The following is a 116,883-nucleotide window of genomic DNA, read 5'->3' on the forward strand; positions in this document are numbered from 1 at the left end:
CCCTGCATGGAGCCTGCTTCTCCCTCTGCCTGAGTTTCTGCCCCTCTCTGTGTCTCTCATGAATAAAAAAAATCTTAAAAAAAAAAAGATTTTATGTATTTATTTGACAGAACACAAGCAGAGAGAGAGGGAGAAGCAGGCTCTAAGCTGAGCGGGGAACCTGATGCGAAGCTCAATCTCAGGACCCTGGGATCATGACCAAAGCTGGAGCCAGATGCTTAACTGACTGAGCTACCCGGGCACCCCTCACAAAACATTTTTTACATGATATGAATGTTGCTATTATGTTTCTTCACTTAATTTATCAATGAGTTCACTAAGTTTTTAATGTTTAATGTTTATTGAGCCTGTTATGGTGTCATTCTAATTTGCTTAGCTATTTTCTTGAGTGTGTAGTTCTGGAGTTGGTAGTTATAAATTATGTTATACATTTTATTTTTTTATTTAAAAAATTCAAGATTTTATTTCATTTTCTTTCTTTCTTTCTTTCTTTCTTCTTTCTTTCTTTCTTTCTTTCTTTCTTTTTTTTTTTAAAGATTTTATTTATTTGTTCACGAGAGACACAGAAAGAGAGAGAGGCAGAGACACAGGCAGAGGGAGAAGCAGGCTCCATGCAGGGAGCTTGATGTGGGACTCGATCCCGGGACTCCAGGATCACACCCTGGGTGGAAGGCAGGCTCTAAATCGCTGAGCCACCCAGGGATCCCCCTTCATTTATTTTTCTTAAAGATTTTATTTATTCATTCATGAGAGAGACAGAGAGGCAGAGACACAGGCAGGAGGAGAAGCAGGCTCTCCATGCAGGGAGCTCGATGTGGGACTCCATCCCGGGACTCCAGGATCACTCCCTGAGCCAAAGATTTTATTTTTATAAAATAAAAGATATTTTATAAATAAAATCCCTAAAGATTTTATTTTTAAGCAATCTTTATGCCCAAAATGGGGCTCAAACTCAAAACCCTGAGATCAAGAGTTGCATTCTCTACCAACTGAGCCAGCTGGGTGCCCTACGAATTTTACATATACCTATTTGGAGGTGGGGACAGATACCAAATTATGTTATGTTTCCTTAGAACATTAATTCAGTCACTTAAATAACTGTACACCTTCTAAATTGCAGGCTGCTGTAGGCATTGAGGGTATGACCATGACAAAGCAGGTCCCTGCCTGCAACAAATTGAAAAGTAATCTATGTAGAGTTAAACTGTGTAAAGTACTATAAATACAACAGGGAAGGGGCTCCTGGCTAGCTCCATTGGAAGAGTGTGAGACTCTTGATCTCATTGTGAGTTTGAGTCCCACAATAGGTGTAGAGATTACTTAAAAAAAAAAAAACAAAAAAAAAAAACTTTTTTTTTTGTTTTTTTTTTTTAGCAAAGTGATAGAAGTTTATTAAATAGAGATACAGAGAAAGCTCTCAGAAGTGAGAGGGGTCCCGACAAGGTTGCCCCCAAAAAATAAACTTTAAAAAAATAGATAAAACAGGCGAAGGGGCCTATGAAAGTGAGGAATGATGAAAATTTAGTTTTCTCCCTGAAGTCGAATTTCTGAATTAAAGCATGAATTGGGGCACCTGGATGGCTCAGTTGGTAGAGCACGTGACTCTTGATCTTGGGTCATGGGTTCAAGCCTCATGTTGGGCATGGAGCCTACTTAATTAAAAAACAAAACATGGACTGGCCCTCACATATCAGACTGTTCTTCAGAATGATGGAGCCAGTTAACAGTGATCTAGAAGTTTTCCTCCACCAACATTGGATACAACTTATCATTTACTAATTTGAAAGTTGTGCAGAGTTGTGTGAAAATGGACATTTCTTTAAGGACTAGGATATAATTTTCTCTGTATATTCTTATGTGTGGAGAATGTATTCTTCACCCTTAATCATTTATCAAAGAGGATCTGGTGTCAACTTTGTTTTATCCATTCTTTGTAATATTTTGGAAAGGATTTTATCACTTGCTCATGTATGTTTTTCTATATTTGGGTTTTTAAAAATATTTTCAGAAAGATTTATTTTCTACTCCAATATGTATTAGTTCAAGAAATATTTGTGGACTGCTTGTTTTATATAAGGACTAATCAGATAAAAATCCTAAAGGCACATACTGTGTCTGATAGGGGCTAGAGAGCAGGCACTTAAGTGATGTGACACAGTGGAGAAGATGAGAGCCATAAAAACAACTCAAGTAACGGACGCTGACATGCTGATGGTCACAGGAAAGAGTGATTATTTCCCCATCACTGTTTTGTTGAGGGAGCAGAGAATTGGGGAAGAATTTATGGAGGCAGTACTATTTGAAAAAAAGACCTTGGAATGTTCCTATTTTGTCTCTGGTGGTACCTTAGTTTTTCAGGATTCAGAGAGGTATTTTTTGTTTTCCTGAATGGAAAAAATGTGCTGTTGATTGTTGTTTTCCAGTTTAAAATAATTTTTAAAATATGCTTAAAATTAACTTATTTAGAATTTGCTACAGTGTTGTAATTTGTCTCTGTGGTGATAACTAAATAGCCCAGCAGTATTTACTGAAAAATAGTGATCCTTTCTCGTTATGTAGTTTGGGTTTATTTATATGCAGAGTTCTTAAAATTGAGCTCTTCTGAAATTTGTCTTTAGTAGGTATTGAAAAGTTACTATATGTCTGCTCTCAAGAGCCTTTATTAAAAGGGTATCATGCCATTTATTTATCCAGATGAATTTCACCAGCATGTTGTCAAGCTCTATAAAGTGTTCTTCAGGGATTTTTTCCTCTCATTTAAAGAATTGTGGTTGTATAATTTTATTTAAAAACACTTGTGGAGGGCAGCCCCTGTGGCGCAGCAGTTTAGCGCTGACTGCAGCCTGGGGTGTGATCCTGGAGACCCGGGATCGAGTCCCACATCGGGCTCCCTGCATGGAGCCTGCTTCTCCCTCTGCCTGTGTCTCTGCCTCTCTGTCTCTCATGAATGAATGAATGAATGAATAAATAAATAAATAAATAAATAAATAAATAAATAAAATCTTTTAAAAAAATAAAAATAAAAACACTTGTGGAGAAATTAATACCCTCTTTAAAAATATTTTTTTAAAAAGATTTTTAAAAATATTCACAAGAGACACACAGAGAGAGGCAGAAACATAGGCAGAGGGAGGAGAGGCAGGCTTCATGCCAGGCTCCCAATGTGGGACTTGATCCCAGAAGTCCGGGATCACACCCTGAGCTGAAGGCAGATGCTGAACCACTGAGGCATCCCAATATCCTCTTATTAAATTTTTATTATCGGAAAATAAATGATCTGATTTTGTGGAACTTTTTAATTTTTTTTTTTTAAGTAGGCTCTATGCCAACAGGGAGCCCAATGCAGGGCTTGAACCCATGACCCTGAGATCAAGACCTGAGCTGAAATTAAGAGCTGGATGCCTAACCAACTGAGCCACCCAGGTGCACCTGATTTTGTGGATTTTTCTATGGTATCTTTGACATAGGGATGTAGTTGACTTTTTAAAATTTATAACTTATCCTATAGTTTTTCTAAACTACTCTATAATTTTCCAATTGATGTTTCTGAATTTTTAGATATTTTTCTTGTTTTCCTTTTTTCAGATATTAACATCTGCAAATATATGCCAACCTTGCTTAATTTTCCTTTAAGTAGGGAAAATTTTTTATTGAAGTATAGTTGACTTATTTTTTTAAGGTTTTATTTATTTATTTGACAGAGAGAAAGAGTACAAGCTAGCAGAGGGGTGGAAGGAGAGGGAGAAACAGACTCCCACTAAGCAGGGAGCCCGATGCAGGGCTTGATCCCAGGACAGTGGGATCATGACCCAAGCCGAAGGCAGATGTCCAACTGACCAAGCCACACAGGCACCTTGACTTACTAGTTTCAAGTGTACAACATAGTGATTCGACAGTTATATACATTATGAAATGCTCACCACCATACAAGTAATGGTAATTCTCATCATGCAAAGTTATTACAATATTATTGACTATATTTCCTATGATGTATTTTGCATCCCTGTGACTTACTTATTTTATAACTGGAAGTTTGTACCTCTTGATCCCCTCCACCTATTTTGCCTATCCTCCTACCCCCCCTCCTGTCGAGGGACCACCTTCTCTGGATTTATGAATCTTTCTGTTTTTTTTATTTGTTTTTATATTCCATACGTAAGTGAAATCATGTTATTTGTCTTTCTCTGTTTGAGGTATTTCACTTAGTATAATACCCTCTAGGTCCATCCATGTTGTCACCAATGGCAACAGTTCTCTCTTTTATTAAAGTTTTTATTTTTTTGAGAGAGAGTATGAGAAGGGGATAGGGGCAGGAGGAGAGGGAGGAGGTGACTCTTCACTAAGCAGGGAGCCTGTTGTGAGGCTTGATCCCAGGACTCCTGGATCACAACCTGAGCCGAAGGCAGACACTTAACCAACTGAGCCACCCAGGTGCCCAGTTCATTCTTCTTTATAGCTGAGTGATATTCCTGTGTGTGTGTGTCTATGTGTGTGTGTGATCTTCTTTATCCATTCATCTATTAATAGGATACTTGAGTTGCTTCCATATCTTAGCTGTTGTAAATAGTGCTGCAATAAACATAGGGGTGCATTATCTTTTCAAATTAGTATTGTTTTCTTTGGGTAAATACCCACAAGTAGAATTACTGGTCATGTAGTATTTCTATTTTTAATTTTTTGAGGAACCTCCATATCTTGCACAGGAGCTGTACCAGTTTACCATCTCATCAATAGTGCATGAGAATTCCTTTTTTCTCCACATCTTCTTCGATACTTGTTATTTCTTGTGTTTTTTATTCTAGCCATTCTGACAAGTGTGAAGTGATAGCTCATTGTGGTTTTGATTCGCATTTCCCTGATGATGAGTGATGGTGAGCATCTTTTCATGTGGCTGTTGCCATCTGGATGTCTTCTTTGAAAAATATCTATTTAAGGTCCACTGCCCATTTTTTAATTGGACTTTTTTTTTTTTCAGTGTTGAGTTGCAGGAGCTTTTTATGTATTTTAGATATTAACCCCTTATCACATATCATTTGCAAATTTCTTCTATTTGGTCAGTTGCGTTTTCATTTTGTTAATGACATTCTTTGCTATGCAAAAGTTTTTTTAGTTTGATGTAGCTCCAATAGTTTATTTACCCCCGAATAACTTTAGTCAGCATTTTGAAATTTGTTAAGAGTGGTGTGAAGGTATTTACTGTCTTCATTTCTGTTTTTAAGGGAATAGGAAGCATTTTTTAGAGTAATTCTTAATTTTAAAATACATTAATTATCAAGTCAGTGAAATAACCTTGGAAAGGGAAAGGAAAAAGAAATGCTCTTTAGGCCTGGGTGGCTCAGGTGGTTAAGTGTCTGCCTTCAGCTCAGGTCGTGATCCCTGGGTCCTGGGATGGAGTGTTGTATCGGGCTTCTTACTCCCTGGGAAGTCTGCTTCTCTCTCTCTCTCCCTCTGCCCCTCTCCACCGCTCATTTTTTTCTCTCTTTCAAATAAATGAATAAAAATCTTAACAAACAAAAATTCTCCTCAATCTCCTGTCCCCCCTTTTATAGTTTAATAAGTAATTATTAGTGAATTCTGTACTTTCTCAGCCTTATTGAAATATCGGCACTATTTTTCCTGTGGATGATTTGAGCATTTCTCTGCTGTGTGAGCCCTGGATTCTTTTTATAGCCTTGTCTTACTGGTATTTGTTGTATTTTCTATAACCTGCTATTTATGTTAGGCTTGCTAAGATTTTTAAATTAATATTATTGAGATATTATGCAATCTATATTTGTAAGCAAAAATGAGCTGTGATTTTTTGCTTATCTCTGTGAGCTTGGCTGCTTGAGCATTAGGACAACATATGCCTTGGGGTACCTGGATGGCTCAGTTGGTTGAACATCTGACTCTTGGTTTCAGCTCAGGTCGTGATCTCAGAGTCCTGGGTGTAAGCCCCATGTCAGACTCTGCACTTGGCAGGGAGTCTCCTTAAGGATTCTCTCCCCTCTTCCCTTGCCCCTCCTCCCTCAAATAAATAAAAAAAATCTTAAAAAAAAATAGCAATATATGCCTCATAAACCATGTTGAGGAATTCACTATATTTTACATACATTGAAATTCTTAGTGTTTTTTATCCCAGATTAGGACTTGCGTTGGTCAAGGTCAAGTAGTTTTTTGAGGTAGTTTAAAAATATTTCTTTGTTATTGGTCTGTATATATTATAACTTTGTTGTGCCAGTTTTAGTACTATTTATTTCTGAAATAGTTATCCGTTCAATTTATTTTTTATTATTATTATTTTTTTTACTAAGGGAGAGAATGAGAGCCTCATTCTCTCAAGCAATGGCTCTTAGAGCTTCTACCAGGCCCGTACAAGTCATGTTCACTCATACTCTATGTTGGCCAAAGCAAGACATGTGACCAAAGATGACACTAGAGAGGGAAGTGCACTCACCCTGCCCGGAGGCACCACTGTCACTTGACAATGGGCATGGCTGTGTGTATGATCCCTTCACAGAAAGGGAACAGGGAATAATCAACTGTAATGATATTACTCAAGTTACCCTCTCCAGGTGTCCTCTCCAAATTACCATCTAAAACCAGAAGCCAGGGGATCCCTAGATGGCTCAGCGGTTTAGCCCTAACCCTAACCCTAACCCTGCCTTCGGGCTAGGGTGTGATTCTGGAATCCGGGGAGCAAGTCCCAGTGTCGGGCTCCCTGCATGGAGCCTGCTTCTCCTCCTGCCTATGTCTGCCTCTCTATGTCTCTCATGAATAAATAAATAAATAAAATCTTTAAAAAATAAAACCAGAAGCCAATCCCAAATACAGAGCAAAATCGTAAACGTCACTTTAGACCAAGGTCAGTTGTCTCCACTCTTGTTTAATTTCCCTGTGACAATAGTGTGATGGGGAGGGAGGGAGGCAAAACGTGGGTGGCATTGGACAGGTGGTCCTGAGTCCAGTGGAAATGAATGGGTGTGAAGGAGGGGGGTAGGACTCTGAAGAAACCTTAGAAGGGGCCAGGGGGCTACATCGGCAGAAGGGCCGCTCCTGAGTCCAACCTTGCATTATGCTAGATCTACATCTTAAACCGTCCCAGAGCTGCAGTCCCTGAGGGCAGGATTAGGGCCTGCCCTGGGGTAGGTGGGGCTGAGCAGGGTTGGGGGCGGGGCTGATCCGTATACTCGAGGCCCGGCCCCGCCAGGGCGAGAGGGACGCGATCGGGATCCCCGCGCGGGCCCCGGGCAGCATCCCGGGGTGGCCGGCGCTGGGCGGGCCGGGACCTGTGTCCGCAGCGCGGGCGAAGCCTCCTCCGTTCCCCTGTGTTAGACTCAGTAAGGAGACTTCCCTCGCGGATGAGTGCTCCGCTCGGCACCCGGCACCCGGCACCCGGCACCCGGCACCCGGCACCCGGCACTGAGTAAACGCTCAGCGGGCGCGGCTATGACACGGGCCGTGTGGAAACGGTTAAGGCCCAGCGGCGAATGGAAAACAACCCCCTAAGCCCGCCATCCAGACATACCCACCCGCGGCACAGCCGCAGCACCCAGACCCCACCTTCTCCGTGGATGTCTTTCAATAAAAAATGAGACCGTACTTTACAGCTCACTTTGCACCATCTTTCAAGCACAAGTTCCAACATCAGTTAAGTATTCATAAAACGTATCCTTTAAAAAGACTGCAGGGAAACCCCTTTTATGGACAAGGTGTATCGACCCATCTGTGTTTGTCGCGCATCTATCTGTATTGTCACTTTTAATTTTTTGCTGTTTTCAACGGGGACCTAGGCATCTTGTGCACGTCCCTGGTACTCCTCCGCGAAGTGCTGTGGATCCCGGTGCGGTCCTCAGGGCCTTGCCGCATCTTCAAGCCCCGCCCCGCCGCCCTCCCGTCCCCGCCCGGGACCGTCGCTCTCCCTCCCTCCGGGGAGCGGGACGGGCATCCGCCAGGGGGCGGGCGGGAGCCGCGGGCGGGGCTCGACTACGCATGTGCGCACCGCTGGAACACGTGCGGGGGGCGGTGAGGGCGGGAGGGGAAAGGTAGGAGGTGAGAGGTGAAGGGGCGGAGAGCTGCGCGGGCGCCGGGCAGCCGGGAGAGAAGGGCGGGCACCACGCACCGGACCGCGGGCCGGGAGCGCGCACGCCGCGCCCCGCCCCCGCCGCCGCCGCCGCCGCCGCCGCCGCCGCCGCCGCCCGGGAGCTGCTTGCTGCCGCCACAGGTACCGCCGCGCGTGTCCCTACAGCGCCTTCCGCCAGCCTGGGCTCGGGCCTCCGGCCGCGCGGCCCCGGGAGTCGGGGCTGGGGGCCGCCGCGGCTACGGGCTACGGGCGCGCGGGCGTGGGCGCTGTCCAGCAGCCGTGCGGGCCAGGAGACCGCAGCCGCGAGAGGGGGCCGGGCCGCCGCGTCCCCACCCCCCCCCCCCCCCCCCCCCACCCGGGCCGCGCCCCCGCCCGCGCGCCCGCGTCCCCACCCAGCTCCTGGCCCCGGGGGAGGGGGTCGCGCCGTGCCCGGGAAGCCGGCGCTTCTAGAACCTGCTGTGGGGCTGTCTGGGTTTCCACGGTGCGGGGGAGAGCATGCTGTCCACTCCTGCCTCCCTGGGGCCGTGTCTGGTTTTGAGGCAACACGTAGCTGCTTTGCTGGGTTTTGCTTGGCTTCTAGTTTTGTGTTTTGCCCAAGCCCAAACTTTGCTCGCTCACGTTGCCTGTGTTTACTGTGTTGCCTCGTGTTTATTGTCTCAGTGTATCATACGGGATTATAACGTCACGGTGGCATCAGTTGCAGGGAGCTTGGACCATTAGAAGCGCAGAAAGTTGCACAGGTGGAAACGCTGTCGGCGGAGGGGGCGGAGGGTCCCCGCGGGGGCCCTGGCAGGACCTGCCCCTCTGTTGGGCTCCTTGCTTTCCCACCTTCTGTGGCTCCGTGATGATAGTCTTTCCAGGGATTTTTGTAACAGTTCTCGTGAAGAAGACCTAGGAAAGGTTTTCTTAGTGATGCTAGTGTAGTGTTTCGCTTTGGAAGCCTGACTATACCGTGTCTTACTGGTGTGCTGCAGTCTCAGGATATCCTGCTAAAGATCGGAGCTAGGGTCAGGAACGTCTGGTTTGTGTTCCCGACTGCTGCCTAACTGACCAGCTGTTTCTTTACCCTTTTTAATCTTTTTTTAAATGGTGCCATTTAAAAAAAATTTTTTTTTGGAGCATAGTTACGTTACATTATTTTCAGGTGTACAGCTGTGATTCAACTTCTCAGTATATTATGCTTATCATAAGAGTGCTTACCATCTGACGTGTATCTGTTCTTTTTTCAAGTAGGCTCCACTCCCAGCTTGGAGCCCAACCGGAGGCTTGAACTCATGACCCTGAGATCAAGGCCTGAGCTGGTATCAAGAGTCAGCCACTCAACTGACTGAGCCACCCAGGCCCCTGTGACCTGTACCTTTTTAAGTGCATGTTAATATAGTTTTGGCTTTAGGTGTTTTACACATTTGCAGCATTCCCACTAGGCATATGATGTAAAACAAACAAAATATATGTAAATGTATCTTCATATTCATTTTTTTGGTCATAGATTGAAAGAATTCTCATCTATTTTGAACTAATCTGGTGGTTGAGAGCTCTCTTTTCCTATTGTGCAAAAACAGTGCCTCTCCTGAGGTCTCCATGTGCTTTGTAATCTTTGATTTGCCCCCTTCTCCATCCCCATCATACAGTTTACTGTTGTGAGGTAGGTAAAAAATCTACTCCTAGTTTATGATTAGAAGATGAAAGCAGAAAGATGATGAATAGCCCGAGGGCATGTGTGAGCAAGTAAACTGTCCAGTTGCAAAAAGCAAACCATGCCTGTGGGGTCAGTACTCATGCATTTATTAACATTTGGTGGCAGTCTTTAGGAATGCTTACTCCCTTGTTACTTAGTCATGCTTATGAATCTGTCCTGAGGACCCTGGAATCACACTTAGGTTTATGTGCTGTATGTTTACCCTCACCGTTGGTAGCCATTTACTGTGGCCAAGGTTAGTTATATTGGCTCTGACAGGTACTTTGTTTCTTTTTTGTTTGTTTGTTTTTGTTTTTTTGTTTTTTTTTTTTAAGATTTTTATTTATTCATGAGAGGCAGAGAGAGAGAGAGAGAGAGAGAGAGAGAGAGAGGCAGAGACACAGGCAGAGGGAGAAGCAGGCTCCATGCAGGGAGCCCGATGTCAGACTCAATCCCGGGTCTCCAGGATCACACCCTGGGCCGAAGGCAGGCGCTAAACCGCTGAGCCACCCAGGGATCCCCTGGTACTTTGTATATGGCTTATGTCGTCACTTCCATTTGAACAGATGAGATGACTGCCCCTTATACAGAAGTTGGGTTTCCTGAGTAACCCAGTTTATAAGTGGTGGATCAGGCCTTCAAACCAGATCTGCCAAACTACTGCCAGAGCTGCTTCTACTGTAACTTGCTTCCTTCCTGAATTGGCTGATGAAACAAAGTCCAGATGACTTTTTTTTTTACCCCCTGCTGCCTGAAGTAGTAATTGTGAGTAAAATATTTATTGAACACCTGTGCTGTGTAGGTACTGTGCTAGGTACTCTAATAATAGCTTATCTCATTTAATCATCATAGTAACCAGGTGAAATGATACTGTTATCACCCCTCTTTAATGATGAGTTTTATAGATGTTATCTGACTTGCCCTGGGTCACCTGCTGAGTTAGAGGTAGAGCCTAGGTACAAACCCAGGTTTGCTTGACAACAGTCCATGTTTTTATGCTCTTCTTGCACCTGCTGGCCTCACAGTCCTCCACTGCCCATTGGCAGGAAAGAGGTAGCAGAAGGTGATGGGGTGAAGGGAAGAAGCCAGCATCACAAGATCCAAGTCAGAGGTGTGGACCTCAGCAGGAAGGAGACAGCAATTTGGTTGCTGCATTTGATAGCTTCCACTTGAGTGGCTGGCGATGCTGCCCTGTCTGAGAATGCTTGCAGGGTTGCTGGGCCATACGTAAGCTTTTCAGGGGAGTCGAAGGAGTCCAAGGATGGGGGGGTGCATGCATCAAGGATGCTTGGAGGTCTCGGGGCAAAAAAATCAAAACTGATCTTTATGTTTATTTTAGCTTTATGTAATTTTTATTAGGTTATTTTATAATGTATGCTATTTATTATAGTAGTATATTTAACATATTCAAATATACATATATTGGGATATATACATAAATTCTTATTGGGGGTTCAAATCAAATAACATTTTGAAACTACTGATTTATTTGATATTTATTTAGCATTTGTATCAGATAGGTAAATTGTGCTAAGTTGGAAGTTTAGTGAAGTTCAGTGTAATTCCACATAATCAGGGAGAATGGGATTTCATATCAATAACCAATTAAAGGGGCACCTGGGTGGCTCAGTGGTTGAGCCTCTGCCTTTGGCCCAGGTCCTGATCCTGGGGTGCTGGGATTGAGTCCCACATTGAGCCTGCTTCTCCCTCTATGTCTCTTCCTCTCTCTGTGTCTCTCATGAATAAATAAAATCTTTAAAAAACAAACAAAAATAACCAATTATAAGTTACTTTAAAATTGCAGTCATAAAAAAAATAAATAAATAAAAAAATAAAATAAAATTGCAGTCATGATTTTATGAAAGAGGATCTGGTATTTTTATGGTCTTTATGTCTCATATGTAGCAGCAATCTTAAGTTTGAAGCTATAGTGACTGATATAGCCCTTTAGAAATTAAAGTTTTGTTGAACCGCTTATATTTTGAACCTGTTAATTTCAGAAGTAAGAGAAACTAAAATAGTTAATGTAAATGTGGCAGTTGTAATAGTAGTATTTGTGCTGTTCGCCAACTTTAGAGTATTTGCAAATCTTAGATGATATTTAGATATAGTTAGATATATTGAAATTCCAAATATGTTGATTCTTTACCACTTCTTACAAACTAGGTTTGGCTTTCTTCAGGTCACTCCACTGCAGTGGTTGGTACATTATATCAAAACAAGCAATTCCAGAATTCTACCTAATGTAAAAAACATCTTTAAATTATCTTCCAGCTTATTTCACAATTGAATAGATTAGTGTTTGTTCAGGAGTTGAGGTTAAAATAACAGAAAGGGATTTGAGCAAGAAATATATTCCCTTAGCTAGATAGGTGAGACCTTATTCATACTTTCTCAGTATGAATGAAAGTATGAAAGTTCTCAGACTTTAGTGTGAATCAGCATCACCTGGAGGGCTCATTTTAATCCCACTTCACTAGAGTCTCTCACTCTGTAGGTTAGAGATAGGCCTTGGAATTTGAATTTCGGACAAGTTATCAGGTGCTGCTGCTGCTGGTCTATGGATCTATACTTTGAGAGCCATGGCTCTGTACAAGTGCACCTAAAACCAAAGCATGATGCCAGGGCTTACGTATTTCACGCTGATTCCCATCAGCGTCAGTCAGTTGTATAGTATAGTTTTGCCAAGTACATAACTGGCTCTTGTTTTTAGACAGTTCTTATTTTTAGATGATGTCATAAATGAGATTTCATTCACAATTATATTGCTATATATTTTTTACTGTAACACTATATAAATTTCTTGAAAAGCTAGAAGTATTTTTTTTTTTAATAATGATTTTTGAGGAACAACAAATAGGCAGGTGTGCATGTGCAGTTTTTGTCTGTAATCCCAGTGGTGACCACTAGTAGGCTTCATTGTTGCTCATTCTCTTGTTCTCAAGCATTCTCTCTTTATAATGGGATGGTACTGTTTTGTGTCTATTTTCTGTTGTGTGTGAACAGAGACACTATTCTACAACATTTTTTTTTAAATTTAAATCTCTTTTTTTTTAATATTTCCCAATAACTTGATCCTTTGAACAGCTTGTTGTGTTTGGCTGTGAGTTGTACCTTTCAGAAGACTATACTATTACTCAGCAAGTCTTCAGTTGTGGTTCTCTTCAACAGTCTTCCATATACCCTTGCTTTCATGATCTTCCCCAAGCTGGCCTGCCCAGCCCTTCTTCCATACCAGCTCTTGTTGATGCCACCTCATCTCCATGAAGGTCCCTTCTTTCTAGTCTGAGCCCTGGTTGGGTTTGGACATGCATTCTAATTTGTCCTCCCTGCCACAGTGACTACTGGAAACATCAAGACCTGCCTTTAGCAAACAACATGGAATGTTGCATATCATATTCTTGTCAGAGAAGAAGGGTAATCTTGAATTCTTCACTTCCCAAATGCCAATCCTAAGTTCCATCTGTGAGAAAGCACATTCATCAGACTGTGCTGGAAGGTCTTTTAATGCACACATTGCAAGCCATATTTTGTCTTTGGGTGAAGTCAGATCATTAGGAAGCAACATAATTCTGGCCCCTTTTCCAGCTTTTTGATAAACTGACTTTGTATGGCCCCATCAGCTTGCATTGAGATCTATGTGAGAAGTCCCCAAGAAAGTCTGTGAGGCCAATTAGAAATTTCTTCACGTTCAGTGCCTGGAGTGAAGAAAGTGAAGTTCCCTATTTCCTTTTTTTTGCCCAGTTTTACATCAGATTGTTTTTTGTTGCTGTTGAGTTTTAAGAGTTCTCTATGTATGCTGGATAGTAGTCTCTTTATCAGATACCTGATTTGTAAATAATTTTCTGTGTGCTGCCTTTTTATTCTGTTGATTGTATCTTTTGATGCACACAATTTAAAACTGACTGTGCCTCTTCTAAGCCACTGGTTTGATTTTGTCTAACGTATAACATGAACTATGTCAATAATGTTTCCCTCTTTGTGTTGACTGTTAGGGAGCTCAGAGTCAGGTTTGTATTCAGAATTCTATGACTTGTGCTTTCTGTGTTAAGATTACTAATATTCTGTTTAATGGCTAGTTATTTTGCTTTTTCAGATTATACCATAAAATATATAACACATTTCATCCCTGTTCTGAATGTTACTGTGATTATATTGTAGCCAAATATTTGTTCCCTCCTATTTCCTTTTTTTCTGATACACTTGAATCTCTCCTCCCCCTGTCTTCCCCCATCCCTTCCTGTGTACTCATTCTTTGTTATTGTTGTTTAATTTTTCTGCTGTGGTAAATATACATAAAACGTACCATCTTAATCATTTTAAGTGTACAGTTGAGTGGTATTAAATACATTCATAATGTGCAGCTGTCATTCCCATTCTTCTCTATTTCTCTTTTCATCTTGCAACACTGAAACTCCTTACCCATTAAACACTAACTCCCTATCCCCTCCTTCCCTTAGCCCCTGGCAACCACCATTCTACTTCCTGTCTCTATGTTTTTGTCTACACTAAGTACCTCATGTGAGTGGAATCATACAGTATTCGTCTTTTTGTGACTGGCGTGTTTCATTTAGCATGATGTCCTCATGGTTAATCTGTATCATAGCATGATTTAGCATTTACTTCCATTTTAAAGCTGAACAATAGTCCGTGGAATTTATGTATTGCATTATGTTTATTCATTTATCCATTGGTGGACATTTGGGTTGTTTCTACCTTTTGGCTATTGTGAATAATGCTGCTATGGACATAGGTGTATGAATATTTGTTCAAGTTCCTGTTTTGGATACATACATAAGTGCAATTGATTATATAGTAATTCTATGATTAATTTTTTGAAGCACCACCATACTGCTTTCCACAGTGGCTGTACCATTTTACATTCTCACTGGCAATGCACAAGGGTTCCAATTTCTCCACTACCTTGCCAATACTTGTTATTTTCTGTTTTGTTTTTATTTTGTTTTTGGATGGTAACCATCCTAGTGGGTGTGGGGTGGTATCTCATTGTAGTTTTGATTTGCATTTCCCTAATGGTCAGTGATATTGAGCATCTTTTCATGTGCTTATTAGCCATTGGTATATCTTTGGAGAAATGTTTATTCAAGTTTTTTGCCCAGTTTTACATCAGATTGTTTTTTGTTGTTGTTGAGTTTTAGGAGTTCTCTATGTATGCTGGATAGTAGTCTCTTTATCAGATACCTGATTTGTAAATATTTTCTGTGTGCTGCCTTTTTATTCTGTTGATTATATCTTTTGATGCACACAATTTAAAATTTTTTATGAAACCAGTTTGTTTTTTTCTTTTTTTAAAAATATTAATTCATTCATTCATGAAATACACAGTGAGAGAGAGAGAGAGGCAGAGACACAGGCAGAGGGAGAAGCAGGCTCCATACAGGGAGCCTGATTTGGGACTTGATCCTGGGTCTCCAGGATCACACCCTAGGCTGTAGGCGGCGCTAAACCACTGAGCCACCGGGATTGCCCTGCCCTATTTTTTTTTTTTTTTTTTAAGTAATTTCTGCACCCAGTGTAGGGCTTGAACTCATGACCCTGCTCATGATCAAGACTCACATGCTATTCCTACTGAGCCAGGCAAGCGCCCCCTGCCCTGTGTTTTCTTTTCTTTCTTTCTTCTTTTTTTTTTATAGAATTTTTTTAAAAAATATTTTTAATTTATTTATTCATAGAGACAGAGAGAGAGAGGAGCAGAGACACAGGCAGAGGAAGAAGCAGGCTCCACGCAGGGAGCCCGATGTGGGTGGGACTCGATCCCGGGTCTCCAGGATCACACCCCGGGCCGAAGGCAGTGCTAAACTGCTGCGCCACCAGGGCTGGTCTTTCTTTCTTTCTTTTTTTTTTTTTTTTTAAACATTTGGGATCTCATGAACCCACTCTTTTTTTTTTTTAAATTTTTATTTATTTATGATAGTTACACAGAAAGAGAGAGAGAGAGAGGCAGAGACACAGGCAGAGGGAGAAGCAGGCTCCATGCACCGGGAGCCCGACGTGGGATTCGATCCTGGGTCTCCAGGATCATGCCCTGAGCCAAAGGCAGGCGCTAAACCGCCTCGCCACCCAGGGATCCCTTCTTTCTTTCTTTTTTTTTTTTTTTAAGATTTTATTTATTTGAAAGAAAAAGCATGAGAGAGATCACAAGCAGCGGGGAGGGGCAGAGGGAAAAAGCAGGCTCCCCACTGAGCAGGGAGCCTGATGTGGGACTTGATCCCAGGGTCCCCGGACCCCAGCCAAAGGCAGATGCCTAACCAACTAAGCCACCCAGGCTCCCCCTGTTTTCTTTTAAGAATTTTATAGTTTTTGGTCTTAAGTTTAGGTCTTTGAACATTTTCTTAACCATTAAAATTTTTTTAAAGATTTTATTTATTTATTCATGAGAGACAGTGAGAGAGAGAGAGAGAGAGACAGGCAGAAGGAGAAGCAGGCTCCATGCAGGGAGCCCCAAGTGGGACTCGATCCTGGCTCTCCAGGATCAGGCCCTGGGCTGAAGGCGGTGCTAAACCGCTGAGCCACCTAGGCTGCCCCTTTTTTAAAAAAAATTTTAAATAATCTCTATACCCAGTGTGGGGCTCAAACTCACAACAGAACCCTCAGATTAAGAATCACATGCTCTTCCAGCTGAGCCAGCCAAGTACCCCAGATCTTTGAACCTTACATATTCAATCTTGCTAAATTTTGTAAGAGGATAAATTCTTAAAAGGTTTTGTAAGAATTCATTCTGAAGGACTTTGTTTATTAATGTTCATTATGGTAAAATTCAGATATATACAAAAGCAGAAAGCATGAGCCTTTGTGTGCCTGTCACTTAGTTATATCTGTCATTTACTCAACTCAGGGCATTCTTGCTTCATCTGTATTCTCTCTTCCTTTTTTTATGTTTTTATTTTATTTATTTATTCATGAGAGACACACAGAGAGAGAGAGAGAGAGAGGCAGAGACATAGGCAGAGGGAGAAGTAGGCTCCATGCAGGGAGCCTGACATGGTACTCGATCCGGGGTCTCCAGGGTTATGCCCTGGGCTGAAGGCGGTGCTAAACCTCTGAGCCACCCAGGCTGCCCTTTTTTTTCTTTCTAAGTTATTTGAGGGTTTATGTGTGTGTGTGTGTGTGTGTGTGTTAAAACATACATAACAAATTTACCATTTTAACAATTAAAAAAAATATATGGAATGCTTCACAAATTTGTGTGTCATCCTTGCACAGGGGCCAAGGATGTATTGTTCATATATTACTATATGTGCTCCTTAAGTGAGCACCATTTTAACCATTTTTAGGTGTACCATTCATTGGCATCAGATGTATTCACAATGTTGTACAACCAGCACCACTGTCTATTTCTAGAACTTTTTCATTATTCCAAACAGAAACTCTACTCATTAAACAAGTTTTGATTCTCCCCTCACCCTAGGCCCTAGCAACCACTATTTTTCTTTCTGTCTCTGCTTTTGCCCATTCTAGGTCCCTCACATGAGTGGAATCATGTTGTATTTGTCCTTTTGTATGTCACTTATTTCACTTAACATAGTGTTTTCAGTGGTCATGTTGAAGCATGTATCAGAATTCATTCCTTTTTCAGGCCAAATAATATTCTATTGTAAGTCTATTTACATTTTATTTATCTTTTCATCTGTCACTGAACATTTTGGGTGTTTCTACCTCTTGCCTATTATGACTAAGGCTGTTATAAACATGAACGTATGGATATCTGTTCAAATCCCTACTTTCAGTTCTATGGATATGTACCCAGGGGAGGAATTGCTGGACCATTTGGTAATTCTGTGTTTCACTTTTTGAGGAGCTGCCAAACTGTTTCCCACAGCAGCTGCCCCATTTCATAGTCTACATAGTCTATGTACAAGAGTTCCCAGTTGCTCCACATCCTTACCAACACTCATTTCCTATTTCGCATTTTTTAAATTATTTTTTAGGGATCCCTGGGTGGCGCAGCCATTTGGTGCCTGCCTTTGGCCCAGGACGCGAATCCTGGAGACCCGGGATCGATTCCCACGTCGGGCTCCCGGTGCATGGAGCCTGCTTCTCCCTCTGCCTATGTCTCTGCCTCTCTCTCTCTCTCTCTCTCTCTCTCTCTGTGTGTGACTATCATAAATAAATTAAAAAAAATTAAAAAAATAAATTATTTTTTAATAAGAGCCATCATAGATGTGAAGTGGTATCTTCTTATGGCTTTAATTTTCATTTCCCTAATGATTAGTGATGTTGGGCATTTTTTCATCTGCCTATTGGCCATCTGTATATCTAGAGAAATGCCTGTTCAAATCCTTTGCCCAGTTTTGAATAGGGTTGTTTGTTTTTTTGTTGCCAACTTATAAAAGTTCTTTATACATTCTGGATATTCATTGCTTATTAGATGTGATTTGCAAATACTTTTTCCCATTCTCTGGGTTGTCTTTTCACTCAGTTGATGGTTTCCTTTGTTTTGCACAAAAAAATATTAATTTTTGAGGTCAGTTTTTTTTTTTGACCTATGCTTTTGATGTCATATCCAAGAAATCCTGCCAAATCCAATGTCATAAAACTTTTACTCTACTTTCTTTCAAGAGTTTTATAGTTTTTGCTCTTTGATTAGGTCTTTGATGCATTTCACATTTTTGTATGTGATGTAAGGGTCCAACTTAACTCTTGCATAGTGGCTGTTCAGTTTTCCCAGCACCGTTTGTTGACAAGATTGTGTCAAGGAGAAGAGCTACAGGTGAACTTCACCTTTTGGCTCTCTTTGCAGTTCTTTCCCTCATAACCTGAGCTGAAATAGAGAGTTGGATGCTTAACTGATGAGCCACCCAGGTGCCCCTGTTTCTAGCTTTAAAACAAATTCTTAAAAAAAAAAAAAAAAAAAAATTCTTTGCCCATATTCTTAGCAGGGGTCAGTTCAGTCTCTTTGTTAGTCATTCCTAACCAGGTCAAGAGGGAATAAGAATGTAGGTAGCTGGCATTCTGGAAGAAAATATTTAATATATTTGTTGATGTTCAATTGTAAAGAGGGTTGGCATCATGTACGTGATTATCTGTGATGGTCATTACAACCAGTTAATATAATTTTGTCTTCCCTTCAATCTGGGTTTTGCTGTGTCATCTGAAAGGTTATTCTAAATGTGGCAGTAATCATTCTCTTGAATATATGTGTTTTCAGGCTTCACATTCTCTGGAATCAGCTTTCAATCATGAACTGAAACTTCTTTCTCTTTTCAGTACTTTTTTTTTAAGATTTTATTTATTGATTCATGAGAGACACAGACTGAGAGAGAGGGGCAGAGATATAGGCAGAGGGAGAAGCAGGCTCCTTAAGAAAGCTGGATGTGGGACTCAATCTCGGGATCATGACCTGAGCCGCAGGCAGGCGCCCAACCACTGAGCCACCCAGGCATCCCTCTATTCAGTACTTTTAACTTGTTCTGCTGAGCATACTTCTGGCTTATTTGGCTAATTTTGATGCTCACAGAAGCAGAATTTCCTGTTATAATATTGGTCCATTTTACAAAACAACTTTCAGAAAAATCTTCTTTCCTCCAAGGATGAACTATTTGCACTAGTGGACTAGTTTAGTACAGTGAACAGACCAGCAGTTACTTTCCACTTGGCACCAAAGGAGGTGCTGGGTGCTCTAGGGAATACAAAGGTGATTCAAGTGACCTTTTCCTCAAAGAAACCACAATCAATCAGAGGAGGCCGAAAGAGTCTGAATGAACACAGGCATGATTGAAATACACAGTTACAGAAGCTCAGAGAAGAAGGCTATTGCTTCCACAGGGAAGCGTTCATTATTTTTAATTTTGGCTTTTCAGTGCAGTAATAGATTCACATGGCATAGAATTAAAAGGGAACAACAGAGTATACACAGGAAAGTTTCCTTCCATCTTGTCCCTGGCTACCGCATCCTCTCCCCAGAGGCAGCCAGTGTTACCAGTTCTCAAGTATCTGTTCACAGGTGTTCTTTGCATAATACAAACACACAAGAGAGCTCTTTTCTTTTACGTGAAAGTAGCACACTATATCCTTTGCTTTTTTCTCTGTTTGTGATAGTTCATTATCCATACATAAGCGCTTTCTCATTGTCTTTCACAACTGGATAATATTCCATTGTCAGGATGTACCTTTATTTAGAAAAAGCACTACTGATGGAAATATAAGGTGTTGTAAATTTTGCTAGTGCAGAAACACTCAGTAACCTTCTATATGCATCATTTGATGCATAGGCAAGTACATCTGTCTGGTCACTTACCAGAGGCAGGACTGCTGGGTTGGTGAGTATGTACTTTTGTAATACAAAAGATAAACCTCCAAATAGGCTTTGTCCATGTATGCTCCTTAACTGTATGTGGCAGTGACTGTATATCCACAGCCTCACCAATACTGTGATAGTATACAGTTTGAACTCTGACAGGTAAAAAAAAAGTATTTCTTTGTGTGTATTTTTCTTCCAAAACTTAGTTTGCCCTGTAGAAAAATTAAAAGAGTAATAGAGTGAACACTTATATTCTTTTAATTTGTAGCTCTCCTGTTGCTATAAGGTTGAAGAAGCATTTCCATTTTCTTTGCCCATTTTTCTATGAGGCTTTGGTGTTTTTAACATTGATTTGTAAAAATTGTTTATATATGAAGAAACGTAGCACTTTGTTGGTGATATAAATTGCAGTTGTATTTTTTCAGATTGTTATTTCTCTTTATTTAGGATGTCATTGGAAAAAAAAAAAGATTCTTTATTGGGTCATGTTCTGGATTCTTTATCATACCTAGACAGATCTTCCCTAGTAGAAGAATATGAAAAAATTATCCTGTGGTTTCTTAAAGTGCTTTTAAATTTTAATTATTCACCTTTATATTCATCCATTTGGGATTTATTTTGGTAAGAAGTGTAGGTCCAAATTAATTTTTCCCAAATGGCCACACATTTGCTGGGACACCTTGTAATGAGCAATTCATCTTTCCTCCCACTTGTTCAAATGTTCTTTACTAAATGTGATATATTTTGCCACGTATCATATACATTTGGGTCTATTTCTGGACTTTCTGTTCTATACATTTTTCTGTGTATTTATGTTTGGGTATACGTTGTTTCTCTCTGGCTTTAGATCATGTTTTGATATTTGGTAAAGTTAATTATCATTCATTACCTTTAATTTTAGAACTTTCCTGGCTATGTTTGTTTTTCTTTTTTTTTTTTTAATATTTTATTTATGTATTTATTCATAGAGACAGAGAGAGAGAGAGAGGCAGAGACACAGGCAGAGGGAGAAGCAGGCTCCACACAGGGAGCCCGACATGGGACTCGATCCTGGGTCTCCAGGATCACACCCTGGGCTGCAGGCAGCGCCAAACCGCTGCGCCACCAGGGCTGCCCTGTTTGTTTTTCTATATGAACCTTAAGATAAATTTACCTGTTTAAAAAAAATCCTGTTTTATTGATGCTGCATTCCATTTTTAGATTAATGTAGGAAGAGTGATATTTAGGTGATGAGTCTTCCCCACTAAGATTGTATGCTCTCCTCTTTGCTTGAGCCTTCTTTCATCCCAATGAAATCTCTTTGAGAGATTTCTTGGCATTTCTTGTTAAGTTTATTCTCAGGTCTTTTGTTTTATTTTTAGTGTTGAAGCATTTTATCTTCCACCTATTGATGATGTATGTGAAGGCATGGATTTCTATATATTAGTTTTCACTACCATATCTGATTGTAAAACAGTAAAGGTTTTTAGTTGATTCTCTAGGTATATAATATTGTCATCTACAAATAATGGTCATTTACTTTTTCTTTTCCAGTTGCATACCTCTGTTGTCTTTCTGTCACCTAATTGTGATCACTAATACGTCCATGACAGTAGTAAATGGTGATGGTGAAATGCGTAGGCTTGTTTTGCCTTTTACTTTGATGGGAATTATTCTTTTTTTCTTTTTTTTTTTTTTAATTTATTTATGATAGTCACACAGAGAGAGAGAAAGAGGCAGAGACACAGGCAGAGGGAGAAACAGGCTCCATGCACCGGGAGCCCGACGTGGGATTCGATCCCGGGTCTCCAGGATCGCGCCCTGGGCCAAAGGCAGGCACCAAACCGCTGTGCCACCCAGGGATCCCTGATGGGAATTATTCTAATGTGTTCTCAATTGGCTTGATTTTGGCTTTGGGGTTGAGAAGGATATATGAAGTCTGTATCTATCTATATGTAGGTGTATATACTGTAAACGGCAGGATTTCCTTCTTATGGCTGAATAGTATTCCACTGTATATATACACCGCATCATCTTTATCCATTTATCTGTTCAAAGACAATTGTTTTTGTATCTTGGCTATTGTGAATAATGCTCATGAACATGGGGATGCACATAACTCTTCAATATAATGATTTTGTTTCCTTTGGATATATACCCAGAAGTAGGATTGCTAGATTATAAGATAGTTTGGTTTTTAAGTTTTTGAGGAACTTTAATACTGTTTTCCATAATGACCATACCAATTTACATTTCTACCAACAGTGTACAAGGATTCTCTTTTCTCCACATCTTTCCTGACACGTGTTATCTGTTGTCTTTTTATCTTTTTATTTTATTTTAAAGTGGGCTCTATGTCCAGTGTATGAGCCCAGCATGGGGCTCACAACCTTGGGATCATGACCTGAGCTGAAACCAAGGACACTTCACCAACTGAGCCACCCAGGTGCCCCCGTGTTGTCTTTTTATTTATTTATTTATTTATTTATTTATTTATTTATTTATTTATTTATTTATTTATTTATTTATTTTTGTCTTTTTAAATAAAAGCCATCCCAGCAGGTGTGAGGTAGTTTTGATCTCATTTCCCTGATGATTAGGGATATTGAGCACCTTTTCATGTACCTTTTGACTATTTTTATGTTTTCTTTGTAGCTATTAAATTATTGTAGCTGTAGTTATTTTTAGTAGTTTTGTCTCTTAACCTTTATACTAGAGTTAAGTAATTAACACACCATATTACAGTATTAGAGTATTCTGAATTTGACTGTATACTTGGGCTTTACCCAGTGTATATTTTCACAGTACTAATTATTGTCCTTTCATGTCAGCTTGAAGAACTCCTTTCAGCATTTCTTATAAAGCAGGTCTAGTGGTGATGAACTCAAAGCTTTTGTTTATCCACAAAAGTCTTTATCTCTCCTTCATTTCTGAAGGACAACTTTGCTGGGTAATGTATTCTTGGTTGGCAGTGTTTTTCTTGCAACACTTTGTGCGGTTTTTGTTTTAAGTATTTATTTGAATCACTCAGTAGTCATCATGACGAGTGTACTCCTTAATCCACATCACCTGTATCATCCATTCCCCCAACCTCTCCCCTCTAGTAACCATCAGTTTGTCCTCTATAGTTAAGAGTCTGTTTCTTGGTTTGTCTCTCTCTTTTTTACTCCTTTGCTCCTTTTAAATTCCACCTTTGAGTGACATCTTATGGTATTTGTCTTTCTCAGACTTATTTCACTTAGCATTATACTCTCTAGCTCCATCCATGTTATTGCAAATGGCAATTCTTTTTTTATGACTGAATAGTTTCACATTGCATGTATATACCACATCATCTTTATCCATTCATCTTTCAGTAGACACTTGGGCTGCTTTCACATCTTGGCAATTATAAATAATGTTGCTATAAAAATAGAGGTATATGTATTCCTTTGAATTAATGTTTTTGTAATTTTTGGGTAAATACTCCATAGAGTGATTGCTGGATCATCGAGTAGTTCGATTTTAAAATTTTTGAGGAACCGCCATACTGTTTTCCACAGTGGCTGCACCAGTTTGCATTCCCACAAACAGTACACAAGGCTTCCTTTTTCTCCACATACTCACCAACACCTGTTTTTTTGTGTGTGTGTTTTAGTTTAGCTATTCCGACAGGTGTGAGGTGGTATCTCATTGTATTTTTGATTTGCATTTCCCTGAGAGTGAGTGATGTTGAGTATCATTTCATGTGTCTGTTGGCCATCTTCTTCTTTGGAGAAATGTCTGTTCATGTCTCTTGCCCATTTTTAAATTGGATTGTTTTTTGGGTGTTGGGTTTTATAAGTTCCTTTTTGTTTGTTTTAAAGATTTTAGCCCGAGTCCCATATTGGGCTCCCTGCATGGAGCCTGCTTCTCCCTCTGCCTTTGTCTCTACTTCTCTCTCTGTGTGTCTCATGAATAAGTAAATAAAATAAAATCTTTAAAAAAAAAAAAAAGGCAGGTTCCCCATAGGGGGGGAGCCTGAGGTGGGACTCAGTCTTAGGACCCCAGGATCATGATCTGAGCCAAAGGCAGATGCTCAACCACTGAGACACCAGGCATCTCATCGTTTTATAAGTAAATATATTTTGGATACTAACCCTAACCCTTTAAAGGATATGTTATTTGCAAATATCTTTTCCCATTCTTTAGGTTGCTGTTTATTTTATTGATTGTTTCCTTTACTTGTAGAAGCTTTTTATTTTGATGTCTTCTCAGTAGTTTATAGTTTTGCTTTTGTTTCCCTTGCCTCAGGGGATCTATCTAGAAAGAGATCGCTATAGCTGATATCAGAGAAGTTATTATTGCCTGTGCTCTTTTCTAGGATTTTTTTTTTTTTTAAAGATTTTATTTATTTATTCATGATAGTCACACAGAGAGAGAGAGAGAGAGAGGCAGAGACACAGGCAGAGGGAGAAGCAGGCTCCATGCAGGGAGCCCGACGTGGGATTCGATCCCGGGTCTCCAGGATCGTGCCCTGGGCCAAAGGCAGGCGCCAAACCGCTGCGCCACCCAGGGATCCCTTTTCTAGGATTTTTATGGTTTTAGGTCTCACATGTAGGCCTTTAATTAATTTTTAATATATTTTTCTGTATGGTATAAGAAAGTGGTCCAGTTTCATTCTTTTGCATGTAGCTGTCCAGTTTCACACCAATTTGTTGAAGAGACTGTTCTTTTCCCCCATTGGATATCCTTTCCTGCTTTATCAACAATTAAGTGACCATATAATTGTGGTTTTATTTCTGAATTTTTCTATTCTGTTCCATTGATCTATGTGTTTGTTTTTGTGCCAGTACCATACAAATTTTGATTACTACAGCTTTGTGATATATCTGAAATCTGGAATTGTGATGTCTCCAGATTTGCTTTTCATTTTTAAGATTGCTTTGGCTATTTGGGGTCTTTTGTATTTCCATATGAATTTTTTTTTAGATTTTATTTATTTATTCATGGGAGACACACAAAGAGAGTCAGAGACACAGGCAGAGGGAGGAGCAGGGAGCCCCATGTGGGACTCGATTCCGGGGCCCCGAGGTCATGCCCCGGGCCGAAGGCAGACACTCAACCACTGAGCCACCCAAGCATCCCTCCATACGAATTTTAGGATTGTTTGTTAATAGCTCTGTGAAAAATGCTGTTGGTATTTTGATAGGATTACATTAAATGTGTAGATTGCTTTGGGTAGTTTAGACACTTTAACAATATTTTTTCCAATCCATGAGCATAGAATGTTTTTTCATTTCTTTGTGTCATCTTCAATTTCCTTGGTGTTTTACAGTTCTTAGAGTACAGGTCTTTCACCATTTTGATTAGGTTTATTCCTAGGTATCGTACTATTTTCGGTGCAATTATAAATGGGATTGTTTTCTTAATTTCTCTTTCTGCTGCTTTATTATTACTGGTGTATAGAAGTGCAACAGATTTCTGTAAATTGAATTTGTATCCTGCAACTTTACTGAATTCATTTATTAGTTTTAGCAGTTTTGGGTTGTGGTCATTTGGGTTTTCTCTATATAGTATCATGTTATCTAGAAATAGTGAAAGTTTGACTTCTTTGATGATTTGGATGCTTTTTATTATTTTTTGTTGTCTGTTATGACTACGACTTAATACTGTTGAATAAAAGTGGTGAGAGTGGACATCCTTGTGTTGTTCTGACAGGGAAAAGGCTCTTTTCATGTTTATTATTATTATTATTATTATTATTTTTTTTTTTTTTTGTGGTTACCATTAAGTTTGTGTATATTTTCTGAATTTAACAGTTTATATTAAGTTGATGGTCATTTAAGTTTGAACCCATTCTTTACACCTCCCCATGTTTTAGGTATATAATGTCATATTTTACATCCTTTTATTTTGTGTTCCTTAACTTTTTTTTTTTTTTTACAGAAATATTTCTTTTTATTGGTTTTGTAGTTCCTACCTTCATGCTGTTGTTTTTGGTCTTTTCTTTCTATTCAAAGAGTCCTCTTTAATATTTCTTGCAGGGCTAGTTTAGTGGTCATGAACTCCTTTAGTTTTTGTTTGTATAGGAAACTCTTTATTTCTCCTTCTCTTCTAAATGATAACCTTCCTGGACAGATTGTTATTGGCTGCAGGTTTTTCCCATTCAGCACTTTTTTTAAGGCTTTTTAATTAATTGATTTATTTATGATAGACACACAGAGAGAGGCAGAGACATTGGCAGAGGGAGAAGCAGGTTCCCCATGGGGAGCCTGATGCGGGACTCGATCCCAGGATCATGACCTGAGCCAAAGGCAGATGCTCAACCACTGAGCCACCCAGGTGCTCCACATTCAGCACTTTGAGTGAATCTTGCCACTCCTTTCTGGCTTGGAAAATTTCTTTTTTTTGTTTTTTGTTTTTTTGTTTTTTTGTTTTGTTTTCTTTTTGTTTTTTGTTTTTTGTTTTTTTTTTTGGCTTGGAAAATTTCTTTTTTTTTTTTTGTTTGGCTTAGAAAATTTCTGATGAAAAATCCACTGATAGGCTTATGGTGTTTCTTCTGTATGTAACTGTCTTCTTTTGTCTTGCTGCTTTTAATAATTTTTCTTTACCACTGTATTTTGCCATTTCATTATTTGTTTATTTATTAAAGATTTTATTTATTCATGATAGACACAGAGAGAGAGAGGCAGAGACATAGGCAGAGGGAGAACCAGGCTCCATGCAGGAAGGCCAATGTGGGACTTGATCCCGGGACTTGGGGGTCACGCCCTGAGCCAAAGGCAGATGCTCAACCACTGAGCCACCCAGGCATCCCTATTTTGCCATTTTAATTACAATATGTGTTGATGTGAATCTGCTTTTGTTGATTTTGTTGAGGGGTTCTCTGTTTCTCTTGGATCTGGATGTTTGTTTTCTTTCCAGATTAGTGACATTTTCAGCTATTATTTCTTCATATAAATTCTCTGCCCCCTTTTCTCTCCTTTTTCTGGGACTCCTGTAATACAGATGTTATTGATGGAGTCACTGAGTTTCCTAAGTCTGTTCTTATTTTGCGTAATTCTTTTTTCTCTGTTTTGTTAAGCTTGATTACTTTCCATTATTCTGTCTTCTAAGTCATTACTTTGTTTCCCTGCTTCTTGCAGCCTGCTGTTCATTCCATCAGGTGTGTTTCTCATTGTGTTTATTGAGCCCTTTATCTCTGCTATGTTATTCCCTAGCACTGTGTTAATGGTTTTACTGATGCCCTCTGCTCTTAAGTCCAGTGATCTTATGATCATTGCTTTAGGTTTTGTTTTGTTTTGTTTTGTTTTTTAAGTAAGTTTTACACCCAGTATGGGGCTTGAACTAATGGCACTGAGATCAAGCATGGTGTGCTCTACCAACTGACCCAGCTAGGTGCCCCATGATAATTGCTTTATTTATTTATTTTTTGATAATTGCTTTAAATTCTGCATCAGGCATGTTACTTATATCTGTTTCACTCAGGTCTCTGATCGTGATCTTGTCTTCTTTTTTCATCTAAGACAAATTCCTCTGTTTTCTCATTTTGTCTAAGTCTTTGTGCCTGTTTCTCTGTGTTGGGAAGTCAGGAACATCTCCTGTTTTTGAGGGTAATGGCTTTATGAAGAAGAGATCATGTAGTCCCCTGATTCCAGGGCATGGTACTTTTGGGACTGTCTCCAGTGTGAGCTGTATGTGCTTTACTCTTGTATTCTGGCCACTTAATCCTTCAGGACAGTTGTCTGCTTAGGCTTTCTTTGCCTGTTGTGGGGTAGTGTTTGGTCCCTGGCCTGAGTGTGGCATGTTTTGACTTGGTGTGCTCTGGCCTGCTTGTGAAATGAGACCTGTTGCTGCTGCCACTGGAACTGAGGCCTCACAAAACTCTTTGGTTGGAGTGTACCTAGGTGGCTTAGTTGCTTGAGTCTTCCTTTGCCTCAGGTCATGATCCCAGCGTCCTGGGATCGAGCCCTGCATTGGGCTCCCTACTCAATGGGGAGCCTACTTCTTCCTCTTCTCCCCCTTCCTGTGTGTGTTCATATGTTAACCTGCTCTGTCAAATAAGTAAATAAAATATTAAAAAACAAAAAGCTTCTGGATTGGGAGACACGGTATGGGCAGGAGTTTGGGCCAGTCTTCCAGGGGAGGGTGCCTTCCTCTCCCCAGATTGGGACTGAGGCAAGTGTGGCTGGGAAGGGCAGTTCCACTTGAGTGCAGGGAGGTGAGTGGTAGGAGGGAGCTTGATGTAAGCAAATTAGGTAGGGAATGTAGCCACTGCACTGGTTCCAGGCAGTGGCTTTGTGTTTACACTGAGGGATGGAGGAGGGAAATGGCACTGTCCAGTTACTTTGTTGGTGTAGGGGGGAGGGCGAATGGGAGGGAAGGAGTGTCTCTCTGTGAACACTGCCTCTTGGGGACATGTTCCCAGATAAGCAACTAACCTCCCCACTCTGTGTCCTAGACCCTCTTCAGATTACTGTCTCTACACTGTATGCCTGCAGGCTATTTGCCCTGCCTTTTCTCTGAGAGCAGCTGCAGTGTCCTCTCAGCTCTCCCACAGCCAAGCATGCTTCAAGCCCCAGTGGTTGGAAGAACTCATGAGATTCGAAATTTGGGTCCTTTTGCTTTCCAAGGCAATTGCTCTGGGGATTTGTTTTCCCTATGCACTCCTCCGTGTGCTACTCTGTCTCTTGCCCTTCTCAGCTGTGGCTCTCTCCCTACTGCAGTAGCCTCCCTACTGCAGTAGCCAATGTAGTATCCATTTCTCTCCCAAACTGCATCTCTGCATTTCCTACCTTCTTTGATGTGGCCTCTTCTCTATCTTTAGTTTTGGAGTTTCTCCTGTCAGTCTTCAGATCAATTTCTGGGGTATGGAGGATAGTTTGATAGTTATCTAGTTGTATTTGTGAGACAAGGCCAGCCTATGGCCCTCCCTACTCCACCGTCATCTTCCTCAATCAGTCTCTTATAGCGCTTTGTTTTTGTTTTTTAAGATTTTATTTATTTATTCATGAGAGACACAGAGAGAGACAGAGACACAGGCAGAGGGAGGAGCAGGCCCCATGCAGGGAGCGCGATGTGGGACTCGATCCAAGGTCTCCAGGATCGCGCCCTGGGCTGAAGGTGGCACTAAACTGCTGAGCCACTCAGGCTGCCCTCTTACATCGGTTTGGTTTTTTTGTTTTTTTGTTTGTTTGTTTATAAAACATTTTTAAAAATTTATTTATTCAGAGAAAGAGACTGAGAGGCAGAGACACAGGCAGAGGGAGAAGTGGGCTCCATGCAGGGAGCCTGACGTGGGACTCGATCCTGAGTCTCCAGGATCAGCCCCCGGGCTGCAGGCAGTGCTAAACCGCTGTGCCACCGGGGGTGCCCTCTTACATCACTTTGAATACATCATCTCACTCTCTTGAACTGTAGTTTTTTGGTTTTTTTTTTTAAGATTTATTTATTTATTTATTTATTTATTTATTTATTTATTTATTTATTTATGATAGACATGGAGAGAGAGAGAGAGGCAGAGACACAGGCAGAGGAAGAAGCAGGCTCCATGCCAGGGGCCCGACGTGGGAATCCATCCCAGGACTCCAGGATAGCGCCCTGGGCCAAAGGCAGGCGCTAAACTGATGAGCCACCCAGGGATCCCCTGAACTGCAGTGTTTGTGCTGAGAAATCCACTGATAACCTATGGGGGTTCCCTTATATGTGAAGAATTTTTGTTTTCTTGCTGCTTTAAAAATTCTCTCTTTGATTTTATTTATTTATTTATTTATTTATTTAATTTATTTATTTATTTATGATTTATTTATTTATTTTATGATAGACATAGAGAGAGAGGCAGAGACACAGGAGGAGGGAGAAGCAGGCTCCATGCCGGGAGCCCGACATGGGACTCGATCCTGGGACTCCAGGATCGCGCCCTGGGCCAAAGGCAGGCGCTAAACCGCTGAGCCACCCAGGGATCCCCTCTCTCTTTGATTTTAGATGGCGTTATTATAGTGTGTCTTGGAGAAGACCTTTTTGGGGTCTTATGAGCTTTATGAATATGGATCTTAAATCTCTCTCCAGACTTGGAAAGGCCTCACCCATTATTTCCTTAAATAAGCTTTCTGTCCTTTTTCCTTCTCTTTTCCTTCTGGGATTCCAGCAATGCTTAAATAGTTTCTCTTGATGGTATTTTATAATTCACATGGGCTTTCTTCAATCTTTTTTGTTATTTTCTCTTTGTTCTTTGGATAATTTCAAGTGACCTATGACTTCACAGATTCTTTCATCTGCTTTAATCATGTCTGCTGTTGGTGCCCTCTACTGCATTTTTCATTTCACTCATTACATTCTTCACTTCCAAGATTTCTGTTTGGATCTTTTTTATAATTTCTATCTTTCTGCTAAACTTCTCATTTTTTGTATTGTTTACTGATTTCATTGAATTGTCTTTCTGTTTCCCTGGCTGAATTCTTTAGTAAGTAGATTGCAGGTCTCCATTTCTTTGAGGTCAGTTACTGGAAAATTACTGTGTTCCTTTGGTGATGTCTTGTTTTCTTGATTTCATGTTCCTGGATGTCTTATGTTGCTGTGTTTGCTTGAAGAAGTAGTCACCTTCTCTAGCCTTGATGGACTGGCCTTGGGAGAAAAATACCTTCTCTGTCAGCTTGCTGGGGATCCTGAGGCTTTCCCAGTGAATGACAATTGTATTATCAGATATTCCAAATGCTTTTTATCTTTTTGTTTTTTCAAGTGGACTCCACACCCAGCAACTCACACTTTGAGATCAAAAAAATAAAACAGATGAACATAGGGGAAGGGAAGGAAAAGTAAAATAAGTTGAGAACAGAGAGGGAGGCAAACCAGGAGAGTATTAATCTAGGAAACAAACTGAGGATTGTTGGAGGAGAGGTTGGTGGGGGGATGGGGTAACCGGGTGATGGACATTAAGGAGGGCACTGATATAATGAGCACTGGGTGTTATATGCAATTGATGAATCATTGAATTCTACCCCTGAGTCTAATAATAGACTATACATTAACTAAATTGAATTAAATTAAAAAAATTTTTAAGAGTCAGATGCTTAACTGGCTGAGCCATCCAGGCACCCCTCTAAGTGCTATTTATTTATTTGACAGAGAGAGAGAGCAAGAGAGAATAAGCAAGGGGAACGGCAGATGGAGAGGTAGAAGCAGGTTCCGCAATGAGCAGGGATACAGACTCTTGGCTTGATCCCAGGACCCTGTGATTATAACCTGAGCTGAAGGCAGATACTTAACCGCTTAACCTACTGAGTCACCCAGACACCCCCTCCAAATGCTTTTTAAATGGTTATTGTGTTTTAGAAGCAACCTATACAAAATGTACAGATTTTTAAAAACAATTTAAGAAGTAAACATAAATGTTGACAATATATAAAGAGATAAGCATCACAGTAACTAAAATCAGAAATACATTCTGGTACTATTTAAATATAAATCCGCATGTACAACTTTTACAACGGAAAAGCAATCACTATTGTGACTGGTAATGGAGAACTTTGGGGTAATGCTCTTAATTCTTGATGTGAGTGATGTTTAGGTTAAATGGTTGTGTTTAATTTCATGGAACTGTATGCTTATAAAATTTGTATACTTTTCTGCAATATTTTATGCTAAATTTAAAGATTTTATTTAAAATAAAAAAGGCAGTACTCATAAAAAATGTAAAAGTACAGAAAGTTGACTTAAAATATCTCTTCACATATCTCATAACCACATGAAGATGAACAACCAGTATTAACATTTCCTTCCATTCTCCTGATGTGCATTTTTTGCCTATAACCCTTATTTCATTATTTCAGACTGTAAAAATAACACATATTCTGTGTGGAAAACTTGTTAAACTTGTAAAAAGTATATGCATTGTATACTTCTCTCAATGGAAGGATGATATGATTACAGAAAGGTGCTAATGGGTAGGATAGCCATTAAGTTTCTTTAATGGCAAAAAAATCCAGGAATTTAGGAAAATATTTACATCAAGAAATGAAAAGGTTCTGATTCTGGTCAAGATGTGGTAAGCACATTCTACCCTTTGTCTCTGACTGAATACAAATAAAATCCCTGGACTGACTGCATGGATCAGCTGAGTACCCTGAAAGATAAATGATAGCAGATGGACATTCGAGCATGGACTCAAAGGTAGCAAAATACTGGGAACTGGGCACTGGGTGTAGACAGAAGAAGGTTCAAGAGAACCCTTCTCTTTCTAGTCTTGGGAGTAGGAAAGGGTATTCCTATGGGTTAGGGAGTAGAGATGGAGGAAGAGAAGCTCTTGTTTTTTGATTGCTTCCCCATGCTTCTCTCCTTTCTCCTGCCCTGGCCCACATGAAATTCTGTAGCAGTGGAGGCAGTAGTGACATTGGCAGCCAGATGGGAGAGGAATCCTTTTATTTGGAGAGATTATGGTCCCAAGAGCATGGAGAGATTCACTTAATTTTTTTTTTTTTTCTCTCTCCTCTCACCACTTTACCCTAGAGGCAGTCACTGCTGTGGGAGGTGCTCAACAGAGAAACTAAGCTTTCCTTTCTAGCCAGAAGACTGGGAAAGGAGCCCCTGAGCACTGGAAGGTGTCAGGAAGATTGCAGAGAGGAAGTAACTCAACAAAGGAAACCCAGAGTATTATGTATGAACTCCTAGGATCTCCTCTGAAATAGCATGCATGTATCTGACCCTAAACAGCATACCAAGAGCCTTTAAGACTCAACTGTGGAGTAGACTACTGCCCAAGTCCTCTGCTGCCACTGCATGATGTGCCTGGGACAGATCAAAATAGTACTACAAGAGCTGTGAAAACTACACTTACATTGGATCACAGCCTACAAAAGATGGATAGGAACTTGTGGAATTGGACCTAATCAAGTTAATAATTGTTAAAATGAACAAAAATCCAACATTTTCCATTTCACCTAAACCAAGATTCAGATAAACATAGCATAATATCCAGAAATTGAAAATTGCTCCACATATGAAGAATGAGGAAAATCTTACTGTGTCCTAAGGGGAAAGGACAGTCAACAGATGGTAACTATGACACTATATAGGTATTAGGATTATCAAAAACTTTAAGGTAGAAAGTATAGTTAAAATATAATAAATGGGATCCCTGGGTGGCGCAGCGGTTTGGCGCCTGCCTTTGCCCCAGGGCGTGATCCTGGAGACCCGGGATCGAATCCCACGTCGGGCTCTCAGTGCATGGAGCCTGCTTCTCCCTCTGCCTATGTCTCTGCCTCTCTCTCTCTGTGACTATCATAAATAAATAAAAATGTTTAAAAAAATATATATATATATAATTAAAACCTCTTTTTAAGAAGTAAGAGTGAACACTCTTGAAACAAATGGAAAATTAGATATTTAAGGTTGGAAAATTTACAACTTAAGCTAAATTAAAAATTTATCAAATGGCCTCAGTAACAGAGTGGAGGTAACTGAAGAGTCTGTTAACTTGAAGACAGAGCAGTGAGAATGAACCAATCCAACCTAGCAGGAATTAAACTGAAGAAGAGTACACAGAGCTGTAGGGAGTTATGGAACAATAACACAGAGCTTAGCTTTCATATTACCGAAATCCCAAAAAGAGAGGTGATGGAGTGGTACAGAAAACTGTTGGAGGATATTATGGAAAGGAAGAAATTTGCAGATGACATATCCATTTAGAAATCCCAAGGAATCCACCAAAAAAAAAAACTTTAGATAAAACAGTTTTAAATGGGAGGAATCACAGTACCTATTTCAGGGCTTATTTTATAGCTGTAGTAATCAAGACTGTAGTATTGGTGGGGAGAGATAGACATGGAAATCACAGGAACAGAATAGGAAACCCAGAAATAGATCCATGCAAGTAGAGCCAACTGCTTTTTGACTGAATGTTTGTAACTCCCCAAAATTCACATGTTAAAATCTTAAGCCCAGTGGGCTGCTACTAGAAAGTGGGGAACTTTGGGAGGTGATTAGACCATGGGGATGGAACCCTCATGAATGGGATCCATGCCCTCATAAAAGGGACCCCAGAGAGCTCTGATTCTCCTTTTTGCCATGTGAGGACACAGTGAGAATATGGCCATCTGTGAACCAGGAAGTGGACACTCCCCAGAAATGTAATAGCTAGGGTCATTGATCTTTGATTTCCCAGCTTCCAGAACTGTGAAAGATAAATGTTATGTTGTTTAAGTCACCCAGTGCATGGTATTTTTGTTACAGAAGCTCAAATAGACTAAGATGTGCCAAAGCAATTCAGTGGAGGAAGGGTGGTCTTTCAACAGTTGGTGCTGGAACGATTCGATATCCATAGAGGGGGTGGAAAAAGAACAAACCTAGGCCTATGCTTCACACTTTTTTTTTTTTTCTATGCTTCACATCTCATACAAAAAGTAACTCAAATGGTCATAGATTCAGATGTAAAAGTATAAAAAGTGTTAGGAGGAAAACATCAGAAAATTTTCAGAAGTACAGCTTGGTGAAAGGAATTTTATAGATGATAAGTAAAGCAAGATCCATAAAAGAAAAAAATGGGTAAATTAGACTTCATCGAAATTAGAAACTTTGACTCTGTCAAAGTGTTTGTGGAAAGAATTAAAAAGAGTGGGAGTGGGAAAAGCTACAGAGTTGGAGAAAATATTTCTAAACAACATATCAGGGACGCCTGGGTGGCTCAGTGGTTTAGCGCCGCCTTCGGCCAGAGGCCTAATCCTGGAGACCTGGGATCGAGTCCCACATCGGGCTCCCTGCATGGAGCCTGCTTCTCTCTCTGCCTGTGTCTCTGCCTCTCTCTCTCTCTCTCTCTCTGTCTTTCATGAATAAATTCTAAAAATCTTTTTAAGAAAGATATCATACAGAGACTCCTATCAAAAGAATATAAGGAAGTCTCAGCAATTCCTGAATACCCCATGGATCAAAGAAGAAGGCACAAGAGAAACGAGAAAACAAAAATCACAACATATGGCAACTTATGGGATGCAGCTAAAGTATTTGGAGAGAGATTTATAGCTGTAAATGCTTGTATGAAGAAAGAAGGAAGATACCAAGTCAGTAACCTCAGCGATTAACTGCTTTCAGAAACTAGAACAGGAAGAACACAATAAACCCAAGGCAAACAGAAGGAAGAAAAGAATAAAGACTAGAGTAGAAACAAACCAAAAATTGATTCTTTTAAAAGATCAACAAAATTGGCAAGCCTTTAGCCAGAATGACCAAGAAAATAAGATTCAGATTACTGGAATTATTTTTTTTAAGACTTTATTTATTCTTGAGAGATACAGAGAGGCAGAGACACAGGCAGAGGGACTCGATCCCAGGACTCCAGGATCACAACCTGAGCCAGAGGCAGACACTCAACCACTGAGCCACCTAGGTGCTCCAGATTGCTAGCATTATTGATGAAAGTAGGGAAATTACCTAAACAGAAATGATTGTAAAGAAATGCTATGAACAGTAAATATGATACTGGTAAATTAGCTTAGATGAAACAGACAGGTCATACAAACTAAGAAACATACAAACTAAGAAAACTTACTAGAGAAGATCTAGAGGGGTGCCTCCCCCCTCCCTTGATCTTTTTGTCTAAAATAAATAAGATTAGAAATTTTTCCGGGATCCCTGGGTGGCGCAGCGGTTTAGCGCCTGCCTTTGGCCCAGGGCGCGATCCTGGAGACCCGGGATCGAATCCCACGTCGGGTTCCCGGTACATGGAGCTTGCTTCTCCCTCTGCCTATGTCTCTGCCTCTCTCTCTCTCTCACTGTGTGCCTATCATAAATTTAAAAAAAAAAAATTAAAAAAAAATTAGAAATTTTTCCCTCTTTTTTTAGGGAGGGAGAGAGAAGAGGGGTCTTGAACAAAGAGCAGCAGAGGGAAAGGAAGAGAGAGAATCCCCAGCAGGCTCCACGCCCAGCACAGAGCCTGATGCAGGGCTTGATTTCACAACCCTGAGATCATGACCTGGGTTGAAAACAAGAGTAGGACACTTAACTGACTGAGCTACCCAGGTGCCCCAAGAAGAAATAGAAAATCTGAATAGCAGGAAACAGGGAAAGAAATTGAGTTGATTTTAAAATTTCCCACTTGAAAAGTAAAACTAATTAAAAATAAAAACTCTTAGGATGCCTGGATGCATCAGTCAGTTAAGCATCTGACTCTTGATTTCGGCTCAGGTCATGATCCTGGGGTTGTGAGATCAAGCCCCACATTGGGCTCTGCACTGAGCATGGAACCTGCGTCAGATTCTCTCTCTCCCTCTCCCTTTGTGTGCCCCCTCCCCCCAAAAAACTCTCCAAAATACAAACAAACAAACCTTTAACTAGGAATAGAAGGGATCTCTCTTAGCTTGGTAAAGGCATCTATGAAAAACTTCCGTGTAATACCATATTTAATGGTGAAAGACTGAATGTTCTCTTCCTAAACTCAGGAATAAGTTGAGGATTCATTCTAACCACTGCAGTTCAACATTGTACTGGAAGTTCTAGCCAAGACAGTTTTATAAGAAAAACAAAAAGAAGTATCCAGATTAGAAAAGAAGCAGTTAAACTAACTCTACTTGCAAATGACATGATCTCATGTATGTAACATGTTAAGGCATACACAGACAGGTGGCAGACATGCACATGTTCAGTATCAACTAGTCATTAGGGAAATACAGTTTAAGACCCTGTTAATTATCAGTACACACCTGTTAGCACAGCCAAAATAAAAAATAGTGGAAATACCAAATGATGGCAGATGAGAAGAAACAGAACATCATATGCTGCTGATGGCAATATAAAATGGTACAGGCACTCTAGAAAATATTTTGGCAGTTTCTTAGAAAACGTCAACATACCATACTACTTAGCAGTTTCACTTCTAGGCATTTATTCCAAAGAAATGGGATAGTCAGTAAACTTTGTGGTTAAAAACAAGCATGAGGGCAGCCCAGGTGGCTCAGCAGTTTAGCGCCGTCTTTGGCCCAGGGCATGATCCTGAAGACCCGGGATCAAGTCCCACGTCAGGCTCCCTGCATGGAGCCTGCTTCTCCCTATGCCTGTGTCTCTGCCTCTCTTGTCACTCTGTGTCTCTCATGAATAAATAAATAAAATCTTAAAAAAAAAAAAACAAAAAAAAACAAGCATGATAGGTCCATTGCGGCTGAACCTTGGGGTAGATGGTGAGTATTTTCAACAAATGATCCTGGAAAGCTGTGGGACAGAGCCTGTAGTCTATATAGTTTTTTTTACCTCTTTTTTCCTGTTCCCGCCCCACCTCTGTTGTGTCTTTGGCACATTTATTTTTCTTGATTGATTCTTAATATGTGTGAGGTGGTTGAAGAGAATTTTATTTTATTTTTATAAGATTTTATTTATTTATGAGAGAGACAGAGAGAGAAGCAGAGACATAGGCAAGGGAAGAGAAGCAGGCTCCATAGTATTCCAGAACTCCAGGTTCCCGCCGTGAGCTGAAGGCGGATGCTCAACCACTGAGCCGCCCAGGCATCCGGTTGAAGAGGATTTTAAATGTTGAATGTTTGGTGAATATAGGCACAAAAAGATAATCTCTTTTTTTTGAAGTCTTTTTTTTTCTTTTTTTTAAGTCTTATGATAATATGTTGTATATATTTGGATTTTTCTGAAGTTTTGTATGTATTTTATGTATTTTCTCATCTGAGGCTGATTCAGAACTGTGGGCACCTCAAGCAAGCTGATGACAAAGTAGGATGAGCCGCCTCCTTAGTCTCTCCTCACAGACACATTCCATTCCTAGTGCCCTTTATTTTCTGAGCCAGAGTGTCTGGTTTGATCTGGGCTTGTCCTCTATAGAATTCCTCAGGCTGTTCTGACTGGTTCTAGGAGTTTTTTTCTTTATGTGGGCAGGTCAATAATTTAGGTGTCTAGTAACAATCTTCTTTGCTTTTTTTTTTTTTTTTTAAGAATTATTTATTTATTTATGATAGACATAGAGAGAGAGAGAGGCAGTGTGTGTCACAGGCAGAGGGAGAAGCAGGATCCATGCCGGGAGCCCAATGTGGGACTCTATCCCGGGACTTCAGGATCGTGCCCTGGGCCAAAGGCAGGTGCTAAACTGCTGAGCCACCCAGGGATCCCCTCTTCTTTGCTTTTGCTTATAATGGGGTCTCCCACAAAGGCAGGTGGCAGGATTATCTACATTTTTATGTAATGTCCACTTAGGCCTCCCAGGCCTTCATCCTTTTCACATGTTGTGTCTTTTTATTTTTTTTTTTTAAATATTTTTCTTACTTATTCATGAGAGACAGAGAGAGAGGCAGAGACACAGGCAGAGGAAGAAGCAGGCTCCATGCAGGGAGCCTGACGTGGGACTCAATCCTGGGTCTCCAGGATCACACCCTGGGCTGAAGGTGGCGCTAAAACCACTGAGCCACCTGGGCTGCCCTGTTGTGTCTCTTTAAATTCAGGAAGCAGAGCTGTAGATTTTGATCTGAAGAAACCTATAAGTATGGGGCAATGTAAGAAAAACAGGTTTTTGGATTAAGTTGTGTAAATTTTGCTTTGGAGTAGCTTCGCAGTAAAATGTGTACAGTAGAGATGAATAATGTCTCCTTTTGGACGGTTCAGGTGGGTTGATTGTGTAATAAACTAGAATTTGGGATTTTTTTTTGCTTTGTTTTCCAGGTGCTGTTAATATTAATTAGTATAACTGATAATATTAAGATCAGAGGAAGCTGAAATTAAGATCATGTCAGAAAAAGTTGTGCTTGCTGCAAACCGCAAGTTAGTTCTTTTCTCCTCTCCTTAGTTCCACTTATAAGAGCTGGACTACAAAGGTGGGGCTCCTCCCCCTCCTGTATTGCCAGTGTGTGTGCAGAGGAGGTAGAGAAGGAGATTGGGATTACAAAATCAATTTTCTGGAGGGCTTAGTTTTGCAACACTTAAGGGAAATGTTGTGAGACTTGTCAGAGGACTGAGCTTGGAAGAGGCACAGTTGGTTTATGGCCTCAGTCTTCAGGGATCCTTGTGATAGTGTCTCTCTCCCTGCAGGTGTACATCTCATTAGTGTTTGTTTCCCTACCCACACCCCTGGGGCAGGATGGAGAGCCAGGGCACAGGAGCAGAAACATTGCCTCCCAGAGTCCTTGTGTACTTTGGGTGGAGCACTATTGCGGGTTGCCCGCTGTGGGTGCTCTACTAGAGACCTCTTTAACCTGCCATGCTCTGGGCAAGCCTTATGAATGGTTGAGCTGCCACAAACTCCTATGCTGGCTGGACCTGCCACCTGCTGGCTCCTCTGTCAGTAGCCTGTTGAGTTGACCCCCAGAGGGTTCTTTGTGTTTCCTTAGTAGGCTGCTGGATCAGAAAATTGCATATGCACTGAATGCTTGTGTTTCCAGGAAGGTGGTAGAAGGAGTGGTAGCCATACATACATCTGTGAATTGGCTGTGCTGTGACTCCTTTTGCTTCTTTCTGGTCTTGATGCTGCTGAAGAGTTTCTTCTTTGGCCTAGGTTTCCATCAGTGAGCCTGATCAAGCCAAGACAAAAGTCCCGGCACGTTCCCTGTAACACAGACCAAAGAAAACAGCAACATGGAGCAGGAAAAGTGGGTTTATATATGGGTAATATTGGCAAGTTCAGTGAGGAAGGGAATTCTAGATTCCAGGGCCTTCTGCTAGAGTTTTCTATTCTGATTTTATTGGTTTAAGGTTTTCTACTTGGAAGCAACAGAAGTTACTTTTGGCTGACACCAGCGGAAAGAGGATTTATTGGAAGGATATGGGATGGCTCACAGGCTGAAGGAAAAGCTGCCGAGCCTTGTCTTCAGAAAGGGCTGGCGTCAGAGGAGCCATGATCTTGGGAGCAGGAACCTCTTGGAGTTGAATAAGCTCCACTACATCCACTTCCTGCTTCTTTCTCTTAGAAGTCCAAGTCCAGGGACAGAGGCCCAACTGGCCTGGTGTACGTCAGGGAGGAGCATCTGGGCTGACAGCCTGTCCAGGCCCAATCCTAGGGAAAGAGGAGGCTCCTCTGCACCATGAAGGACACAGGTGCTGAGCAGGCTGCAGCATGGTTGCGTCCCTGGAACAGCTACCTCTTCAGGAACAATAGCTTCCACCTGATGCTGCTGCCATGCTGAAATTTGTTTTCTGTCAGAGGCCGGGGCTTTTTGGCTGTTTGTATGTTAGAGGCTGACTCCACTGAACATTCTTTACCAATGAAACACTGTGCAAGACTGTGTTTTTTGAAGCATCAGCCCTGTGTAAAGTCTTTCCCCAAGGATCTCTGTCCATCTGGCCTGTGCCCAGAGAAAGATGGGGAGGAGGCCCAGAAAGCCCCTCTATCAAGGAGCAGCTGACAGGGATGTCTGTCACTCAGGTGTGCTTTCTTGTGCCACCTGTGGGAACAGTGCCCACTTGAGGGAGTGGTCTTTGAAAAATGCCTGCATGGGGGTGCCTGGTGGCTTCATCAGGTGTCTCTCTTCAGCTCAGGTTGCGATCCTGGGGTACAGGGATTGAGCCCTGCATCTGGCTCCCCGCTTGGTGAGGAGTCTGCTTTTCTCTCTCCATCCCTCCCCACGCCCATGCTCTCTCTCTTTCATGTGCATGCTTGCTCTCTCTCTCAAATCTTAAAAAGAAAAAAAGAAAAAAAAATGTCTGTATGGAAGAGGGTTAAGAGTGTGTTATCAGTGCTGGAGGGGCAGTTTTTGGCCTTTTTGGTTAGACTGAAAAACTGCCCACAGAAACTAAGAGCTGACCAGAGAGGGGTGTGTGTGTGTGTGTGTGTGTGTGTGTGTGTGTGTGTGTGTTGGGGGGGGGTGTGATGGCTCCAGATCTTGCCTGTAGGCATCCTGAATCACATCACCAGCCACACATCACAGCTGCCTTCCCCAGCAGCCCCAGGGTGCAGAACCAGCACTCATTGAATTTTTTCCCTGCAGATGGTGTCCACTGTCGGTGCTGTCCAGCGCACACCAGGCTGATCCATGGTCACTTTCCGGGATGGCAGCAAGGTGACTTCAACTGAGGATGACCCTGACTGAAAGGCTTCGTGAGAAGATATCTCAGGCCTTCTACAACCATGGGCTGCTCTGCGCATCCTACCCCATCCCTATCATCCTCTTCACGGGGCTCTGCATCTTAGCCTGCTGGTATGGTTCTTCTGAGTTGCCCTGGATTTGGTGGGCCACTGTGTTGGGACAGTAGGCTTCCTAATCCTGACTACTCTGTAACTCTCAGACTGTGTATACTTCTTACACAGTGGAACTGGAGGCTCACTGGAGCTGCTGAGCCAAGGCTGCCCCCAACTTAGAGAGTCAGCAGATTTGTCCACGTCACTAGGAATCTATTTCAGAATAATGTTTAGATGCTTCTAAGAAACTGCAAGATAATTGAAAGGCATGATTTTTAAATATTCCTTCTCAAAAGTTGACAGTTTCATTTTGGTACCTGGATGACAGCACTTAAGTGTTGTAAAACAAAATCCATTGGAACAATTCTTTGGACACCCTCATGCAGGCTCACCCAAGTTCTCTGCTCTCTGGTCATTTCCTTGTGTTCACCAGGAGCCTCTTTCTGACTTCTTGCTGATTCTTGGGGCCTGTGGTTGTGCCTGCTGTAGCTGCCTTCGGGTCATGTCTGTCTGTCTGTTAGAGGACTTCATGAGGCTATGGCCGACGATGACATTGTAAAAGGGCAGGCTTGGTGTAAGAGGCTATCTGACGGCCGTTTTTGGCTCCAAAACACTAACAGCCATGAAAAGAGCCCACTGTGTTATCCTTGCCTCTGGAAAGCATTCTGGTTTCCACATTCTTTGTACATCTGAAGTTTGTTAGATGTATTCAGTGCTGGAAGGAGGTGGTTCAGGACTGAGCTCACTGTTGAGTTGTTAACACTTCCAAGTTCTTCTCTAATTAGGACTAAGAAAGATGAGTATCTCGAGAATTTCCTGCTGAGTGCTTCAGGCATATAATTAATCTCATCAGTCCTCATAATAATCTTGGGAAACAGTCCAGTTATATTTCCATTTAACTGAAGGAGAATGGAGGATTGGAGCCTTGTGTGATCTACATAGTAAGCAGGGACACTGGACTTTCAGTCTAGGCCTAGGGATTCTGGTGCCTGCCCTCATGGCACTCTGTCACCCTGACCGTCCTTGCTTTGGCTCAGTGTATTTGTACTGATGTTTAAATTTTGCTAAATTGTGTTGTAAAAGATAAGACATGGCTACATCCTATAGGAGATATATTAGTAGAACCCAGCTCTTGCATTTGTTTTTTTCTCTAAGTTAATTATCTTTCAAAATCTCTCAAGATCATACTTTTTAAAAGTCATCTCTGTCCTTCAAAATCACACTTTTCTAGGCCTGATATATGTAATAAGTCAGTGGTTCTCAAACCTGAGCTAGCAACAGAATCACCTGGAGACACCGCACAACACGGACTGCTGGGCCTACCCCCAGAGTTTCTCATTCATTAGGTCTGGGATAGGCCCAAGAATTTGTATATCAAACAGAGTCTCCAGGCCTGGGATCACGTGCCCAGAACCACTAGACTGTCTTTCTTGAAAATATCCCTGAAACTCTACTGTGTCTCAGCTAAAAGTGTTTTCTCTTTTATTCTGATTTATAGAGCAGCAGCTCATGGAGATGCTCGTGTTTATTATCACTGGTATGGCCTTCTGTTGAGGGTGGGGGGACTGAACTTCCCCTCCACTACATTCTCAGTTCCTCAGTGGCCTCTTTGTACCCACCTCAGCACATGGGAAGGTGGTAAGAAATACTTGATGGATGAGTACCTTGAAATAAACTTGTATGCTGTGTGGACAGTTTGAATTGGAGAGGTGGTAGTTGTGATTCTCCTTCCACAAAGATAACTCTAGTTACAGGAAAAGGAAAGGATGTTTCCTGTTTGCTATTCATCTTCTGGGGAGTGGGTGTCGCCAGCTGAGACCAGGCAGCTTCCTGAACCTCGGATATGGGATACATGTAGCAGCTGCTTGGGTGCAGTTGGGCTTTACCTTTGAACGAATAATTTGCTGTTACACAAGTGTTTCAGAACAGATGGTCCTTGGATTAATGACCATCCAATGGCCTCTGGTGAGGGCCTCTGGTATGAAAACCTTAGGAGATGGCTAAGGTCTCAAGTTTGGAGGATCCCTTCTTGACTCAGGGTGAATTAGAATGGGCTGGAAGGGAAGAAGAGACAGATGTGATGATAACCATATTTAACCTCCAGCACAGTCCAGATGCAGCCAAGCCTGCCTTATATCGCACAGGTGCTCCTGGCTGAACATCAGTCCCAGGAAAGGGGTGGACGAGGCTCAGGGTAGGACTGGGCCATTGGGAAGGCACGGAAAACAGGTCTTCACTGACCCCTGGCTTCCTGGGTCCTCAGGTGCTTCCTCCTCACACATACTGTTCTGTTTGATGCCTGACATCCTTGGAGGGGGTGGTTATGTCCTAGTTTTTTTAAAGATGATGAAACTAGCATGGAGAGCTGGTAAGTGGTAAGTGGTGTTTCAACCAACAGGTCCTTGAGGAAAGCCCTGTACTTTCTCCACTTCAGCAAAGTGATGGGAACTTTTTGAAGAATACCACATAGTGCCAATAGCTTTAATTGCAAGGAGTTTGCTCCCTGAACAGGAAACCTAAGAGAGATGGTCTCAGCTGATTTGGGCCAGGAGCAGGGCCCAGCAGGCTGTGCCTAGACAGAGAGCATAGAGGCTTTTTGAGGCAGTCGCTTTGTGTAATGGAAATTGAGAGAGCACAAAGTTGAGTTTCATAGCACTTTAATAAAGGTGACAATAATCTATGCCAGGCACCGTGCCAGACCAGTGGTGTACATATCATCCTTCTCAGAAGCGGGTCTGGGCCCGAAACAGGCGGTTGCAGGGCCATTGGATATTGTGCCCAGCAGCTGTGACCTGGCCTTGGTGCAAAAGGAGACAATGTCAGGGAGGCTTCTCAGGGCGGCGGGAGGTGGTGGGTGGTGGCGGGGGAAGCTCTGAGCCAAACCCTGCAGGAAGAATAAGTGCCATCTTCCTCTCCCCCTGTCCTGTATATGGCTATGGCCATCAGCTCACTCAGCAGAGGGGCAGGGAGGGCAGTGTCCCGGGGAGCCCCACTGAGAACCTGCTGCCTCTTCTGGTCCCGCCCTCTTTGATGGCACTACAGTCTTCTCATGTCTTTGTAGTCACAAGGTTTTTCTTTGAAGAGGAAAACCAGTCTTATGTACTCTCATCGTTAGTGCTGTGTGCTTACTTTCTCAAACCAGCATCTTGTCGTGTCATCTCAAAGGAGTTTTTTAACAACTTTTCTTAAAATCTGATTGGCTTAGGGAAAATTATCCAAGGCCAGATCAATGAAGCCTGTCAGCCTCTTAAAATGACAAAGTTTATATCAGAGAATCCACAGATTCTGGGCCTTTTTGTCTAAGAGACCAGATATTGGGGACCTAGGGCACAAGCCTTCCTCTCCTCTTTAACCTGAGAAGGTTCTCTGTCCAGAGCAGGGTCTTCCCCACTTTTGTTCAGACCTCAGGTTGCCTACAGAAAACCAAGTGTGGGTCACAGACAGCTTTTAGTAGTTTTGTTAGATATCCACATTCTACTTAGTTGCTTACATCTTACTGTTCCTGGAATGAGGTACTTGTGCAGCTTGAACCCAAAGGATTCCTGCACTCCATATCCCTGTCCAGACCTAGCAGCCACCTGAGCCATAGACCTGTTTGTCAGCTCTGTTTGTCAGTGAATGCTCTTTCCTCGGGAGAGCTGATGAAACTTGTAGCACACAGGCACTGTGGCAAGAGGTGTCTTCACATTTCCCAGAGGTTAGGCCACCTGAGGTGCACCCCAGCAGCAGCCCAGTGAGGCGGAGGGCACTGCTGCTCCCAGGCGGAGTTGTATGGTGGGTGTACCGTGGGATGAAGAAAGACTGCTTGGGTGCCAGGCTACTGGCCTGCCTGTGTGCAGGTCAGACCTTAGCCTGAAGGTCTTTGGGTCCCTTCTTGATTCTACAACCTGTTGCTCATGGCCAAAGACGATGATTTTAACTTGGAGAGCAAGTTAAATCACAACGAGGGCATTCTAAACCTCATGAAGGATGGTAATTATGCAGCCTGTGTGGGTATTCCAGAGAAGGCTTGGCTCCTTTCCTCTTCCATTTTCTCTGGAGGGACAGTACCTTCAGGCTAAGGCTGCACATCTCTGGTGCAGTGACTTCTGCCTGTTAGCCTCTCCCCGAGTCTGCCCACATCTTGAAATTCCCCAGATCACCATGGCTTCTTGGGGGGTTGTGCACACAGGGGCTTGTGTTAAAGGCTTCTTTTTTCTATGCCTGTGTGGCAGCTCTAAACACATTTATATTCTCTTCGTGGACAATAAAGAAATCTAAGTAATTGAAGCCCTGTCTGCAACTGTGTTCTGAAGAGGTAGGCTAGATAGCTGAGAATGAGTCCCAAAGCACTACTGAGCTCTGCCCTGAAGCCTACACCTCAGAGCCCAAGGGACCAGCTCCTACAGCTGCTCCAGGATGCTGGCCTGTCCAGTATACCAAAGCCGAGCCCCCCCAGCAAAAGTTACTCCTGGCTTCACAAACAAGCTCTGGAAAAGCTCTGAAATGCCTGTGGGAGATCAAAGACTCCTTTACCACCCAAGATTTCCTCAAACACAAAAGAAAGCAGGAGATTTCAGAAATACCACCTTCTAGTGTTTGACTACCCTATCCCTAGTCTTGTACTATTTTCCCCTGAGAAGAGAAGAGAGAAAACCTCTCCCACCCTGATGTCTCCAGAAAGGTGCCTCAGGCGATATCTCCTAGTGTCATTTCTGTGGCTGCTGTTTCCATCTTGTCTTCAGCATCTCCTGAACCCCTGTCCCTGATGACTGGGAGTGAAAAGGGACAAGACTAGAGCCAGGAGCATTCCCGTAATTGTGGGACCCAAGCAACAGGACAGTGCAGGGCTGCTTGGTCAAGAAGGGGAAAGGACCATTAAAGGTCCTAAATATACTTGCATGTCAGTGGGTGAAAGTCCCCAGCCAAAACCCACTAGATGTGCTATGGTGCTGCCAGTCTGGGCTACTGGATGGCCAATGCCTCACCCTGCCCTAGGACACAACAGAGTGTGCACATCTGACCCCAGCTCCCTCCTCCTTGTTTTTACATTCAGGTGCCTACCAGAGGGCAGCAGCATATCCCTATGTGTATAGGGAGGGCAAAGCCAGGTCCTGGGATGTGAGGGGGCAGAGGAGCTGGTGGTGGTCAAGAACCTGTCCCAGGGAGGAGGGGCCATGGGTGAAACTACAGCCTGTACCCTCAACACACATTCCATTGTAATGGACTTCAAAACACAAGTTTAAAGATAAATGTATTAAGAATTTCCATACTGCTACTGAAGAACATTAAACCCCAAGCACTGGGACTCAGCATGGGGTCCTGTGTGGCAATATGGATTGCATACCCATGAAGGCAGCCTTGTGTGGACCATCTGGTAGATAAATAATCTTGAACATCTTCCACGTGCCTAGTATTGGGGATGCAGAAACTAAAATGGCATGTCCCCTACCTACATTTTTCATCTGATCATGCAGATGAGTACAGGTCTCTGGATCAGCCTGCTGCCATAGCACAGAGGAGAGGTACCTACCTGCTTAAGGACAGAGGAGTAAAGAGGCAGTATCGCCTTGAAGGAGAAGCAGGAATTTGGTTGGCATTTGGAGGGCAGGGGGAGCGTTTTGTTTTGTACTCCCCTAAGACAAGGATTTGAGTACATGTAGCTTGTGTGTGAGATGAAATGAGCACTGGCAGAAGGTGGAACAGTGAGCTGGGAAAGGAGTATCAGGCAGCAAGTTCCCACCGCAGGCAGCTGTGTAATCTCACTGGGGAGTGGTGAGAAACGATGTAGGACGTCCATCTCAGAGCTCCCCACCTGCATGTGGGGGAGTTGGACAGTCTGTGCTGGGGATCAGCAGACTCTTTCCCTTAAGCACCAGATAGTAAGGACACATACGGTCTCTGTCATGTATTTTTCTTTGTGTTTGTTTGTTTTTTAAAGATTTTATTTATTCATGAGAGACAGAAATGCAAAGACATAGGCGGAGGAAAAAGCAGGCTCCCTCTGCGGAGCCCGATGCAGGGCTTGATCCCAGGACCGCAGAACACTACCTGAGCTAAAGGGAGATGCTCAACCACTGAGCCACCCAGGCATTCCTTTTTTTGTTGTTTTAAGATTTTATTTATCCATCTGAGAGAGAGAGAGAAAGCACGAGCAGGAGGGAGGAGCAGAGGGAGAGGGAGAAGCAGGCTCCCTGCTGAGCAGGTAGCTGATGTGGGTTTCCATCCCAGAACCCTGGGATCATGACCTGAGCCAAAGGCAGATACTTACCTGGCTGAGCCACCCAGGCACCCACATTTATTTGTTTCAAATAACCTTTTAAGGGGCAGCCCGGGTGGTTCAGCGGTTTAACGCCGCCTTCAGCCCAGGGCCTGATCCTGGAGACTTGGGATCGAGTCCCACGTCGGGCTCCCTGCATGAAGCCTGCTTCTCCTTCTGCCTGTGATTCTGCCTCTCTCTCTCTCTGTGTCTCTCATGAATAAATAAATAAAATATTTTAAAAAAACAATCAATCAAAAAAACAAATAGCCTTTTAAATATGTAAAAACCATTCTTAGCTCCCAGACCACACAGAAATGGGCCATAGGCTGTAGTTTGCCAACCCTGATCTATACAACAGCATCAACCACTGGTTGAGGGCTGCCTCCAGCTAGTATCAGTTCCCACAACCTAGGGAGAGAGGCCTCCAACAGCAATAGAACAATTTCAGGGAGAGAGATGCAAGTGCTAGCAGTTGGAAATTGAGCCAGCATGCCCAGAAGAACAGAGGAAGTAAGGGGAGGGCACCAGCAGCCTCTCTGGGGATGAGTTGGATGGCCACATTTGGGGAGCAGGCTGGACAGGTGTGGTAGCAGAAAGTGTGTGGGCTGGGTGGTGGTGGGGATTTGGGATTTCAGTTCTATACTTGATTAAGAGATAAGTGATACCAGAGGTAGAAGTAGTCTTGCTGGGCTAGTGCATTGCTCCAGGTGAGAGTTGATGATTGCTTAGTTTAAGCAGAAGGCCTGGAGGAGGTGAGACGTGGCAGTGTCTGGCTATATTTTGAAGGTAGAACCCTCAGGATTATCTGAGGACCAGATGTGGAGTATGAGAAAAAAAGGAGTCAAGATCAAAGTGCTTGGCCTGAGCAGCTGGATGGGTGGAGCTGAGACAGGAAAGGCAGGGGAGGTTTAGAGCCCTGGTTAATTTCCTTTACCCCTGTAAGATCAGGGTAAGCCAAGATATAATCTGGCCTTAGAAATGGGTTTTGCGGAAGCAACATGGGGGTAGTGGTAGAAATCCCCAGTTTCTTTACAAGTCTCTAGTCTGTTTTTTCTTTTTTTTTAAAGATTTTTTTTTTTTATTCATGAGAGACAGAGAGAGAGAGAGAGAGAGAGAGAGAGGCAGAGACACAGGCAGAGGGAGAAGCAGGCTCCATACAGGGAGCCTGACGTGGGATTGGATCCTGGGACTCCAGGATCACACCCTAGGCCGAAGGCAGCGCTAAACCGCTAAGCCACCTAGGCTGCTCCTCTAGTCTGTTTTCTAACCTTGGAAAAGTGAGTGTTTTTACTTCTCAAAGTTGCCTGACACTTTTCTTCCAAGCTTTCCTTTTGGCTAGAATTTGGTAGCCATGGATGGTGTTTATGACCTCGCATTTTGTAATTTTGTAGAGTCTTTTTTTTTGGTGTTTTTCTTTGCCTATGTTAAGAAGAATATATGGTTGTTTAAATTTTTTTTAACAAAACAAATGCAATACTAGGTATTAGAGTGTGATGTTAAGAGCACAGACTCTGGTGCCAGACTGCCTGTGTTGACATACTGGTTTTGTCACTTCCTAGTGAGCTATAGTTTTTGTGTGTTTCATTGGGTTGTGGTAGGGCTTTTAAATGTGCAAATAGATGGAAGGCATTGGGATTGGTGCCTGGCCCATAGGTACTCAGTGAGAGAAACCATTACTGGTACAGGGACAGAAACGGGTTCACTGTCAGTGATAAGAACCAGGTTGGGATGAGTATGGGGCACTTGGGTAGCTCACAGGAGGAGGGCTCCCAAACCACACTTTGGGGAAAGGGACAGACTTCTGGGGGCAAGTGGTACTACAACTGAGGCTTCAAAGATGAGTTATCTAGGAAAAGCATGGGCAAGCATGTTCCAGTAGGAGCAGAGCCTCAGCAGCAAAAGAGCAATTGTGTGGCTCCAGGGCAAGGTTGGAGAAGGACTAGGAACCTTTTGAAGGATTTCAAGGCCTGTGGACATTTTCCCAAGAGCCTTTATCCTAAGAAAGTTGGATGCTCTGAAGTATCCTGTCCTTTCTTTTCCTGCTGCAGTGTTTAGATTCCTGGAATTCACAGATTTTTTTTTTAAGATTTTATTTATTTATTCATGAGAGACACACAGAGAGAGAGAGAGAGGCAGAGACACAGGCAGAGGGAGAAGCAGACTCCATGCAGGAAGCCCGACGTGGGACTTGATCCTGGGTCTCCAGGATCACGCCCTGGGCTGATGGTGGCGCTAAACTGCTGAGCCACCCGGGCTGCCCTTCACAGATGTTTTAAATCACCGTTTGAGAAACCAGCTGCCTTTAGTTCAGTCAGTGTTTGAGCAGCTCTAGTGTGGAAAGTGAATGTGGATGTAAAAATACTGCCTGCTTTCCCATCAGCATTAGCTCTGGGTCCTAAGGCTGTGCTGCACACCAAGAGCCCAGGGCTCAGCCCATGTGTTGTACAAAGCTTTCCATAGCACAACCTTAGCTAAGTCTGGAGTCAGCCCTTGACACCTGCCTTCAAACAGTTGAACCTTAGCTTTTGAAAGCAGCAAGAGAAGAGCAACTGTTCATATAGAAGGGACTGTCAGTTTGAGTGACAGCTTATTTCTTCTCCTCAGAAACCATGGAGCCCAGAAGGCTATGGGATAACATTTAAAGTTTTGAATGAAAAAAAACTCAACCAAGATTCCTGTATTCTACAAAATGATTCTTTGGTAATGAAGGAGAAATTGAGATCTTTCCAGATAAAAGCTGAGGGGATTTGTTCAGCCTTCAGGCCGAAATAAAGGGATACTAGACAGTACTTTGAAACCATCATTAAAAATAACACTAGTAAAAGTAACCAGACTTGTATACTTTGGTTTGTAACATCTTTGTCTTTTGTGAGTTAAAAGCAAGTGCATTGAACAATAATTTTTAAATATTTGGTGATGGGCATTCAGTGTACAAATTGTAATCCTTAGGACATCTAGGTGGCTCAGCAGTTGAGCATCTGCCTTCAGCTCAGGGCGTGTCCCACATCGGGCTCCCTACAAGGAGCCTGCTTCTCCCTCTGTCTTTCTGTGTCTCTCGTAAGTAAATAAATAAATCTTAAAAAAAATAAATTGTAATCTGTAGCAATAACAGTACAAAAGAGGAGAGACAGAGTTCTATAGAGACAGTGTTTAGATAGTATTGAAACTGGGATGCCTGGGTGGGTCAGTGGTTCAGCGCCTGCCTTTGGTCCAGGGCATGATCCTGGAGTCCCAGGATCGAGTCCCACGTCGGCCTCCCTGCATGGAGCCTGCTTCTCCCTCTGCCTGTGTCTCTGTCTCTCTCTCTCTCGAATAAATAAATAAAAAATCTTAAATATTTTTTAAATATTTTAAAAAATGCTTTAATACAGCAAGAATGCATGACAGTTATAAACACACACACACACACACACACACACACACCCCTAACAATAGAGCCCCAAAATATATGAAGCAAAAATGAGCAGAATTGAAATGTGAAATTGAGAAATCCATAGTTATAGTTGGGTATTTGAATACTGCACTTTCAGTATTGGCTACGAAAACCAAAAAGATGATAAGAAGATGGACTTGAACAAACTGTCTACTAGCTAGACCTAACAGACATGTAGAGAACACCCAGCAATGGCAAGATTGACATTCTTCTTCTTTTTTTTTTTTTTTTTTTTTAGTTTTTATTTATTCATATGAGAGAGAGAGAGAGGCACAGACACAGGCAGAGGGAGAAGCAGGCTCCATGCAGGGAGCCCGACGTGGGACTCGATCCCTGGTCTCCAGGATCACACCCTGGGCTGAAGGTGGCGCTAAACCACTGAGCCACCCGGGCTGCCCGAGATTGACATTCTTCCTAAGTGTTTATAGAACATTCTCCAGGATAGAGACCATGTGTTAGGCCACAAGCAAGTCTTAATAAATGAAAGAAGACCAAAATCATATAAAATGTCTTTCTCAATCACAGTAGGATGAAACAAAAAATACTAGGAGAAAAACTGGAAAATCCACAGATAAATGGAAGTTAAATAATACGTTCTAAAACAACCAGTGAGCCAAGAAACCAGAAGGGAAATTAGGAAATACCTTGAATTGAGGACAGAAACAGAAACACAATACACCAAGTCTGACGGGGTGCTGTGAATGTAGTACTACTAGGAGGAAAATGTGTAGCTGTGAAGAAGACTCAGTACTCATATCTAGGGGGAAAAATGGTCGAAAGAGTTGAAGAGGGGCTTCACAAAAGGGAATACATCCAGGGGGATCCCTGGGTGGCTCAGCGGTTTGGCGCCTGCCTTTGGCCCAGGGCGCGATCCTGGAGTCCCGGAATCGAGTGCCGTGTCAGGCTCCCGGCATGGAGCCTGCTTCTCCCTCCTGAATTTCTGCCTCTCTTTCTCTCTATGCCTATCATAAATAAATAAATAAATCTTTAAAAAAAAAAAAGAGACAGAATACATCCAAATGGCCAACAAGTATGCAAAAGAATTTTCAACATTGTTGAACATTGAAACCATAGAGAGACATCACTGCCTCCTCCTCCTCTACATAGTTACGATTAATTGGCCTGACAGTATCTAGAGGTGGGATCTGGAGCAGTTAAAACTCCTGTCATGCTACTGGTGGGAACATACATTTGTACACGTACTTTGGAAAATTGGTAGTATTTACGAAGCTGAACATGTACACCCTACAGTTCAGAAATTGTCTTCTAGGAACACACCCAACAGAAATGAGTGGTTATGGCCACCAAAGCCACATGTAAAAATGACCATAATATCTTTATTCTTAATAAGTGAAACTGGAAACAGCCAGACATTCCTTGACAGCAGAATGGAAAAATGCACTAAAGTATAATTCAGTGGAACAGCACATATCTGTGGGAGTGATCTGCTGCACCCACTGGTATGGATGGTTCTAGCAGATAAAATTTAAGTGAAAAAAGCCAGTTATAAGAGAGTACACAAATGGAATGGGTGGTTTCACGTATAAGCCATTAAAAAAAGCAAAACTAATTTATGGTGATAGAAGATGGATTTTTTTTTTCAAAGATTTTATTTATTCATGAGAGACACAGAGAGAGAGGCAGAGACATAGGCAAAGGGAGAAGCAGGTTCCATGCAGGAGCCTGATATGGGACTTGATCCCAGGACTCCAGGATCATGCCCTGAGTCAAAAGCAGATGCTTAACCGCTGAGCCACCCAGGTGTCCCAAGATTGATCGATTGATTGATTGTAGATTCCACATCCAGTGTGGAGCCCAATGCAGGGCTTGAATTCAGAACTCTGAGATCAAGACCTGAGCTGAGATCAAGAAATCAGATACTTGACTGACCCTAGAAGTTCTGATAGTAGTTTGGGGGATGCTCACAAAGGCCTTTCGAGATTCTGGAAAATGTTCTATAGCTTGATATAGGTAGTAATTACACAGGTGTATGCATATGGAAAATTCATTAGTTAAGATTTGTGCATTGTATTATATAAAAGTTAATTCTCAAAAACAAGTTTTGTTAAAAAGTAAGACATGAAACAAAATGCATATTGGTTTGCCAGCTTTTTGATATAAAGCCAATATTTTTCCCCTGTAAATGGTGGGTCTGAGTGTAAACCATACCATACCCTCAGCATGTTACACACGATTTTTGTGGTCTCTTTAAATCGGAGCTGTTGCCCTGCAATATGCATCAGGATCCTTGGGATTTTTATAGATTTTTTCCCCTGTTTTTTATAGTCTTGCTTACATCTAATTTGAGAAGTTTTATTTTCCGTTGTTTTTTTGTTTTTTGTTTTTGTTTTTGTTTTGCATCTTGTCTTTGTTACATCTCAAAAATACTCAACCAGTCTGTTTTATGAATTGGACTTCCTTGTAAGCTTTCTGTGACTAAAAATGAGCTTGAAAAATTCTGATCTAGGTGGCTTCTGAGTGTCTTTCTAGCTCTGCAGTTTTCAGATTCCAGTATTTCGCACACATACAGTCCCAGCAGGGAGAACGCAGTGCACCTGCGGTGGCTCCTGTATCACTCATCTCGGCGCAGATGGTGCTCCCGCCCATATCCTAACCCTTCTCTCCTTCTTGTTCATCCCAGCTGCCCACTGCTGAAACTGCCCCTGCCAGGGACAGGACCGGTGGAGTTCACCACTCCCGTGAAGGACTACTCGCCCCCGCCTGTGGCCCCTGACCACAAACCAGGGGAGCCCAGTGAGCGGCCAGAGTGGGTAGGTGCTCAGTGTGTGGCTGGGGAGAGCCCCAAGGGTTGGGTGGAGATGGGCCCAGGCAGGGGTTCTGGGAGTGAGAGTGAAGGTGGCCAGCTTCTGATTGGTGAATACACATACATAACCGGTTTTACAAAGGCACCACAGATACCTAGTCACACAGCTAATGAGTAACCCTTTTTGAAGGGAAACACCAAATGACACAGAAGTGCAACTGTCCTACAACAACTGGGTGGGATCTCTGGTTGTCAGAGCTGTGGCCACATGGGTCTGGATGCCTACCTGGGCTGCTCACACAACCATGCCCAGGGCCAAGCAGTGCTCTGGCAAACAAGCCATCTTTTTGCCCCAGTGGGTCATGAGAACCATGAAGCATCCCTAGAGAATGTTCTGTCATTGGAGTCTTGACACTGTCTAATGTTTGCAGTGTGCACCCAATTTTTTCAGATTGATTAGGTCCGATTTTCTCCTCAGAGTGCAGTTAGGTAAAAAGTGTTGAGGTTTTGGGTTTTTTTAAATTCCTTTTCCAGTTAAGGAGGTGGGGCCCAGAGTGATGAAGGGCCTCTGTTTTTTAGCACACATGGGGTCATTGCTGCATCAGAGCCCCAGGTCCCTGCTGCTTCTGTACCATACTGTTCTCAGTTAACTGTCTCTGAGCTGAGCCCTGATGTCCACCAAGGAATAACCATTGCTCCAATCCAGAGTCTCAGGTATCACTCACTGTGATGCTGGACTCATTATTTGGAAATCTTAAAAGCTCAATTAGTCCATCTCTAAAGCTTTTACCTGCCAGGTAGTGGGTAAAGTGTCCTTCCTTCACACACTGTGCTTTGGTCCTGTGGATTTGTGCTGGGGCTGAGTCCATTGTTGAGAAGGAAAACCAAAGCTCAGAGAACAGAGCTCTTCCTCTCTTGCCTTCTCTCTGACAGCCTTTTTGTTTTCTTTGTGGTAATGTAACGGTCAGGTCCTTGTTATAAACTTAGCCCAACTGGTGCTCAACAGAGAGAGACCTAGCTGGGAAGCTGGGTGAGTGTTAAGCTGTACATTAATTGGCTTACTAGGACCCTGTCCATGAAGGTCAGAGGGAGCACAATCTGTTGCTGGCAGAAACCAGCTCTGTGACTTCATGTCCCAGCTTGACCATTGGCTCAGCATGGGACCTTCTTGGTTCACACTTTTTATCTTCATTAACTTCCTGATGCAGTTATACCACATAGTGAAACTGATGGCTCCTGGTCACAGCAGGGTAGTCTGTGTTTGTGGATGTTTCATGACTCCAGGAGTTCATTGGGCCTGATAGTACAGGAGAGATGTCTAGTGATACAGCTATGGGGTGGGGCAAGTGGGGGGAGACTTGTTTGTAAGCTCTTTAAACTTCCATAGTGCCCTTCTTTGGTCTGGGATGATGATAGTGAGCAGGGGTACAAATAACTTCAGGGCTCTGCGGTCAGAGGATTGTGTTTTCTCTCTTCCTCATTGGAGCCCCCACCCCTTCAAGGCCTCAGTGCGGCCACCTGTTATCCAGTCGGTGTTCCATTATCTTACCTCCACTGACAGTCCATGATAAAAATTCAGGCCAGCAAAACAGGAGTGGTAAGAACTGCTTTAGTTATAAGGAACAGAAAACTCCACCCAAACCAGAGTAAGCCAGAAGGGAACTTTGGAAGTCCCAGAACTCAGGCATAGTATGGCTGGGGTCTCAGAAGGAGCCCACCTCTCCGCTCTGTCAGCTCCCCTCTTGATCCTACCTAACAGTAGCTTCAGCAGCTTCAGTGCTTTATTCTTGCAGTATTCAATCTGGTGCAGGATGAGAGGGTGCCACGTTGATGCTATGTGAGGTGACTTGCCTGTCTCCATCCCAAATCCTGTGGCAAAGGTGGGTACTTTGTTGACTGGCTTCATCAGTTAGTTGTCTCCATCATGAGGCTGAGAATGAGAAAGGACCATTTCCAAAGGAAAATCAGGAGGCTCAGGCACTGGGTAGCACAACACAAGTACCTGCTGCCCACCCCGGAACCAGAACATCCTTCATTCCCTCATTCCTTCCTGTATTCATCAAATGTTTATTGCATGTGTGTCGTGTGCCTAGCAGGATGATAGGACACCTAGAACCCCCACAGCTTCCAGGGAGATCTCTGTCTAGTTAGAGAAGACAAAGATGTCTGTTTGTTTGTTTTTAAATATTGTATTTATTTATTCATGAAAGACACAGAGAAGCAGAGACATAGAGGGAGAAGCAGGCTTCCCTCAGGGAGCCCGACGTGGGACTTGATCCCTGGGCTGAAGGCACACTCTGCCCAACTGCTGAGCCACCCAGGTGCCCCCTATTTTTATTTTTTTAAGATTTTATTTATTCAAGACAGACATGCAGAGAGAGGCAGAGACATAGGCAGAGAGAGAAGTAGGCTTCCTGTGGGGAGCCGATCCAGGACTCAATCCCAGGACCTCAGAATCACGACCTGAGCCAAAGGCAGTCGCTCAACCACTGAGCCATCCAGGGACCCCAAAGATGTCAGTTTAAAATAAATATGATAGGGCAGCCCGGGTGGCTCAGTGGTTTAGCGCTGCCTTCAGCCCAGGGTGTGATCCTGGAGACCCGGGATTGAGTCCCATGTCCAGGCTCCCTGCATGGAGCCTGCTTCTCCCTCTGCCTTTCTCTCTCTGTCTCTGATGAATAAATAAATAAAACCTTTAAAAAAAAAAAAAAAAAGGGGCTTTCTAATGGGTACATAGAGAAATCTCATTGTGGTCTTCATTTGCCTTCCTTGGTTTATTATGTCAAGTGCTTATTGTATTTGCATGTCTTCCTTTAGGTTTTTGCCCATTTTGAATGAAGTTGTGTGGATTTGTTTTTATGGAATTGTAAGTCATTTCATATGCTGGAGATGGCTATCTCTTCCTCCCCTTTTGCTATAGGGTCCCCACAGTGGAATGCCAGCTATACCGTGCAGTTTCACCTTTGTGGGTCCTGCAGAGAGGTCTCTGATCCTCTCTACCGGGTCCTGGTGCTCTGAGTCAGGCCCACCTTCTGTTGGAGTCACTAACGAATGGCCTTGTTGGGTTGGGAGGGGAACTTTCTGGAAAGAGGGATGTTTTTCCCAGAGGAAGAGAAGAGCAAAGCAAAAATGGTAGAGGCTTTCCACTTTGCACAAGCTTTAACCTGAGGCAAGTTAATTCACACTTTCGTGCCCTCATTTCTGCATTCATAAAATGGAAATGATAATCACATCTATATCATAAGTTGTCAGAGGATTACATGAAGGCATGTAGTCCCTGGGCACTGTTGTCATTGTCATTGATCAGATCTGGCCAAAGTTCTGGAGGAGGACCAAAGTTTATATGCTTGGATTACCTCTGGGGCACACCAGGCCTGCAGTCCTTTAGCCTGAGCTCACATGCCATTCTTTCCAGGAAGCCTTCCCCAGCTCTTTCTCCCTGCTTCTCTCTGCTCTGTATTTCCACCTAGTAGGAATTGTGTTCGAATGGAATCGTGTTCCATTCAAGTGTGCATAGCCCACTATTTTCACATAGTAGATACTGAAGAAAGGCTTCTTGTTGAACAGAGAAACAGTGCCACTTATTTAGCAGGCCAGGAATGTAAAGTGAGGTATTTTTCCTGGAGCATGACAGGTGATAAGGTAGATGGGACCTAGTTGAAGCTGAGGCGGTGGGCTTTCAACTTTGGGCAGTGGGAAGCCAGTCCCCCAGAGGTGAGGACATGAGGAAAGTGGCAGTAAGGAGATCAGTCATGTTGAACTTGGAGATGGAGGTGCCCATGCTTAGGAGAAGGGTTAGGGTGTGGAAGGAGCAGAGGGATTGATCTTCAGAGGATGGCAAAGCTAATTTCAGTAGGTTTAAGCCATGATGATGTAGCTCCACGTAACTGACATGTTTTTGGCCACTTTGCTGGATGGTTATGTGTGTTGTTTTGTTTGGTCCTCACAGTGACATGTGAGCTCTAGGGTTCCATCCCTGCTCCCTAGGAAGGGACTAGGGCTTGGAGAGTATAGGCACCATTGCCAAGGCACACAGCTGAGGCCAGCACTAAAAGTTGGACCCAGGTGGGTCCCCTGAGCCTGCCCTTTCCCCACGCTACACCCCGTACATGCCCAGGGCTGGATGACAAGAAACCAGGAGCCCTGGTTTTTGGAATTGCTGAGTAACAAGTGTCCTCTGTCATGTTCTAAAGGGAGCCCTTGGGTGTGTCAGTGTAAAGGTAAATCCCTGGAGCTCTAGGTTGCTCTATCCAAATGTAGAGGAACAACCGTGTTTAAAAAAACCAAAACAAGCCTGAGATCTGCACAGGTCTGGCTTCCTTCTCTAGACCAGGTCATCAGGCCTACCTGGCAGGCCTCAGAGCTGGCTGGGCTCCCAGGGCCAGCATTGCAGTGTTTGTGCTGGTGGCTGAGCCTGGCCTGGACACAGGATTTCCAAGAAGCCCTGGTCAGGGCCTCTTGCTGTGAATGCTGATGGCTGGAGACCCCAGGGGTCCCCAGAACCTCAGCTCCCCTCCTGCACGGCTTGTTCTGGGCCTTCCCATCCGTTTCCGATTCTCTGTGGGAACTCGCGTGGTTCCCAACTACCCAGACACGTTGGCTGTTGAGAAAAAACAGGTTGGAGAATTGGGCGGCCTTGGCTTTAATCCTGGCTCAGCTGCCTGTCAGTTCTGTCCTTGGACACATGGCTTATCTCTCTGGGCCTTGGTTTTCTTATCTGGGTCTTCTGGCTCAGGGTCTCCTGAGGCTGCACTCAAGGTGAGCAGCCAAGGCTGCATTCATCATCTCCAAGCCCAACTGGGGAGAATCAGCTTCCAGGCTCACTCAGTGGCCAGCTGGCAACAGTCTCCTTGCAGGCTGTTGAGCAGAGGGGCTCCATTCCTCATCATGTCCCGGCTGAGGGTCACCTCAGTTCTTTGCTTTGTGGACCTTCGGAGAAGTTCACAAAATGGCTGACTTCATCAGAGTCGTGGTTCCAGAAGAGGGGGACAGAGGAAGAATTATATCTTTATTTCTTCCAATTGTGTGTGTGTGTGTGTGTGTGTGTGTATCAAAATACAACATAAAATTTACCATCGAAGCCCTTTAGAGTGTATAGTTCACTGGTATTAAATACATTCATGTTGTACAATCATCCATCTCTATAACTTTTCATCTTGTAAAACAGAGACTCTATATACCTATGAATAACTGCCCTCCTCCTGCAGCCCCTGGCAACCACCGTTCTTTCTCTCTACTACTTTAGGTACCTCATATAAGTAGAATTGTACAGTACTTGTTTTTTTGTGACTGGCTTATTTTAACTCAGCATAATGTCCTCAAGGGCTATAGTCTTTTGTAACCTAATCTCAGAAATGACATCTCACTATTTTTGCTCTAATGTGTTTGTTAGAAGCAAATCACTAGGCGCAGCCCACTCAGGGTATTGCACGTGGGCATGAGCACAGGGAGGTGGGGGTGACCGGGGCCCTGTTAGAAGACTGCCTGCCACAGCCTCCATCCCGTGGGGAGTCTGCAGCCTGTGCCCACTGGCATCTGGATCCACTGGCCCTTACGCCTCCTCTGTCACTCACTTCAGATACCATGTGTTGTGTCTGTTTCCATGTCTGTTTCTCACTTGAATATCTAGTAGTGATGACGATAGCACCCAGATGGGGAGTGGGGGGCCCTTGCCAATCCTCACTGCCATTTCAGTGCCTGCCTACATGCTTTCCAGCCACCAGTACCTGCATCTCGTAAGTCAAAGGACCTCTGGTGCAGCCAGCCGGAGGTGCTGGGGAGTTCATGCCCCTATGAGCAGCCCTCAAGCAATAGCCGCAGGGCTTGACACGTAGTACCTGAGCTCCCTAATCCCTTAGGTGAGATGACTCAGCTAAACCCCATTACCCACAGAGGTTACTTGGCCAGTAATACCCTTTGTTGGCTGCTTTCCCTCCCTTGTTCCTGCCCCTACTCCCCTCCCTGTGCTTTCTGTACCTCCCAAGTAAAGCACCCATCTTAGGGTCCACTCCTAGGGAACCCAGACTAGGTAGTGGATGACAAGAGTCAGGTCCATGCCTGTTGAATAAACCACTGTAAGGGAATTTCGATGCCCAGAAGAGGGGGGTTGAGGGCACATATGTTGGGCAACGAGTTTGCTACAATCATGTTAAAACATGAGCAGACCAAGCCCTTTGAAGGGTTGGAAAGATGTGGAATAACTGCTTAGAAAGTTCATTTGGAAATCAGGGAGGGTGAGTCAAGAGCCTGCCAGCAGAGGGAGGCCTGGCCAATGCCAGGGAACAGGGCTCTGCAGTAGGATTCACTATTCCCTGGTTCTTGCCTGGCGGGGCCTGCCAGCCGAGGCATGCAAACAAATGAGTAGTGGATTTGCCCAGCACTGGTGGAAGGACAATGGAGAGATGTCTGGGATAGAGGGGTTACATGTTCCTGTGAAAATCTGATGAAAGCCATGGATCCTCTCCCCCGAAAATGACGATAGCAGTGACAATATGTATACTTTTAGGCAGAAACATTAAAAACAAAAACAAAAACAAAACCATATGTACGTATGTTCGCTTATAGGCAGAACTCTTAGAGCCATCCCCAGAGCCCAGGGAGAAAGTTCCGGTTGTCGTGTTCATTAGTACTTTGTTGAAATGGTGCTCCTGGCTGGGGAGAAGGTGCCTGGTTGGGAAGTGGGCTGGAGGGCCGAGGAACGAGGAGGAGTTTGACGCCTGGAAACTAAGGGTTCAGTTGCAGAGGCTCCGGTGGGCCTGAGGTCGGAGGTGGAGGGCCCAGTAAGGGCGCTGGGCAGAGGAGGTGGTACGTGCGACACCGCCTTGTGGCCAACAGACAGACCCACCCAGGATGGAAGCTCCACAGTGTCATGCTGTCCCTGGGTGACACACTGTGTCCTTCACAGGGTTTGAGGATGATTCCATGGGGATGGCTCTCCTTGTAGAGCTGTTCATCTCCAGACAGCTCCTCCCATAATCAGGCTTGTGTGATGAGTTGAGCCCTTGAGCTGCTGTTTAGGTCAGAGCCTGCGGCAGCCAGCTCCATCCAGATTCCTCTGGACAGCTTCTAGCAGGCCGAGTCCAGTGCAAATGACAAAGCAGGTGAGGCCTTGTTTCCCCAGAGCCTTTGTAAGACATGGCTTCATAAACGTAAACTTCACAAAGGTGCAGGTGGCTGCCTTGGGTTGTTCCTTTATGCCCAGGAGGCCGTGACTTGGTATTTGTGTTCAGCTTCCTGACCCTTGCTTGTGCAATAATCTCTAGTCAGGCATCATTGAGTGGCTAAGTGGCCTTCCTTCACCTCCTCCTCTCCCCTTGAGAGTCCCTGATTGTGGCATGGACGTGAGGACAGCCCTTTCAGCTGGTACCACCGTGTGTCATGGCTGTGGGCAGTCTTTCCTGGCCTCCAGCTAGATGACGCTGTAACTCCAGAGTAGGCTTCCAGAGCACTGCTTTATTCTGGGGTCACCCTTCCTCTCAGAGACACCTGGAGGCTTTTCACTTCAGCTCGTTAGAATCCAGACAGCTCAGTCAGGCGTCCTCCTTCCCACCCCTCATCGTTCTAGCTGTGATTTCTGTTATTTATTGGCAAGACTCCTTTGTGTTGTCTAGACTGGCTGTGCTCTCAGAGACCCTCCCTGTCCCTCTCCTGCCATTCCTTGTGGCTCTGCTCAGTTTCTCCTTTGGCCATAATCCTGCCACGGCTAATCCAGTACCTTATTTTGGGGGTGCCCCCCGACCTCTCCATTCCTGGGAGTTACTCCTTGCCTGTTACATGTCTGAATGCTTTGGTCAGGTGCCTGTTGTTAGCTCTTCAGGAGCAGATGGCATGTTCTAGAGAGAAAGTCGTGATGTTCAGTGAGGAGACATGGGCTTGGGTCCTTGCACCACCCTGCATGAGTCATGAAATCTTGCGTCGTCACCTTGCTTCCCATAGGACTGTCATGGGGGAGTTGATGAAGAGATGTGCCACAACTGTTTATTGCTAATACTTCCATTAATACTTAATCTCTGCATGTGTTGTTTGTATGCATATGTGTGTAATAGTGTCCATGGTGGTGTGAGGTGTGCGTGAGTGTGTGTGCATCTTCAATGGTGCAGGATGAATGTCGGTTACCCCCTCTTCACAGTCAGGAAACTGAAATCCAAAGTGTTTCAAAGGCCATACAGTTGGAGAGCTGGGATTTAAAATTGGGTCTTTTAATCTTTAAAAACCACTGACCTACAAGTGGAAGGATTGATAAAACAGGCTGCACCCTGTTGGGAGCTTATGGTCCACCGCGAGGTCAGCAGGTATGTTCCGTAGAGACCTAGATGGTAAATGCTTTAGGCTTTGCAGCTCACACAGTTTCTGTTGCAAACACCCACCTCTGCTGTTGTTGGTTTTGAGAGCTGCCACGGACAGTACAGAATGGGGTGACCGTATTTAGAAAAGCAGGTATCCGGCTTGATTTAGCCCGTGGCCATAGTCTGCCAACCCCTGGTCTAATGGGAAGTGTGTAGGAAAGTGGTTGATAGCTGATAAAAAGCCCCTTGTGGATATCTTCATTTCTGAAAGCCTGTCCTTTGGGCCCCACGTGCTTTGCCCATAGAGTTGCTCAGTAAACCCTTACTAAATGTGGGCCCGCTTTTCTCTCTCCTGTGTGAGCTAACCTTTCCACCCCTCCCCTATTTCTTCTGCAGTATGTGGGTGCCCCTGTGGCTTATATCCAGCAGATATTTGTGAAGTCCTCGGTGTCTCCCTGGCACAAGAACCTCTTGGCAGTGGATGTGTTTCGCTCACCTCTGTCCCGGGCATTCCAGCTGGTGGAAGAGATCCGGAACCACGTGCTGAGAGACAGGTACCCCTCCCAGGGACCCCAGCCGCCCTGAATCCATCCCAGAATGAAGGGAGGGACAGTCCTTGGCATAACTCTCCTGAGCCAGCCAGCTCTGCAGAACTTGAACAAGTGAGAAGAGTGACGGGTGAGCCAGCTTCCTGGCTCAGCATCCTGTGGGGCCCGCATGGCTGCACTCCCCCTGGACCTCTGTGGATGGCGCAGGCAGTTTTGTCCTCAGGTCTCAGAGTAGGTGTCCTTAGGGCTGAGCTGATGGGGAGCTGCTTGCCTCACGCCTCAGATGGCTTACTTCCCAGTGGTTCTTAGGTGTGGATATGATGGTGGCCGAGCTGAGGAGGAGCACACTCCACCTGGGGATCACTTTGGACGTCCCAGCCAAGATGGTGCCCCCCCGGCTCCCAGTGGGTCTCTGGAATGTGCTGGCTTCACAGGCTGCTTCACCCGCTGGGTTTTCAGTTAGCTGAGGGTTTTGACAGTGCATTTTGGTGAATGAAATGAAGCCCCTAATTTTCACCCTAGCCTCTCTGCCCACTGAATTGGCCGAGATATCTTAGTGGGTGAGAGGTTGCGTATGGTCCCAGAATTCACTTCTCACAGCCTTGGGACCCCACATGTACTTTGAAGGTGCATCAGCCACATGCTGTCAACCACCTGGAAGAACTTTTCCCTGCTGTCCTCATCCTTAGGCTCTTTGAGATAGCAGGCATCTGGGAGCCTGATGACAGAGGGTCCCCCGTAAATGCAGTGGGCCTGCCTTGTGCTCACAGACATAGCAGGTGCCTTGTGCTATCTCCTGCACAGTTCCGGGACCAGGGGTCTGGAGGAGGTGTGCCTGCAGGTGACCGACCTGCTGCCAGGCCTCAGGAAGCTCCGGAACCTACTTCCTGAGCATGGATGCCTGCTATTATCCCCTGGGAACTTCTGGCAGAATGACCGGGAACGCTTTCATGCTGATCCTGACATCATCGGGACTATCCACCAGCATGAGCCCAAAACCCTACAGACCTCAGCCACGCTCAAAGGTACCCCCAGGGCAGGTTCCCCAGGGACCTGCAAAGGGTGTCTGTTGGTCACCATGCCCTCTTTGATGGGCGCTCTGGCAGATCAAGGGTTACCCCTTGTTTTTTTGGCTCGGGGTGGGAAGGGGTCCTTGGCTCTACAGCGGCTGTCTTCCTCTGTCAGTGCCTGCTGGTTTCTGTCTGCAGACTTGCTGTTTGGTGTTCCTGGGAAGTACAGCGGGGTGAGCCTCTACACCAGAAAGAGGATGGTCTCATATACCATTACCCTGGTCTTCCAGCGCTACCATGCCAAGTAAGGCCGTCGGCACTCAGGGCTCCTGGCTGGGCTGTGGAATGGCACGAGGCTCGGAGTAGTCCCCGTTCTGTTTTAGGATATCCAGAATGTCCCCCAGGAATTGGAGTTTTTAGGCCTCCTGTTAAAATGTTTATCTCCCTTAGATTCACATTTGAGTGGGGGTGACCTGACACGTGGTCAAGAATAAGGGACGAAGGCAAATTCAGGGTCCTGGTGCCCCCACTGGTCTTTCTTGAGCCTCTGGTAGAGCCCGGCTGGTGGCATAGGCATGTGGCCTCAGGCCTTCCCAGCAAGTGCTGCAGGCAACTCCCTCCCTAGGCAGAGAGCACTGGGGATGCCTCCAACTGACTGTCCTGGGCCTTTGGCACTCAGAGTGGTATGACAGGTCAGGAAAAGGGTGTTGAGGAAGGAGCCTGGGGTGCTCCTAAGACAACTTTATAATTCTTCCAAGGCCCCTTGAAGACTGGGAAACTCAGACACCACAGAAAAGCTCCTTCCAACACAGGGAGGAGGGAAGCCCTGGCCCCGATGGGCCTTCCTTCAAGGGATTGTCTTTACCCCGGGCCCAAGAGAGCCAGTCCATCGATCACCCCCTTCTATGAGCAGGTTCCTGGGCAGCCTGCGGGCCCGCCTGATGCTCCTGCACCCCAGCCCCAACTGCAGCCTTCGGGCGGAGAGCCTGGTCCACGTGCACTTCAAGGAGGAGATTGGCATCGCCGAACTCATCCCCCTCGTGACCACCTACATCATCTTGTTTGCCTACATCTATTTCTCCACACGTAGGTCCAGTGCAGAGGCTCAGGGCTTCCTCCAAGCTAAATGGGCGTTCCACACCACCTGCTTCCCTGCCTCTGGAGGTGGCTTAGGCAGAGATGACAAACATGCCCAGTGGTCACAAAAGCCAGGGCTTCGTCCCCCAATAGTCTTGGGCTTGGGTGGGTCCAGGCCTTCTCTGGCTTCTCCAGAAAAGACCCTTTCTCGGTTAGGGTTCCCAAAAGACACACTGCTTCTGAGACTGGGAAGTATATGTGGGTGTCCTTTTCTTTGGTGAAACCAGGGGCCTCCCCTTCCTCAGATGTCAGGGTACTCTCTACTCCTAGGAGATAAGCACAGAAGGGCCCGGGGTGTGTCAGGATCTGGGGAAGATGTTGCCCTGATGTGCCCTCTCTGCCCTCCAGGCAAGATCGACATGGTCAAGTCCAAATGGGGGCTGGCTCTGGCTGCCGTGGTTACAGTGCTCAGCTCGCTGCTCATGTCTGTGGGGCTCTGCACACTCTTTGGCCTGACCCCTACCCTCAATGGCGGGTAGGTCCTCACCAGGCTCCACTGAGCTTCAGGGGTGCCCTTGGGCCGGAGAGCCTCTGGGCATGCCTGGGACCGGATGATTGCTCTCATATCTTCACATTGTTATTTTGACATTTAAGAGGTACATTTTTACCTTTGACTTACCTGGCCTGTATTCATATTGATGTATGTATAGCGCATCTGTATATACATATAATACATGTATAGGTGTGTGTGGGGGGGGGCGACATGCATTCATATATGTAGATATAAGTGTATTTCTGCACGTGTGTGGTCTTGTCCTGCTTGTGTGTGTAAGTGGATGTGGGTGTGTGTTCATTTATATATATTTATATACACAAACACGCATACTGCTTCATGATGGTTTGAGGCATAGATGGGTAGGAAGTTAAGAAAGGTACATCTCTTCCCTTTTTTTACCACTAAAACATTTAAAAGACTAATAAAATAGGTCATTTCAGAGTAAGTTTTTAAAAGACACACTAATTTGCCACCTTTCCACTGATGTGTGCTTTCTCTTGCCATTTCTCTCCAACTCTTGGGCTGGAAGCCCGTTTCCATGTTTGTCTTGGGCCTGCATGGCTCTGGCTAGGCCCTGCCCCCCTGTCTGCTCATGGTTGCTGGCCACCTGGCCTGTCCCCTACCGGGGTTTGTCATACTGGTTGCAGGAGCAGTGATGTTGTGTTTTCTGTTACTTCTTTTGCTCGTGGAACACTTGCTTCCTTCCTGAACCTGATGGTGCTAACACCCCCTCCCTCATGGCTGTCTGCCATGCCATCCTCAGAGCCCTCCTTCCCACCGCCCCACAGCAGGGGTCCCACCAGGTTTACCTTAGCTGGTGTGCCCAGTTTCTCATAGTCCCTCACCAGTAGTGTGAGCCTCAGCTCCTGGAGAGCTAGTAGTTTTCTTTAGGACCCATTCTCCAAACACCCTCTGTAGAGGTGAGCAGGGCTTGAGACCCCTCTCATCTGCCGTTACTTCATCCTGACGGCTTGGCTGGCAGCAATGCTGAGGGCTCCTGGCCATTCGCTCTGGCCAGCAGAGTCTGGTGTGGGAGGGACAGGGAGAGGGGTGCACCGGGAGCCACCATACTGCAGAGATGGAGGCAGGGATGCTTGCTGGCCACTTGGCCAGGCTTCCAGGGCTGCCTGAAAGCTGAAAGCGAGGTAGACAGGCATGTGTGTGGCGAGGTGGGGGAGGTTAGGGCTTGGGCCCTGGGCTTCTAGGCCCTGTGCTCAGCATCCTCCCACTACAGGCTGCAAACCCCACAGCCTTCCCGGGACCCAGACTTGTTGAGAAGCCTTCCTCAGTACTGTCCTCACCCTCTCCCTCTTTGTCCCCAGCGAGATTTTCCCCTACCTTGTGGTGGTTATTGGGTTAGAGAACGTGTTGGTGCTCACCAAGTCAGTGGTCTCAACCCCAGTGGACCTCGAGGTGAAGCTGCGCATTGCTCAAGGTAATTCTGGCAGTTGGGGGGGTACACAGGGGAGGGCCTATGCTGTGCTTTCTGCTGTGGAGGAGACAGGACCAGAAATTGCCCTTGGTCTGACCTCTAGTGTAACATGGTGTGGACCACCAGGCCCTGGCAGCTTGTTAGCACATGCCCTGAGGAACCATGGAATTGCTCGACTTTACTTTGTCCTGGTTCATGTGTCCCTAAGAACACAGACTGGACTCTGCGGGGCTTGTGTTTGGTGGCCTTTTGTCCAGACTGGCACCTGGTGCTGCTGCTTCCTGCCTCACTCCACCACACTAGGCCCAGACTCCTGAGGCTGGTCACTTCAGAGACTGCCTCCACAGCTGCCGCAAAAGGTCCTTGTGGACTCAGTGCCAGGAGTTGGGGATCAGGATTCTGAGGAAAGTGGGCAGAGAGCCTAGACCCGGAAGTCTGAACTTCTGTGCTTCCTCTTTCTAACCCCTAGTCTGTGGGAACAGGGCTGAGGGCAGGCTGTTCATTTGTTGGACAGACCTTTGTGAAATTCTGTGAGAGGCCAGGCCCTGCACTAGATGGGGGGCTCTGGTGGCAGGAGGAGACATGGCCCCTCACCCAGCAGAGGCTTCCTATAGGGGAGGGCTGGAGGAAGACCATAGCCAGCGCTTCCCTTGCTTGGGTCTTCCGCCCGTGTGGGGCCCGTGCGCACCAGGCAGAGCAGTACTTGGAGGCTGGACGTGGCAGAGTGGGTAGCGCTCGGCTTTCCTCTTGGATTTGCTCGTCTCAGCACCCTGCTTCTCCCTGGCTCTGATGGTGGCTGTAGCTCTCCTCTGTACCCTCCTGCCCCTCCCCGCAGCACCTGTGCAGTGATGGCAGCACCCGGAGCCTGGGTGCTGTGGTGGGCCAGCTGCCTCACAAAGCTGGGCACTCAGCTTCCAAAGCCTCTGCCCTCTGGGGAACAGGAGGCTGGGTGCAGACATGTGCTGGCCCCATGGCCCTGTCGTCCTCCGCAGGCCTAAGCAGTGAGAGCTGGTCCATCATGAAGAACATGGCCACGGAGCTGGGCATCATCCTCATTGGCTACTTCACCCTGGTGCCCGCCATCCAGGTAAGGCCCTAAGGCTCTCCTCGGGTGAGTGTGGAGCCAGCTGCTCAGCTCCCCAGCTGTGCAGCAGCGTGCAGGGTGTACCCTTCTCAGTGCAGGCAACCCTCGCCTGGGAGATGGGACCTCTTCGCTGCCAGGGATGGTGTTCCACGCACAGAGTGCTCCCAGCAGGTCTGCTTCAGAAGTGCTCCCGCAGCTCCAGGCAGACCTGTTGCTCATTTCTCAGGCAGAAGCACTGTGGGGCCCCTCCTCCTTCCTAGGTTTAGCCCTCACCCACATCTGCAGCCTCCAGACCAGGAGGGCCACCACTCATTGCTCAGAGTAGCTCCTGCTCTTGGCTCAGTGCCCTCACTTGGCTGTGGGGCTGTGAGCAGGGGGAGGGGGCCCTACACTGAGTCAGAACCCAGACTTGCTGACCACTGCTTGAGGGGTTGCAGGAAGGGAGTACTGGATCTTGTTCCCCGCTACTTGCCCCCATGGCTGGCAGGCCTACTGAGTTGTGGGGGAGAGCAGACAACATAGGGCTGTAGGCTTCTCCCCAGAGGGTGTCCGCGGGACACAGTGCCATCTTGGGACATGAAACTGACATGACCACTGTGCCACCACCTGCTGGGTCCTTCATCTTACCGCAGATTGAGTGGAAGCTGTGGTGAAGGGCAGGGAAGGAAAACTGAAATCTGAGCAGATTTCATCTCTTGGCAGAGCTTGGGGAGCAGAGACTACCTGTTTTAAGTTTCAGAGCGTAAATTAATTTCCTCCTGCCCTCTTTCCTTTGGTCCTTGGCAGTCACCGGCCAACAAGCTTTCTGAGCGTCCTGACATTGGGTCAGGCCTGGGCTCTAGGTAGGCATTGGTCATGGGACTTAAGCAGGGCCAGAGGGGCAGTGGGGGAGGGCTTTTTGGAGAGCGGGCTGGTGGGGCTCAGTGCTTTCCAGGCTGGATCAGGCCCTCCTCTCAAGGCGGACTGGAAGGTTTCCGGAGAGCACCCCCCTTCAGCCTTCTCTCTGCTGCCCCCTGGTGGGGAGGGGGGCAGCTGGCACTGCCCCTCCGCCGCCACTCCCAGACTCCGAATGTAACCAGCGTCTCTTTTTCTCTCTGCTGCCCCACAGATTCTGAGGGGCCTGCAGGCAGGAAGCTGCTTCTCAGGTGCTGGGCTGTGATGTCATCGTGTCTCCTCATCTGTTCTAATTCCAGGAGTTTTGTCTCTTTGCCGTCGTGGGCCTCGTGTCAGACTTCTTCCTTCAGATGCTATTTTTCACCACTGTCCTGTCCATTGACATTCGCCGGATGGAGGTAGGAGTGGGCTGGGCCCTGCCCTACCTGCCTTTCTGGCCCTGGCCACGTTCAGGGCATCCTATCCGGGGCATCCACCCTGTTGGGCAGCCCCAAGCCCTGACCATTGCGCCCCCAACAGCTAGCGGACCTGAACAAGCGGCTGCCCTCTGAGGCCTGCCTGCCTCCAGCAAAACCAGTGGGGCGACCAGCACGCTTCGAGCGGCAGCTGGCCGTACGGCCATCCACACCCCACACCATCACCCTGCAACCATCCTCCTTCCGAAACCTGCGGCTTCCCAAGAGGCTGCGTGTCATCTACTTCCTGGCCCGCACCCGCCTGGCACAGCGCCTTATCATGGTATTGGCCACCCCTCCCTGCCCTCTGAGGGCCAGCGCTCCGTTCCCTCTGGACTTTTGCACTTTGCCTTGGAGGTGGGGGGTGCTCCTCAGGCCCTCGTGGCTCCATGAATCCTGGCTTTGGGAAGCTGCCTGCCATACCGTCTTGCCCAGATCCTAGAGGCTTCTTTTTTTTTTTTTATTTTAAACAGATTTTTTAAAAAACTATTTTATTTATTCATGAGAGACACACACAGAGAGAGAGGCAGAGACACAGGCAGAGGGAGAAGCAGGCCCCATGCAGGGAGCCTGATGTGGGATTTGATCCCAGGTCTCTAGGATCACGCCCTGGGCTGAAGGTGGCGCCAAACCGCTGAGCCACCGGGGCTTCTAAGGCAATAAATCTATCCCTTGAAGAAGCAGCCCTTGGGGCATTGGGTAGAAGAGTCATCATCTCCTTAGAGGGACCCAGGACGGAACCTGGTAGATGGAGTGCTCTGGAATGGAGCTACCGTGGTTCCCCAAGCCAGGGCTCCCCTGCTATATAGTGCACAGGCATCAGAAGATGCTGGCCAGAATAATTCACTTTCTGGGCTGGGCAGGAGAGGAGCAGGGCAGGCTGCTGGCCAGCAGTGGCGCCCCCAGGGGGCTGCAGGGAGAGGAAGCAAGGCTGAGGCCCTCTGAGGACTAGGGGGGACCCATGGCATCTCTGAGCAGGTCCCTCTTGCTCTGCTGACCATGGGAATGGTGCCTGCCTTTTGGCCCCAGCTGAGATGGGTTTGGGGAAGTTCTAAGAGTACTCTTTGTATTTCTAGGCCAGGAAACCAAAACCATGACCATGAAAAGGGAACTAGGTCCCTCCAATGGCAGTTGGCCCAGATGGTAGTGGTGGGACTTCATGAGGCAGAAGGGAGGATAGATTGGGGCCTGTGTCCTCCCCCCACCAGGCATGAGGTCCCTGTGCTGCTTCCTTCTGGCACAAGGGCCAAGGCTGCTGGGGGTCAGGGCCACCCAAAGGCCCCGCTGAGAGCACCCTACTACCCCACTGCAGGCTGGCACCGTTGTCTGGATCGGCATCCTGGTGTACACAGACCCAGCAGGGCTGCGCACCTACCTTGCCGCCCAGGTGACAGAACAGAGCCCACTGGGTGAGGGTGCCCTGACTCCCATGCCCGTGCCTGGTGGAGTGCTGCCCGCCAGCCACCCGGACCCTGCCTTCTCCATCTTCCCACCTGATGGCCCTAAGTTACCTGAGAACCAGACGCTGCCTGGAGAGCCGCCTGAGCCTGGGGGCCCAGCAGAGGGCGCCCATGACAGCCTGGTCCCCGAGGTAACGTGGGGGCCTGAGGATGAGGAACTCTGGAGGAAGCTGTCCTTCCGCCACTGGCCCACGCTCTTCAGCTACTACAACATCACCCTGGCCAAGAGGTGAGCTGGGCTGTGCCAGCTGCCACCTTCCCATTTGGTGTCGGCTCATTGCCCCCAGAGCATCCCTTCCCCCTCAGGTGGGAGATCCATTGCTTTGAATTCTGTATTTCCTTTCAAAGAAACACCCATAGGGCTGTGAGGTAGGACCCAGCGCTCCAGGCAGCACAAGCCCAGGACAGTAACAGGGTGCTGCTGCCAGTCCCTCAGCCCCCCAGCCGTCACCCCCCCATGCCAGGATGGGCGGAGGAGGGAGCCCGCGCGCAGTGATGGCTGTAACAGAGGGATGATGTGGGATTTGATCCCAGGTCCCCCCCCCCCCCCCACTGCTGGGAAGCCTGTCCCCAGAGGGAGGGGGGCTTGGAGTTGGCCGGGTGAGCCGGCGCGGGGGCAGTGGGGAGGGGCCCTTCCGCAGGCTCTCGGCTGATCCGCGGCCGCCCCCAGGTACATCAGCCTGCTGCCCGTCATCCCGGTCACGCTGCGCCTGAACCCCAGGGAGGCCCTGGAGGGGCGGCACCCCCAGGACGGCCGCAGCGCCTGGCCCCAGCGGCGGCCCGGGCCCGGTGGGCTCTGGGAGGCCGGCCCCAGGGCACCGGGGTGGCGCCGGCCCACGGCGACGTCACCCTGTACAAGTAAGGCCCGTGAGGAGGGCGTGGGCGGGGGGCGAAGGGGCCCGGGGCGCCGCTCACCGCTCCCGCCCGTGCAGGGTGGCCGCGCTGGGCCTGGCGGCCGGCATGGTGCTCGTGCTGCTGCTGCTCTGCCTCTACCGCGTGCTGTGTCCGCGCAACTACGGGCAGCCCGGCAGCGGGCCCGGCCGGCGGCGGCGCGGGGAGCTGCCCTGCGACGACTACGGCTACGCGCCGCCCGAGACGGAGATCGTGCCGCTGGTGCTGCGGGGACACCTCATGGTGAGGGGGCGGCGCGGGGGCGGGGGGCCGGCGGGGCGGGGCGGGGCGGGGCCCACGTGCTGACCGCCGCCGCCCGCAGGACATCGAGTGTCTGGCCAGCGACGGCATGCTGCTGGTGAGCTGCTGCCTGGCGGGCCACGTGTGCGTGTGGGACGCGCAGACCGGGGACTGTCTCACGCGCATCCCGCGCCCGGGGTAGGTGCCCGGCCCGCCCCTACCCCCCCACGCCCCACCCCCCCACCCCCCACCCCCCACCCCCCTCCCTCACTCCGTTGCCTCCCCCGACCCCCGCAGGCAGCGCCGAGATAGTGGCGTTGGCATCGCGTTCGAGGCGCAGGAGAGCTGGGAACGGTTGTCCGACAGCGGGAAGGGGGGCCCGGAGGAGCCTGGGGACAGCCCTCCGCTGCGGCACCGGCCCCGGGGCCCTCCGCCTCCTGCCCTCTTCGGGGACCAGCCAGACCTCACCTGCCTGATCGACACCAACTTCTCGGCACAGCCGAGGCTCTCGGAGCCCACGCAGCCCGAGCCCCGGCACCGGGCGGGCTGCAGCCGTGCGCGCGACGGCCCGGGCTACGACTTCAGCCGCCTGGTGCAGCGCGTGTACCAGGAGGACGGCCTCGCGCCCAGCTGCACGCCCCCTCTGCGCCCGCCCTCCCCTGGGCCCGGGCCGCCCCTGACCCCCGAGGACGAGGGTCCTCCCGAGAAGGGCTCCCCTTGCCTGGCCTGGGCCCCCAGCGCAGACGGCTCCATCTGGAGCCTGGAGCTACAGGGCAGCCTCATCGTCGTGGGGCGGAGCAGCGGCCGCCTGGAGGTGGGCAGCGCCGGGTGGGCGGAGGGCGTCCCTGCGTGGGCTTGGGGGCCTCCCTGGCCTCAGGGCTCATGGCCTCTGCGCCTGCAGGTTTGGGATGCCATCGAGGGTACACTGCGCTGCAGCAGCGAGGAGGTGTCCTCGGGCATCACGGCCCTGGTCTTCCTGGACAAGAGGTAAGCGCGCTGGGCCGCCTGCCCTCCCCAAGCCCACGTCCTCGCCCCTTTCCCACCGTGCTTGATGGCCCTTCTCAGTACTGCAGCCCCACACCTGTGAACCGCAGGGGTGACCGCCGAGGGCCTGGGGCCTTTAACGACTGCACCTTGGTTTCCCTTCTGTTTCACAGTCAGGGTTTCCCAGACGAGCCCATCAGTGCAGACCTTACCAGGTCTCAGCTGCATTTTGTGACAGAAAGAGGCTTTCTCAGAAGAACCTTTTTAAAACTTTCCTTCAAGTTTGGTGCTGTCCGCTGCTCTCGCCTCCCTCCCTGGCCTGCTGCTTGGCTGCGGGTGCTCCCCGGGGGCCCAGCCACCAGGGCTTTCTTTGCTCCTCATTCTTAGCCAATAAACCCAGGTCTCACTGAGACCTGGTGCCTCCTGCTCAACACTTGACCTGCCTGACTCCTGCTGGTCCCGAGTGGTACCAGCCTCTAAGCTAAAATTGGAGCCTTTTTCTTCTTGGGGCGGGGTACACTTGGCCCTCGGTTCTGGTGGCTGCCACTGTCATCTCTGCCCTGATGCAGAGGCTGCTTGCGTGGGCCTTGGCGATCACTCTCTCCTCCAGCCTGGCCAGGCTTGTAGGCTTCCTCCACACTTGGAAATTCTTCCCTACTGCTTGTTTTTTCAGGTTCAGGGAAAGCCCCCAGGTGTCAGCCCTGCCCTGAGTTCCTGGTGCCCATGTGTGCTCCCCCTTCCCTTCGCCCTCCCCTCCCCGCACGCCTGCCTTCGAAGGCTCTGGTGGGCCCTTCCTGTTCAGGGCTCATAGGCAAGCACCACCTTGTGCCGGAGGAAGATTTGGAACTCCACTCGTTTCAAAGCTTTGGGGCCGCTGAGCAGATGCCCCCCGTCTCTCCCTAGGAATCCCCCTGGCAGTGAAGAAATCTTTTCTTTGTGGAAAAAGGAAGTGCAGTGGGTGGAGCTTGGATCAAAGCTGCTTCGGAGAGCAGAGCAGAGCTCCACCACACAGCCGCCCCCGGGACCCATCTCCCTCCTCAGAAGGCCCTCCTAATCTCCAGGCTGTGAGGGCTCTTAAACCCTAGTCTTCCATGATATTCTCCAGGTGCCTCTTAACACACAAGCTCATTTACCCTCAGGCTCATCCCGTGAGGTCGGTAGTTGTCCCCATTTCACGGATAAAGGCAAAGGAGAGTTGCACCCCACGTTCCTGGCTTCAGCAGGTTTCCCAGCACCTGTGATTGCATCTTGGCCGTGGTTCCCTCCGTCTGTTCCCATATGCCCAGTGGAGCTGACCCTTCAGGTGGCCGCAGTGCTCAGCCCCAAGCCCGGGTGTTCTGAGGGAGAGCCACCAGCAGCCACTCTTCTCTTGCAGGATTGTGGCTGCCCGGCTCAACGGTTCCCTGGACTTCTTCTCCTTGGAGACCCACAGCGTCCTCAGTCCCCTGCAGTTCCGAGGTCAGAGGCCTGTGCAGGTGTCTGCACCTGGTGCGGGGAGGGCGGTCACTGCTTGCAGCGTGTTTTCTCTGAGATCTCACTTGGTCTGTTGTCCCCAGGGACTCCAGGGCGGAGCAGTTCCCCTACGTCCCCTGTGTACAGCAGCAGTGACACAGTATCCTGTCGCCTGACCCATACCGTGCCCTGTGCACACCAGAAACCCATCACTGCCCTCAAGGCCGCAGCTGGGCGGCTTGTGACTGGGAGCCAAGACCACACGCTGAGAGTGAGAGTTGGTTCCATCTCGTGGGTGCTGGGGTGGCCTGCCATAGGAGGGCAAGCATTCAGGGTCAGTCAGGGAGAGGATGCAGAAGGGATTTCCTGGCCAAAATGTAAGTGGGAAGCCCCCAGAGACCAGAACCTGATGCCCACCCCTGCCCCAGGTGTTCCGTCTGGAGGACTCGTGTTGCCTCTTCACCCTGCAGGGCCACTCAGGGGCCATCACAACTGTGTACATTGACCAGGTGAGGGGGTCAGCGGAGGGGGGGTGCTGTGGTGGGCTGCAGGGGTACCAAGCCATGGCCTTTGTTTCTGACTCTGGACAGCTGGACCCCAGAACTGTGTGGGAAGCAGAGCGGGAAGCCCCCCCACTCCCCAGGGTAGAGACACCCCCGTGGACAAAGGTATTCCACCAGTGACCTGGCTCCCCTGGGCCTGTTCCCCTAGACCATGGTGCTGGCCAGTGGAGGACAAGATGGGGCCATCTGCCTGTGGGACGTGCTGACCGGCAGCCGGGTCAGCCACATGTTCGCTCACCGTGGGGACGTCACCTCCCTCACCTGTACCACCTCCTGCGTCATCAGTAGTGGCCTGGATGACCTCATCAGCATCTGGGACCGTAGCACGGGCATCAAACTCTACTCCATTCAGCAGGTGGGCAGACTGGGGGCCACAGGATTCTTGGTGTTTTAGGGAGGGGGATTTGAGACCTAGAGCTCATCGTGTCTCTGCCTCCAGGACCTGGGCTGTGGTGCAAGCTTGGGTGTCATCTCCGACAACCTGCTGGTGACTGGCGGCCAGGGCTGTGTCTCCTTTTGGGACCTAAACTACGGGGACCTGTTACAGACAGTCTACCTGGGGAAGAACAGCGAGGCCCAGCCCACCCGCCAGATCCTGGTGCTCGACAATGCTGCCATCGTCTGCAACTTTGGCAGCGAGCTCAGCCTGGTGTATGTGCCCTCTGTGCTGGAGAAGCTGGACTGAGTGGGGGCGTGGCGGGCAGGAGCTGTGGTGCAGAGCTGAGTCTTCTGGAAGCTGTCTCTGCCTTGTGACTGTAATATTAAACTTTTTTTTTTTTTAAATCCCATCTGCCACTGGCCTTTTGAGCCACTTAAGTCTTCCCCTAGAGCTGCTACACACCCACCCTCCCTGGGCCTAAAAGCCAGCACTGGCTCACACGCTTTTGTGAGCTGCAGGTTACGGGGCGGGGAAGCTCAGTGAGCCCGGGCTACGAGCCTGCTTTCTTAACCTTTCAGAGGGGTGGAAGGCCAGGGCGGCCACATCCAGGCTCACTAAGGCACCATGGTTCAGGCGGTGCTACCGAGGCCCAGGCTCCCTCGCTGAGGCAATGGGCAGACACTGGCCACAGAACAGGTTGATTACTTTAATAGCAAAGAGCTGAAAAATGTCAGGTCCCACAAAGGAGAACCTGACCCAAGGCCCGCAAGGCATCTCCACCCCACAGGGGTGCGGGCTGGGCCAGGCAGGGCTGAAGGCAGCAGGAATGGGAGTAAGAGACCAGGCCCGCTGGAGAGGCCCTGCTAGGGTGGGCAGACCGGCGGGGGAGATGTAGTGTAAGGACCGGGCAGGCAAAGCCTCTTCAGGTCTTGTTGAGCGTCCAGAGCGGATCCAGAAGGCTGAGAGGGTCATCAGTGGGCCGGGCAGCCCGTAGGCCCTGCCCATTATGGGCCTGCAGAAAGTTCTGCTTACTCATGCGCTGCTTCCCTCGCAAGGAGCTGTCCAGAGAGAAGGCCTCGGGAGTTAGGGAGGCCAACAGCTCCAAGGAGGAGGAGGGGGGCCCCACACTGGGGGCCTCAGGTACTGGCTGTTCCTCCTCAGGCTGGGGGGCTTCAGGCAGAGGTGAAGGGAGAGGGGGTGGGGAGGAGGATGGGAGCTGGGCGGACTCTGGGAGGCTGGCTGGTGGCAAGCCTGGGGGCTCTACAGGGACTGGGAGGCTGGTAGCCGGGGAATCCAGGCCCCCAGGAGGCCGGATGCTGAGTTTGGCGATGGTGGCCTGGATGGAGCTAATGGGCACATCCCCGCCGAGGACCAGGTCCTGGGAATCCTGAGGAAGGTGATTCTGGGAAGACAGAAGTAGATGTACATGAGTCCACCAGGCTGTGGCTGTGCCCCCTTGCCCCCCGCAAGCCCCAAGGGCTCCCTACCTTCTGACTGATGCTTGTGCCGGCTGATGATCTGCCTGGAGGGGGCATGCCATGGCGCTGCAAGACCTGCTCCACGTGTCTCACCACCGCCTCGTGGCAGAACCGCAAGTGCAGCTGGAGAGGGCCCTCGGTTTGGTCAACAGCACAGGGCCTCCTTGCCCTAGGGTTGAGGGTGTCCCCCTGCACCGCCCCCAGCCCCAGCCCCACCCCTCCAGCCCGCCCCTCACTTTCTCCTGCAGCATGTGCTTCCTCTGCTGCCGCATGCGCCGCACCAGCCGAGGCAGCTCAGGGATCCCGTTCCCGGCCTCCACCTCCTGCACCGCCGCATAGAGCAGTGCAAAGGCTCCCGTGCGGCCCACCCCAGAGCTGTGGTGGGAAGGTGGGGTGTCAGCTGGGCCCAGGGCCCCCCCCCCCCCGACACCCCCCCCTCACCCACCAGCCTGGGCCCCACCTGCAGTGCACGACGACTGGTGTGTGCAGGGGCCGCTGATGTAGGCAGTGTGCGTGCACCTCCTGGATGAAGCGCAGCAGGTTGCCAGGGCTGTCCGGCAGGCCCCTGCAGGGTGCAGGCCAGAGGGCTGTGAGCAGGGCCAGATAGATACCCTTACCCACCACCCCCACACACACCGGGGGCAGCAGACGCACAACTCAGGCCAGGTGGGGAAGTGGAGGTGCACAAGTGAGCGCTTGAGGCTCTGGTCCCGGAACTGCAGGCTCAGCACCCGCTCCACATGGGTCTCGGTGGCACGGACGCTGCTCAGTGCCACACTCAGGGCACCATGTACCATGGGCTGTCCCCGCTCAGCAGGGAAGTAACGTGCCACCTTTTGCTAAGGGACAGACAAGCAAGGTGGTGAGATCTGCTCTTCTTCTGGGTCCCCTTCCGGGCACCCCCTCCCCTGCCCTCCTTGCCCACCCCCTCACCTTCTCCATCTCAGCCTCCGACACCAACATGACAATGACGGACACCTTCTGCTCGTGCACCATGAGCCAGAAGTCGGCAGCAGTACCGGGCAGCGGGGCCTGGGTGGCCACCAAGGGCGGGCAGTAGGGCGAGAGCCCCTCCACGCGGCTGGCGTTGATGTAGTCGTCCTTGCCCGAGCGCAGCACCACGCGGTTACTATCGTAGGGCATGACGTCCTGGTGCCGGTTCTTCAGCGAGTAGCAGCGGGCGATAGCGATGGAGCGGCCACGGGCGTCATGTTCCTGTGCATCCTGCAGCTCCCGCCACATGGCGTCCAGTGCCCCAGTGTCCCCCAGCTGGCCTCGAAAGGCCTCCAGCTCCCGCTGCAACTGCTGCAGCCTCTCGGGGCGCTCGTAGGGGTCCCTCTCAATCAGCCGCAGGGCCTGTGGCCGGCGGCCCTCAGCTGCATCCACCTTTGTGGGCTGCAGCAGGGGCTGCCCACCCCCAGGAGGCTGTGTGCCCCCGTGCTGACTCTCCGGGCTGGAGGATAGCAGGTCTGCAGCTGCAGGCCCCCGGCGCACACATGGGGGCGGCTCTGCTGCGGGGGCCCGAGGCGGCACTGGGCCAGGCCCTGGTGACGGGGCAGGTGAAGGCACTGGGTGGGGGGTAGGGGCGGGCTGGCCGGCAGGTGAAGGGCCTCTAATGGAGAGCGGGGTAGCCTGAGGGCCCAGGGGCCTAGGGGCCGGGGCAGGACCATATGCCAGGGTGGGATGGGGAGACGGAGGTGGCCCGGCGCTAGGGAAGGGCAGAGCCCCTGAGTGGGGGGGCAGTGCCCCCGAGTGGGGGGGCAGAGGGTCCTGAGAGGGGCCTGGGTAGAGAGGGGTGTGCAGAGGCGGTGTGGGCTGTCCCAGGACACTAGGCTGAGGAGCAAAAGGGTAGGGGGGTTGTGGGGGCACCCGCCCCTGAGCCTGGGGTGGGAAGAGGTTCGGATGCTGGAGCGGAAGGGGCTGCTGGGGGGGCTGGGGTGTGAATGCCACTCCTGTGGGATGGGGCTGGGGCCCAACCCTGGGGGCCGGAAAAGCTGGGGGAATCCCAGGAGCAAAGTGGTGCTGGGCAGGGGGAGCTGTGAGGGGCGGCTTGGCCCCCATAGGGTAGGTGTAGGGTGTGGGCAGCAGCTGCGGCTGTGGTGGGGGCACTGGGAAGCAGGGCTGGGGTGGAGCGGGGCTGGGGTTTGGCCGTGGAGCAGTGTGGCTGGAGATGGGGGCCTGGACACTATCCACAGTGGTCGTGGCTGGCCGAACCCCCAGGGCCATCTCGGGTCCTGAGAACTGGGGAGGAGGGGCAGAGGGCAGACCTGCAACTGGCGGGGGTGGTCCTACCCCCCCATAGGGACTGCTTACCACACCGTGCTGTGGGGACGACTGGGGCACAAGTCCCAACTCTGGAGTGTAGGCAGGGGCAGGGTAGAGAGCAGGACCAGGGGCCAGGACCACAGCAGGGGGGCCTGGGGCCTGGGGGGGCCTGGGCTGCAAGCCCTGGGTGGGGCCTGAGTAGGCACCTGGAGGTAAGGGGCCTGAAAGATAGTGGGGTCCTGGGCCCGCAGAGCTGGGGAAGGGGCTAGGAGGAAAACGGAGGATGGCAGCAGCGGCCAAGTAGGCGTCAGGTGGCCGGGGAGCAGCCACCATTTCAGGGGGCAGGCTGCGCAGCTCCTCAGGCAGGTCTCCTGTCTCCAGCACCTCGCCCTCCTCCCTCCGGGGCAGCAGTGGCTTTGGGGCTGTGGGCCGAGGGGGTGGCTTCTTCTTCAGCTCCCTACAGAACAAGGCCAGGAAGGAGCAGAGAGTGGAGCCGGGCCCCCACCAGCCAAGCTGGGGCTGGGCTGCAGCTGCCCCGAGGCCACACCCACCTGTCCAGGAGCTGCTGGCGGGCAGCCTCGCGGGCCTGGCAGGTGGACTGGGCCCGTTCCAGGAGAGCAGCCACCTTGCTCTCCAGGTCCGCATAGAAGTCCTTGCCCTCCTGCGACTTCTTCATCAGGTCCTCATAGGCTTCGTAGGAGGCCACCAGGGTCTGGAGTGTGGAGTTCCACCTGGCAGGCAGAAGGGCCAGCAGGAGGTGAGTGGCCAGGCCGAGCTCCAGGTGGGAGTCTGGGCTGGAGCACAGGGCCAGACACTGACTTTTGGTCCAGTTCACTGAGCACCCGCCGCACAGCTGCATACTGCACGTTGGCCTCCGTCAGCGCCCTCAGGACATTGTCCTGGGCCGCCAGGTTCTGCTCCAGGTATACCCTCAGCTGGTCGTACTTCTTCAGCTGCTCCTCAAACAGCTTCTGGGGGGGAAGGGGGAGGTGGAGAGCAGATACTCAGGGCCTCACTACTTCGGGGTGGATCCCAGAGTCAGAGACTGTCCCTGGCCCACCAATCCCACCTTCATCTCTGAGTGGTCCGTAGTAACCAGGGAGGCCGTGATATCATCCTTCTGGATCAGCTCACGCAGCTGCTGCTCTAGGGACACACGCTGGTCCCGCATCTCCTGCACCTTGGCCAGGATGCGCTTCAGGTTCTGCAGCACAGCCTTGTCCTCTGGGTGCAGCAGGGGTGGGTGAGACCCGAGGCCACAGCTCCACATCCCTTCTCAGGGGCATGGGATGGGGGGTGGGGTGGCTCACCAGGGGTGAGAGCTGGCGTGGGCAGAGCAGCCCGGACCTGGTCCAGTGGCCCGCTGAGCAGGCGCAGATTGCCGACGTGCAGATTCATGGCACGGTGCAGCTCGCTGTTGGTGAATGAGGCCTTCTCGTGGACCTCCATGTACTTAGCCCAGTCGCGCCTCACCTCAGCCAGCTCTGCCTTGGAGCCTGCCAGGCTGGCCCCAGCCTGCCCCAAGGCCTCCTGCAACTTCTGCTCAAGCAGCTCGTCCTCCTCCAGCAGCTCCCGGATGTCCTTCAGGGAGGCCTCCACATCCGTGAACACACCTGACAGCACTGGAGAGTGTTTGTGGAAGGGGAACAACAGCTCCTGATGCAGGCACACCAGGCACCCAACTTGCGCCCGTCCCCGGGGAGACAGAACCACCCCCATGGTCAAGGGCTTGTGTGTGACCCCAGACTTGCCGAGCAGGACAGATACAGGGTGCAGGGATCTACAGAGGCATGAGGGCGGGTGCTGGCACCTCCTCTGTCCTTAGGAACAGGGTCCATGGAGAAGGCCACCACAGAGGACTCCACTCACTTGCTTCTCCCCCTTGCTCACCTTGCATGGACTGGACAAGGTTCCTGACAGTGTCTGGCCGGACACTGAGAGCTGCACACTTCTCCATAAGCTGGGGTGGGATGTGGCTGTACGCATCAAGGTTGTCCACAGTCTCAGGGTCCAACTGCATTGAATCCATGAACTGACTGCAGGGGGGTTAGAACCAGGTGGGCACCGACCCAACTCCTCCCTCCCTCACCACTGAAACTAAGTCTGAGGTCCTAGCAGAGGCAGATCAGCCTCTTGACCTCCACCAACAGAGTCTGGCCTGGCCCCACAGAACACATCCAGGGCACTGCTAAAAACAACAGGCCACGGGAACATCGCCCTCCCACGCCAAGTGACTGCCCCCTATAAATCTAGCACCCAAGACCATGAGCCGGAAGGGCTGAGCTAGGAAACCTGGTACAAGAAGACATTCGCTATTCCTCTCCCTGTGCAAGTAGCACTGGGGACCCCGCAGAGGTCTGCTGTGTACCTCCCACGCCTCCCACCTCCAGCCCTGAACTCACTCCAGGACCTCATTCTTGTCCTCAATCTTGGCCATCATCTCCCGAAGCAGCTTGGCCTTCTCCTCACTGCCAAAGTGACAAAGCAGTTGCTGGAAGCCTGAGTCTTGAGACATCCCAACCCCATCTGTGCTAAGACCAGAGCTAGCCATTCCCACCCACCTGTACAGTGATGAGGCTTCATGAGCAGCCATGGGTACCAGTTTGGCAAAGATGTCAGGGCCCGTAACAGCTGGGTCTGTGGGGTTCACTGGTAAGGGCTTCACCAAGGGGGCACCTGGGAGGGAGAGTAACAACTGTAGGAACCAGGCCCACACAAGCCTCTGGTCTGCCTCTGTTCTATACTCCCATCTTCACCCCTTCCCAATCCTTGGCCCCCCCTCAGCTCCAGACCTTTTACAGGCTGAAGGGTGTCCAGTGCTGGGACAGCCTCATGGTAGATGAAGTCATTGTCCTTTTTGGCAGAATTGTACCTGGGGTCAGAAAGGGAAGTGGAAAGTCCGAGCAATCAGGCCACTGCTCTCAGGTAGTGGCTTCCTCCCAACAATGCAGAGGGCCAAGACCCTTCCCAACAGGAAGGAACCAAGGCCATCCCCAGCCCCATAGACTCACTTGCCCCCAATGACGTCCATTGCAAAGCGCAATGCATCTTGCACAGTGTCAGGCTGGCCCTGTAGGACAGAGATGGGAGGGGACTCAACACCAATCAAAGCCAGAGTGAGGACAACCCGCAGACCCACACCAGACTCTTCTTCAGCTTTACCTTGGCCAACTTGATGGCTTCATTGAGCTTGTCCAGGGCACTCTGGAAGTACGCGACCTGTGGGGAGCAACAAGCAGAGCCTGGTCCATCCTTCCCTCCTTATGCCACCCCATTAAGCCCTGCCTGGCTATGAGGTGACCCACGAGACCAGAAGCTGAGGAAGGAGCCAGGCACCAGCCCAGCCAAGAGTACACAGCCCACTCCACCTTACAGCTACGCCTCCCACCAGGAGTCCCCACTGGCCGGGAGCCTGTTATACCTCTGCAGTCCCCTAGGGATGAGGGTAAAGCAGATGGAACAACACAAAAGAAAACACCAGGCCTACAGTCAGGGGGTGGCCAAGCATGTGGGGGTGAGGGACGGTGAGGAGAGCCTCCTCTATGCTATAGAGAAGGGACCCCTCTAGCACCTCGTGAAAAGGCTGGAATCAGTCGAATCCTTCCCTGCCACGGCTCACTCACCCGCTCACCGAACTTCTGCTGCTCCTCAGCTTGCTTTCCCATGTGCAGCTGGCAAGAAAGAAGAGAGGCCACTACTTATTCCCCAAGCTGTGGACACCCCAGCCCACCCCACCCCAGCGGTCACAGTGCTCGCACATGAGCCACAGCTGCAAAGTAGTAGATCTTCATCTGGACAAGCTTCTTCCAGTCCTTCTGGATCCGGCCCAGCAGTGAGGCGGTGTCAGGATTCTCCAAGGCCCGGCATGCTTCCTTGTAGTAATCCACCACCTGGGAACCAGGAGGGGGTCAAGAGTGGGGATCAGGAGTAAACTAAAGGCCTATTCTCACAGTCCCTTGGGGGCCATGCCACCATCTACCCCGTCCCTACCTGTGCACTGATGCGGGCCACCAGAAAGCTCTTCCTGTTGTCCAACATTGACTTCTCCAGAAGGCACTCCTGAGCCTGGCCCTGGGTGGACAAATGCAGGTGCAGTCATTCATTCACCCAGAGATCTTACCCTCCCCATCGGAACCAGTGAGAGATACCCTGCCCTGTCCTCTCTCCTCTAGCCTTCCTACTCCAAGAAATACTGCCCTACTCTGATCCACCTGGGGCTTAAAAATTCAAAGCCAAGGCCCCACTGTTATGTGCACAGGGCCTGGTCCAGACTCCAGTGCCAGCTGCCCCCTCCCCTGCAGTGAACTGGGACCCAACAAGGGCACTGCCTCACCAGCATGAGGTTGACATTGAGAGTGAGGATCTGGCGGCTCATGTCAACGCTGTAGGCATGAGGGAAGTGCTCACGCAGATAGGCGAAGGCGCCTGCTGCACACTGGAAGTGGGTACAGGAGACCTTCATGCCCTGGGAGGGGAGAGGAGGAAGATGGCCAAAGGCAGAGCCAGAGAGCTGCCCAGGTCCACTCCCACGGGACAGGATGTAAACTCTGGAGCTCTGGAGATGAAGAACACTCAGCACCTCTCCCTGTTATGTCCTATGTCCCGCCCATCGCCCCACCTCTCCTCACCTCCTCAGACACCCGCTTGTCCATGGCCCCCAACATGGAGTGCAGCGCCCCTGGGAAGTCAGAGGACACAATGTCAGAACTAGCCTGGGGCTGCTCTCAGGTTGCCCCACGCCTTTGTTGAGCATAAGGCAGGAAGGGGCAGTGCTGTCACTCATGATCAGGGAGCTGGTCCAAGGACACCCAGAAGGAAAAACTCACAAGTCCAGCCCAAGCCCCTCTGCCTTGCTCTACACCAAGCTGATGTGGGGGTGGAGGAAGGAAGAACTTCCATACATAGCACCCAGCCAACAGGTCCAGTCTTGAAGCCCCAGGGATGCCTATATAGGACTCGAGCTCCCCAGGATTCTCCCTTGAGCCACACTGAGGCTAAGTCATCAGGGTTGATAACAGGGTTAGTTGAGGCCATCCTTGTTCTCCTGACTGGTGCAGCCCAAAGCCATAAGCGGGGGTCAGAGTGTCCGGTCAAACAGAGGCCACCACTCCTGGCCAGAGTACACAGCAACACCACATGGTGGCCATCCCAGCGGAGATCCTCCCCAGCATGGTGGCTCCCCTTGGCCCATAAAAGAGGTGCTGGCAGAGCTATGAGGAAGGCAGTGAAGGGGTCAGAACCCAGGGATCCTCTGCCCATGAACCCACCACCTTTGTGACCTGCTGAGCTGAGATCCTGGGTTGGCAGGGCTGGGAGATAGGACCATGGGGAAAGTGGTAGGCAGCTCACCAAGGTTGTAGAGAATGCAGGCCTGCTCATACTTGATATCCTCATGGGCCACAGACTTGCCAGAGAAGATCTCAGTCCTGCAGACATGCCACCCACATCATCTTAAGGAAAGGAGCCGGCTAGGGCCTTGAGGCCAGGTGAGGGGACCAGCCACCCCAGTGCAGGTCAGAGGGATACCTAAGGAGACCAACCACACCAAGCCACTCCCCATCCTCTGCAGCGAGGAAGAAGGGAGGGGAGGGGAGGGAAGGGAGGGCTTGGGACATCTCCATCACCCAAACACCCTGGGCTGCCCGAGGCACCCTTCAGGCTCCCCCAAGCCCTGCCTGCCAGCTCTCACCAAGTGACAGGAACAGCAGCCTCCTGGCCTGAGCCCATGGGGACCCGACTCTGCAGGTAGTGGAGCTGGCCTAGGTACTTGCGGAGGACACTGCAGCCCTCAAAGTCCCGTGGGACACGGACAGCATTCTGGAGGGTGGATGGGAGAAGCAGGCCTGCCATCACTTGGGGTAGAGTACAGGCAGGTCTGTCTGCCCATAGATACCCAAGAAAGAAATCTGCATCTGAGCTAGGCAACTGCACACTCCAAGGGATCCAGAGACAGCCCATAGCTATGCCTGCAGCTGTTCAACAACCACCCCACCAGCCAGGGCTGGCTGAGTCAGTCCCACTTCTCCCAAAGGCAGTTTTATAACATGCATTAAAAATGTTCATGTACTTGATCCTGACCCACAGTTCTGTATCTAAAACATACAGTAAAAGACACCCAAATGCTTGGTGAGCATACAAGGATATTTATCACAGTAGATTATTAACAGGGTCAAATACTGGATGCCACCAAAATTTCCATAAACAAGACTGTTTAAATAATGTCAAGACTACCCACAAAAGAAAATACCCTATAGCCACAAGGACCCAAGATGAGAGTATTATGTTTAAATGTTCATGATATATTTATTGAGTCAAAAAAAAAAAAAAAAAGTAACAGATGAGCAATATGATTTCATTTATGTGAAATCGTATAGAAACTGATAGCCAACTAGGTACAAACACAAGATTCTAGGGTATACACCAAAATGTTAAGTGATTACCACTGGGTAACAGGGTTTAAGTAACTTATCCTATTCTGTATACACATGTAGAGACATATATTTCTTTGTATTGCTTATTCTTCATATTAAACACTTTCACCTTTTTCCTATTATTTTATCATTTAAATCCAATTAACATACAGTATATTATTAGTTTCAGAGGTAGAGTTCAGCGATTCATCAGTTGCATATAACACCCAGTGCTCATTACATCACGTGCTCCCAACACTCAGTTACCCCATCCCCCTTGATCCTCCCCCACTTTTTTAAAAAAATATTTTTTAATTAATTAATTTAAATATTTTATTTATTTATTCATGAGACACACACACACACACAGAGGCAGAGACACAGGCAGAGGGAGGAGCAGGCTCCATGCAGGGAGCCTGACGCGGGACTTGATCCTGGGTCTCCATGATCACGCCCTGGGCTGAAGGCGGCGCTAAACCGCTGAGCCACCTGGGCTGCCCCCACTTTCACTTTTTATTAAAAACAATAAAGCTCTTCCCATTTTGGGGAAATAAATCAAAGCAGATGAACCCCGTGCTCAAACAAACAGAAGAGCAGACAACCTACTCTCCAAGAAGCACAAAACAAAGGGACAGGCTAGCAGCACTGTGAACACTCTCCCCCACCTGCTGGAGGGAACCAGAGTATCCCCCCACACATACTCCCAGAAGACTTTAGCAGCCAGAGGGCCCAGCAGAGAGCTGGCCAGCACTGGCTAGAAGAAACCCTTCTTGGAGGATACCACCCTCCAGAGCTGGGCTCCAAGGCCCTGCCAGGGATGCTCTCAGAAGAACAACAGGGCAGGGCTAGCCAGCACCAGTTACACTCAACAGCATTCCCTAGGACCTGTCTCCTCTCTGAACAGGAATGTAAGCTCCCTCAGGAAGCAGCCTCCAGAGGGCCCAGAGCAAAGATGAGGCCCACAGCCACGTATACTGTTAAGGTGTGACTTGTCCCTCAGACCAGGACTTCTGGAATCAGTCACTACCCCCTCCCCATCTTTCTCTGCCATAATCAGATACCACCTAGAGTTAACATTTTCCTTTAGGCTGAGCCATTTTTCAAAGTGGAGCCACATCCTAAGCAGTCACCTCTTTGCAACAACAGGGTTGATGTTATAGTTACATTTTTTTTTTAATATAAAGCCTATACAAAAAGATTAAAACAAAAGATTTGTCTTTGTACTTCCTAAAATCATCTTTGGGAAACAATGAAAGCAACCCTCCCTCTAAGCCACACAACTCCACTGGCACTTTTTTGTTTTTAAAGATTTTATTCATTCATTCATTCATGAGAGATACAGAGAAAGAGGCAGAGACATAGGAAGAGGAGCAGGCTCCGTGGGGAGCCTGATGAGGAACTCTATTCCAGGACACTGGGATCAGGCCCTGAGCCAAAGGCAGATGCTCAACCACTGAGCCACCCAGGCACCCCTTCACTGGCACTTTTAATCCAGCCAGGAACTCCCCTCGTCCCACTTGCCCTGTTCTCTAATACCTGCACGTGGAGAAGCTGAAGCGAGCAGGAGGGTCGGTAAGGAAGCTCTGAGACCATGCCACTCCTACCATTCCCAGCAAGCCCCTCACCATGCCTGCCAGCTTTATGCTCTATAAATCAAGAATTTACCTCAGAGTTGCACCTGGAAGGTGTTCTTAGAGACAACTCTTCCAGCCTCTGCTTTACCGATGAGGAAACAGGCCAGATTGTGAGCAGAGCCTACAGCTCCCCAAGATGTATCCAGCTTCCATTTCCAGGGGGCACCTGCGTGGCTCAGTTGGTTAAGCATCGGATTCTTTGTTTCAGCTCAGATCATGATCTCGGGATCATAGGATTGAGCCCTGCATGAGGCTCCATGCTCAGTGCAGAGGCAGCTTGAGATTCCCCCCTGTCCTTCCCCCATCTCAAGCTCCTTTTGCCCCTGCCCCCCAATGTGCGCATGCTTTCTCTCTCCCTCTGCCTCACTCCCTGCTAATAAATAAATACATCTTAAAAAAAAAAAAAAAGATCTGCAAGGGGACTCATGTGCAGCTTCCTTAATTGCAGCCTTTCACTGTTGAAACTCTTGAGTAAATTTTTCAAAAATAAAATAAGCAAACTGGCACTTGGCCTTGATACCACTGTTTCCACAATCCTGTAGGCAGGAGAACAACTTCTTGCTTGAGAATTGCACCTACATCAAATCTAGATCTGGGGAAACCTGAGTGGCTTAGCGGTTGATTGTCTGCCTTTGGCTCAGGGCATGATCCCAGAGTCCTGAGATCAAGTCCCACATCAGGCTCCCTGCATGGAGCCTGCTTCTCCCTCTGCCTCTTTCTCTGTGTCTTTCATGAATGAATAAATAAAACCTTTAAAAAAAAATCTTCTAGATCTGGTTCCCATACTTGTTGCTCCATAACTGTGTCTCCGATGCACCACCATATGGATGGTTGGGACCACACCACAGGAGGCTGAGGGAGGCATTTAATAAGTCCTATGGAAGCATGAAGGCTTTACCCAAGACTGCCTAATGAAACCACCACTCCAGCATCACGCTTCCTGGATCCCTCATGAAGCCTCTCGTTCACTGGGCATCCTTTTTTTTTTCCCCCTAACCCTCAGAAGAATTTGGCTCCTCTGTCCTCTTCCCTGCCACTGGAAGCTTAGCCCACTGCCAGTGGTGCCACACCAGTGCCACTGTGCTCAAAGAATCTTATTTAGAATGTCACATAACAGGCAGCCCGGGTGGCTCAGTGGTTTAGTGCTGCCTCTGGCCCAGAGTGTGATCCTGGAGACCCGGAATCGAGTCCCACATCAGGCTTCCTGCATGAAGCCTGATTCTCCCTCTGTCTGTGTCTCTGCACCTCTGTCTCTCATGAATAAATAAATAAAATCTTAAAAAAAAAGAATGTCACATAACGCCACAAGAACTTTGCTTTCTTCACTGTTGGATCTACAGTACCTAGATCAGTACCTGAAATTAAGAAAACGTTCAACAAATGTTTGCTAATGGAATAAATAAAAAGCATGACTGGAAGTCCAGTATATAAATAGGACAGATAAAGAGCTCCTCTTAGTTCTCTATTGGGTGATCAAGCTTTGCCCCCAGCAAGAGCTGAGCTGAAATTATTCAGTTTTATGTCATTCTTATTCAAAAACTGGGAAAAATGCTTTCTTCATATTAATTGCAGAAACACCATTTGGTTATTGGTCATTGTTTATTGCTAAGGAGCAAGGGTTAAGAAAGGTTAGAAACATAATAAAATTTAAGCAAATACTGTAACAATTAAAATAATTTAGTCTATAGTGTTTTGGCAATGTTATTTTAACTTCTCGCTTTTTAAATAAAAATGAAATGTGTAAAATCACAATGACTGTGGGAATGACTGTCTTGTTCTTTATATTTCTCTTATTTTCAAAACTTTCTATAGTTTTTATGATCTGTTAATAATCAGAACAGCAAATGAGCAAATGTGCAGACACCCCTGCCCCTATGAGACAGACATGAGCTGCTAAGAGCCACTGCTACGGGCCACTGCACCCCCAAATGCAGAAACAAGCCCTCAGACACGGGGTACAGCAGCCAGCACTGTGCTCAAAGCTGATACCTCAACACCAGAAACAAGTCATTTTCACAATTATTAGCAATGCTCTGGAAATGCCTAATTCCAAGAAAATAAGGAGTACAACCACTAGAAAGAAAGCAAAATCATTATGTGTTTATGCTATGACTCAAGAACTTGGAAAACCCAAGAAAGTGAACTCAAGGGATCCCTGGGTGGCGCAGCGGTTTGGCGCCTGCCTTTGGCCCAGGGTGCGATCCTGGAGACCCGGGATCGAGTCCCATGTCGGGCTCCCAGTGCATGGGGCCTGCTTCTCCCTCTGCCTGTGTCTCTGCCTCTCTCTATCTCTCTGTGTGACTATCATAAATAAATTTTAAAAAAATAAAAATAAAAAGAAAGTGAACTCATAAAGAAAAAAATTAAAATAAATTGCTCAGGGTGCCTGACTGGGTTAGTCGGATAAGCATGCAAATCTTGATCTCAGAGTTATGAGCTGAAGCCCCATGGTGGATGTAGAGATTAATTAAAAATAAATAACAAAAAACAAAAAACAAAATATATTGCTCAGTTGCTTTTCTCTACTGTAAGAAGTGGAAAATATAAAAGAAGAAAGGGGAGGAATATTCAATAATAGCAACAACAATCAAAAAAAAGTCCGGAAATAAACTCAACAAGTTATGTGTAAAACCTACATGAAGAAAACTTTGAGGAACTCCGGGGGTAAAAACGAAACAAAATAAAAAGCCCTCCTACATTTCCATCAGTGCTCTTGGGTGACCATGTGCATTGTCAATGAGCAGTAATATTCTGAAAGGAATCTTTTTTTTTTCTGAGCAGATCTTAAAAGGGGACTTAAAAAATTTGGTAAACTACATTGTAAATAGATGTACTGCCATCTAGACTTTGTTGTTCCATGTCTAGAGCACAGGCAAAGTAGATTTAGTATAATTCTTCAGGGCTCTCAGATTTTCAGAATGGTAAATGAGTACTGGCTATAACTTACAGTCACAAGCTGCACTAGCCCCCAACAAGAGAGTCAGCCTATCCTTTGAAGCTTTGAAGCCAGGCATTGACTTATCCTCTCTAGCTGTGAAAGTTCTAGATGGAATCTTCTTCCAACAGAAGGCTGTTTTGTCTCCACTGAAAATCTGTTGTTTAGTGTAGCCACTTTCATGAATTATCTTCCAGATCTCTCCATCAGCACTTGGTGCTTCACCTTGCACTTTTATGTTACGAAGATGGCTTCTTTTCTTAAACCTTGTAACCCGGGCAGCCCGGGTGGCTCAGTGGTTTAGCACCGCCTTCGGCCCAGGGCCTGATCCTGGAGACCCGGGATTAAGTCCCACGTTGGGCTCCCTGCATGGAGCCTGCTTCTCCCTCTGCCTGTGTCTCTGCCTCTCTCTCTCTCTCTCTCTGTCTCATGAATAAATAAAATCTTAAAAAAAAAAAAAAAAAAAAAAAAACACCATAACCCAACTTCGGCTAGCTTGAAACTTTCCTTCTGCAGCTTCCTCAACCTCTCTGGGCCTTCATATAATTGAAGAGAGTAAGGGCCTTGCTCTGGACTAGGTTTTGGCTTAAGGGACTGTTGTGGCTGCTTTGATCTTCTATGCACACCACTCAAACTTTCTCCTCATCAGCCATTGCTGATGTGGTTTTATTATCATTCATGTGCTCACTGGAGTAACACTTTTAATTTCCTTCAAGAACCTTTCCTTTGCAGAGCAGCCCGGGTGGCTCAGCAGTTTAGCATCGCCTTCGGCCCAGGGCGTGATCCTGGAGGCCCGGGATCGAGTCCCACGTCGGGCTCCCTGCATGGAGCCTGCTTCTTCCTCGGCCTGTGTCTCTGCCTCTCTAATGAATAAATAAAATTAAAAAAAAAAAAAAAAAAAGAACTTTTCCTTTGCATTCACAACCTGACTAACTGGTGCAAGTGGCCTACCTTTCAGCCTACCTTGGCTTTCAACCTGTCTTCCTCACTAAGCTTAATCATTTCCAGCTTCTGAATTATTTTTTTTTAAGATTTTATTTATTCATGAGAGACAGAGAGAAAGAGAGAGGCAGAGACACAGGCAGAGGGAAAAGCAGGCTCCATGCAGGGAGCCCGATTTGGGACTCAATCTCAGGACGCCAGGATCACGCCCTGGGCAAAAGGCAGACACTCAACCACTGAGCCACCCAGGCGTCCCTAGCTTCTGATTTAAGATGAGAATGTGAGACTCTTCCTTTCACTGGAACACTTAGAGGCTGTTGCGAGGTTATTGATTGCCCTAATATCAATACTGTTGTGTCTCAGGAAACAGGGAAACTCAAGGAGAGAGAAAGGGGAACAGTGGATTGATTGAGCAGTCAGAACACACCGAACATTTACCCATTAAGCAGTCGGTCTTTTTTCTTTTTTTTTTTTAAGATTTTACTTATTTATTAATGAGAGAGAGAGAGAGAGACAGACAGACACAGGCAGAGGGAGAAGCAGGCTCCATGCAGGGAGCCTGATGTGGGACTCGATCCCGGGTCTCCAGGATCACGCCCTGGGCCGAAGGCGGCGCTAAACCGCTGAGCCACCCGAGCTGCCCCAAGCTCTTGGTATTTTTTTTTTTTTTAAGATTTATTTATTATGATAGACACAGAGAGAGAGAGAGAGAGAGGGGCAGAGACACAGGCAGAGGGAGAAGCAGGCTCCATGCCAGGAGCCCAACGCAGGACTTGATGCCGGGACTCTGGGACCACGCCCTGGGCCAAAGGCAGGCGCCAAACCGCTGAGCCACCCAGGGATCCCCAAGCTCTCGGTCTTAAACGGGGTCTGCAGTGCCCCAAAACAATTGCAACAGTAACCTCAAAAATCACTGATCACATATCACCCTCACAAATACAATAATGAAAAAGTTTGTAATATTGTGAGAATTACCAAAATGTGACACAGAGACACAAAGTGAAAAAGTACTATCGGGAAAATGCACCAATAGATTTGCTCCATGCAAGACAGCCTAATCCTTCAATCTGTAAAAAACACAGTATATCTAGAGGCTCCTGGCTGGATCAGTTGGTGGAGCATGTGATTCTTAATCTTGACGTTGTGGGTTCAAGCCCCACAGTGGGTGCAGAGATTACTTAAAAATAAAATCTTCAAGAACGCACACACACAGTATCTGTGAAGTGCAATAAAGCAAAGCGCAATACAAGGTATGCCTATACCACTCTAATAGAAAAATGGACAAAAGATATTAGCAAGCTCTAAAAGAAGATATGTAACAAACACATTAACAATTCTGAAACCGGGATCCCTGGGTGGCGCAGTGGTTTGGCGCCTGCCTTTGGCCCAGGGCGCAATCCTGGAGACCCGGGATCGAATCCCACGTCGGGCTCCCGGTGCATGGAGCCTGCTTCTCCCTCTGCCTATGTCTCTGCCTCTCTCTCTCTCTTCTCTCTCTCTCTGTGTGACTATCATAAGTTAAAAAAAAAAAAAAAAAAAAAAAAAGTGAAACCTTACTATTAGCCAAATAACTGAAAATTAAAATTAAATACCCCTTTCACCTACCAGATTGCCAGAACTGAAAAGTAACAGCAGGAATAAGCATGTACCATGCTGGAGGTGGAAACGAAAGCAAATGCATCCTGTTCACCCACTAATTCCTACAGAAACAATCCTGTAAATGCCCAAGTATGCACAAACATGGATTATACTTACAATGGTGAAAACCGAAATAACCTAATGTTCAATGAGACCAGATGGATTAAATCACAGTGCAATGTAATGATCACAAGACATGAAAAATACTACTGTTCTATGTTCATTGATAAAGAAACAAATCTACAATGCGCATTATATGAAAACACATGGGACCACTGGGTGGCTCAGCAGCTGAACGCCTGCCTTTGGCCTAGGGCGTGATCCTGGAGTCCCAGGATCGAGTTCCACATCGGGCTCCCTGCATGGAGCCTGCTTCTCCCTCTGCCTGTATCTCTGCCTCTCTGTCTGTGTCTCTCATGAATAAATAAAATCTTTAAATAAACAAACAAATAAACAAATAAATAAATAAATAAAGCTCAGACTAAATAAGCTCTACAGGCAGTGTAGGATCCTAGTGTGTTTTTATATAGTATACACAGCTGACACTTGAACAGTGTGGGTTAAAGGGTGCTGACCCCCATGTTAAAAATCTACTATAATTTTTGACTTCCCAAAAACTTAACTACTAATAGCCTACTGTTGACCAGAGCCCCACTGGAAACACAGTCAATTAACACACGTTTTGTATGTTATATACATTATATATTGTATTCTTATAATAAAGTAAGCTAGAGAAAAGGAAATACTAAAGAAATCATAAAGAAAATACATGTAAAGCCTGTACTATACAAAACCTGCATATAAGCGAACCCACACAGTTCAAATCCCTGTTGTTCAAGGATTGACTATATAAAAATTATAAAATATATACAAAAATGAGAAGGATTTTTAAAAAACTGTCCTTCTTAAGCATTTTCAAATTTTTTTACCATTAACTTTGCTGCTCTTAAAGAGGAAAAAATATTAAATTAACAACAGTTTCAGGTGGTTTCTTTACCTCCCTACCAAGCAGTCCTGTTTACAAGTGCATAAAAATACTATCCTCCTACCTGTCTGAGCAACTCCAGCTTCTTCAGTTCCTCATTGTAGGCTTCTGGGTTCTCTCCATAATTTTTTAGGACAAACTAGAAAGAAAAAGAGAAAGAGAAAACAACTTAAACCATGAATGCAGAACACTCCCCTGCTCTCACTCCTGTCCTGAGTCCTTGGCAGTCACCAGTCTAGATCCACAATCACGAGCCTATCTCCCGGACCACTAGGAACTCTACCTCAAAGATGGAGCAGTGCTAAGATGCCTCTACCTTTGAGCAAAATAGAAAATAATGCTGGGCGACTTTAGGTGAACACCCTGACTGGTCTTCATCATGCTGCAGCCCTCTCTGTGAAGTCCAGGACTCTGGCAGCTCAGGAAGCAGGGGAACTTAGCTGGCTGAAAAGGGATCCTACTGAACATCCCAATAGGCCACAAATTCAAGCCTCCCTCAAGGACTAGACCTTGCTGTGTTCTGGGATTACAACCATAATCCTAATCCAACCACAAACACAGGCAAGAGATACCAAACAAGAGTGGGAGTGCAAAGCCTTCTTTGCCAGCTTTCCAGGCTAGGATATGGCAACACAGAATAAATAATTTACATCTTCCTCACCTTGAAGAAAGGCCTGCAGGTGTGTGTTGGGAATGATCAAGATAGAAGGAAAAGTCAGTGCCCACATCAGATAGGGGACTGGCATGCCTGGCCACAACAGCACTCACCACCTCAGGAGCGGACTCTCTCAAAAATGAGCAAACTCATCAGTCTGGAGGCACAGCCTGCATCAAAAGACCCCTTGTTCACCTAAGGTCAACAGACTAAGGCAGCTGGAACCACCCCGTTATGGTTCCTATTGGCTGACTTGCCAATCTAGGGGGAGCCAAATATACCCATTCCACAAACACAAAGGGCAGTGATGCCCACCTCTTCTGCTGGTTTTACCTCCTGCAAATCCCTGTGTCCATGAGCTCTCTTCTCTATCCTGTTGCCACCCCTTTAAATGTGCCCCTTACCTAGAGGCCAGAGTTCTCTTTCTAGCAAACTTCACTGTCACTGCTAACTTCAAAGCCTTCTGAAACACACACACACCGGGGGAAAAAATAAACCCAAACACTTTTCTCAGGTTAGTGAGATTATGAGAAATGAGTTGCAATCTAAAGAGAAAAATTATCATCTGAAAAGGATGTGCAACAATGGCTCTCCAAAGCCTCCAATCTCTCCTATGCACAGAGTTCCTGGCCCTTCACAATCAGCTCCCAATTGCCTTCAAGGGCTGTCTTCAAGTGACTCCTGGGGACGCCCAGCCAACAGTCCTGTGGAACTGCTGCTTTCAGGTCTCAATGCTTGCCCACATGTTGTCCCCTCTCCAATATTAACTCAGCTGAGGAACGCCTGGGTGGCTCAGCGATGGAGTGTCGGCCTTCAGCTCAGGGCATAATCCCGGGGTCCCAGGATCGAGTCCCGCACTGGGTTCCCTACGGGAAACCTGCTTCTCCCTCTGCCTATGTCTCTGCTTCTCTCTGTGTCTCTCATGAATAAATAAATAAAATCTTAAAAAAAAAAAAAAGACTCAGCTGAAATGTCAATCCCTTAAACTTTAACTGCTGCTCTCTCTACATTCTAAACATGCCTTCACCAGACTGTGCCTGGCACCGTGGCAGGGTCGTGCCAGTGACACCCCTCTAACACGCACCGAACAATGAGTGCATTGGGAATGGTAGGAGCCTTATCAGATGTGTCAGATGGTCTGCAAATGGTGGCACTTACAGGAAATTCAGAGGATGGGTGAACAAACTGAAAATACTAAAAGGAGGCACTCAAGAATATTCAAAAGCTGGGACTTCTGCTCAACAGTTAACCCAGTCTCTGAAAAGAATCAATGTCATGGTGGTGGTGGGGTAAACAGGAGACCAGTCTAGATTTTAAAACATTAAAGAAAGAGAACTAAATTCAATATGAGAACCTTGACTGAATCCAAATTTGGGGAAGAAAAAGTCATAAAAAATATTTTTTGGGGGGGGGGACGCCTGAGTGGCTCAGTGGTTGGGTGCATGATCAGGTCAGGGCATGATCCTGGAGTCCCGGGATCTAGTCCCACATCGGGCTCCCTGTGTGGAGCCTGCTTCTCCCTCTGCCTATGTCTCTGCCTCTTTCTTTCTATCTCTCATGAATAAACAAATACAATCTTTGGGGGGACAAAAATTGGGGGGAGGGGCACCTGACTGGCTGTGAGTAGAACATGTGACTCTTGATCTCAGAGTTATAAGTCTGAGCCCCACATTGGATGTAGAGATGACTTAAAAATAAAATCTTTTAAAAAATGAAAAAAATCTTTAAAAAATGCTTTGGGGACAATAGGTGAAGTTTTAACATATAGTAGAAAAGTTTTGTGGATTTTCTTATGTGTGATGATAATATGGTTACACAGGAGAATGTCCTTAGTCTTACGATGTGCTGAGATGTGTACAACTTACTTTCAAAGGTTCACAAGATACATACACATGCACGTAAGCACATACATACACAAAGACACAGAGAACACACAAATATGGTGAAATATAATTATCAAAACTAGGTAGAGAGAATTTTATTATTATTATTTATTAAATTTATTATTCTTTCAACTTTTCTGTACGTTGGAAATGTGGAAAACAAATATTTAAGAGTTGCTGAAGAATTAAACGGTACCTGAAAAACACTTTCCCCTATATCCATAGTTCTTAGCCTTTTTCTGAGTCCTTTGAGATTACAAAAGCCATAAAAGAAATCTCCCTAGAAATATTCAACTATGCACAAACCCAAAAATGTGCAAACAATTTTAGTTCACACTCTGAAGCCCATTCCTTAGGCAGGTCCATGGAAACACACATAAAACTAAGTCCCACATATAGGACTGTTAATAAATACAATATATACTTTGCTACTGAATTTCAAATGAGATTAATTTTATTAGGACGCCTGAGTGGCTCAGTGGTTGAGCATCTGACTTTGGCTCAGGGTGTGATCCCAGAGTCCCGGGATCAAGTCCCACCCTTGATGTCAGCAAGCCTAAAACCAAATTACAGCCCTACTGCACAGAGGAAGAGAACAGACCTTCGTCCCTGCCTAGCCTAACCCCTATTCCACATCTCATCTAAACAATATCAGCAAGGACAACTCATGTTACATCTCCCAGTGGGTGCTAGAACTAGACTAGGTCATTCAACCAACACTTGTAAAGCATTCTCCACATACAGATATTTATTACTTCCCGAGTAAAGGGAAGAATCTGGAGTGAAATGGATACAGGTTTTTGGTGTATAAGACTAAAGTCAGAGAAGAATGAACTAGACAATGCACGTCATTTGTTCCTAAAGTCATCCTGTGTAAAACATAAGTAGGCAGACAGGTTTGGTAACTCTAAATCTGTGATAAGAGAAAAGACAGGTCACCCAACACCAGAGGTAACTGGCAATGTCCCTTGCTCCTCACTGCTGAGGAGGCAGGTCCCCTTTTAGGCCTCCAGTTGTCTCATAATCTTTTCTGTGTATGTTGCAAGTGATTCAAAGGAGTCAGCAGCTATCCTATGAGAAACACGGAAGGGGCGGGGGAATTCCACAAACCTAAAAACCAGACTTTCCCTACATGTGAATAAGAGGAACAGTAACAAGAGGTAAGAAGAGTGTGCACTCTGTGGTACAGACAAGCTGAGTGCTAAGACCTGTCTGAATTTGGAGTGTCATTCAATAGCCAGGCAGCTGGGGAGGTATGGTTCAACCAGAGTAATGAACAAGAGGAAAGGAATTCCAGTAAGGACCAGAGCAAGAGCAATGATCAGATGTGGAAGGAAAAGAGGCTGACAGTTCCTAGAGGAGAGGCCTGAGGGAATGAATTAGAAAGAGGCAGGCTGAAGCCAAGTGGTGGCAGGCCTTGAATAGCAGGCAGTTTCTTTGGAGGAACCTGGTGGAAAACGGAAGATTTAGAGATCAATCCAGCCAGAGTGGGAGTGGGGGAAAGGCCAAGGAGTCACTCAGATGGCAGGGTGGCTACCACATGATACATCTTCCCTTGAGGATGGGTTACCATGTGGATCATTAAAAGATAAGCTCCCTGAAAGCAACAATTTTTATCATTACACACAGCCCTGAATTCTCAGGGTTGGCACATACAGTCACTCAATAAACACTTGCTCAATGAATGAGTCAGAGATGATGTTAACACCTAAGTCCAAGTCAGTTTGATTTATGCTCCAGTGCAATTGATTAGGGAAAGGTGTTTGGCACCAGAAAAGAAAACAACTTCAAATACCAACACTTGTCACCAAATCACTCAATGATGAAAAGTACAAATCAGCCTTCATCAGTTTCCAGTGAGTCAGCAATCTGGGCTCAGGTAAGAAAGTGCAGGGACGGGATGACGGTGGCTTAGCAGTTGAGCACCTGCCTTCAGCTCGGGGCGTGATCCTGGGGTCCCGGGATCGAGTCCCACGTCAGGTTCCCTGCGTGCAGCCTGCTTCTCCCTCTGTGTCTCTCATTAATAAATAAATAAAATCTTTAAAAAAAAAAGGAAGTGCAGGAACAGCAGCATTTTTCCACTAAAAAATTACATGGGCCGCGGTATTCAACCCAAAACATGGCGCTGCAGTTCAAAACCAGCTTGCTGTTCTCCTGGCTCTTATTTTACATTATTTCATAATTGAAGGCATGTCCATCAGCAGCAAAAAACAATACTAATCATTATTAAAGGTCTTTCAACAGCCCAGGCCTTACAATGAAACAAACCCTTTCAGCTATCCGGAAAACTTCAATTCATCCTGCAAAGGCTAGTCATCCCACCAAGGCTTCTCTGATGGCCCCTCCTTAGGCTGGTACTTCTGTACCCTACACATATTCTTCCACTGATATTGCCATTTAATTTTTAAGTTTCCTCTACTAAACTGAACTCCATGAAAGAAAAACAAACAGAATTGTCTGTTATTCATCTGTATTACCAATACAGATGTGTTCAACAGGGTGACCTCAACAGAATCAATTTTTACCCCAGTATCCTAACTTAAATTCTCTCAACTCCAAATCATTGGTGAAGGTTCCCATGGTTAAGAGAAAGGATAGAAGAGGACAAGGGTAGAGCAAGGGCTCAAGGGCTGGGGAAGAGTCCAGGTCAGGAAGAGTTCCCAGGTTGCAGTGGCTTCTGCAGTCTCCTGTAGGAAGAGCTCCAGGGTACCCATTTGCAAGCCCAGCCTACCCACAGGTTGTTAGTCCTTTTCAATGGGTTCATGCAAATACATGCCACAATCACAGGCGGCATCTTCCCCAATCCCCAGGAGGAAACACAGAAAAAGAGCAGCAGTCTAGGAAATGAATAGTCTCTTCAGTATTTAATACCACCTCAGGCTAAATGGCTAGTGAGCAACTACTTTCATGGAGACTCAGGAAGGCTTCCAGGGAAGTCATTACTCACATAAAACCTTGTTGGTTAGGTAAGAGTGACCAGAATATCAAAGGCTAAGTTTAAACAAAAATATCTCCTAGGATTTTCTGGGCTGAGATTTTATCCACTGGATTTCCATAAATTTATGGTCACCATGACTAAATTCTCTCTCAAATGTCCTTATTTGAGCAGTATTTTCCTGAATGCCAACTGTGTAGAGACAACCCCGCTAGGCTTCGAGGAGCAGGGAGATGCCTCTCAGGTCACTTAAAATTGAATAGGAGAGTTAAAACATAGCACACAATACTAACACCAGGAGAAGAATGGAAAAAAGGATTCAGAGAAGGGGAAGTTTAACCCAAATCAAAGAATTAAAGAGCACTTTTGGAAGAGAAAGAACTTAAACTGGACCTTGAAAGATGGAGAGAATCAACCTAAGAGATTAAAGAAGGGCCCCATGCCCATCCCACACGACAAAGAATAGGGCACTTCTGGGTGGGAGGAATTCCACAACCAAAGGCACAGAAGAGCAAATATACAGAGAATGTTAAGAGAACAGCAAATGGCTGACTGTGAACAGAACCTATATCAGAAATACATAGATCAAGGGGATGCCTGGGTGGCTCAGACGGTTGAGGGTCTGCCTTCCGCGTGGGTCATGATCTCGAGGCCCTGGCATCGAGCCCCTCATCGGGCTCCCTGATCAGGGAGTAGTCTGCTTCTCCCTCTCACTCTGCCCCTCCCCCTGCTTGTGCTCTCTAGTTCACCCAGTCTCTCAAATAAATAAATAAAATCTTAAAAACACACACACACACACACACACACATCAAACATACAGTGGGCCTTCAAAAACTACGGAAAGAACTGTGGTTGGTCGGGGAGAACTAAATGGGTTAGAGCTGAACTAGAAAACAAAGTTTTGTTGTGTTTCAGGAAAACTCATCTAACTGTACTTGTATGAAAGAGCAGATGGCTAGAAGGCCAAAGTCTGGGGAAGAGGTAACAAAACTCTTAAGTTTTAGATGAATCCAATTTCCTGTCTTTCTAAACTACTAAAATCACGAGGATGCCAACCTGTAACGACCTGGTTGTTCCTGTTTACTTCTGCTCTGACCTAATGCTCTTAGGTGGCCCTCCCAAGGCTGAAGTCTCAGAGGGCACCCGATGCTCATTCAACACACCTGGCCCCCCTCTCTGTACCAGCCCCACCTGATCTCACCACACAGGTCCCCTGCCTCCATCACCACCAAACCTGCCTGGGTCTCCTCCGTCCAACTGAAGGTCCAAACACGACTGCTAAGGCTTCTCCAGGAGCTACAACGCTGTCTACCCCCTCCTGGCAATTAAGAAAAGCAGTAACTCTCCCAAAAAAATGACAAGGAATTGTATCTTTTGGCCTAAGGGGGCTCCAGAATATGGTTCTTCTTAAGAGTCCAGAGAGAACTGCACCAAGTGTCAGAGAGACCCCAATCGCAGAGGTCAGGCATTCCTCTGGCTCCCGCCTTAACACACACACATGCTGAGCCATCCCCGGCGCTCGTCCCAGGCCGGTCCTGGAACGACAGACAGCGCACGCAGGGCACAGTTCAGAGCAGACGGCCAGGGCCGCCCACCTCTCCCCGCGAGGCGGTCCCGGCGTGGAGGACGGGCGGGGCAGAACCAGGTCCCGAGCGTCACTCGGAGGAAGTGCGGTGCCTCGGTGGGAACCGTGGATGGCCGGAGCAGAAGTCGGGAAGCAGGTTTCGACGGACTGCGGGTGCTAGCCCCGAGCGGGCGAGGAGGGGACAGGAATGTCTGCGGGGGCGGGGGGGAGGGCGGGCTGAGGAAATCCAGCGGAGGCCCCTCCCGGCCTCACCCGACCCCGCGACCAGGGCCTAGGGAGATGATGGACGCGCAGGGGGCGTCACGCGCTGGCAGACGGCGCTACGCGGGAGAGATGGGGGGAAGGACTTACTTTCTTCACGGCCGGCTGGAAGAGGAAGTCTCCGGCCTCCTTCAGGTCCAGCCAGATCATGGGCATGCGGGGCACGGCCTCCATGGCGGCTGGCGCCCGCCGGCCACCCGGCCGCTCCCCTAGCTGCCCCAGCTGCTGCCTCGGCCGCGCGCCCCGCCCCTCCGCGCCGGAAGCCGCTCGTCACGCGGCGATGAAAATTGCACGCAGGGCCTCCTGGGAGATGCAGTCCCCGCCCGCGCAGCCTTGCGGGCTAACCGCAGCGGCCGTTGCGCATGCTCAGTCTCCTCCGCAGGAAGGGCGCGGAGGGCGACTGTCCAGCCCCCGGAGAAAGGGTTTCTGGGAGTGATAGTTTTCCTGCACGTAGCTGCGAACCCGGCGCGAGCTGGTTTTCCTTTCCCGGCCGGCCGGGGGGACCTGCGGGCCTGCCTTCCGCCTCGCCTCGGCGCTCCTATCTCGTGGGAAGGGCGTTAGAGAACTCACCCAGAAGCTTGAAGTCCCAAGTGGAGCGGAAGGACCGAGAGGGGAGAGGCAGGTGCTCGGATAGAGAGAGCGTGGCAGGTGGGCCGCCCTAAAGAGGTGACTTGGAAACTGAGCCCTGAAGGAGGGACCCCCGGGCTGGGTAGGACATGGGGCTGAGAAGACAGCGAAGGGTTTTTATCCCAAGTGCAGAGCTTTGGGGCAAAGAAGTGAGTGGTTGGAGACTGGTACCCTCGGTTCGGTCTGAAAGGCCGGGGACTCAGACACTGACGTGTCCCCTTGCAGGGATGGGAGAAGAAAGCCTAGATGGGGTGGGGTGTAAAGCCAGGGGAAGCGAAGAGTTCAGGTCTGTCTTGTGTGAAGCCGGATATGGATGGCTTTGAGCCATTCAAGAAATGCAAAGGAGAGCCTGGAATGTGGTATGGGGGCTCACAAGAGAGGATTCACCCACAGCGCAGTTTGGGCCCAGACTTTGCAAGACTCAGTCACGGGCCAACCTTCATGGAAAAGAAAATGAGAGCACACCAGTGTTCCTAACAATGTCATTCACAACAGCCGAAAGGTGGAAACAAAACAAATGTGTATCATGGATGAATGGATAAACAAGATGTGGCAAATGCATGCCACGGGCTATTATTCACCTGTCAAAAAAAAAAAAAGAAGGGAACTCTGACACCTGTTGCAATATCAATGAACTTGAAAACATTATGCTGAGTGAAGTAAACCAGAGCAAAAAGGATAAATATTGGGGCGCCTGGGTGGCTCAGTTGGTTAAGCATGCCTTTAGCTCAGGTCGTGACCCTGGAGTCCTGGAACCCAGTCCCAGGTGGGGCTCCCTGCTCAGCTTCTCCCTCTGCCTCTGCTCCCCTCCTCACCTTGTGCTCTCCTGCACACGCACTCTCTCAAATCTGTTTTTTAAAAAAAGGACAAATATTGTATGATTCCACTTATATGAGGTACCTAAGTATAGTTAAATTCATAGAGACTTAGGGCAGCCCCGGTGGCGCAGCAGTTTGGCGCCGCCTGCAGCCTGGGGTGTGATCCTGGAGACCCGGGATCAAGTCCCACATCAAGCTCCCTTCACGGAGCCTGCTTCTCCCTCTGCCTGTGTCTCTGCCTCTCATTCTGTGTCTATGAATGAATGAATGAATAAATAAATAAATAAATAAAATCAATCTTAAAAAAAAAATTCATAGAGGCTAAAAGTGGAATGGTGGTTACCAGAGCCAGGGGAGGGAGTTAGTGTTTAATGGATATAGAGTTTCAGTATGAAATGATAAAATAGTTCTAGGGATGGATGGTGGTTGCATAACAGCGTAAATGTGCTTAATGCCAAATTGTATGGTTAAAATACTGAACTTTATGTTAGGTTCATTTTACTACAATAAAAATTTGTTTAAGAAAAGGCAAGATCTTACAGTTAATTTTTTTTTTTAAAGAAGAGAAAAATTTACTGATATCTTAAAAGAGCCTGTTTCTGGAGGAGCATCTTGGGGTCACCTGGTCACAGGTGGAGGCCTTGAGGATAAAGCCCATGCCCTGAAAAATCCCAACCACGAGAAAGAGGAGAAAGTTGCCCCAACACAGTTTATAGTAAATGAAATGCAGAAGCAGAAAGCAGCTTATTTAGGGGTTCTCTGATGGTGAGGTAGTGGCCAGCCATCAGGGAAGCATTAGACATGGATACAGCAGCTAGAACCAGAGCAGGCTGGGAGATGGGAGACTAATTATAGCATAACATTGCTGAGAAAAAAAAAAAAAAAAAAAACATTGCTGAGCAAGAAAAAAAGACAAGATTCAGGACATAGGCCTAGGGAAGCAGGCAGATACAGGAAGCAGTTTGGCCACAGGACATAGACAGCTCAGGCCCCAAGCTTAAGACCAGCAAGGGGTCAAAATTAAGCAGTTGTAGGTTAGTATGGGCAGGGACAGTCAGAAAGGGACAGGTCAGGAGTAGGAAGTCTCCTAAGACAGAGAACCTCTACATAGAGGCAGGCATTCCAAGTGAGTGGAACTGCAGTGGCAAAAGGGAACTCTGACTAGGCTCCAGGATTCAGACACCCTCCCCATTTTACAGAAGCGGAAACTGAGGTCTGGATTGATGACTGGATCCCTCAAGTCTCCCTGCAAGTGAATGGAAGAGTCCAGGCTGGGTCAGGGTGTCCTCCCTCTCAGTTAAGCTATTCAACAAATAATTACTGGGGCACCTGGGTGGCTCAGTGGTTGAGCATCTGCCTTTGGCTCAGCGCATGATCCCTGGGTCCTGGGATCAAGTGCTGTATTGGGCTCCCTGCAGGGACCCTGCTTCTCCCTCTGCCTATGTCAATGCCTCTCTGTGTGCCTCATGAATAAATAAATTTTAAATAAATAAAATCTTAAAAAAAAAACAACAAATAATTACTCAACACTGCCTGTGTCCTATGCACTGTCCTAGGTGCTGTTGAATAAAACAGGCCAAAATCTCTGCCATCATGAGGTCATAATCTAGTGAGGGGACACAGACATTAACAGAACAAAGAATATATGGTATGTTTGATGGCGATAACAGCTATGGTTAAGATGAAAAAGCAGCAGAGAAAGGAGGATGGGAGCATGAGGAAGGGACATCTGCAGTTTTGTAGCTTTTATATTGATGGTGAGAAAACGCTTCATTGATAATGTCTATTTGAGCAGAAATTTGAGGAAGTAAAGGAGCAAGCCAGAGACATAGCTAGGGAAAGAGAGTTCTAGAAAGAGAGCATAGCAAAGGCAAAGACCCTGAGCCAAGGCTGTGTCTGGAGAACAACAAAGAGGCCAGGGTGTGTGGAAAACATAAGAGACAGGGTCAGAGAGGCACTAGGTAGAGGTGAAGTAGGGTTTTGCAGGTGGTACAGAGTCTCAAAAGCCATGGTGAGGATCTGGGCTTTTCTTTGGATGACGGAACCATGGGAGGCTCAGGAACAGAGGAAGGATATGATCGGACCTAGGTTTAAGGGTTACACTGGCTGGTATACTGATGGGCTGTAGAGGGTGGTGCTCAGAGGAAGGACCTATACCAAGAATTATGGATTCCCAGGACTCTGTTCTGGGCCCTATAGAGAGCAGTAGGGGCAGAAGAACTGCTGCCTCAGGATCTTCACAGAGAGGTCTGGGATAGGCACACATAGGAAATGTGTGAGGGGGAACTAGAGGAAAGAATGTACCACAGGGGCAGAACGGGGGTGGGGTTTGGTGTGCTCAGGCCCAATCACCTCCACAGAACAGGGTAGGGAAACTGAATCTGTGGGGGACAGAGAGAGCCTAATGGGGTTGGTGAGGAGAGAAGTCTTCCTAAAAGAAGAGAAGTGATCCTTAGGCTCAGTGCAACTCCTGTCAAACTCCTAATTTGTGTGTGTGTGTGTGTGTGTGTGTGTGTGTGTGTGTGGAAGTTGAGAAGATGCTTCTCAAATTTAGATGTAAAAGCAAAGGCCTCCAGAGCCTTAAAGAAGAGTGTTAAAGAAGAGAAACAAAATGAGAAGACCTATTTCACCAGATGTCTAGTCCTGGTAGAAACCTGGGGAATTGGAACAGGGTGGGTATTTCTTCAGGAATATAACATTAGACATCGGAATGGAGTAGAAAACCCAGTAAAAGACTGAAGCCTTCCATGTCCACTCAGTGGACTCTAGCACTGCAGGCCAGAGAGGAGTGGAAAGGTGACTGACTAAATGATGCAGATCAACTAGTTCCCCAAAGGGAAACAATTAAATTGGAGTCTGGGGCAGCCTGGGTGACTTAGCGGTTTAGCGCTGACTTCAGCCCAGGGCCTGATCCTGGAGATCCAGGATCGAGTCCCACGTCAGGCTCCCTGCATGAAGCCTGCTTCTCCCTCTGCCTGTGTCTCTGCCTCTCTGTCTCTGTGTCTCTCATGAATAAATTTTAAAAAATAAATAATAAATTGGAGTCTGTTATGGGGTGAATTGTAATCCCCATGAAGATATGTTAAAATCCTAACCCCCAGGTATCTGTGACCATGACCTTAATTAGGAATAGGGCCAGAATGCCTGGGTGGCTCAGGTTGTGATCTCGGGGTCTGGGGATTGAGTCCCACATCTGGCTCCCCACAGAAAGCCTGCTTTTCTTTCTGCCTCTCTCTGTGTCTCTCATGAATAAATAAAGAAAATCTTAAAAAAAAAAAAAAAAAAAAGAGAAAGAGAAGAAATAGGGTCTTTGCAGATATAGTCAAATTAAAGTCATACTGGATTAGGGTGGACCCTAAACCAGCAACCGGTGTCCTTAACAGAAGAAATTCTACCTGTAGACTTTGGTCATAGCAAACCCCCCAGTCACGTTAGCCAATTCCTTAAAATCAATCCATCTGTCTATGTGTCTATCTACAAACTATCTATGTGTCTCCTATTGGTTCTGTTTTCTCTGGAAAACCCTAACTGATACAGATTCAACCTCACATCATGTTTCCAGTCTTGCAGAGAGTCAGGAGAGGGGTCATCCTTAGGGATGGGAGAAGAGAAGTGATAGCAAGTGGAGGACACACAAGGAACTTGTGGGCTCCTGTGAATGTATGTTCTGTCTCTTGATCGATCTGGGCACTGGTTACAGGAATCTGTTTACTTACTTCAGTAAGAAGTAAATAAACCAAGCTGTACACTTTTCTATTGAGCACTTTTTGCATACATGTTACAGTTCAATAAAAAGTTAACATAAGAAGTTAATTCCAGGTATATTAAGGACTGAAATGAGAAAGGCAAATATCTCTAACTTTTCAAAGTAGATATAGGAGAATATCTTATATAAAGTTGAGCAGGGAAAGATTTCTTAAGGTATAGAAAGTACCAGCCATGATGGAAGATCAGTAAATTCAACTTCATGTGAGTTAATAAATTCTGTTGAGCAAAAGACATCATAAAACACTGGAGCCAGCTTAAGAAGCTTTATCTGCCAAATCTGGCACAATTTGAGAATCAAAATAACATAAGGATAGTAAGGGATTATAACCTATCAAATAAAAGATACATGAATTTATACAGGTATAAATAAATAATGGGGAAAACAGTAGAAAGCCAACTACTAGATTTATTACGAAGGAGGAAATTAGGAAACCACTCTTCAGCAACCATCATATTAATAATTTAGACAAAATCATCAATGGACATAAAAGTAATGAACTTAAGAAGTAAAGTAACATGGTAGTTCTATACTCCCATAGTATCTTCCTGCAATATACTTATTAATTACCAAGGGGAAAAAATAACTTCAGATGAAGGAGCTTGAGAGACCCACACTGAAGAGGCCTAACAATGGAATGAAACATTCGTGATATGAAGTTTTCTTTTGCACTAAAGGACATCACGAGGAAAATTGGTGAAATCTGAATAAGGTCTGTAGATTAGATAATGGTAGTGTTTTTGTGTTAATTTATTGATTTTGAGACTTGTTACTGAATGTTGTTACTGAAGAGAATGTTGTTTTTAGAAAATATACATCTGACTATTTAGATGTAAAAAGGCAGCATTCTGCCCCTGTCCCTTATTCCCTTATTCTCAAATCTCTCACAGGAAGCTGGGAGGGGGAGGGGTGAGGGATAAGTATGTGTGTGTGTGTACTTGTGTTATATCCATAATGTTATATACAGGGAGCAAGAGAGGAAGAGGGTGCAAATGTGGCAAAATATTAACACTTGGAGAATCTAGGAAAAGAGGATGAAGAAATTCTTTATACTACTTTTGTAACTTTTCTATATAAGTCTGAAATCATATAACAGGACACCATAAAGCAAGGACATGACCAAACTGGGAGAAAATATTTGTCAGCCATAACCAGTAAAAGATTATCATCCAGAATATGTAAAAAAAAAAAAAAAAAAAACAACCACCACCACCTCAGGGCACCCGACTGGCTCAGTTGGTAGAGCATACAACTCTTGATCTTGGGGTTGTGAGTTTGATCCCCATGTCAAGCACGAAGACTTCTTTTTAAAAATGAATAAAAATAGGCTGTGTAAAAAACTCTCATGAGTTCTCAAGAAGGACAGGGGTGCCTGCGTGGCTCAGTCAGTTAAGCGTCCGCCTTTGGCTAGAGTCATTGTCTCAGGGTCCTGGGATTGAGCCCCAAATTGGACTCCCTGCTCTGCAGTGAGTCTGGTTCTCCCTCTCCCTCTGCCTTCACTCCTTGCTCTCTTTATAATGAATAAAATATTTTTTTAAAAAAAGAAGTTTCTCTTTTTTTAAAAAAGATTTTATTTATTTATTCATGAAAGACACAGAGAGAAGGCAGAGATATTCTGGAATTCCAGGATCACATCCTGAGCTGAAGGCAGATGCTCAACCGCTGAGCCACTCAGGTGTCCCTCTAATGAATAAAATCTTAAAGGTAGAAGAAGGAGAATAAGAACAAGGAGGAGGGGAAGAAGAAAAAGACAAATAGCCTAACAGAAAAATGGGCATATGATTCGTAGGGGAACAGCCAGTCATGTATGGAAAGATGTTGAACCTCATCAATACCCAGGGAAATGCAAACCCAAACAGTGATGAAAGTCCACTTCATACAAATCAGATGAATGAGTACACATCAGTCAAAAAGTAGTATTGGTGAGGATGTGCCCCAACAGGAACTCTCGTCCACTGCAGATGGTAAATTGGCACCATCACTTTGGAAAACCAGTTTGTATTATTTAGTTGGGTTGACACTACATATCTCTTGTGTCCCAGCAATTCAATGGCTGGGTATCTACATAGCCTAGAAAGACTCCTGCCCACACACACCAGGAGGTGTATCCAGGAAGAATGGTCATAGCTATCCAAATAGGAGACAGGGAGTCCTCATCCCCTACCACCTTCCTTGGATGAGAATCGAGAACCACTGCCTGACAGGTGGAGAAACTGAGGCATAGAAAGGGAAATAGCCTGCCTAGAACAGCACATGGGCTCTGAGGGAGGACAGGGGCTCAGTCTGGTGTGGCAGGGGAATGGAGAAAAGAAGAGAGAAGAGGGAAGGAGAGGAGAGAAGGAAGGGAGTGGGGAGAGAACTCTCTGGGTCTCACACCTGACAAACTGGAAGCCAGAGCCAGAGGGGTTCCCATGGAATTCCTTCCCTTCCAGCCACCATCCAGTTTACTGGAGCTTGGGAGGGGACTCTGAGGCAGCTCCCCTCTCTTTGACCCAGAGAAAGGCACCCAGCAAGGGAGCAGATGCTCAGTGATTTAGGGCTGGTCCTCTTCCCTCTAGAGAGGCCCTGGACCCTCTAGGATCTCTTGGAGCAATGGTTACTTTCTTCCTAGGAAAGGCTCCCATACAACAGGTTTGCAAATATGCAAGAAGGTCAGGGGCCTCTGAGGCCCATCCAAGAAACCACACTCCCCCTCAACTCCTCATCTCCCAGAGGCCACTTGGCCAGCAGATGGCGCCAAGGCCACAGTGTTGTAACGACACAGCCACAATCCCAGGGGTCACTGGTACACCAACCTCCAGCAGATCTGAAACAATGTTTTTTTTTTGCTCAGGACCAGATTGAAATATTGGGTGAGGGGCCCTCCTGTACCAGTGTTTGTGGGTAGAAAAGAAGCATCAGAGGATTTATCCCTCCCATACCTAGGACAAACCCCCTAGTTCAGGTCATTGATAGGGAGAGACTGCAGGATAGATGGAGCCTTCAGGATTGCCCACACTCACCCTCCTGGATTGCCTGGTGCTAAGCATTAAGCAGTAGCACAGCCAACCGTGGCAGAACTTTGAGACGTCCTGGCCTTTGCAGTGAGAGTCTGGAGGCTGGGCAGCACCCTCTGCATGGAGGAAGGGGGTGCCAAACCTGATGGGTCAGGGCTGGGGCCAACCTGTGGGATTCTCAGTGTCAGGCTCTTTCTAGCTGAGGTCTCAGTGCCCGTGGGTAGTGGGGCCCTAATGCTGGTTCTGGAACATTGAGTGTGTGTCCCCATGGGCCCAATATGGCCACAACCACTTTCTCCATCTGGCTTGTGCAGGCCACCTGGGCAAGGGCTAAGGGTTCCCAGAATTTGTACCCCTCCTTGATCACCCCATTAGAGCAAGGGGGAAGCTGAGGCCCAAGAGGACAGAGGCTGGCCCAAGGGGCCACTGGGCTTCTTTCTTCACAATTCCTTTTTTTTTTTAAATTTATGATAGTCACACACACACACACAGAGAGGCAGAGACACAAGCAGAGGGAGAAGTAGGCTCCATGCACCGGGAGCCCGACATGGGATTCGATCCCGGGTCTCCAGGATCGCGCCCTGGGCCAAAGGCAGGCGCTAAACCGCTGTGCCACCCAGGGATCCCTTTCTTCACAATTCCTTGGCCCTTGTGAAATATTTTTGTTCTAAACCATAGCACCTCCACTTACCAGCTCTGTGCCCGGGACCCCATTCTTAACCACCCCGGGCCTGACTTTCTTCATCTGCAAAATCGGGTCCTGGTCAGAGTCTGGAGGGGTCAGAGCTCCATACTTGCTAATGGTCTCAGCTGCGCCTCTAGGCCATCACTGCCCTAAAAATCACCACAGCCCTAGAAGCCACCGCACCTGAGGCTTCCTCTGCCTTACTTGCTGACCCAGGTCCTCCACCCACATTAGCTTTTAATCTTCTCACTCTTCCAAGGTAAGAGGAGTCATCTCTGCTCTACAGATGACGGGCTGCCTGATAGGGTCCCGGGCTTCTGTGGCAATTGGGGCTCCCAGGTGTCTCTTATTGGAAGGTACCCCAGCCATCCCTCCAGACACTGCCCCAGCAAGGGAGTCTATATCTCTCCAGCTCTGCCTGCAGTGGGAAAACGCACATCAGTGTAGGTTAAGGGTTGGGATCAGGCTGATCTATCTATGTGCCCCTCCTGTGACAGGCCTCGACTGACTTTTTGCTGTCCCAGGACCCTGACAACCTGACCTGCACACCTCAAACAAGCAGAGCGCACACATGGTCTGCCAGCCGAGGTCAGCCAGGGTCCTCTAGTCAAGTGGAGCTTGAGTTGGTACACGCTTCTAGGACTGAGGAAGCCCACCTCCAAAATATATTCCTGAGATGTCAGCTTTGAGGGACAGTCCCTATTTGGACTGACTGCTCTTTGAGGTCTCTGGTTTCTTCCGGAAATCAAGACTTACAGGTGTCTTTTATTGGAGGAGATATCCCAGCCACTGTGCTGGGCTGAACCTGGCGAGGTAGTACAGGTTCCTCCAGCTTTGCCTGCACAGTGAATATGCGCATTTGTGTAGGTGAAGGCTTGCGGCTAGGCTGATGCCAGGGACTCCTCAAGTGGCCGTGAACCAGCCTTGCCTGACCACATTGTCCTGCTGCAGCACTTGGCCACCCTGACCTGTGCCACCTGAGCAGGCACAGGCTTCATGTTATTAGTGCGCCTCCACCTGTAGGGGGCAGTCTAAGCCCATGGATCTCTGGCTGGACTCCAACTACCAGCCTGGCTTCAGGGTGCAGGGTGCATACTCCCAAACTTGATGTCTCTTGGGGTGCCTAGATGGTTCAATTGGTGGAGTGTCCAACTCTTGCTTTCAGCTCAGGTCATGATCCCAGGGTTGTGGGACTGAGCCCTGCGTGGGTCCATGCTTATTCGGCTTGAGAGATTCTCTTTCTCCCTCTCCTTCTCCCCAACCCCACACAATCCCTCCACCCCCACCCCCCATCTCCCCCCACCCCAGGTCTTGCACATGAGCGTGCACTCTCTCTCTCTCAAATAAACAAAATCTTTTAATAAGTAAAAAAATAAACTCGGTGTCTCTTATCGGATAGGATAAATAAGACTTGGAATTAGGCAGATGCCAGTTACCCCAATTAGGCTGCTGCTGTGACCAGACCTCTTCCCCATAGCTGACCTGTTCCAGGTCCCTGGGATTCTGGCTGTCTTCCAACTCCCATACAGCCTTTAGGGTAGAGGAAGCTCACCCCAAAATTCTTTCTGAGGCTCCATTTTAAATTGGGGATGTCAGTCGGCATTTGGACTGGTTGTCTGATCTGTAGCAAAGGAGAGACCCCTTTCAGGAAGGCACCAGTCTTACATGTCACCAGCAGCCCTTGGGCAAGGCAGCCAGAGTAGCACCCAAAAGGGATTGCGGGTGGCAGGATCAGAGAAGGGACAACGGTAGGGGCCTGGAGGACACCAGTGCTAACCAGAGGCTTAGTTAGCATTGGTGGCCTGTGTGGCCCAGCGCCGACCAAGCTATGAGGAGATTGTCACCCAAGCCTTGTGGTTCTTTAATAAGAGGCCATGAGGACGGCCCTTCTTCAGCCTGGAAGCCATCCCACTACTGAGCTTGATGGGTGTCCTAGGGCCCACCCAGGCTGGGAAGCACGTAACATCTGCCTCCAAAAGGCAGCCTGTGAGGTCAGTGGGCGGGAAAGAATGCCTGGCACAGGTACTAAGTGCTTGGTTAACATTAGCTACTGCTGTTTTTGTGATCATGTTTCTTCCATGGTAAGGTAAGACAAAGATTTTAATCTCAAGGCCTGACAGCTGGACAGCTGGTAAATTTGGGGGTTTGCCCAAGGATGAAATGTGGGTCTAGGAATTCAGCCTATATTCAGGCCCTGGGCAGAAAGGAATATACAGAGCTGTTTCAAAGGACAGACAGGAAGGGGACTGGTCTCACTAGTGTCTCCCGGTGATGGTGGTGGATGGAGGCTTCTGGCATCCCCTTCTGGCCCAACTGCCCCTCTCCTGGCAGCTGAACAGGCAAGGCAGGTATTCTCCTGACTTCACAGAAATGGAGAGGAGGGGCAAAGACAGGAAGTGACCCCTCAAGGTCAGATACAGCTATGAAGTGAGATCCTTCAGCTAGTTTCTAAAAGCCCCAAACATCTTAAATCTTTGGGGAAGTCACCTGAGAGGCCCCTTTCAGAGGTTTTGGTGGGAAGACCTGGGCTAAGTCCCTTCAAACCTGTAACTATGACCTCTGCACGCCCTAGTTCCCTCATTTGTAAAACAGAGTCAACTACTGGTTTTCTCTGGCTTCTTTAGAAGTCCAGCACCACCACCCACTTCAACCTTAGGATTAAAGAGGTGGGCCTTCAGGGAGAGTGGCGTGGATCTCCCACCACTGGGGCAGGGGAGCGGCAGGCCCTGTCCACTGTCCCACCTCAAGGGCGCTGAGCCTCTGCCTCCACCCACCTCATCTAGCCATGTGAAGTTTGACTGTGCAAGCCTTTTAAAGAATTGTTTTTTCTCAAATTGCTTTCTTTTTTTTGGTAAGTGATTAATGATTCTTATTATAGAAGCAATGCATGCTTTCAAAAATTACAGAACATAGGGGCACCTGGGTGGCTCACTGGTTGAGTATCTGCCTTTGGCTCAGGTCATGATCCCGGGGACCTGGGATCAAGTCCCGCAGGGGTCGGCTTCTCCCTCTGCCTATGTCTCTACCTCTGTCTGTGTCTGTCATGAATAAATAAATAAAATCTATTTAAAAAATAGACAAAAATTATTGAATATTAAAAATGTGTTTGGACAAAGTGACTATGGTCTAGGAAGGGAGATTTATCAGAAGAGATGGGTGATGATGGCTGATCATGATGGCAGTGCCTGTCAGTGGGAAAAGGATAGTTTTCAAATGAGGTAGGTCTAACTGGCCACTTGGAGGAAACATATAACATCTATTAATAATTCCAGCTGGATTAAAGACACAGGGTATACAAAATAAAACAACATCTTTCAAGAAAACCAAGTGGCCAAAATGTGGGAATGAAGAGGAAACCAGGAATGGTGAGGGGAATGGCTGAATCAATGGTGGGGCAAATACATGGGTTAGATTAGAGCTTCAGCAGAAGGTGTGGGAAAAAGAAAGCTCAAGCATTATGGACAGTAGAATCCGTTTTCTGTGAAACAGACAAAAAGTCCTAATACAGACATGCAGATGGAGAAAAGCAGAGATGAAAATCCATGGGTGTTAGCGGGGCTCTTTGTTGGGGGAGCTACTGATACAAGTGGTAGGAGAATGAGGGGGAGTCAAGCAGGAAATGAAAGGAAAAAAGTGGGAGTTGCACTGGAGCAAAGCCTAACTCTGAGGGACACTTCTCCTTTATGTGAAGTAGGAAGAGGGAGGTATGAGGTGAGTATAGGCATAAAGAAATTGAACAATTCAAAACAGTGATAATCTTGAGGACAATGTAACATCAAGGAAATTGTGTCAAATGGTAAAAGCAGGACTCCAAAGCTTACCTACATTGGAGGACATACCTGGCCTCAGCCCGGGAGCTGCTGAGCTGGGCTTGTCCCCATGTGATGGAGACCACAGTGCCCTGAGGCCCCACAGGCCCCCTTACCATCTGCACCCTATCGCAGGATCCCGAGCCCCAGAGGAGACAGGAGATCTTAGGGGACTCAGAAGCTGCAGTGAGAATCAGTGTTTTGTTTTGTTTTTGACAATCAGTGTTCTGCTTAAAAAACAAACAAACAAAACAGGGGTGCCTGGGTGGCTCAGTCGGTTAAGCATTTGACTCTTGGTTTCGGGTCAAGTCATGATTTCAGGGTTGTGAGATCGAGCCCCAAGTCAGGCTCCACTGGGCAAGGGGTCTGCTTACTTGAAGATTCTCTTCTGCCCCTCCTCTGACTCATGCTCTAAAATAAATCTTAAAAAAAAAAAAAAAAAGAAAAACCAAAACAGGTTTATTGAGCTATAATTGACATACAATACACATTGAATTAAATACATACAATTAACCTGCCCATATGTATTGAAAATGTACATTTAGATACATTTGACATAGTAAATACCCCTGAAGTCATCACCAAAGTAAAAATAGTACACATGTTCACCATCCCCAAAAACTTCCTCACATTTCTTTATAACCCTTGCCTCTTCCCTAACATCGTCTTCCCCAGTCCTGCTGTTCTCAGGTAACCACTGCTTTCTGTTGGTATGGATTAGTTTGCAATTTCCAGAGTTTTATATAAAAGGAAGCTTCTCTAGATTGGGTGTTTGTGTCTCTTCAAAATGTGTATGTTGAAACCCTACGCTCTAAACTGAAGGTATTTGGAGGTGGTGCCTTTGGGAGGTGATTAGGTCATGAGGGTGGGGACTTCACAAATGGATCCATTAGTGCCTTTATAAGAGATGGAGAGCTGCCCTGCCAGTTCTGCCACGTGATGGCACACAAAGCAAGAAGCTAGCTGTCTGTGAACCAGGAAGCAGGACCTCACTAGACACCAAGTCTGCCAGTTCCTTGATTTTAGGCTTCGCAGCCTCCACAACCATGAGAAATAAATTTATGTTGTTTGTAAGCCACTCAGTCTACAGCATTTTGTTACAGCAGCCTGAATGGGCTAAGAATCAGACAGTAGACATTATTTTCATGTCTGGCTTTTCTAAGGATTTTGAGATTCATTCATGTTGTATCAATAGTTCATTCCTTATTGCCAAGTATGGTCGCATCACAATTTGTTATCTACCTGTTGATTTTGTTTGCCACTTATTATAGAGTGATCTTGGGCAGGGGGTCTCCTCCCCTCTTTCACCCTGTTTGCTTATCTATAAAATGTGGATATCCCTGCTATCTCTTTGGGGAGATCCTACAAGACTTGTCGGACAAATATTCTATAAAGGACCAAGGTGGGGCAGCCCGGGTGGCTCAGCGGTTTGGCGCCGCCTTTGGCCCAGAACGGGATCCTGGGGACCCGGGATTGAGTTCTGCATCAGGCTTCCTGCATGGAGCCTGCTTTTCCCTCCGCCTGTGTCTCTGCCTCTCTCTTCATCTGTGTCTCTCATGAATGAATAAATAAAATCTTGAAAAAAAAAGAAAGAAAGAAAGAAAGAAAGAAAGAAAGAAAGAAAGAAAGAAAGAAAGAAAGAACGAACCAAGAAGGGCAGCCCTGGTGGCTCAGCGGTTTAGCGCCGCCTTCGGCCCGGGGCCTGATCCTGGAGATCCGGGATTGAGTCCCACATTGGGCTCCCTGCATGGAACCTGCTTCTTCCTCTGTCTGTGTCTCTGCCTCTCTCTCTCTCATGAATAAATAAATAAAATCTTTAAAAAAGAAAAAGAAAAAGATGAATGACTCTTATATGACCACGTCCAAAGTGGAACCTCAACCGGTCACCCCCTAGTTTCCCCCTCCTCATAGTGTATCTCTCATCTTCCTAGTTGCTCACTCAGGGAACCTAGTGGTTTCTTCTTGAAAATCAGTGTTATATCCAATATTAATAGGTTAAAGGACAAAACCCACATGATCACTGTGATATATGCAGGAAAAGCATCTGATGGAATCTAATACCCCTTGATGACAAAAACTTTCAGCAAACTAAGAATAGAATAAGCCCTCATCAGCTTGAAAAGTCAATGAAAAATCCATAGCTTTGGGGCACCTGGGTGGCTCAGTTGGCTAAGCGCCTCACTTTGACTCAGATCATGATCTCAGGGTCCTGTGATAGAGCCCTGCACTGGATTCCATGCTCAATGGGGAGTCTTCTTCTCCCCTTGCCCCTCCCCACCGGGCTTACACTCACTCTGTTATATAAATAAAATCTTTATTAAAAAAAATCCACAGGGATGTCTGGATGCATGGAGCCTGCTTCTCCCTCTGCTTATGTCTCTGCCTCTCTCTTTCTGTGTCTCTCATGAATAAAAATAAATTAATTAAAAATTTAAAAAATCCACAGCTTAACATATTTAATGGTAAAGGACTGAATGTTTTCCTGAGAACAAGGCAAGGAGGTTCACTTTTGCCACTTTTACACAACACTGTATTGGAAGTTCCAGCTAGTGCAATAAGCAGGAAAAAGTTGTTTTGTTTGTTTTTTAAGATGTTATTTATTTACTAACGAGAGACACATGGAGAGAGGCAGAAACGTAGGCAGACGGAGAAGCACATTCCTTTCAGGAAGCCCAATGTGGGACTCAATCCCAGACTCTGGGATCACGCCCTGAGCCAAAGGCAGACACCCAACCGCTGAGCCACCCAGGCATAGCTAAGCAGGAAAAAGTTAAAGTCATCCAGATTGGAAAGAAAAAAGTAAAACTGCCTTTATTAACAAATGATATGTCATATATATATCATATATATTATATAATGTATATAAATCCCAAGGGATATACATGTTTTTTAAGAATAAAAACAAATACATGAGTTTAGCAAGGTCTAAGATACAAGATCAATATTAAAAAATCATTTCTAAATAACTAGCACCAAAAAAATCTGAAAATAAAGAAAGCAATTCCATCGACAATAGCATAAAAACAAAAATATGTAGGAATATTTTAACCAAAGAAGTACAAAATTATACACTGAAAATGACAAAATATTGCTGAGAAATCAAGAAAGATCCAAACAAATGGCAAACATTTATGTTCATGGATTGGAAGAACTTATATTGTAAGAATGGCTTTTCTCCTCAAATTGATCTGTAAATTCAACATAATATCTATTAAATCCCCAGAAGGCTTTTCTGTATAAACTGATGAACTGATTATAAAAGGTATGAGAGTGCAAAGTATCTAAAATAGTCAAAAGAATTTTGAGCAGACAAGGTTAAGGACTTATTTAAGACTTACTTTAAAGATGAAGAAATCAATACCATACAATCAGTGTGGTATTGGCTCATGGACAAGTATATAAGATCAATGGAACAGAACTGAGAAGCTAGAAATAAACTCTTCTATTTATGGTCAACTGACTAACAAAGATGCCAAAGCAATTCAATGGAGGAATAGTCTTTACCACAAATGTACTCAGACAAATGGATATCCATGTACACAAAAAAACGGAATTTTAAAACAGGATTTATTTGAGAGACAGCATGGACAGGAGGAGGGCAGAGGGAGGAGAGAGAATCTCAAGCAGACACACTGCTGAGCATGGAGCCCAATGCAAGGCTTGACCTCATGACTCTGCAATCACAACCTGAACTGATATCAAGTCAGATGCTCAACTGACTGAGCCACCCAGGTGCCCCTCAATAATGAAATTTTAAAGATTAACTCAAGATGGTTCCTATAGCTACCTAAGAGCT

At 47.1% G+C, this 116,883-nt stretch overlaps 2 protein-coding genes and 1 pseudogene across 4 annotated transcripts; 1 reads left to right on the forward strand and 2 right to left on the reverse strand.

Moving 5' to 3' along the window:
• Positions 1-8,140: 8,140 nt before the first annotated feature.
• On the forward strand, positions 8,141-75,189 carry SCAP (SREBF chaperone). Its single transcript, XM_038566615.1, is given in 24 exon segments — positions 8,141-8,203; positions 40,842-41,051; positions 53,348-53,477; positions 62,152-62,309; positions 63,108-63,328; positions 63,512-63,617; positions 64,227-64,399; positions 64,799-64,925; positions 66,269-66,381; positions 67,371-67,465; positions 68,656-68,754; positions 68,876-69,094; positions 70,124-70,500; positions 70,942-71,093; positions 71,096-71,129; positions 71,204-71,405; positions 71,485-71,600; positions 71,700-72,216; positions 72,304-72,389; positions 73,762-73,844; positions 73,943-74,109; positions 74,267-74,347; positions 74,550-74,756; positions 74,841-75,189. Coding segments are annotated over 23 exon segments (3,831 nt in total). The 5' UTR covers positions 8,141-8,203; positions 40,842-40,929; the 3' UTR covers positions 75,087-75,189.
• Positions 16,920-17,017, reverse strand: LOC119864839 (annotated as a pseudogene).
• Positions 75,190-75,466: 277 nt separating the features above from the next.
• PTPN23 (protein tyrosine phosphatase non-receptor type 23) lies at positions 75,467-100,644 on the reverse strand. Of its 3 annotated transcripts, none has more exons than XM_038566613.1 (25): positions 100,477-100,644; positions 93,132-93,206; positions 84,213-84,340; positions 83,873-83,949; positions 83,152-83,201; positions 82,857-82,988; positions 82,514-82,594; positions 82,282-82,413; positions 82,147-82,194; positions 81,686-81,742; positions 81,535-81,593; positions 81,316-81,395; positions 81,085-81,199; positions 80,926-80,991; positions 80,414-80,559; positions 79,834-80,145; positions 79,593-79,747; positions 79,343-79,491; positions 79,075-79,254; positions 77,192-78,980; positions 76,913-77,097; positions 76,719-76,823; positions 76,495-76,633; positions 76,268-76,381; positions 75,467-76,182 (listed from the first exon to the last, which is right to left on the reverse strand). In XM_038566613.1, exons 1-25 carry the CDS (start codon positions 100,558-100,560, stop codon positions 75,703-75,705), a joined length of 4,938 nt encoding a protein of 1,645 aa, XP_038422541.1. In that variant the 5' UTR covers positions 100,561-100,644; the 3' UTR covers positions 75,467-75,702. The 3 variants fall into 3 exon arrangements, with proteins under 3 accessions (XP_038422541.1, XP_038422540.1, XP_038422542.1); XM_038566612.1 differs by having other exon boundaries at positions 79,343-79,494; positions 100,477-100,643; XM_038566614.1 differs by lacking the exons at positions 93,132-93,206; positions 100,477-100,644 and having other exon boundaries at positions 79,343-79,494; positions 83,873-84,049; positions 84,213-84,343.
• Positions 100,645-116,883: the final 16,239 nt, after the last annotated feature.

This window comes from Canis lupus, chromosome 20 (genome assembly GCF_011100685.1).
Source record: "Canis lupus familiaris isolate Mischka breed German Shepherd chromosome 20, alternate assembly UU_Cfam_GSD_1.0, whole genome shotgun sequence".
Classification (NCBI taxonomy): domain Eukaryota; kingdom Metazoa; phylum Chordata; class Mammalia; order Carnivora; family Canidae; genus Canis; species Canis lupus.

What these genes read in the sequence shown, in the direction of transcription:
- PTPN23 (XM_038566612.1), bottom strand. Translation starts at nt 100,560, where the DNA reads ATGGAGGCCGTGCCCCGCATGCCCATGATCTGGCTGGACCTGAAGGAG. An exon ending in CTGCATTCTCTACAACCTTG is followed by an intron (nt 83,202 to 83,872) that starts GTGAGCTGCCTA and finishes CTGACTTCCCAG; the next exon opens with GGGCGCTGCACTCCATGTTG. An exon ending in TCAATGTCAACCTCATGCTG is followed by an intron (nt 82,595 to 82,856) that starts GTGAGGCAGTGC and finishes TTGTCCACCCAG; the next exon opens with GGCCAGGCTCAGGAGTGCCT.